A 142,084-nucleotide genomic window follows, 5' to 3' on the forward strand; every position below is an offset into this window, starting at 1 on the left:
GAAATCACGGGAATACAGAGGCACGGAATAACAGAATAACTGAATAACAGAATAACAGAATAACAGAATAACAGAATAACAGTGTCGGAATCACGGGAGAACAGGAGTAAAAATCACGGAAATACAGAGCCACAGAATAACAGAATAACAGAGTTATGGAACCACGGGAGAATAGGAGTAAAAAATCACGGGAATAGAGAGGCACAGAATAAGAGAGTTAGAGAATTACCGAATTACAGAATCATAGAATTGCAGAATCACAGAAGTACAGAATAACAGAATTCGAGAATCACAAGAGCCACAGAATTAGAGAATCACAGAATTAGAGTCACAGAATTAGAGAATAACAGAATCACAGAATAGGAGAATCACAGAATTACAGAATCGTGGAATAACAGAATCACAGAACTAAAGAGTCACAGGATAACAGAACCACATTCATGGAATCACAGAATCATCTGGGTTGTAAAAGCCCTCCCAGACCATCCAGTCCAGCCGCTACCCCAGCACTGCCAAGGCCACCACCAACCCATGTCCCCAAGTGCCACAGCGATCACAAAAATAGACTTACACACAACTATTAATCTGCACGTGTTACCACCTCGACTTTTAATCCGCATTTCCACTGTAGAATCGTTTTTGCTTAGAAAAGACCTCCAAGTCCCCCCTGTGCCCAATGCCCACCTTGTCCCCCAGCCCAGAGCACTGAGTGCCACCTCCAGTCCTTCCTTGGACACCTCCAGGGGTGGGGACTCCAAAACTCCCCGGGCAGCCCCTGCCAAGGCCTGACCACCCCTTCCAGGAAGAAATTTTCCCAATATCCAACCTGGACCTCCCCTGGCACAGCTGGAGGCCGTTCCCTCTCCTCCTGTCCCTTGTTCCCTGGGAGCAGAGCCTGACCCCCCCCCCGGCTCCCCCCTCCTGTCAGGGGGTTGCAGAGCCAGAAGGTCCCCCCTGAGCCTCCTTTTCTCCAGGCTGAGCTCTGTTCCCTCCCCAGGACCTGCAATGCTGCCCACCCACCCCTGGGGCTGCCCATCCCTGCCCTCCATGCAGGGACTGGCCCCAGGCTGGCCCTCCTGGCCCTGGTTCGCTTGGGCTGGGCTCAGCTGGGCTGGGCTGGTTCTGGTTCAGTTGGGCAGGGTAGGGTTGGACTGGGTTCAGTTGGGATGAGTTGGTCAGACCGGGTTGGGTTGGATCTGGTTCAGTTGGATTTGGTTGGTTGGACTGGGTTGGGCTGTGCTGGGTTCAGCTGGGATGGGTTGGTTGGACTGGGTGGGTTAGACTGGGCTGAGCTCAGTTGGGCTGGGTTGGGCTGGCTAGGCCGGGTTCAGTCAGGATGGGTCGCTTGGCCTGGGCTCAGTTGGGCTGGACTGGTTCAGTGGAGGTGGGCTGGTTGGGTTGGGCTGGGCTGGGATCGCTCCCCTTTGGTTCACTTCACTGTTTGTTCTAAGGACAGGACCAGCAGCTCCCATCACCTGGGCCCCACCTCCACCCCAGCCAGCCTTGGCACACACAGGACCTTCCTCCTTGGCTTTGGGGACGCCATCCCCAGCCCCAGAGTGCCACATCAGCTTAACCAGGGGCTGCAGTGACCTGCAGGGCCTCTCCTCTGCCAGCTCCTCTCCCCACACCCCCGGGAGGTGCCCAGGCCAGGAGCAGCCACTGGAGAGGGGTAGTGAGCTGATCCCACCCCGAGCACCGTCTGCTGGGCCTTTGTGCTCGGGGGGATCCGCTCTCAGCCCTATTAATAGTTAATTCAAAGCTTTGCAACCGGAGCTGGTGTGAGCTCTGTGCGAGCTCTGTGCAGGCTGTGCATTATGGATGGGAGCAGGGGGGGCTGGCAGAGCCTCTGCAGAGCTGAGGGGACACAGCCAGGGGTGTCCAGCCAAGGAGGGTCAGCTCTGCAGAGCCACGAACACGTGTCAGGCTCAGTGGGACAAGAAGAGTTTGTGGTAGGATTAAGTGGAACTCGTCTCCGTTACCTCAGTGAGCTCCTCCACTTTTCAAGGATATTTGTCTCCAGCTGCCACTCTGGGTGAGTACGAGTGATGTGGAGAGCAGCACCACCCTCCTGGCAGCACCTCTGAGCAGAGAGTCCGAGATCTCTGTTCTGCAGCTCCTGGGAGCCTCCTCAGCTCCGCTGGGTCCAGCTCCCTGTGCTCCGGACCACGATTCCTCAGTGGAAAGAATTCTCCCCAGTTCTTTTCCCCACTGTCCCCAGTTACCACCCAACTGTGCACATCCGAGGGAACAGAGGCAGGACATGTCAGTGTGGTCACAAAGAGCTCCCAGCCCAAAGCCCATCCCGGGGGTGCCAGAGCCTGTGTGATCCCTGAGCTCCTCCGTGCCCAACCCCAGAGCCCTGGAGCTGCCCAGGAGCAGAAGCCAAAGGGTTCCAGTGCATCAAACCTTCTTCCCTGTGAGGCTGAGGAGGCCCTGGCACAGGGTGCCCAGAGAAGCTGTGGCTGCCCCATCCCTGGAAGTGTCCAAGGCCAGGCTGGAGCAACCTGGGATAGTGGAATGGGGTGGAACTGGATGAGCTTTAAGGTCCCTTCCAACCCAAACCACTCTGGAATTCTACAAACCCACTTTGCCCATTAAATGGATGTCTCCTAAGGATGTACCTGAACTCTTGTTTCAGGTGTGGAGGCACCTCCCGATTTAGACCCCAAACTCCAAATCCCAGCGAGCACAAATTTAGCATCAAAGGCACTAAATCCTTCCCTGGCTCACACTCCCAGTGCCCCTGAGTCATCCCAGCCTGGTGGCACTTATCCAGCCAGAACTGGGGAGTGGGAACAGAGCGTGGAATCCTCGTCTCGTGGCCCACCAGGGCAGTCCTGCCCGTTTGCTTCATTCCCTCGGGGACACAGGGAAGTGGGGACGGGCCCTGCCACAAGCAGGGATTTGCCCGTGGCCACCAGCCGGGCCCAAGCCGAGCTCCATCCCCTCGCTTCCACCAGACCTCGGGCTCAGAGCGATGGAATCTCAAGGAATGAGCCGCTATTCCCTGCCGGCCTCTTCCCACCCCGGAGCGCGTTCCGGTGCCCGGGCTGTGCGGGTGTCCCACCAGCGCCACGATCTCGGCACCGACACACCGAGCACGGGGTTAAACACCTCGCCCTGCTCCTCTCGCTCCGTCCCGAACCCCCCGAGCTCAGCCCTGGTTCCCCGGGAGGGAGGAGGGATCGGGACCCGCCGGGAGCGGATCCGCGGAGCCCCCGCCCCGACGGGGCGGTCCCGGGGCCGCCCCCGCGCAGCCGCCGCTCGGCCCCGGCCGGGCTGGGAGGGACCGGCAGCGGGGCCGGCAGCGGGAGCGGGGCTGGCAGCGCCGCCGGCACCGGGACCCCCCGTGCCGGGCTCATGCAGGGCTCGGCGCGGCGCCGGCCGTTCCCGGCGGCGGCCCCGGGCTCCCCCCCGCCCGCCGGGACGCTCTTCCCGGGCAGGTGAGATTGGGGACGGCGTTGGGAACGGGAAACCCCCCTCCTCCATCCCTGGGGTCCTCCCCCCGTGCGATCCCCCCGGGTCATCCCGCCCCGAGACCCCCCCCAGGACGCCCCAGCGCCATCCAGCCCCATCCCGGATCCCACCGCCCCGGCAGGGATGCTGCGGGGGTCCAGAGCATCCCGAGCATCCCGGAGTGTCGGGGTCCCCCAGCCTCGGGTAGGATTCCCCTATTCAGCCTTGCCCCGGGCACCCTGGCTTACCTGGGATGCCTTTTCCAGGGAGGCGCGGCATTCCCAGCTCCTCCGGGGCGCAGCGGCTCATCCCGGGTACCACCATCCTCATCCTCCATCCACCGGGTTCCATGGAATCATCACGGAGTGGTTTGGGTTGGAAGGGACCTTAAAGATCATCTCGTCCCACCCCCCTGCCGTGGACAGGGACACCTTTCCCACTCTGGACCGTGGGCTCAGGTGGCACAAGCCCCAGGCTGATCCGGGTGGTGCCGTTCCACTCTCGGCACCAGGAGAGCAATTCCACCTTTTCCCGTGGGGAGGTGATGGTCCAGAGGTGCTGGAGGGTCATTTCATGGAAGGACTTCAGCAGGGTTGGATGAGGCCTCGCTCTGCAGAGGCAGAGTGGGAGATGAAGGTGATAGTGCATCCCCAGCATCCCGGTGCTGGAATACCACCAGGAATTGCTGCATTGGGTGCCATGGGAGTTGGGATTTTGCTTTGTCATGTAAAAGTTAAAAATAGTTGCACTTCATTCAGCACTTTTCACCTTGATTTTGTGCTACTTCTCGGCCAGGAAGAGTCTTCCCACAGGGATGGGCCAGTGACAGTAACAGCCTTTTGCCTTCCTGTCCTGCCTCCTCCTCCTCAACTTTGTTATCCCATAAATCCCAAAGCCTGGTGATGCTCTGGCAGCCAGGGCAGCGCAGGATCTGTGTGGGGACGCAGCCCTGGGGTGCTCAAAGCCCCGTCCCCCGGGCTCAGGCTGACCCTGTCCCTCTGTCCCTCCAGGCACGGGGCGGGGAAGGGCGAGGACACCTTCAAGACGTCCCCATTCCACCTGGACCTGTGGTTCTACTTCACTCTGCAGAACTGGGTGCTGGACTTTGGGCGTCCCATCGCCATGGTGAGCCAGGGGGGCACAGGCCTCCACTTATTTTGGGGGGTGGGGTGGTCCCCATGGGCTGTTTCCTGCTCCAGAGGGAGCTGTTCTGGGATGCACTGGTGTAACTGGGATCAAGGGGGTTGCTCCAGTCCTGGGGAAGGTCTCCTGTGAAACTTGTTCTGTGTCCTCTCTCCCTCAACTTAATGTTTTCACAACAAAAGGGTCCTGGGGAGGTTGTTCCATGTTATCTATCCCACAACTTAATGTTTTCACAACAAAAGGCACTGGGGAGGTTCCTGCTGCTCTTCCCATACCTTGCCTGCATCTCTGGAGCTTGGAGCTCCTGCTCTCCAGCTGGAGCAGGACAGAAGGGGCCATTCCCCTCAAATGGAATTTTTTATAACTGGCAGAGGGTTGAGATCCACTGCTTCAGGATTCCCAAATTCCTTCCTTGGCCCCACAACTTCAGGCAGTGATAGTGAACCCTGAGCTGTGCACTGAGCACCCACTTCCAGCTGGGCTTTTTGGGCTGTTCACTCCAAGAAGAGCTGCCCAGCCTGGTTACTGACAGCTGCCTGAAGTCAAACTGACCATTAGAAACCAGCAGCATTCCCAAGATCTTCTCTCTCCCTGTCTTTCCCCCGGTGATGGGGCTGTGAGGAGATGCTGATGTGCTTCTTTTCCCCCCTGTCCTCAGATAATCCTTCCCCTGGAGTGGTTCCCTCTGAACAAACCGAGTGCTGGAGATTATTTCCACATGGCTTACAATGTTATCACACCATTTCTTCTGCTGAAGGTAACCCTGGGGGGGGAGGCAGGTGTGAAACTTTCCTTACCATTGTAAAAACAGGGCCAAAAAATGCAGTTTTGTAAAGGTCGAGATTTTTTTAGGGTGGTTGGTTATTCCCAGATTCCCAAGCCTGCTGTAGGTTAAAGTTTGCCACTCCAGGAAGAATTTGTGATGGCACTTTTTAAAGGGCAAAGCAGTGACCACCTCAATACACCTCAAATTCCTGCACAGACAAAGCAAATCACTTCCCCAGGAATTCTGGTTCCAGGAGGAGTCAGTGCCCCTCTCCCCAGAGCATATTTTTAAGACAACATCCATCCTTGATTTAAAAGACCTTATGAGACAGCTGGAACTACAGTACATTTTCTAAATTGCTCAGAGTTTAATTACACTTGCTCTTCAACGTTAGAGTTGTGTCTTTAGCTGGAATTTATCTTGCTCCAGCTGCCAACCACTGGATCACAGAAACCATTTAGGAGGTTAAAGACTGTGGGGTCATTAGAAATCCTTTTATATTAAATACTTAGCAGCCAGAAGATATGAGAAAGCAATTATAAATATATTTTAACCTTCATTAGCTAGAAATTGAATTATGTCCTAAGATGTAAATGATTTTCTCTCTTTCTCTCCTGAGTCTGTCTGTGAAATTTTAAATGCTGGTTTGGCCAAAAAGGAGTACTAGGGAGTCTGTTCTTTGGATGTGAAAGCTCTGAGGCTCAGTGTGACCCCTCAGAGCTGATTTCTGCAGGCTGGGGGCTCAGCAGGTTAAAATTTGCTGCCTTGGACTTCCCTGGCAGCACAGAAAAATTCCACTTGTTATTCAGGGTGTGTTTCCTTTGCTGTGTGCCCTCCAAGGACGTTGTCCCACCGTCCTTTCCCATCCCACCAGAGCCCTCCTGGACCTTTCCCATCAAACCAGAGCCCTCCTGGACCTTTCCCATCAAACCAGAGCCCTCCTGGACCTTTCCCATCAAACCAGAGCCCTCCTGGACCTTGTGCTCTCCTTGTCCTCTGTGGCTCCCGTGACGTTCGTGCAGCAGTTACAGGGAAAGGGAAAGTTAAGCCTCAAAATTAAATACAAATAAGGAGCTTTTCCCTGTTTGGGGAGGGCTGCAAAGCTGATTTGGCAGCGGGGAGAGGGAGGTGAGGGTGGCCCTGGCTGATCCTGGGGTTGGGATGATGCTGCCCCACACTTGGTGTCTCCTCCGGAGCCTGAACCGCTCGAGCTGGGATTTGTCTTCCCGGGTGTTCCCTGCCCTGCAGGCTGAGTGTGGAGCTCCTTCCCGGAGCTCCTGCTCCCTGTTCCCAGCCAGGCCTGCAGGAGCTCGCCCCAGACTCTGAGTCAGCCCCACGTGGCCTCCCCAGGCCTCGGGATGGGGCGGGGAGAGCTCAGCACTGCAACTACTGCCCAAAAAGTTGCCTTGACTGGTTTTGCTGGGAATCAGATATTTCCAGATATGGGGTTAAACACAGCTTACTCTTTAGAGGAAAATGCACAGGGAGGTGAGGCTGGTAAAAAAAAAAAAAAACAACAAACAAACAGTTCAACAGCAGCCCTTGGAAAATGATCCTGTGGGGAGTTCTAAAGTCTCTCAGGAAGGGGAGGGAGGTGAGTGCTGAGCTGAGTGTGCTGGAGGCTCTCCCTGCCACTGGAGGGCACAGCCAGCCTTGGAGATCTACTCCAGAGCCCGAGAAAACCTCTGCCTTTTTGCTTCTCTTTGCTCACCTTTGCTCATTTCTGGTGGAGAAGCTGCTCCGGGTGCTGTGCCGGGAGCAGCAGAGCATGGAAGAGTCAGAGAGGGCAGAGCTGGGGTGTCCCTGCTGGTGTCTCCTCGCTGTCCAACACTCCCTGTGGTTTCAGCTCATCGAGAGGTCCCCCAAGACCCTGCCCAGGTCCATGATCTACGTGAGCATCATCATGTTTGTGATGGGGGCCAGCATCCACCTGGTCGGGGACTCGGTGAACCACCGCCTGATCTTCAGCGGGTACCAGCACCACCTGTCAGTCAGAGAGAACCCCATCATCAAGAACCTCAAGCCAGAGACACTGGTAAAGAGGATTTACAGTTATAGTTCGTGGTTACTGGTAAAGAGGATGAGTTTTACAGAAGCACTTAGGAAATATATATGAACTGCCTGTTCTTGTTGAGCGGCCCCGCTCCCTCTGCCCCTCTAAATCTCCCTCTGTGTTGTGTTGCAGATTGATTCCTTCGAGCTGCTCTACTACTATGATGAATATTTGGGTCATTCCATGTGGTGAGTGATTTGCAGCCGGGCTGGAGGCCCCAGAACATCACCCGAGGAAGGGCAGATCTGGGCAGATCAGAGCTTAATGTGGAAAAAAACCTGAAGCACAGCTGATGAAAGCTGGCTGGGGATAATGTTCTCATGGCCAGGGTGATTACAGGGGAGCTCACCCTTGGAAAATCCCGGTTTATCTCTGTCTCAGGGATATTTCTGGGATGTGGCAGTTGTTGGGCAGCTGCAGGGAACAGCTCATCCTTCCCCAGGATGTCCAGGTGAACAGACCACCCCCCCTTTGTGCTCCTCAGGGGTTTGACCCCCAAACACCCCAACTCAGAGACCCCAGGAAAGCCTGTCTGTCCCTTTGGCTGCTGCCAGATAATCCTGAGATGGCTCAGAGCAGAGGGAAGTCTCTCCCCATCAGGCTTTCCTGGTTTATTTGCTGTTCCTCGAGTGCTGTGAAGCGAAAAAATCCCATTCTTCTAAATAAAAAAAAAGGGCTCTGTGGGGTTATTGAAATCCTGGTGCACATCCTGCTTTCCTGCAGCTCAGCTTGGACACAACACGAGGCTCTCAGAGCCTGGGAATGGAACAACTGGAATTGTTCAAGGAGCACTTGAGCCCAGGGTTTGCCCTAATCAGCAAAATTGGGCTTCTCCTGCCTGAGACTGGGAATTCTCATTACCTGCAGGAGCACTGGGAACAACCAGGACACGAACAGCCCCTCACCAGGCACCACCAGCCCTGTGGACACAGCAGGAATCCCAGAGCAAGAGATTCCACTTCTGCTCTTTCACCAAATTAACTCCCAGGCTCAGCCCAGGACCTGCCCACGTGCTTGGTTTGGATTTGGGAGGGGTTTAAACACTTCCCAGGGTCATCCCACTGATGAAAGTTGTTTCTCTTTGCAGGTACATCCCTTTTTTCCTGATCCTGTTCATATATTTCACGGGCTGCTTCACCCCTGTGGCAGAGGAGAGCAGGATGCCAGTGGCTGCCCTGCTCCTGGTGGGGCCCAGCAGCCTTTACTACTGGTAAGGGGCTTCTGGCCACGAGGGATGGGCAGGGATGAAGAGGGAATACCCCAGGGAATGCCCCAGGCAGAGTTCTCTGTTCCCCAGGGCAGCACTTGCTGCAGCTTTTGCTCTGCAGGGCTGGAAAATCAAATTAAGTCTCGTTGAAATTCGCAGCCACTTCAGCCTCTGGATGTTGGGACAACTCCAGAGACACCCAGCAGGAATTCTGTCCATGCTTGGGGTGTTTCAGAGTTCCAAAAGGAACTGCTGCCTTCCCCCCCTCCAAAGTTTGCTGGGCCCTAACACAGTTCCCTGAGGCTTTTGGGGTGGTCACCACGTTCCTGCAGAGCATCCCCGTGGTCCCAGCTCCCTGGTGGCTGGAGATGCTCTCACAGCTCCCCCCAGAGCCCAGGGGATGCTCAGCCACGGCCTCCCCTCCAGCCCTGGGGGTCCAAAGGGCCTCTCTGAGAGAGGCCTTATTTATCTCCCATTTTCATGAGCCTCCTCTTGCCCAGTGCTGTCCCTGGTGGCAGCCAAACAGCTTCTCACCCACCCCTGTTCCCTCTTGCCCTGCTGAGACTGGTTTTATCCAGCAAATTAATTCTTGACAGGCAAAAATCACCCACATCATTTGGTCAGTCCCCAGGTACCCTCCTGCACTTCCCTTGAGTGGATCAGTGTGGATCTCTGTGGTTTGTGTGGGATTGAAGAGGCAGGAGTGCAATTCCTCCTTTCTGCTGACCCCCAGGCACAGTTCAGGGGGATTTTGGGATAAATGAGCACAACAGCCACGGGTGGGAGCCAGAATCCAGCTTTGGTTCTGCCTTTGAGCATCCTGGTCACAGAGCCCAGCACCTTTCCCTTCCCATACTGAGGGATAAAGGGAACATGGATAAAGGGAACATTCCTTTATCCCTTCTCTTCCCAAAGCCTAGGTGTTAAATTACTGATGAGAGTCACAAAAACAAATCAGGCAGCAGGAGCAGCACAGCTTTGGGGGGATGTGAAGCAGGGAAGAGGGGAGATGCTCATCCCTAAGGCTGGAAGTGCTGCCCTCCCTCAGAGCCCTCTCCTGGGATCACAGTGGAGCAGGCCCTTGGAAAATCTCATTTTATCTCTATCTCGGGGATATTCCTGGGATGTGGCAGCTGGTCTTTCCACGGGATATCCAGGTGAAAAGACCACCAGGAGACATTCATCCCTAAGGCTGGAAGTGCTGCCCTCCCTCAGAGCTCCCTCCTGGCATCACTAACAGGAGTTTGACCTTTGCAGGTACCTGGTGACAGAGGGGCAGATCTTCATCCTCTACATTTTCACTTTCTTTGCCATGATGGCTTTGGTGATGCACCAAAAAAGGAAGGGACTTGTCCTGGACAGCAACGGGCTCTTCCTCTTCTACTCCTTCATCATCACCCTCCTCCTCATCGCTGGCTGGGTGGCCTGGCTGTGGAATGACAAAATTCTCAGGAAGAAGTACCCTGGAGTGATTTATATCCCTGAGCCCTGGGCCTTTTACACCCTGCACATGAACAACCTCCACGCAGCAAAGGAAAGTTTATAAGTTTTGATATTTTGGAGCGACTTGAAAAGGAAAAAAAAAAATAATTCTAGTTTTTCTAACGTAGATTTAATGTATTTCCAATAAATTCCTGACCGACCTTGGCTGCAGGAGGTGGTGTGTGATAACTAGACCTGGCTGGGGAGGGGGTATTCTCCCCAAAAATAGGGGTACAGTGTAGCTCTTCAAAGGCAGAGTTGGGTGTCTCCCTGTGTGCCCTCACAATTCCACAGCTCAGTTCCTTGCTGGACTTATGGGACAGCACCAAAGCCCTCCTGTATCAGAGCAGGGGCAACATCCCAGCCAGTGGTGAACCCCCCCCAGCACCACTGCCACCCCACAGAGCATCCCAGCCTGGGAGGGGAGTGGTTTGCCAGGAATCTCTTGGCACAGGGAGATGAATCTGCTCCTCCCTCGCTGCTCCCAGATGAGCAAACATGCCAGGAAGGGGCTGAGCTGCCCTGCCAGGGATCTGCAGGTGGCTCTGCCTCTCCCAGGAGCCCTCCTGGGGTCAAACCCTCACTTTGGAGCTCAGACCTGGGGCAGGAAGGGCCAATTCCCCACAAACAGCCCAAAAAGCACCTCAGGCAGGGGTTGAAATCCAGTGCCAGCCCCTCTCACGTGAGGTCTGTGCCAACAGCAGCTTCTGCTCCTGCCCAAAAGGGCCAATTCCCCACAAACAACCCAAAAGGAGCATCGGGGAGGGGGTGGTCCCTGGACATCAGCAGCAGCAGCTCCTGTTCCCCCCTTCTCCAGCTGCATCCCTGGCTGGGTTCAGCTCTGTGCCATTTGTGTCAGAGCCCTGTGGGACACAATCCAAGTGGCAGGGGGAGGAAAAAAACCGACCAGCTTCCAGCAAAACACAGAGAATAAAAACATTTGGTCAAAGCTGAGTGACTCACGTTCTTCCTGCAGCAGCTTGGAGGGGAGAATCTTCATCCCACCACATTCCAGGACCTTGGATGTGTCACTGTGACAGAGCAGGGTCCATGTTATAATGGTCACTAAATGTCTTGTCCTTGGGTCTGGATCTCCACCACAGCCTGGCAGCAGCTACTTCACCCCCTGCTAGTTGTTAAATGCTGACAAATAAAAAGTCGGGCAATAAAGACCTTTTAAACCATCTCAAATATCCCTTCTCGGCCTGTTCACAACTTCCCAGCTCTGCTGAGCTTGAGAGGCACATCCAGAGCCCCCGGGAGGGCTCAGGGACATCACCAGCAGTGCCCACCTGAATCAACCCCTGTCGTGCCCACACCCCTCCAGCAGTGCCCTGCAGGGCTGCAAATCCCCCTCTCCTTCCCCAGCGAATTCCAGCGGGGCCGGATCTGTGTCCCAGCTCTTGGAGGGGATCACACCCAAGCAGCCCGACCCCAAACCCCCCGAGCGGGGTCCTGAGCTCGGGGCAGGGCGGGCAGAGCCCTTTTCCCGGTGGAGCGGGAGCGGCGCTGGCAGCGGGATCCGGGCAGGGATCAGGTCTCGTAGCCATAGCAGCGGGTATTTATTACAGCCGGGCCGCCTCCACCCCGGGGCTGAGGGACTTTAGCCCTTCATCGAGGAGAAAAGTGGCAGCAGCCGCCTCCGATCCCGACGGGCAGCGACGAACACCCGGATCGCCCCAAAATCATGGTGAGTGCGGCGTCTCAGCTCCTACAAATCGCTCCCAATGTGCTCCCCCCAGCCAGATTTTAAAGCTGTTTGGGGTTTTTTTTTATCTCTCTTTTCCTTTCCTCCCCCCTTTCCCTCTCCAGGCAAAGTTTCTGTCCCAGGATCAGATCAATGGTACGTACGGTTCTGTTCTCCTTTGGGGTTTTAATGAGCAAGATCAGCTTCACAAATTGACCTGTATAGATACAAAAATGGCATTTCCCCCCAAAGTGTCTCGTGCTGGGCTTGTGCTCCCCCCCTTGGCCTCCTCCCAGCTCTCCTGGGATCTGTTTGCTCTGAAAACAGGGAAATCCCCCCCGGTTTTGTTTGGAGACCCCCCCAAAAGCACCCCCAGAGCCCACGCTGGGTTGCACAGGGACCAGCAGAGAGTCACCGGCCACCTCCCACTCCTCTAAGCACGTCAGCCCTGGCCAAGCCATCAGGGATCAGGGGATATTCCAGGTGCCCATCTGCATGTTTGAGGTGTGATGGGAGCGAAGGAGGAGGAGGAGTTAGGGGGTGCAGGGGGTATAAATTCCCATTGTGAGGCGCTGGGGCTTCCTTGGGAAAGGGGAGACCAGCCTGGGACGGGGTTTGCTCCGGGAACGGCGGAAGAAAAGCTGAAATAAGAGTATTATTGCAAATCTGTTAATCTGCGGGGCCCTGGGGCTCAGCAGCTCTGCGGGATTGGAGGGAGGAGGCCACGGCACCCAGGGGCACCCAGGGGCACCCACGGGCACCGAGGGGCCCTGGCACCCTGCACATCTCCCTGCAGGGAGGGCTGGGGGCACAGAGGGGGAGGAGGGGGGGATGGCATCAATACAGGCTGATTTTCCCCGGGCAGCACAACTTGCTGTCAGTGTCGAGCCTGATGAGGAGAAGGGGACGGGAGCAGCCTTATCTAGGTCAGCTCCAAGCCTGGCTTTGTCACTGGGAAACTGGGAAGCACGAGGGGGAAGGGGAGAGGGCGAGGGGTGCGGGAGGGGGATGCTGCTGACCCGGCACCTTCCACCCCCCCGACCCCCCCCCCCCGCATCCTCCTCCATCCCCCCATCCTCCTCCACCGCTCCCTCAGCCTTCTCACCCCCTCTCCCACCCCCAGGAAGGCAGAGGAAAGCACTTTTTTTAAACAATATCCTCCAGGTTTGAAAGCCTGGCCCCACTTTTTCAGCCTCTCCTCGTTAGGCTGAAGGACCCCAATTATCTCCGGCGTTCCCGACCCGGGGTTTTAATTGCCCTTGGCTCCTTCCCTCACTGTCCATCACCCTCCCTGCAAGGAGACACCCCGGAGCCGACACAATATCCCTGCTGGAATCCTTCCAGCGCCATCCAGGCGGCGGGAGCGGCCCCGTCGCACGGGCGGCTCAATGTGATCTTACACGGCCTAACAGAGTTTTGGTTTTTAATTAGAGTTCAAGGAATGTTTTTCCCTGTATGACAAGAAACAAAAAGGGAAGATAAAGGCCTCGGACCTGCTGGCAGTGATGAGGTGCCTGGGAGCCAGCCCGACCCCGGGGGAGGTGCAGAGACACCTCCACCTGCACAGGATCGGTGAGCACAGGGCAGGGGCAGCAAAAACACCTGCATTGGGGTTGGAAAAATTCATTTTTTTGGGGGGGGCAGGAGGCTGCCTGGAGCCCGGGAGTAACATCCACTCTGTGGTGAACCAGCACAACCGAGAGCAGTCACCAAACCTTGATTATTTTAGCACGTTGTGATGTGCTAAACGAGCATGATCCAGCCCACGGATTAAAACGGTGCCATTAAAACCCCCAAAACTTCCAGAACGGTGGGAGACAAACACATGGATGTGGACTTTGAGGCTGGGGAACTGTCCAGTCCAACCAGCAGAGTAGAAGAGCACAGAAAGATCATTTCTCTGCAGATATGGAGGGTTATGGTCTTTAAATCACATAGAGTAAAGAAAAATTATGAGATAAAGTGGGGTGGATTAAAAATTCTGCATGCAAGCTCAGAGCACAAGTCTAGCAAAGCTAGAAATGGGGTTTTAAGACAGGAGAAAGCCCTCAATAGTGGCCCAACCTGGGCAAAAGGGAAGAGAAACCCCAGGAAGGGGAACTGGGAGGGGGGAGAGGAGGGGAATGCTGAATTCTGGATACACCCCCCAGAACTGAGCCATTCCTGGAGAATCTCTTCCTTTGGCAGACAGAAACGCAGAGCTGGATTTCTCCACCTTCCTGAACATCATGTACAGGCAGATGAAGCAGGAGGAGCCCGAGAGGGAAATCCTGACGGCGCTGGCCATGATCGACAGGGAGAGGAGAGGAGTCATCCCCGTGGCAGAGCTGAGGGCAAAGCTCACCAGGCTGGGGGAGAAGCTTTCTGAGGAGGAAGGTATTTTGCCATTCAGATGTGGATCAGACCCTCCCCGTCCTCTCATTCCCTGATTTTCCTCTGCAGACAAACCTGGGATGAGGAAGGGCCTGTGCCAGCAGGAGATGGGAAAGGGAAAAAAGTATAAACCCCCAAACCCGTCCAGTTTGTCAGAAATTTGCCTCCAAGGGGCACAACAGGAAGGAATTGGAAGGTGAAGGTGATCAAGACCTTCTTTGCCCTGGCCCAGGTTGCCCAGAGAAGCTGTGGATGGATCCCTGGGAGTGTCCAAGGCCAGACTGGATGGGGCTTGGAGCAACCTGGGAGAGTGGAAGGTGTCCCTGCCCATGGCAGGGGGTGGAATGGGATGGGTTTTAAGGTCCCTTCCCACCCAAACCATTCTGGGATTATTTTTTTTTGCCCTACATGTTTTACGTACTTATTTAACCTCTTTAAACACATTCCCACACTCTGACATAGGCAAGGAGGGAGTTTTCCCAGGGCTCCTGGGTCTGTACAGACCCCTTTAGGCTCCCTGAGGGGGTAAGAACTGTCCTGTCTGATGTTAGATAGAATTTAGATTTAACCAGAGCTGCTCAGTGCAGTCACCATCACCAGCTTCACACCAACAAGGAATTTCTTCCAAGGGTTTTCTTCAATTTAACTGGACTAATAATTCCCAAAGCTATTTCCATGTGCAAACACTTCCAGAGCATTTTGAGGGCTGAACACACAGCCAGGACAGGGAGACATTAACCCTGATTAAAGGCATCCTGGAAGAACCTCTTTCTATGAAGATTTGGGAGGTGCAGGGGGATTTCCCATTCCTTTGGGATCTCACTTGTGCAGATCCTAATGCAGGAAGCGATGCTGCTTCTCCACAAGGAATTCCCCCCTTGGCTTTTCCCCCTGAGCTCTGAGCTGCTGGAACTATTTGATACCAGGACAGACTCCATTTCATCAGCATCTGCCATTGCCCAGGAACTGCTGGCACAGCCCTTCCCTCTCCAGTGGCTCCAGAAAAGCCTTCACTCATTTGAATTAATGCCCTTGTACCAAACTCAGACATTTTTTCTTGTGTTGTTTTCAAACACTCTGGGAAGAATTCATTATTTTCTGAGTTTATGTCCTCAGAAGGATTTGATGAGCAGCAGGGTGTTCTTGTTGAAAGGGGGCTTAGATCTCGTGGAAAGGGAGTTGTTCCTCACCTTACAGGAACAACAGCCCCTCATTTATCCCACTGCACCCAAATCCTGCAGCAGCTTCCACTTACCCCCCAATTCACTGATACCCATCTGCAAAAACAGACCCACAAACAGGAGATGCTGCTCAGAGACACCTTCCACAACTATTTACTGTAAACCAGCTTTTTTCCTCCTCAATTCTTCCCCCTTCCCATGGTTTTCCCCCCGAATTTCACAACTGGCAACTGCAAAATCATCGTGTGCTCCAGGATGAGCACTGGGGGGTCTGGTTTAAACACCCACGGGTTGTTCAGCCTGAAGAAAAGTTCTGGTGCCCTCAGCCAAGTAGTTCACAGGTGAAAATGTCACCACTGACCTGCTCTCACCTGTTTTGGACTGGGAAGGCACTGGAGCATTGTCCTGGACAGGCAATTCCAGGAAAAACGGGCAGGAGAGTATGGAGGACTCGTACTCAGCACATCCCATGTGGGATCCCAGTGTCTCCAGGGTCAATCAACAGCCTCCAAACACCCACAGAGTTCCCTGCTAATGGAATATCAAAGGAAAAATGCAGGTGCACAACCCAGCAGCTCCTCTCCATCCTCTCTGCACCACATCCAGCTGTGATCCTGGAAAACAGGGACACACTGGGGGCACTGGGAGGACAGAGCTCCCCTGGGCTGCACGAGATGCCTGACCCAGGGACTGAGCCCAGGAAAGCTGCTGGGATGCCCTGATGTTTGTTTTTAGGGGTGAAGGAAACAGGCCCAAGGGAATCCACCTCCTCTCCTGCCATCCCAAGGAGGTGGCATCCGATTCCCAGGAGCAGCGTCATCCAACGCTGCATTCCTGATGTACTTCTATTTCCTTGACATTGTTTGACAAGAAAAGTACCTTTTATGGTTTAGGCTGTACAGAAAAGAGTGTTTTAAGACAGGTATAATAAGTGCTGTCACTGCCAAGGCGTTCCCAGAGCTGGAGTGAGAAGTGTCACCACTGCTGGTGACAACTCCCCTCCGAGTGTTTGCAGAGCCCCAGCTGGGAAGGTGTTCTCTGCCTTCAAACACCAAAGCCCCGTCAACATGAAGCAGAATCACACAAATCTACTTAAAAATGGGCACAAAAAACCTGCATCCCCACGTAGTTTTGTCTGGTTTGAACAGGGATAGGTTTGCAATTCAAGTTAAATCAACCAGTTCTTACCAAAAAGCTGATTTGGACAGAATTTGTGAGGCTTTTCCACGTGGAACTCAAAGAGATGGACAGCTCTGCTCTGGAAAGTTAGACATGGAATTCAAAATCAGTGTTAATAACACTAGTTTATCACCTGGCTGGCACCCCCCTGATCCCAGAAATTATTATTTCTGATAAAAATCCCTGAAAACCCCAAATCCTGCCTTACTGCTCTTCCTCTGGAAGATCACAACACCCCTAATAAATGCCACTCAAACTTGTCTCTTCCTTTTGCTCTTTTTCAGTTGATGACCTGCTGAAAGAAGCCAAAATTGGGCCAAATGGAACAATAAAATATGATGAATTTGTTCGCCTCATTTGCCTTCCCACGGTCGACTACTGAAATCCTACAGGAGGTTTGCTACAAGCAGGACCTGAAAGTTTGTTTTTACTTCAATTTTTCCTACTTGGACTTCTGGATCATTTGCCTTTAAAAAGCCTTGTTTTGCCTTCATAGCAGTGCTTTAAACTTACACAGGTTCCCACCTCATTTCTGGAGAAACAGTGTCACAAAACGTGAGTTATTTAAATTAAACTGAGCGTGACATTCCCCTCCTGCAACACGTGGCATGCTTTAAAAAAAATAATTCTTGTTTTAAAAAAATGCATTTAAGCCCAGGGATTGTGGCAGAATTGATAAGCTGTGGTGAAGGTCTCCTGGTGCCCCAAGTCAACATCCCCATCACGTGCCTGGTGCCCAGATCTGTGCCCACATTCCGGGCTGGGTGCCAAGGACACGCTCCCAGAGACAGCCTGGCAGGGAAAACAGGGCCCAGCAAAGCTCAGCTTCTCTGCACCAGCAAAAACCTCCCCAGCTCTCTGACTTCAGACTGATTGAAACCGCTTGGACCCAGAGCAGTTACTGCTGATCTTATTCCACCTCCATCTCAGCAGCCTTGGTAAGATCCATAAAGGGGTAGCTGGAATTTAGGAGAACATTCAGCAGGTTATCTCTGGAGCCAGCTGGAAAATGGCACAGAAATCAGCTTTGCACAGGCAGGGCACAAGCAGCAACCTGGAAAACCCTCTGGAAGAGCCCACATTCCTACAAGTCTGATGTGGCTTCTGCCTCCAGGAGCCCCTTCCTCTCCCTCCTCCCCTTTTTTAATCCTGAATCCCCTCACTCTTTGCTCTGTGAAATAATCAGCAATTAAATCATGGCACAGCAGGTCCAATGGATTTAGGAAGGAATTCCTGGCTGGGAGAGTGGGCAGGCCCTGGCACAGGTTGCCCAGAGAAGCTGTGGCTGCCTCTGGATCCCTGGAAGTGTCCAAGGCCAGGCTGGAGCCACCTGGAATAGTGGAAGGTGTCCTTGCCCATGGCAGGGGCTTGGAATGAGATGATCTTTTTAGATCCCTTCCAATCCCAAGCATTCCATGATTCATTTATCCCAGAACACACAGACAAAGGAAGATCACACAAAGCTGCAGCAGCATCACCCAGGGCACAACAGGCACAAACCTGGTTAGAAACTGAAAAAAAACCCCAAAGAGCAAATCTCAACATTCCAAATCAGTGTCTCTGTAAAGGTAAAATAGGGATTATCCTCATAGAATATTACTTGGGGGGGGGGGGGGGGGAAAGCACAAGAGATTCCATGACATGCCAAGTGCTGTGCAAGAAAAGGAAGGAGATCCAGGATCTTCCAGTCCTGCAGGTAAGAAAAGCAGCAGGTTTTGCCATTTGGTTTTGCCACCCCCCTGATCCAGATCCAGGTCCCTGTGGATGTCAGAGCAGTCCCAGACCAACCCAGGAAGCTCAGACTTGGATCCTGACACATCCCAGCTCTGAGCAGGTCACGCTCCAAGGGGAAAGGAACTTTGCTCCCTGGAAAACTGACACACCCCGTAGCTCTTAATGAGCTCTTCCTACTCTGTGGATAGAAAATAAAGCAGGAAAACTCAATTTCTCTAAATATTCAGTTACAAGCAGCACTTGAGCAACACCCCAGAAAAGCAGCACACAGTGTGTGAGAGGTGAGATTCCCTGGAAAACCAAGAGCAGGTTAAACTGACAGCAAAAGGTGGGAATTCCCTGTAACTCTGTTCCCACCACTCAGTTAATCCCAGTGTTGGGATAAACCCCCACGTACCTGACACTGCAGCTTTCCCACACCCTGGAGGTCATTCCCTGCCTCCAGAGCTCTCCAGAACTTTGCTCCATGAGCCCCAGGACACAGCAAACCCCTCACTGAGCATCAGCAGCTCATCACACCAGGAGTTCACTGAGAGCACTCGTTCCCAGTGGGCACCAAGAGCCGAATTCCAACTGATCCAATCACTCCCCACTGCCCAGGACAGTGGAGAACAAATCCTTTCACACACACAGTGGAAAAGCCTGGATGTCACAGGGACTGGGCAGCTCCCAATCCCTCTGGATTACTCCAGAAGGCAGCTGTATCCCAACAGGCTGGGGGGGGGAACATTCCCAAAGGGAAGCTGGCAAAGAGGAATCACACTCGGGACACACTCCAGGAATAAAGCAGAGCTGGCAGAGCTTGGAGGGACAGGAGTGAGACACCCCAAGCCACAAACAACTAAAAGCAAAGCATTCCAGGTCCAAAAGAACCACAGCAATCACCCTCTGCCCCCTCCCTCCCTTTCCCCCCCCCCCTCAGGAAACACAACATAACTGAATGCTTTTTATTACATCTAAAGATTTCTACAGAAACAGGTAACATTCAATAGGTAAACCAGTTGGTTTTTTTTTCCAATGCATATAATAAATATTTTCACTTGGTACTTTTATACAAACTGACATTGGTCTACTATACATTTTTAAAAGCCATTTACTGGTTTGGCATGCCAAAGTATGGAAACTAGGAGAAAAGTCTTAAGGCAATGAATGACAGGTTTAAATTCATGGAATTAATGGTAATTTTTAATATTCTGCTTATATACATTTTTTTTCCCTTTGTTAATTAAAACAATTAACAGCAGCACTTTCGGGGACCACCAGCAATTTTCCCTTGTTAGAAATCTAAGTTCTGTTAAAAAAAAAAAAAAAGAAAACAAGTTACACTGATAAAACCAAAATCTTTTCTATTTAAAATGTGCTTAAAAACCTGAAATGTTAAACTGCAATAAAAATTAACTTTTCAAACGTTCTCCTCACAGTCCTCAGCTCTGCTTTGGGAGGCAGGTCCACCAAAGTCCAAGGAAAAGCCATCAGCCATCCCATCCTTGAAAGGGTTACGGAATCCTTGCCATGGAGAGGAGGGGGGGAAGCCTGGGATTGGTATTCCATCCCTAAGGAAGTGCTGGGAAGTTTTTAAGGGATAGTTTAGTGTGGGTTTTCATCTTCCAAAGGATGCAGGAGTGACTCAAAGCCACCCTGCTCCTCCAGGAGCTGTGTGTGCACGGACACACACGGAGCTCTGGAACACACATCCCACTCCTCTCAGGGAAGAATTCTGGGATAAGGGACCGCTATCCTAAGGATCACAGCAACTGCCACCTGCAGGGAACGGAGCAGGAGCACAAGCCAGGACTTGTGACCTAAAGGAGCCAAGTTTTGGAGTGAGGTTTGCGGGGAATGGTGGAGAACTCAGACTGAGACTTCTACCAAGCAACGTTCACCGTGGTCAGAGGCACAGAGAATTACCCAGCTCCAGGGAACACCCGGGCACGACACAGGAATACTCACAAAGCACATGGATAATACCACAAAGGAGGACTGGAGACCGTTGCTGGCCCTTCTTTGCAGAGCACTGAGGTTAAAAATGCCAGCGGGGCACTGAGAGCCTTTCCCCCCGCGGGGGGCACCGGCAGGAACTGGAAGACGCCGTCGGCCGACCTCACCTTCCCAAACCCAGGCATCAGTCACCTCATCCCGGGATACCACACACTCCCACGGTTCAGGTTGGATGCGATAACAAGATTTTTAATACCAAAAAAGTGACACAAAGCTGCTCTTCGGGTCGTCTGTAACAACACAGTCAATGGAAACGTCGCCACGAGCGTCGGAAAAGCAGCCGCGGGCTCTCCCGGGTTCCTGGTGTTCCAGAGCCTGGGACACGCTCCTGGAACAACCCAGGGCAGCCACACTCCAGATTTACAAAGATCATAGCAAATATGCTCTGAAGTTACCAGGTTAGTATCCATGACTACAAGGTATGAGATATATTCCTAGTGTAGGTTTAATCACTTCAAAATCAGACTGTTTAAAAAATAAGTATTTCCCATTTTCTATCCTTTTATTTATTTTTTTTTTAACTGACATTTAATAAATTATAAAATTGGTGTATGGTGAAATATATATATCAGCCAGATATGTATGAAATACACATGCATGGGAAAAACTATTTAACTCACTTTGAACTCACACACACGGATCTATAAATACATATATACACACACATATACATATAAACACAAACATTTTGTTTTGCAAAATTCAAGTCAACTATTTAGTGGCAGAGGGATGCTGTAAAAACACTAAAAACGATTTTGATGCCACATAATGTGAACCTTTCAAATAACCATACGACTGATCATACAGCAATACCTAATGCTACTTGGATTAAAGATTTTTTTTTCTTTTTTTTTTTCCTTTTTTTTTTAAACCTTTTTTCCTTTTTTTTTTTCTTTTTTTCCGTTTTTTTTTTTTTTTTTAAATCAATGCAAGATTTTTTTTCTGAGACGACTTCATAGGCAAAAGGTGGCCCTTGTCAATGCTCGAAGTGAAGAGCTGCAATCAACAGTTTTGGACATGAAAAATTCAGACAAGAATCTGCTAACTGTAGTATTCCTTAACTCTCTTTTCCTGATAAACTTGTTACCTGCACTTTCAACCGGTTATAAAAATATTTTTCACGCCAGAGGAAATATTAACTCTCTCTGACGTGGACTTTGGGACACAAGAGAATCAACTTCCTTCCCTCCCCCTTTCTCTGACTTTAAAGAATCTCCTGAAAAACTGCATTCCAGCTATTTACACATTTGTCACTCTTTAAGAAGAACAGATCAGCCCAAATGACCCATCGGTTCTAAAAAAAGATTTTCCTATGTCATGCACAATGTTAAAAAAAAAAAAAAAATAGAAACCAGGAAGTAAATATGGCTCCAAGTTCAACTGAAAAATCTGGGAAAGCAAAAAGAATTCCAAGGCCAAAGAGAGAAAACTCAATTTCAAAAGCCACTTCCCTAAAAGACTTGGATAGGGAGTCCCTGGGATCCAGGTGGGTGGTTGCTTGGGTTGGGTTTTGGTTTCAGACTCACACTGAACACTGAATATTCATGGGGATGAGCGGGAACTCGGCAGCCCAAGAGCATGATCAGCTGCACAAACCATGCAAGAGTGTGCTGGGAGTTGGATTTTCTCCTTGTATTTGGTTGACAAGTTCACTTGGAAGCAGAAATTTTTGATCCACTGCAGCTAAAAGGAGGTTTTTCCAGAGGGAACAAGGCGGGCCCTGATTCCCAAGGCCGTTGCTACAGGCATGGCTAAGGGGAAAGCACAAGCAGCTCCACAGATTTCAAACTGACACATGCTCAGTATTTTGCTGATTAAGATCTTAAAGTTATTGGAACAGGGTTTTATAGGAAGTTCTTAGAAACAAAACCCTCCAGTCCAATGTGTTGACGTATGGATTTGGGGCTGGACTCCATAAAAATGTCCCACAGAAGCAGAGCCAAGGAATTCCTCAGCCTGGGATTTTGTTGAGTCTGGCCCTCAGGAATAACTGAGCCCTGGAAAATGCTGAGTTGGAAGGGACCCATGAGGATCATCGAGTCCAACTCCTGCTCCTGCACAGGACACCCCAAAACCCACCGTGTGCCTGAGAGTGTTGTTTACACACTCCCTGAACGGGCCTGGAGCTGTGACCACACCTTGGGGAGGCTGTTCCAGTGCTCAACCACCTTCTCCTGAGATCCAACCTAACCCTGACTCAGCTTTCCTGCCTTTCCCTCAGGTCCTGTCACTGATGAACTTGCCACGTGCTCGACTGAAGCGTGGAACTCAAAAGTTGTCTGAATTAAAGGGTCACACAGAGATGACAAAAAACTCCTAAAAAACCAAACCCACTCCTGAAAGGCTCTGTCCTGCAAACAGAAGGGAAGCAGAGCAGGGTCTACTCTGCTGTAAGCATAATAAAATCTGCACTAAACGTGGGATGGGGGAATTAAGATTCCACCACCAAAGGGAAATGTCTCCAAGAGGAGGAAAAACCCTCTCTCCCAAGCTTGAACTTTCAGAAGTTCAGCTCCTTTCCTGGTTATGTTACCGTGAGGAAAATAATGCCATTTGTGTCCAAACTAGAGGGGAAAAAAAGAAAAAGAAACTCACATGACAAATGCACAGGTGTAAAATCTTCAGCATCCATAAAAATGAACTGAAGCTCCTTGTTTTTGTTATTTTTTTTTTTTGTCGTTTTGTGTTTTTTTTTTCTTATTTTTACCAGTGAGGCCATCTTAGGTTTATATACAAAAGTAAAACTGAAAATATACTTTTGTTCTCTGTACACGTAAATTTTTTTTTTCCCCCTAAAAAAGGAAAAAAAAAAAAAAGAAAACAAAACGAAATGAAAAAAAAAAAAAAAAAAAACAAAAAAAAACCAAAACAAAAACAAAACTTTGTCTTATGTTTCTAACATAAAGTAAAAACCAAGCACAAAGATTTCCTCTGTCCAAAAAGGATCAGTCCAATGAGATAATGTCTGGTATGATACCAAAGATTGACGCCGTGTCCGTGCTGCTCCTACTTGCAACGGGATGCCCATGATTCTCTCGCAGGCTGTTGGAGGAAACAAGACTGCTGTTACTGCCACTATTGCTACCATTTGTGGCTGGCAGGGAACTGCTTCCTCCTGCATTGAGCTGATCGAGAAACATCTGGGATGAAGTGTAGGGGAAAAAACGGGAGTGTAAAAGTTCTTGATCATCGGACGCGGAAACCGCCGCGGCTGCGGCGGCAAGGAGGGAGGTGTTGTAATGCTGGGGGGAAAAACAACAAGTTAAACTTCAGACACAGGACAGGTTGGATTCAGAGCAGCACAAAGTGAAGGGGTTTGTTAAACTAAAGCTCTGCTGGGTTCGGGGTTTAACGAGGTTTGTGGCAAGGGGGTGACGCGGTGGAGTCTGAGCTCCGCGGCCCCGCACGGCTGAAGCCAAGAGGGACTGGCTGCAGAGTCCTAAAACTGGCTTCACAATCCTAAAACTGGCTGCAGAGTCCTAAAACTGGCTTCACAATCCTAAAACTGGCTGCAGAGTCCTAAAACTGGCTGCAGAATTTCAAAACTGGCTTCAGAATTTCAAAACTGGCTTCAGAATTTCAAAACTGGCTTCAGAATTTCAAAACTGGCTTCAGAATCCTAAAACTGGCTGCAGAATTTCAAAACTGGCTTCAGAATCCTAAAACTGGCTGCAGAATTTCAAAACTGGCTTCAGAATCCTAAAACTGGCTTCAAGATTTCAAAATTGGCTTCAGAACCTAAAACTGGCTTCAAGATTTCAAAATTGGCTTCAGAATTTCAAAACTGGTTTCAGAATCCTAAAATTGGCTTCAGAATCCTAAAACTGGCTGCAGAATTTCAAAATTGGTTTCAGAATTTCAAGACTGGCTTCAGAATCTTAAAATTGGCTTCAGAATTGCAAAACTGCCTTGAGAATTCCAAAAGGAATTGGAAATGCTGGTGTTGGTAAGAGCAAACACTGCCAAGGGAACAGGACTGGCCACACACCCAACCCAGGAAGGAAGGGGAAGCAGCAGCACTGTTTTACCTCTTAAAAAAAACTCCCTGGTGGCAAAATTCCCCGAAATTCAAAAAAAGAAAAATATTGTGCCATCCCCTCAAAAGTCAGAGATCAACCCCAGCTGGGGAAACTCTGTGAAAAATGCATTTACAGCCAGTTTATTCCCATAAGACAGAGCCAAGGCTGTCCCAGGTTATCCTCTCTGGGACAGCCCCTGAAAGGCAAGAGCCTGAGCTATCAGGAATCAGGTTTGAAATACAACTTTTCTGGGGGAATTTTGCTCTCAGTGTTTCTTTCCACTGTGATGAAACATTCAGGCTGTTCAGCCTTGCTCCCCAACATTTCTGCACTGGCACTATCAGTGCAGCACTCCTTGTTTCAGAGTAATTCACTTACCTGTGTTTTAGTGAATATTCCTAAATCCATATTCTAGAGTGCAGGCCCTGCTCTTAATTAAGATATGAAAGAGTCCCTCTATATTTAGTGCCATTTTCCTGCTTAGCACTGCAGGAAGGGCAAGTAAGACATCCCAGCCCCTTCTTTTCCTGGAGAAAAGTGACCCAGCAGGACTGTCCAGAGTCCCAGGGGTGGGACCTCAGGGCTGGAAAATGAAGGAGGTGCTGCTGCTCCTTCAGCCCCAGCCCAGGGTCATCCCACAGGAAAAACTGGCTGCTGAGCTTAACCCCTGGATACCAAACTGTTTGGTTTTTTGTTGTGCCTCATCCTTCACCTGTGTTTAGGCAATGCTTCTCTTGTGTTTGGTCACGGTTTGTGTGGATAAAAGAAAGCTGCAGCCTCCCTAATTTCACACCTACATCATAAATCTGCTCCTACACAGCCAGGCCAGCAAGTCCTGCCTTGGAAAAAGAATGTTTGCCACAGGACTTGATTTGCCTTGACTTACCTGATTGTCTCCTGACAGGAAAGGGAAGAAATCTAAACCTGTGAAGAGATTAAAAAAAGAAAAATTAAGCTTCTCAAAACAAAAAAAAAAAGAAAAGCACCTCCTCATTTCTTCACCATTTATTTTGAAATAAAACCAGCATAATATTGACGTCACTTCAGATTTTTTTCACTACCAGAGATATTAACCTTTTTTTTTTTTCTTTTACAATAGTTACTATTGCTTGGAGAGCTGTATTTAGAGGTGCAGAGCCAGAAGCTCACCTTGCAAGTCATAAGGCATTGGTGTCATATGGAATGGATGCCTGTAGTCTTGGATAAGTGATGTGTTGATGTAGCTGGTGTCAACAGCAGGAAGGCTTGGTGTTCTAGACACAGGAGATGCTTGATGGGGTAAATTCAAAATGCTGCAGGAAACAAAGGCTTGTTACAAATACAGAAGAGTCTTGGCTTTCTTGTTGTCCCATGCAGGGGATGCTTATTTTCAAATTTAGCTCCTAATTCAAATTTAAATTTAAATTTTCCCAATTTAACTCCATGATTCAAAATGCATCAAGAACTTTGTGAAAGATGTGCAATTGTTAAATTTTAAAGCTTCACAAATGCACCTCGATGGATCTTGTAGGGAACTGGAAGAAACATGGGCAACACATGTTCCCCAGGCTTTCCCACAGGAAAACCCTTTATCAGGAGGGTTCACTCAGTCCAAGACAGGTGAAATTCAGCAAAATTAAAAGGGAAGTTCAGTCTCAAAGAGCAGAAACTGAGGACTCTCCCTGTAAATGGTACTGGGATCTCTGTTCTAAATATGTTATTGATACTCCCAAGCCAGGACCAGACAATCCCAAAGGAATCCTGAACCCCAAATCCCTCAGGAATCAGTGGAACACCACAACACTGATACCCCACAAGGTAATCAGCAAATGAGGACAGAAAAAAAAAAAAAGGTCTTGAGGAGTTTTAAGTGGTCACTGAGTCACTCCCATTCCTGGGGGAGGAATCACTCCAACAACAGGATCCCTCTGGTTTAGGCTTGGTTTTGATCCCTGGATATTTATGTAAACCAGGAGCTATTTCCAGCCTGGCTGCTCAGGTGGGGCCAGGTTGTGGCAAACCCCACACCCTCCCACACCACACCCTGCTTCTCCTTGCTCTCTCCAAAGGTGCTGCTTTTCCAGTTCCCTATGGAAGAAAAGCACTCCCAGACTTGCAAAAAAACAGACTTGGAAGCCACAATTTTTTTGCACCATTTTACATCATTTTCACAACTATAACTGAAATATTTCATTGTGTTGCACACTTAACAGCTCAAAGTTGTGATTCCCATCATAGGCCTTGTGAGCTGAGAGCAAACCCACGTGCTCTAAGCTACTGAATGAGGATATAACCCAAATACAGAACTTTATAGATGTAATTTATTTTGAAATTTATGACTTCTGTCCACCATGAGCATATTCTCTCTGCACTGGCCTATTTTATCCTCACCCCTTATTATTTAATGGTGATGCTGGAGATATGGAAGGACAGCTCCTCTTGGCAGATGGTTCCTCCTCCTCCTCATCTGACGAGCTGTCGATGGTCAAATCGATCACTTCCACTTTCTTATTTTTATTTGACTGTTGGTGAGAAGACACCTGATGTTCCAAGGAAGAGCTTATGCATCCTATACAAAGTAAGTCAACAGGAAAAGCTGCAGCTTAAACCAACACTACAATCAGAACATCACAGTTTATTATAAAGCTGTAATTCAAGACGACAAAATTACACAACGTTGGTTAACTTAAAAGCCCCAAACAGGTATTACTCAAGTACTTGTTGTCACAAATGATCATTAAAGCTACAAACATACATTTAAAAATGAGCATTTTGAGAGCTTAAAGGACCATCAATACTCAAGGGTTCCCACTGTAGGAACTTCAGTCCACACACCCCAGAACATGACTCACCATCCACGCCGTTGTAAGATGCTGTTACTTCCTGCACTTCCTTCTTGGATCTCATGGGAGCCCAGGATCCATCCTCCTTAAACTGAATTTCATCACAATCTGTACAAAACTTCAGGATTTCCATGAACAACCTGGCCACCAAAAACATTTGATATCAGTCCTCCAAAAGAGCTCGGTTCCTTTTTTCTCCTCCAATACCTTTATTAGTCACTGCAACTCTGAATCAGCGTTAAAACAAAAGCTTTCATTGCTCTGCCTTTCTCTCATCTGCTTCCTTGACAAAAAGGAACCATGGGAAAAATTCAAATATTATCTAAGAGGAAAATGTGCACATGTATTTCAAAGCACTGTGAGTGGGATCCTGCAGAGCTCCTGACACAGAACTCTCCCTTTCCCTTTCACCAACGTGAACCAGGATTAAAAAACAATCTCCTCCTCACCCATATTTACCTTTGCCAGTACTTAACTGAGGAAGCCCATCTTTAAAGGAGTCCAAACAGCTGAGAATCAAAGGACTTGTATTTTCTGAAACTTCCTAACAAATGCTGAGCTTGAGAATCTGAACTTGCAGCCTCTTCTCCTACCGGTACCTCCTAAAACTTTGGGATCCTGGCACCACATCACTGCCAGTGGGAATTCCAGCTTTGGACCAGGACTATTCCCATGGTTCTGCAGGAAAGAGACAGTTCCCTCTTTCCCAGACTGAAACATTTTCTAGCAATAACCTTCTCTTTGGGATGCTCTAATTAGATCAGCTAATCTCCAACATCTGCACTTGGCAACACAAGAAGAAATAAGGAAAATGTGTTGGGTTAATTATTCCTGCTCCTTGGCTTTACTATTTTAGGCAGAAACCTCCAACAAGGAATCCCAAAGCTCTTGGATCCAAAGCAGAGGACCTGGAAATCTCAGGATCCAGGAATCCAAAGCAGCCTGGGCAGCCCTGAGTGGCTCTTCAAGGCCATAAAGGGGCCCCTGAGTGACCTTAAGCTCCCCAAAATGAAGCATATAATCCCTAAAAAAGACTCAAATCATTTCTGAGGGGTTTTTCTGGGCTTCTGTTTGTCTCAGGGTTTTAGTTTTGCTTCTGATGGTTTTGTTTGTTTGTTTTGGTTTTTTTTTCTGTTTGTATCCTCAGAAGCCTCAACTTGTTCTCTTCCTTTATCACACTTTGGAAAGAAGATTCTTCTCTAAGAAATTCAAATGCAAACCCAGGAATACACACCTGGCACAGACCAACCCTAAATTTCTTTATTTTTTTGATGCTTTGCAAGGAGGCAGTACCAGGGAATCAATCTCTGTGTCACTTTGTATAGATGGCAACTCCCCAAGTGTGAAATTGTACATGGAATTGTACATGGACTTGGAGGGCTGGCAGGATTTATTTGCTCTAACGTGTCTGCTATTAAAAAATACCAGCTTTGTGCAGTTGCTCCATTAAAAGAATATACATGTGCTGTTTTCACCTAGGAATTCAGCACTGTAGAACACGGGAAAAAAAAGCCATTTTAGGCCGGACAGCTCAAAAATTTACCCAGGATTGGAAGGAATACCTTTCATTATTATTAAATTTAATAGTTTGACGAGCACAGTTCTTCCAGAACGTTGAATGAAGAGGTATTTGGTCATTAATTCTTCACCAACAGCAGGGAAATTAAATAATATGATGAGTGAAAACAGGCAGATCACCAGGAATTCAGAGCCCTGGACGTGGACAAGGAGCAGAGGGTGTGAGGCACACCCTTGATTTGGTTTTAAGCTTTACTTACCCATCAATAATGAGATGTTCATAGGGAGCCTTCTTGTCACAGACAGGGCAAACCCAGGTTGGTTTCTTCTCATTCATCTGAATATAGAGAGTGGCATCAAAGCACTGCAGGTGGGAACAGGTCAGGGCCCTGCAGGGGATGGTCAGACGCATCTTACCAAGCTGGAAGAGAAAAAAAAAACAACAAGAAAACAAGATTAAAACAAGATTGTGTTATTTTAGTATTAAATTAACCATCAGGGGATTCCTGTCTGAAAAGGGACAAGGTTGAGTTTTACTCCGGAAAAGTCACACATCTGAGATTTGATTAAAATACGTGGCACATCCACTGCTGCCTCCTTCCTGTAGGTTTGAAATGGCATCAAAATGAATAAAATCATGTTTTAAACAATATTTGGTCAAGGAAACTAAGAATACAACCCTCCATATTCCTGAAACAAAATACAGGGTTCACTGAGCACCTGGAACATACCAGTGTCCTGGAGGCACCAAAGAAAGAATTCTTCTTCTTTAGTATTTTACCATTAAAGTATCATTACACTGAATGCAAAATTGATTAGACAGTGAAAAGCATTTCATAATTATCTGAAATAAGTTTCCCTCTCCTCACAAAACCCAAGCAGTTGTTTTGTGGCCAAGTGCTTACACTGCAGCTTAGGAGGGGCCCGGACTGACCACACTAAAGGTAAGAAGTAGGAATGTCTAAACAAGGCTTTTCCCACATTAAAAACCAACAAAACAATTCTTTATTAAGAACTGTTTATACTGAGGAGTTTGGAGTTATATCTCTTTGGCTAAAACACACACAATTCCAGCAGTGGGTGGGAGTAGAACTGGTTTTAGGCCTGGCTCAACCCAGCCCCGTGGCCAGGCTGATCCTGAGCAGTACAAGAGGGATGCCACAGGATGGCACCAATCTCCCAATATCCCCAAACTCAAAACAATCTCAAGAACAAAGGCTCCACTCACAGGCCACCACTTCCTCCATGATGCTTTCATTTTTTTTTATTCCCCTTAAGCAGAAATCCCTCCACCCCATTCCCAGTAAACTCGGGGTAGCTGCAGGATCTCGCTCGTTTTTCCTCCCTCTGGCTCTCAGTGACTGTCCCAAACTCCCCAGCAGATGGGAGGGGGGCACAGAATTCCCAGGAGAGCCCCAGGAGTGGTGGCAGAGCCTCAGCCCCACGGCAAGAGGTGCTTTTTGTGCCATGTGTTTGGCACCCCCTCCCTCCAAAGCCATGACCAAGCACATTATTTCCATCCCATAACCAACCCCCAGCACAGCCAGGCTCCCTGATCCGTGTCTGTCAGGAATCCTGAGCTCCCAGATGGTGGGTCAATGGCTCATTTGTCTTTTGGGCACAGTCAAGTCTCCCAGCTCAGGGAGCACCAAGAGTAAGGAGAGAGAAAACCTGGATGGTTCTCTGTGGCTCCAAATGAAAATCAGGAAGGTGAGAGACAAGTGCTGCAGGAAGGACAGAAATAACCATCTCCTGGGGGGAAAAAAGCAGGCTGAAACCAGGAACATTTTCCCCAGGTTTTGGTATAAAACCTGAGCCTCTGATTTCTCAGGAGCAGTTAAATTTAGCCAAAAATCAGCATATTCAGTGTTAACAAGTTGATGCTCCTTTCCCATTTTTGGCATTAAATCCCTGGATCAGCTCTGCCACGCTGGCCAAGCTGGGTCAGAACTGACAACAAAAAGGTCCTAAAAGGAGGGCTGCATCCCAGCTTTGGGAAGCCTGTGATTCCCAGCACTGTGGCTGTTTGATTCCTGCCTCCTGGCAGCCAAAGAAACGCTGCATTAATTCCTTTTCCAAGCACACAAAACCCTTCTATCTAAAACTGATTCTATTCTAAAAAACCCACCCAAAGCAGGAGCTCAGGATTTGTAAACAAATCCCCCCAAACCCCTGGTAAAAGGCTACATTTGGAATTTCTGCTCAGTTAAATATTTGCTCCGGCTGCAGAGCCTGGGATTTATTTATTTGTACTTCCAGGGGGGAAAAAAAGAACATGAATTCGAGTGTCTTCCTGAAATCCAGGCTCAGTCCAGCCCCTTTGCTGCTGTATCCTGGATGGATCCAGGCAGCAGTTAAGGGCAGTTTTCCCTCCCTGGTCTCAGAGGCCTCTGTGCTATAAAAAGCTCGGGAGCAATCCAAAACAAATTCCCAGGAAGCTCCTCCTCTGTGCTGTTCTGAGGGCAAAATAAAGGTTAGAGAGACTAAACCCAGCACCCCCAGTTATTTTACTGGATACAAATCCCAGCCAGGAGAGGGGAGAGCAGCACCCCCACACTCCCAGAGCTGAAGGAACATCCTTCTCATCCTTCCTTCATCTCTCATTCTGCTCCTGGAGACCAAATCAGCATTTTCAGGGTGTGTTGTTTTCAGAGCATTCAAGCTGGAGAAAACAACCACAAAAAACCCAAGACAAAAAAATCCTCCCTGAGCCAAACGTTTATGAATTATCAAGTAAAAATATGGAGGCTGTAAATGAAATTACGGTCAGACCTGAGGACAGTCTGAACCGAGGTAAAACCTTTCTGTTCACAGGCTGAAAGGTTCCATCTCTGTCCCAATGAACCTGGGATGGATTATTCCAAGAGCTGCAGTAAAATCAGGCAGCACTGAATAAGGAACACACTGGAAAAAGTCAAGTGTAACTGTTTTGTAGGCATTAAAATGACAAATATGCTCAGAATAATCTGCTGTAGACTTTGTTTTGTACGTCTCTCACAAAAACAGTGCATTTGAAAGAGGAAATTCTGGCAAAGGTGAGAATTCTGAAGAGTCACATCCTACTGTCTGATGCTGTTTTGTTGTTTTGCCCCTGGCAGAACTCAGAGAGCAAAGGAGAATTTGGCATCTTTAGGCTCTGCCAAACCTGCAGTCCTAAAGGGAAAACTGGAGGGGATATTCCTGCTCTAATCCCAACCCACCTGAACTGCACCCAGAGGAAAAAAATGCACCTAAAAGCACTGCAGAGGAGCTTTTATCAGACTGGAGGCAAAGAGGACAAACAGAAATGTGTCAGAAAACTCCCATGGAATGATCTGTAAACCATCACTTGGACAAATCAAATACAACTGAAGCAAAAATCTCTATTTCTACAAGAAATCTTTCCTACAGATTAACTTTACCTTCCTTATAAATTCCTTATCTTCCTTAGTGTTGATGTGGAGAAAGTCTGAAGATTGAAGATCACGACAATATCCCATTTAAAGATTTATAAGAACATAACACACATATAAAAAGCAACCACGATGTTAATTGTGCTTTTTATGAAGCAGAACTCACGCCTCTAAAAGTTTATCTTGAAGAACATATTAAATAGCTGGAGAAATAAGCTCCAGTTTTGCAAGAATAAAGTCAGTTTAGATTGTTCTTGTTTAGATTTTAAAACTGAGAATTTCACGTCCAGCTCAAGCAGATTGAGCCCAGACCAGGAAACAGATGTATCCTTCATCTTGAAAAGAGGTTAAAAAGTTATACTGCAATAAAGATATTATGTCAGTCAATACACAGAGCAAGTATTCTGAAGCACTGCACTTGAAACAAGTCCCAAAAAAGTGCATATCATGTAAATATTGTGCATTTTACCACTGACAACATAAACCCAGGCACAAACCACTGCATCTACTTGGTAAAAGAACATTTAGCAGGTCAAGATACAGGTTGTCTGTGCCACTTCCACCTTCTTTGGAACTGTTTCTCCCAATTCAAATTTGGAATAAACCAAATTTTGTTTGAACAACCTCTAGGAAACCGCTTTATTTTTAGTTGGAAGATTATTAAATCCTCAAAATATCGAACATAAAATCGATTTCAGATTTCAGATGCTCAACACTTTGACTGCAGGCACTGACTGAAGAGCTGCTTTGAACGGTCAGGTCTCCCCACCTTACCCCTGAGAGTGGTTTTATCAAATCTGCACACTCAGGTGATCAGATTGAACCAGATTTAAATGACACACTTAAATGTATGCTTACATATATTTTGAATAACATCTCCGAGCTAATGGAATCCCTGTTTCCTCAGGGGTGTATCACAGGCTTTTGATGCACGGTGAGAGAGAATTTTCTATCCCCACAAAGTTAAACCAGGTAAACACAAGGTAACCTCTCCCACACACACGTCCCAGATCAGCCACACTTTAACCAGAATCAGTTTGGAGGGAATAAAAAAAAAGACTTACTGGGCAAAGAAGAGACACTCTTAAGCTTGTTGTTGCTATTTCACTGTCTGGATCAGCAGTCAGCTTCTCTTTAACTGTTATTTGAGAGAAAAAAAGGTTGATTTTATGTTAATTTGAAACATAAATTGGGTGATAAAGAAATAAAACAAGACTGAAACCACGTGCTAAACTTTCTACTGGAAGCCAGAGTCTAACTGTTGTTCCAGACTCATCTCAACAGACTTGACTCTCTAGAAAGCCCAGAAACAACAGGATTTAAGAAAGTGAAAAGCAGAAAAGCTCATCTTAAACCAAGATCTCTAGAAAATGTACTTGTACAGAGATGGCTTTTCTCATTTACAGGCAACTTGGCACTTGACCATAAGTTAAAATCCACCCACAAGATGAGCCACTTTGATTTCACTTCTAACTTCAAGCACATGAAGTGAACGTGTTAACAACTCTCACACTCACAAGGACCACTGTAAACCCCCAAAACAGTCATCAAGTGATCCTGTGATATAAAATTGAAAAGCAAATGGAGAAACAGGGAATCAGAAACACTCTGACAAAATCTGAGTTTTAAATAACTGCAGTAAAATATTGGAGCCTTTCATCTCTAGAGTCTTTCACCTCTAGAGTCTTTCACTTCTCCCCATCCTCTGCTTTTACTTACAAGCTTTATAAGCAGTCACTGGTTAAACGAACAAATCAGCCCCATTTTTTCCTGCTCTGAACTGGCCCTACACCTTCATTCTCCCCTTGTTCACACAGAGTAGAAGCCACTTGGAAACTCTCTAGATTTTTGTGCCTTTAAATCAAACTGCCTTAGCACAAGGTAATGCCCAACACTGTGGAGCATTTATTGCTGGACTAATTTCTTTCTTGTGCTGTGTAAAACACATTATCTGAGCATAAAAGAGTAAGAACAGTGATCAGGTGTTGGTATTTTCACCCTCTCCCTGACAAACAAACACGCAGCAGTTTTTGCTTTCGGTTCTATTACACAAACTTAGCCCAACACGTTGTTGTCAGAGAAAACAATAAGGCAGCAAATCTCCCACTCCAGTCTGGAGGGGGTTGGGAGGAGGATTGTGCTGGACACTCTCCCTCCAGGCTCCCTGCAAACCCTGTGCCAGAGGAACAAAAACTGTGCTGATGAATCCTTTCCTCCTCAGCACCCAGGTTCACTGTCAGGCATTTAGTTCAGCCCGAGGTGCTGAATTACCAGTTAACTGTATAAATACAGTTGTTCCATTCTGAAGAAACAAAGCCAGTATGGCTGAACTGAAAGAGATTCTCTTGCATTTTTCCCTTCCCAGTGTCAACAGGGTTCCTGGACTGGCTCCTAATCCAAACAAAGGCCTCTGAGTCTTTGAATTGGAACTGAATACAAAGAACACCACTATCAGATTCCCAAAACCCAGGGAACTGTAGGAAGTCCAAACCTCGGGTAGCACAGTGCTGTCTGAAATCTCCCTTTAAAAAGCTGTTTTCCCTGTTAAACATCAGACATACTCAGGGCTCTGGAGTGATCCGGGTTCCGAATTCCCTTCGCTCGCAACCTCTGCAGGAGCACCGTGGAGGACAACTGCTTCACCAGGTACACTGCCATGGAATAGTTCTGGGAACACAGCAAAACAACACAGGAAACACTGATTTCATCAAAAGACAGCTTGTATTTTATACCACTTGTTCTGTGTTCCTAACAGGCTCGAGACAGCAAAGTTTTCAGAACAGAGAAAACCCCTCGTGCTCCAGGAAGTTCACAGGGCTGGAGTTTGGGATGCAACACAAGTGACTTCATGCTTTACTGAGATTTAACTGCAAACCAAGCTATTAAAACAGCACTTAGGACACTTCTGGAAGTTTTACATCTCATTCAGGACATGCAGCCCCTTTCAGCAGGGTAACTTTACATTACTCTGTGTCAGTGCATTTAATTTTACAGGGATGATGTGAGGTACTGCCCCTGTGTCCATGTATTTAAGGGAAGCTGTCAGGTCAAATATTATCAGAACTTTTCCTTTTTGTTTTTTTTTCTAGTAAAAGCTTATTTTGTTTTCAAAACAGGAAAGGGAGTAGTGATGCCTCTTCCAAAGGAATACCTAAAAAGACGCATCACCTGCAGGATCTGCTACTCAGTCTGGAAGCACTGTTCATCTTTTCCTTACTTTGCTGCACTTAGCTGTGTCTGAAACAAGAACTTCACTGCTGAAGCAGAACAGAAGAAAGGCAGTGAAGGAGTTCAGGAGTTCAGAGGGGCCAGGACGTGCTCTGGAGAACCAGCCCAAGAAGTCACCGCTCCCACGTCCTGTCCTTCCCCTCCCAGGAGCTCGGGTCACTTCCCCACCAGCCTCAGCAGAGCTGACCCTGCCAATTTTCCTTATCCATGCCAGGGAAAAGCCATGGATGCTCCTTTCTGCCAATACATTGGGATTCAAGCAGGTTGGATGCAGAAGTCCAACTCTGCCAGGCCCCCCTTCCCTCGAGGGCCGAGCTCTTCCTGGCATCGAGTTCAAACCACAGCCTGGCATTTCTGAAGCTCTGATTTTTCTTACAAGTTTCTAAAAAAGCAGGTTATAAATGTCTTTCTAAAAATGTGAGATTGTACTGTGCATTCATCAGCAACACCCCAAAATGGAAAGGACAAATCTCGTGTTCTCACATTAGGGCACATCAATTATTTTGATATAAACATTATTGGCTAAACCTGTAGCTGCATTCATACAATTTAAATTGAAAAATGAAAGGCTTCCCCCCCAGCAACTGCCACATGTGTTTTCACTTAAACAAAAAAAAAAAAAATCCATACAATTGTGACATCTACTAGGTTTTATTTAGGATGCCACCAGCATGCAAAGGCGGGGTTTCAGTAATATATCTCACCACAAAATTACTCAAATTGAAATGGCATCAGAAACACCACATTTTAAATATTTCATTCTTACAATGACTGCTTCTCACATCGTTAAAAACCACTACTGCTTTAACTTGTTTGTTTAATGCCTCAATTAGTATAGAAGTTAGAAAAATGCTAATTAACGTTGTGAAATTATTTACCGACAGCTTGAATCTACAAAGGCAGGAACTCGCCCAAGGCAGCTGGTACAGAAGGCTCTTGAAACAGATTGTGGAAAAATCCCAGAGATGACTCCAGGAAAGGTAGAGAGCACCAGTTGGGACATGCAAGTGACTCTTGAGGGGAGGGGAAGAGGGGAATCCAAATTTTGTATTAGATGGGCAGACCCGGAAATAAAATAATTCCTCACATTTAACTCTCAAAGAATCACTTCAGGATTGTGTCTCACAATCACAGGATGGGTTGGGCTGGAAGGAGCCTTAAAACTCAACCCATTCCACCCCCTTGCATGGACAGGGACACCTCCCACTGGACCAGGTTGCTCCCACCTGGATTTGAGCACTTCTGGCATCTAATGCTCCTGAGAAGTTACCCAACATGTTCCTTATAACTGAAATATCTGTGAAGCCTGAGAACCAACTAGTTCACAGGAGACTGACTGGGAGTCCAGGGCATTCCTTCTCCCTAAATCCTCCCTGATCCTCCCAAGCACTCAGAGCAATATCAGGATCCAACCCCTTGCATGGAGGCACTTCTGCACTGTGAACCAAACCAGTTCTGACACCTGCAGCTCTCATGAGAGAAAAGAAGGTTTTTTTTGAAGGATCATCCAGCCATCATTTATTCCACAATCTGGATGGAGACTGTTTTCTGCTCCACAAGAAATCCATCCCCAAATGCCCTGGTGGTGTTTTAGAGCTGCCCATTGTGCAGGATTGGGCTGTAAGCATTTTTCCAGGCTGGATCAGGAATCCTGGGCTTTGCACACTGACAAATTCTTGGACAAGGTTTCACCTCAGGACAATTCTCGGCACTTCTAATAACAGGATGGTTGCAGTGGCACCAGCACACGCTGCCCCTGGAATGCCCATCCAGCAGGTTTGGTGCCAGCACTGAAAGCACTTCACTAATTCATGGACTCATTTACTGAAGTCACTTTTTGCAGCATGTTCCAGATTTAATTAGTCCAGTGGAACATCAGCAATTTTACACCACCAATTGTAACGTTCTCCCCACAGACACACACCAAAAAAAAAAAGTGATAAAACTGTGAGTTTTTAAATACGAAATGTAAGAATGGCAGTTGTGAGAAGAGAAATGTAAAAAGGCCAATGAAATCTGCTGGGTCCTGCTGAGCTGTGATGCTTTATGTCCACACTCACAGCTCTAAAGGGCCACTCTGTCCTGAATGTCACATGCTGGGTACAAGTCAAAGCCAAGATAAGGTTTGTCGAGTCCCTGAAGTCAGGAAGAGCTTGAAGTCTGAAGTTTGGCCAAATCAACAAACAAAAATCTTATAGGATGTCTTGATCTCGTTATCTGAGCCCTCAGTGAGTCACAAAGGTGGGTGGGGGGTGAAGAGGGAGAGCTCACACCACAAAAACGTGAGCGCACTGATCTGAGGGAGCACGTCCTATCTCCTGCCATCAAGGAATTCCATCAAAAGAAGGAACAGTCCAGTGCTGCTGCACCAAGGGCTTTCTGCACAATTAAACCTGCTTATCTTTCAGATCTTTCAAAGCACAAACTGCCAAGGTTTGAGCAGCCACTTACTCTCCCGATCTCCGCGGTCCAGGAGACAACGATTGTGTTTGGTACCGTCGTGGACAACCTGACGAGTGAGGTAATGTTGATTGGTCTGCTGGGGCGCTTTGGTTCAACACCATTTTTGGTTGGTGGAAGGTAGCCCTGGAAATCAAAGCATTTCATCTCTCAGATACACACACAAAAAAAATAATTCAGCGCTGTTTTTGTCTTCTTCTCACCACGACCCTGCCCGAGCTGCGCCCCACCCGAGCCAGGCTTCGACTCAAACAGAGAGAGGGATCAGACAAAGTATCAGGTGTTTTAGAAGCTCTTTCTCCTCACAGAGAAATCTAAAATCCCTGCCCATGGAATATTAAAAGGCCTCTCTCAGCAGTGCTACTGAACCTGCCTGGCCAGCACTGCCCACTCCAACCCCCTGCGCTGCCCCGGGACTGTCACTGGGGTTTGTCAAACACACAAATACACTGTCACGGCTTCTGGAAATTAATCTTCTCCTAAGAAACAATGTACTTAATCTTTTCTAGTCATTCAAACACTCCAGAACGTGAAAACAAAGGTTAGGATAAATTTTCAGGCTAATTTCTGCCAGACAATTCCTAGTGACGCTACCCAAAAACGTGTATCAAAAGAACATCTTACTTACTGGAAGGCTGCATGGTTTCCCATTTACTTTCACACACAGATTGGGTGGGAAGTGATCTTCTTGTGGACAACTGGTTTCTGATAAACAAAACCTAAAAGCAAAGAGCTCCCATCATCTTTCACTTTTAAAGTGACTTCAAGTGACATCTCTTCCTAGAAGGAATTTGTTTTCCACTGAGCAAGGAAAGCACGACAGATCTTGCTGAACACAGTCCTCAAATTAGCTGGACACATCACTGAGCAGGAAAGCCCCCCAAAATTACAAGATGGTTGTAGGTTCCTCCTCCGACTCCCTGAGTTCCTCCCACTGACTGACTCCTTCCCACAGGCAGGTTCCTGCTACAAAAAGACAGCTCATCCCAGTTTCTTTTCTGCCTTTTCTCCAGATCTCTTGACACAAGTCCAGAGTTTCACAAAGGACTAAAGTTAGTCTCTTCCACTGTCCTTCCTCCAGGCAGCTGTTGAGGCACAGCCATGGAACCCTGAGGCCTGTGGCAGATCTTTTAGTTCAGGCAGTTTAATTTATTTACTGAAGTTCAAACAGGCTTATTTGCTGCTGGATCCAAGACAGGACACACCCTTCCCTGTCCCAGGCCAAGATAATGGACAATAGGCAAAGGACCAAGAGCCTCTGAGCTCCCCTGGATTCCTTCCAAGAGACCTGTCCCATCCCATCAGGGTACAGCTTCTCAAGGCAGCTATTCCCAAAAAGGGGGAGCTGCCTCTGTCCCCCTTTTCCCTCATTCCCTCCTCATCCCTTTGTCCATCCAATTCCACACTGAGCCAACCCAGCTTGCTGATACAGAGGATTTCATCAACTTATAATAAACTTGTGGAAACCTCTAAAGTAACCAGCAGGTTCAGACCCAGCCTGGTGATTCCCAAAGTGTTGCCTACAGAGAAGCAGCCCTTGGGTTGCCATGGCCATGGAATTCTGTGCCTGACAGCTCTGCCAGGAATAACCCCCTTCCCTGCCCAGAGATTTTGAAGGCCCAGGCACATGGAATCTGCCAGGGGAGTTACAGGAAGGAGGATTCACACAATCTACAACCACTAACAAGAAAATCAACCAGGGTGAGGCTCTTCTCCACCCTGGAGTGCCTGACCTGCTGGATAACATATGGCTGATCCAGCTGAAAAACCAGCAGCACGGAGAACAGGCAGTAACACACCTACCTTAGCTGGACCTGTACTGTGAAGTCACATTTGGTCCCAGAAATATCCCTGGAAACAACAGAACACACGTTAAAACACTGCTTTTCACAAGAGATTCATCAATATTACAACAGAGATTCCTCCAGAGTTTGCCCTAAGTTCAGTGTATGTAAAACACCCTTTCTGGTATATATGGGGTGTGTGTGTGTATATATATATATATATATATATATATATATATATATATATATATATCACACTTTGCTGCTTCTGGTCAGTCAAACCACCACTCTCAGGACACATGAAAAGGCAAAGTTTTTATTTTTCAAGGTAAATAAATCAATTACATTCTCATCTGACTTCTGCCACTTCCTTTTTTTTTTTTTTTGTACACCGTAAAGAAAATTCTGATAGGTCACTATAAAATACCATCTTTATAGTGAATTAAGTATAAAATACCATCTTTATAGTGAATAAATTATAAGATGCCATCTTTATAGTGAATAAAGTATAAAATGCCATCTTTATAGTAAATAAAGTATAAAATGCCATCTTTATAGTAAATAAAGTATAAAATGCCATCTTTATAGTAAATAAAGTATAAAATGCCATCTTTATAGTAAATAAAGTATAAAATGCCATCTTTATAGTAAATAAAGTATAAAATGCCATCTTTATAGTAAATAAAGTATAAAATACTGTCTTTATAGTGAATAAACAGAACTTGAGAAAGGATCTGGCTCGTGGCAAGGAAGGGCTGCAGGAGGCAGAGTTCTGAATTTGGACACATGAGAAACCCACCCAAAGCACCCCAAAAGTGGGGGAGTTTAATCCTCCCCTCCTCACCCCTCTGCTCCCCATCAGTTCACACGGAAAGGGGAGGAGAACTCCCCTTCCCTGAGCACTGCACACACCTCACAGTTCAAAACTAAAGGGGTGGGATGCTAATTCCTGCTTTAATGCCTTTTTTTATGGGAATACTGATGGAGGGCACTCACATGGAACTGCTGATTTGCTGCACTTGCTGCGGCGTCAGAGCGAACGCAAAGCAGGTTTCTCGAAATCGCTGACTATTGTCTGAGGCTGCAAGAGAACAGAGAGCAACTTCAAAAAACCTGCACAGGGATCCATTCACATCCTTTTTCATTAAACTCTCCACAAATACACTCGTTTTTACAGCCACAGCTGCTCCTGTAAACAGCTTCGGAGCCAACGAGTCGCCGCTTCGACCCTCCTGTAAATAAAAACAGGATGAACAAACTTTACGTGCAGATAAAATCTACATTCAAGAAGTGGTTAAAGGAAAATATAGATTAAAATAGTGATGCAGACAACAGCAAAGCTGAGGGGAATCAGCTTAAAACTTTTATCAGTAACTGAATGTCAAATGTTCTCTGATATCCAGTGAATTCCTAGGAATTCTTGTCCATTGCTTTTTTATGTCCTTGAGCACCCAAGATCATGGATCAGCCTGTAAAAGTTCACAGAGGGACTGAAGCACAACACATGCAACTTCTCCCATTTCAGGAAGGTATTTCATGGAGTTAAATGCACTAAAAGTATGTAATATGCCAAGAACTCGTGAGACATGCAACTATAAAATCTGCTTTTAAAGCCCTTCGTAGTGTCCCGGAACAAAACAAACACTGCTCAAGAGTTAATGCTCCTGCTGAAAATCAAAGTCATGTTAAATATCTCCAAAACAGTGCTTTTATCTAAAACAAATCCCTTCCCAGGGCTACAGGCACTGAGAATGACACACTGGCAATGAAAACAGCTTTTTAAAAAAATAAATTAAAAGAAAGAAGCATCTCCCCAGAGAACTGTTCCACACTCTCATCAGCACACACACTGAAGTGCAAGTTAAAGCAGCTTTTCATTCAATTCCATTATTCTTAATAATTGTATAAGGCTATGAATAAATATATTGTGCATTAAACACTCAATAAATGCATCAATTTTTGGTTTACTATAATGCACTTCCTGACTCAGTCCTGAGTGACAGAGGAGTGAAAACTTCAGGGGGAGACTCCAGATCCTCTGTTCAAAGCAGCATGTGGTAGGCTGGAACCAACAATAGCAAAGACATTGAGTGAGTATAAATATTCACAGCAGCAATCTCCCAAAATTTACATTTCTGTCTTTCTTGCATGACAGTGCTACAATCTATACACTCATTACATTATGTAATAGGTAATAATCATTATTTAGAATATATTTTATGTGTTATAGATATCAATATAAATTATATATTAGGATCAGCTGCTCCAAAGCTGGATGGGCAGGAACAGGTAACAAACTTCTGGGACAATACCAGCAACAGGAAACCTTCTAAAAACCATAAATTATTTCTATAACTTGCTATATTTTATATCCATACATTTCCTCTCCACCAGCCATGGCAGTAAAATGTGAGAGTCTGCAGGAAACAGAAACACAATGTGCACAATTAACAATGAGAAGCTGTTTGAACATTTGGTTTTCAATATAGTTTCACACCTATTTTTAGTTATCAATGGAAAAGTCAGAATTACATATTGTCATCAACAACAGCTGAATTAGCAAAGCTAAAGCACTGCAGAACTGAAGGAATTCCAGGTATTATTTCCTAGTGTTCCATGGGTTTATCTGCCTGGTTTATTTTCCTCCCGTGGATTATTTGCTTTACCCCACAAACTGTCGACTTTGGCTTTATCAGAAAAGTTCTGGAAGGTTTTTGTGAACTTTTCCTGTGAACTCCAACACCTTTAATTAAAGGCTGCTGAACATTTCACTAATGCTACATTCATTTAAACCTTAATTATCCAAGAAGTCAAGCAGGAGCCACCAAAATTCCTACCCCAAGTTTCCCAAGTGATCCTTTTCCCTTTCACCTGCTCATCTTTTTGCTTTCTTTGGCTTTACAGCAGCCCCAGCTGAAGGAATCCAGCAGGGAATATGGGAAACAGGAGGAACTGGATCAGGAAAACTATGACAGAGTTGCCATCACGGGACAAAGATCCCGAAATTCAATCCTTTTTCCTCTTGTTCATACAAGACTTATTTTCCCTTTATAACAATATGTGATTTTGAGAAGTGGGTTTCCAAATTCTGTATTCCCAGAATCATTAAGGTTGGAAAAGACCTCCCAGGATCATCAGGTCCAACCTTCAACCAAACTTGTCAACTAAACCATAACTAGTTTTTTGAACACTTCCATGGGGGGTGACTCCACCACTTCCCTGAAGAACTTTATTTCAATACTTCAACAGTCTCTCAGTCAAGACATTTTTCCTAATATCCAACTCCTGCATTGGCCAAATTAAAGCATTTCTACACTCAATTGGGAGAAAATCTAAAAGTATATTTCTGAGTGATGCCATGGGAGTTTCCCCAATCCCAACTGCCCTCGTGAGCCAAGTTCTATCACGTTGGGAAGACAGGAAATAGCCACTGCTGGAACCAAAAACCTAAGGAAAAAAAAGCCTCCAACATATCTTCCTGTGGTTTGGGGTTTTTTTAATTTTCAGTGGTTTTGGTGCAATTAATCTGCTGAAGTGGGGACATGGAGTGAGAGGACAATGGCTTTGAGCTGAAAGAGGGTGGGTTTAGATGGGATATTGGGAAGGAATTCTTCCCTGGGAGGGTGATGAGGGGCTGGAATGAATTGCCCAGAGAAGCTGTGGCTGCCCCTGGATCCCTGGAAGTGTCCAGGGCCAGGTTGGAGGGGGCTTGGAGCACCCTGGGCTGGTGGAAGGTGTCCCTGCCCGTGGTTGGAACAAGATGAGCTTTAAATCCCTTCCAACCCAAACCATCCCAGGATTCTGTGCTATGCCCTTGTCTTACTGACTGTGAGTAAAATCCAGGAGCTGCTGGATCAATGGTCCCAGTGCTGGGATGTTCCTTCAAACCAGCACTAACCCCCACTCCGTGTTCTCCACACGTTGTTTTTGTGCACCAGCAATCCCGGGATTCCCAAATTGCAAAGAAGGCAGAAAAAACTTGTTAATTATGCAAAGATGCTCCAAACACCAATAAAATATCACAAAACCCTTGACAGACTGAACAGGACAAGAACTACATCAACTCTAAACTACAACAGCATCACGGTCAGGCCCTTCGACCACCACCAGGACACAACTCTGCCCCTTGGATGTGGAACCACAACCGTGGAGTTGCATCTAAAAGGAAGATAAAATATGGTTTTACTTTGTGGTTTTCTCTAATCTTCTCCTTTAGCTTCTTTTTAGACCCATATCTACTCCTTCTAGATGTGCTTACCCTACAAATGATGCATGAAAATTTCAACCAACCACATTAATCAGAGCTCATTTAGCAGCTTGACCATTAAACACAAAGATTCCAAGTGACTGAAATGCCTCTATGTCCAAGGGCTTGAGATTTTTCAAGGAAGAGGCATTGGAAATCTGGAATTTAAGCATAGACAAGCTGCTGACAGATTTCTATTAATTCAGCTGGTGTAGCAGAACAGCAAACAGACTCTGGCAAGTCAAGCTCATCCTCTACTTTTAAAGTTCTGGAGTCTGATTAAAACCAGAACTATGCAAATGTATAGTTTCATATGAGAAAACCATTTTGAGGGCCAGAAACACAACCATGCCCTGCAAACAACTATTATTATTTAACAACAGAAAGGCAAAAATAGCTCTGCAATCGAAAACCAAGTGGATTAAAATAAGAATTTATAATCCAATAAAGCTGAAATCAAGCCAGGACAACAGAATTAACAAGGACATTCTTAAGAAAGATGCCAGGAATGTTTTTTTGGAGGGTTGGGTTTGGGTTTTTTTCCATAACTATGAATTATTAGATATTATAACCTTTTCTTTAGCACTCTCTGAAGGGAACAGAGCTTGGAGGATGAGTTAAGAGGTTTACAGGGTATGTCTCCTTTGCAAATTCAGAAAGGAGGGGTGTCTAATGGACTTTCATTAATTTAATTTCAATTTAAAGAAAGTGCAGTAATTTCAAAGAAATACATGAAGCACAAGCATCACTTTAGCCTGCTGCTCAAAAATTCCCTGAATAATTCAGAAATCTGAAAGGGCACGTTTGGAGAGTGGAACACAAAGCTCTGCAAGCAGAATTATGGCATTAAATGAGTGTCAGCAAGAACAGTTTCAGTGTATAAAATCCACATCTCGTCTTACTGGGATCTCACTGGTTTGGGGGAGGGAGTATTTCCTACTTCTTCATCCATCCAGCTTAAATCCAGGGAAGGAAGGTAATGAAGAAAATCCATGTTTTCTTGTAAACTTGTACAGACACTAAGAACCAGCACAGGCTCAGCTCCGTTGCCTCTGCAGGTCCCAATAATTAGTAAAACACACTCAAAAATGCCTAAAATGCTGCAAAAACATGACAGAGTTTTTTCTTTCAAGTTCTTCTTTTACCAGTGCCTGAATTATTCCAAGCTTTCCATCAGGTCATGATCCAAAGAGAATATGGGATTGGTGGATATTAACTGAGAGGGGCCCAATTCTGCCTTCCTGGTTGTAGAATTCCTTAAAATATTTCACATGAGTAAAGTTTTCAAAATCTGAGGGAAAACTATTTGGATATATTTTAATTACTGTACAGTTAATATATAGAATATATAATTAAAAATGTAATTAATGTATATAATCTCTATATAGTTTATATATAATTAATATGCTTTTTAATATGTGGCAGTATCATCCACAGGTCCAAAACACTTAAAATCCTATAGAAATATATAAATAAATATATGTATATATACATAATCTATCCATCACTTACATAAGTAATAATGGTACATAAAAGACATTTCCTACCAATTTTATTCTTTATTTTGGAAAACCCCTCCAGCACTAGAGTGAAAAAAGGAACCCAGCTTGAGTGGCTGCATTTTCTACAGCTCTAAAAATATTCTGTTCCACCTCACCAGTACCCAGGGCTAAAAATAGCCACACAATCTTTCTGCAGCAAAATACCTCTTGCTGTCTTGAGAAAAAGCCACTCTCTCCATTCCCATTCAGGAACAGCCACCTTGAAATCTTTAATGAATCTTCTGCTATCACGTTGCTGAGGTGGAGACATTTCCTGATGCTACAGCAGCTGACCAATAAACTGAGGTTAATCTTCCCATAAATCATCACCAAGGGTAGCTTATTAAATACTAAAGAGAATATTTTACCTCCTAATACCGAGAGAGACCTGGACTAAAATTAAACTTGCACTTTACACCATAATTATTACCTGAGCTATCACTCACTTGGCCCATTCCCAATGATTTCCAATAGCAGGGTGTTTATTTCTGAAGGCAGAAATAGTTCTGTTAAGTAAGAGTGTGAGGACTAGAGCAAATTTTTGCTGCATGCTGTAAGATAAACAAGAGATGCCTAATTGCTTATTCACTAACAATACACTGCAGAGTTTGGATTAGTTACATTTAAATTTCATTAATAATATTAACCAGGAATCTGAATATTGTAGTAGATGTCAACCCCACACATAAATATTTTATATATAAATATATGTGTGTGTATGTATAATATCTGTCTGCAACTTCCTCACAAGGATCTGAGGGAACAGCTGGAGCTGTGCCAGGGGAGGTTTAGGTTGGATTATTAGGAAAAGGTTCTTCATCCAGAGGGTGTTTGGGCACTGGAAGAGGCTCCCCATTGAAGTGGTCATGGCCCCAAGAAGTGTTTGGACAACGTTCTCAGGGACAGGGTGGGATTGTTGGGGCCAGGAGTTGGACTGCACAATCCCTGTGGGTCCCTTTCAACTCAGCATATTCCATGATTCTCCAATTCTTGCTTGTCTTCCCTGGATACATAAAATACCTCATTTTTAGGCATCTTGCAATTTTTCTTTGTATCCACTTCGGTTCAATCCTCTTCCAAACATCGCTCCTGAAAATTTAATCGCTGCCTCCAAACCACACCAAAATTCCTGTGTTTAGATTGAGGCCCAGAAAACGTTTAGCTTTGAAAATGGTAAAATTCAGGCAGGCTTTGGATGCTGTCCCACGGCAGCAGGAGGCAGGAAATCCGTAACCCAACACCCCAGACCCACAGCTCCTCATCCCGCCCTCTGTCCGGAGCCTCTCGGATCCCTCCTGACCAGGGTCCATTTCTCCAGCTGTTGTTTGGAGGTGGGATCCAACGCTGTGTCCCTGCTGGAATGACTTTATTCAAGCAGGATCCAAGTGGGAGACAAGCACTGAGAGGACCCACCTTGACGGGGGATCTGCATCTGGGGATGCACCGTCAGGCCTTTAAACCCACCCCAATTTCTGGAGTTCCTGGGTAGTAACCAAGTGTTTCCACATCAACACTTCCTGTCCTTTAACCACAACCTCTGTCATCTCCTGGAAGCAGCAGCAGAGCCTTGCAAACCACCACCCACCATTCCCTCTGTTTCCTGCTGCCGTTAAACGCGTTTGGAGCGCGCGGGATCAGCCTGGATCCCTGCTTGGAGCCACCCTGTCCCCTGCGAGGCTGGAAAAGCTTCTCACTGATCACCAGAGCCATGTCAGGCCATGCCAAAGCAGGGCTCTACCCCCCACCACAACACCCAAGAGCGTGTCCTGCACAAGGCACAAACTCCTGCAGCAGCTCGGCCGCTCCAGCGCCGGGAGCGATCCCACATTCCTGTTCTGTCTCACCTTGGCCATTTCCCTCCACTTCCAGCACTCACCACAACAGATGCTGCATAACCTTAACATTTCAAAACACTTCAAAGCTACTTGAGGGGAAGCACTTTAGTAAACACACAGACCCTTCTTGCCTTGGCAGTTTTGAGGAGCCCCTGATCCACTTCCACGGGTCCCAACTGCGCTCCCAAACACCCTGAAGTGACACTGCCACGTTCTTCACCTTGGAACAGATGAGAAGCTGAACCCAGGGTCTGGGCATTTATCAGCTGCTGCTTTTATCACTTCAAATCATCTTTAGATTCTGTCCAACTCACAGTTAATCCTCAGGAGGAACAGGCAGAGCCACACCGGGGGTGGGAAAGGCAGGGAGTAAAGAGATGTGAAGGAGCTTATTTGAAATAGTGCCTAAATATATATATGAAAATAGCCTGGAAATACTCCAAGGGCTACAATTAATCCATAAATATTATGTATTTTATAAGTCTCTCTGATATGTTGTACAAACAGAACAGATCAGCTGGAAACTCTGTGCAATTGGACTGACATTTGTGTTTGATTATTTTTTCAGTCAGTCATGTATTGGAGCATTTCTGAAGACCTGCAGTGAGGACTGAGGGACAATTTCATGTCAATCTGTGCCAGAATTCCCCACCCTCCCAACCCACTTCTGTGGGATCAACACCCACCCACCCACCCCAGCTCCCCCCTCCTGAGCCCACACATCTCCAGTGCACGTTGTGCCAGAGGGAAGGAACATCACTGGATCCTCCTTACTCAAACTCAGTCACCTGAGATACCTAAATAAATGTCCCAGCACTCAAATGCTGCCATTCAGGCTTGAATATTTTAGTTTCTTCTTAAGAGCACCAACCCTTAAACACCCCAAAGCAGCAGCACGAAGAAGGCAGCACTGCCCCATCCCTACACAGGGGATCCTGCTTTTAGAGGAGCTTTCCTCTCCAAAAGAAAGTAGCAAGTTTTATAAACCTGACAGAAAAGGCAAAAAATTCAGTTTAAAGTTCATTATTAGACAACAGAGTCCCTAATAAGCTCTTCACCGGGCTTAGCACAACCTATACATGGTTTTATCATCTGGGGAGGTGAAAGGATCTCTAAAAGACCTCCAAGTCCCAGCAGCATTTCCAGCAACTCCTGAGGGATCTCAACATCTTGAGGGCAAGAGGAAATCTTAAAAACTACCTATGGCAACAGCAGAGCTTCCTCCCCTGTGTGATGTGAGCAGCACTGTGAGGCCTCCAGTCTCCCAGCACCGGGAAGGGACTCCAGGTTTACACTCCTTCCTGGTTATTAATGGATTATCACATGTCTCGGGTCAACCATGGGGTTTGGGGTAATTCCTTTCATGAGAATTGTGGAATATCTTGAGTTGGGAGGGACCCACGAGGCTCATCAAGTCCAACTCCTTACCAAATTGTCAATTCTCAAAAAAGATATCCTAATTTGATCTTGGATGAAGTTGAGTGAGGGGAGGTTTAGGTTGGATCTTGGGAAAAGGTTCTTTCCCCAGAGGGTGGCTGGACACTGACCAGGCTCCCCAGGGCAGGGGTCAAGGCTGCCAGAGCTCAAGGAGTGTTGGGACAACGCTCCAGGCACAGGGTGGGATTTTAGGGTGTCCTGTGCGGGGCCAGGAGTTGGACTCCACCATCCTGATGGGTCCTTCCAACCCAGCATATTCCATGATCCTGGGAAAGCCAAAGTGGCTTCCTAAATCCATTCACACCAGAGCAGTGGTGTCTGAAAACATCCCTATCCTGTCAGGTCCTGGAATTTTGGTGATCTCAGTTCTCTGCATGAGGAGATTGAGCAACCAGCTGAAGTGAGCCTCATAAATTATCCTCCTTTTTCTGCAGCACAGGAGTTACAGCTGGTTACAGCTCTCTCAGACTTAAAAGAAACAAGACTCTTGCCTATGGAAAGATTCTCTATAGGTGAACCTGAGGCCCACTGTATGCAAATATGAGCTGAGGCCAAAAAAAGAAACCCAAGTGCTCTGTAATTCTAGTTGAGCTCCAGCACAGGAACAAGGCAGAGCTAATATTTCACCCTCTTCTTGCACAATTAAAAGCTGCAGGGCCGGAAGTCAGAAAGCTCAAGCCTGAGCTTAGAAAATAGTGTTTTGTTGAACTTCCTCCCACAAAGTACATTTAAAAAAATAATAAACACAGAAGACAGTAAAAGCGTGACTTTCATATAAACCATAATACCAATTGCACAGAGCAAAAGATCAGCTCGCTGATATATGAAAGGCAGAAACACTTGCCAAGCAAAACTTGCAGCCTTTCCAACCCAGATTTCTAGTGCCCTGAATTGTTTAATTGTTTAATGGCTGTACCTTGAACTGCAGTCACCCTGAAGATTTCAGTCAGCTCGGCTGCAAGAGCTGTCTCCCAAAAGGCAGCCTGGCCAAGCCAGGCAGGAGCACTCCTTAGTGAGCACCAATGGATCCTGGAGGGCAGGCAGCAGGGGCAAAATTCCACTGCTTGGAGAAATCCTGCTAGAAGAGCCCTCAAATTAAGAAATAAAACTAAAGAGAAGGCTCAGTAGAGGTACTGGAAGCTCCTTCCACTGGTGGAGTCTGGAAACATGCTGGATATAAGGAATACTGATGGATATTTGTCTCCTCCTTCCAGAAGGCTGCAGGGAAAAACCTATTTCTGTTGCCCTGATCCAAGTTTCAGTGTTGTGTCCACATCACTGAAAGCTGAAGCAAGAGCAAATAAATTAGGATGATCATCCCTATGGCATCTGGACAGCTTTTAAAAGAGCAGGATAGTCCACAGTCTCTTTAATCCTTTAAATTGAAAAGAAAAGGGTAATTTCCCCTTATAGGTAAGTAAAGACCCCTAAGCCAGTTAAAATGTTTTTTGGAACAACTACACAGCTAAAGCAATTAGGAATGACATTTGCTGGAAGAGGAGGCATTTTTAAGATGTTGTTTAACTATCTCATGTCCTTCCCATAATAATCTGGCAAATTCTGGTCCTGGTTACTCATCTCACAGCAAACACATTTCACCACACAAAAGAGATCTTATCTCTTGGGAGATACTTTTAGAAAATGCTTAAAAAACAACCAATTAGCAGAGTCTGTGCAGTAGGGGGGGGGAGGTGGCTGGAAACAGGGGGAAAAATAAGTGAAAGCTGCAGCTTCACTTGAGAAACCAACAACCAAAATTCGCCTCTTTAAAGGAGTTCCCATTAGAAAAACAACCGAGAATCACAACAACAAGGCAATTTTCAGACATTCCATCAAGGCCTAACTGGACAGCTCTTCCTGCAAAATGACAAAGCCTTAGAGTCACTTCAAATCCTGGTTAACCATGGGCAGAGTGCTGATGGTGGGTACACCCACCCCCCAGCAGCTCTTCCCAGTACACAGAGCTTTCCCAGTTGGCTTGGACACAAACCCATCCACTCGAGATGCTTTCTCAATTTGGCACTGAGGATGACTAATAAAACGTGGATCAAATTCAACAGCTCCACAGAAAATGAACAAATCTCTCTTTGTCTCACGCCAACAATGCCCAAGGAAGGACTGGACGTGGCACTCAGTGCTCTGGGCTGGGGGACAAGGTGGGGACTCGATGATCTCAGAGATCTTTTCCAACCCAAATGACTCTGGGATTCAGCCAGACCTGCTCAAGTAAAGATCCTGGTGAGAAGGATACAGGTGGACAAATCCCTGCATTCCCCAATGCCACGAATCCCAGCACATCCACTTTAATCCCAGTCCAGAGCTACATTTTGAGGAAGCAAGTGTGAGAAGGCAACATCTATTTCCTCCCTTTGTTCTTAGCATTCAAAATAAGAGTTAGCACATTTAATTTCCTTATCTGTTATTCACATTAGCTGTGTACTACCCACCTACCTAAAGTATTTGGGTACAGAATGCATGTTCAAGTGCCCTGCTGAGCAACTCCCTGCCCTGAGGCTTCACCAAATTACTGCTTTTCAAATTAATAATCACTCCTCCACAGGACACAAGACTACTGCAGCAAACCTTCCCAGCTGTTGACTTGGGAAAGACCAGGGACAATGCCATCCAAAGATGTGCTTTGCCCAGTTTTATGTAGTGACTGGCATTTCAGAAGCATGTAAATATCCTCAAATCACACGAATTATTTCTCTTTCTCACACTTTTTTTTCCCCTTCCAGTAGGTTCCATTTTAAGCGCACAGATTTCAAGGTTTATTCAAAACCCCACATGGGGTCAACAGTTCCTGCTTGTGGGGGAGGGAAACAGCCAATTCAAAAGTTCCTTATCCCTGTCCCATGAGTAATCTGATGGGAAAAAGCCAGGAGGAGATGCTGAAACACTGGCTGAACGCCAGGGAGACGTTCTGAGTGCTTGCAGAATGGATCTGCCATCAGAAAACACACCAGGGGACCCACAAACTGGACATCTGAGCAAACCCACACTGTTGGCAGCAGTGAGAAGGATCCCCAAACCATTTGGGGCAAATATTCAATGAATAATTTAAGATTTTGTAAAAGTATCAGTAACTGTATAAATGGAGAAAATTAATCCAAGCCCGCTGAGCAGAGTGGGGAGGCCCTGGCCCAGGTTGCCCAGAGAAGTTGTGGCTTCCCCTGGATCTCTGGAAGTGTCCAAGGCCAGGTTGGAGCAACCTGGGAGAGTGGAAGGTGTCCCTGCCCATGGCAGGGGGTGGGACTGGATGGCTTTAAGTTCCCTTCCAACCCAAACCATTCCATATATGCATGGACACTGAAGCTCCCTCTTCCCCCAAATGCACAAGAAAAAAAGCTTTTTAATAGTATTACTTCAGAAAAACAAAGACACCTGCAGCCAGAACTCCCATAAAAACCCTAAAAGTACCCTTTAAGTTAACAGAAGGGACAGAAACTCCTTACAAAGGTACCTGCTTGGAATTCCAGCCACTTCCATCTTCTTACCCTGACAGAGTCCACAAAAGGGGGAGAACATCCCACTGTGTATCAACTCCTGAGGCAATGAGATATGGCAGAGCTTGAATCCTGATCTCTCCATTTGGGGCTGCCTTGTCTGACACAGAGCTGACAGCAAAGTGCTCTTACCACATCTAGGAATAAATGCACTCCATAATTCCTGCATTGGAATGTCTTCTGGAAATTAGAGCATTATTTTTAAGTATTTATAATTTAAAAGTGATGAGGGCACATACTGAGCACGTAATTATCTCATACCACCAGCGTTGCCTGGAATGCTTATTAATCAATTAGGCTTTAGATTAAAGTTAAACAGATACAGAACACCTCTGAAAAGAATACCTGAACCAGAAGATGAATCATAGAATCAGCTGGGTTGGAAGGGACCTCCGAGATCATCAAGTCCAACCCTTGATCCAACCCCGCTGTGGTTCCCAGCCCATGGCACTGATGCCACATCCAGTCTCATCTTAAAAACCTCCAGGGATGGAGAATCCACCACTTCCCTGGGCAGCCCATTCCAATGGCTGAGCACCCTCCCTGGAAAGAAATTCTTTCTAATATCTAACTTAAACCTCCCCCTGGCACAGCTGAAGACCCAGCCCTCTTGTCTTGCTGACAGATGACCCAAAACCATCTGGTTCACCCTCAGTGTCTCAGTTACAACCAAACATGTTGAGGGCTGTGCAGGATCCCTCAGAATTCCAGAGGCACCATCCCTGCTCACACCCCGGGCATCCCACACCCCCAGGGCTCCGCAGGCTGGCACTGGGAAGCACCTGCTGGCTTTTGTTTACGAGGGATTTCTTTTGCAAAGGGGCTTTTTTCTTTCTTTTTTTTTTTTTTTCCTCACTCACCCACCACCTTCCCCGTATCTCCTCTCACCAATCTCCTCCTCCTCCTCCTCCCAGCAGGGAGTGTTTTTTCCAGGCTTTCAGACAGCACAAGGTTCCACCACACGAGCAGAAACCCTCCAGAAAATCAACAGCACCGGTGTATTTAAGCAGCACCACCCTGGAAAAGTGCTACAGGGAGAGCCAGAAAAAAAATCCCACATCCTTATATAAAGCTCTGGGAGCATCAGATTCTTCTCAAGTGATTGATACCTTAATATAAAAATCTGCTGCAGGAAAAGGAGCCACAACTCGTGGCAAAAGAACCACGAGTCTCCCCAAATTCACATGTAATGGATCCGGCCTGGAATTCTTTCCCAGCACGGATGAGATTTTCTAGGCTTGATGGATTTGGGGGGAGTTTTTTGTTTAGTTTGGGTTTGGTTTGTTTTTTTTTTTAATAACTGAAGTCTATGGTTTGTAAGAGCTCCTGAAAGCAGACGGGTTTTTTTTCCTTTTTTTAAGGTTCAGTTTGTTTTTTGTCCAACTCCCCCCTCAAATGTAACGGATGTTTAAAGCATATTTAGTGGCTCAGCTAAAGCAACTAATGAGTGTTACGTAAGATGTCTCTCCATGTAGAACAATCTGTTCCAAAAGTTACCAAAAATAGCTATTCTCTAAACACTGCTGTGATGCAATATTTAACCACTTACTGCATTAGCAGGCCAATTGGTCCATTGTACTTCAAAAAATATATATGCATATTTCAAAACTTAAAAAAAAATAAATATATATATACTTCAAAACTTAAAAAAGTATATACACACTTCAAAACTTAAAATATGTATGTATATATTCAAGTGTTTTTACAATGTTTTCTTACCTAGGTTGGTTATATTTTAAAAAAAGTACATATATATACTTCAAAACTTGAAAAAAGTACATATATATACTTCAAAACTTGAAAAAAGTATATATATGCTTCAGAACTTAAATATGTATCTATACACATACTTCAAAATTTAAATAAAGTATATATATGCTTCAAAACTTTAAAAATATATATAATTACATATATTATACATAACATAATATATATAATAGTCTATATAATATCCTATAATAGTCTAATATATATTATAATACATATTATCTATTACATATAATATATATTATATAAAATATAGTCTATATAATATCCTATAATAGTCTATTGAATATATTCTATAGGATATTATATATCATAATACATATAATATTTTATATAATATACATAATATATTATATATAATATATAGTATATAATATATAATATGTAATATATAATATAAAACAGTCTATAGAATATCCTATAGAATATATCCAACAGGATCTAATTATAGATCCTATTGATATATCCTATAGATATATAATATCCTATTCTGTAGGATATTACATATTATAATACACATTATATATAATATATAATATAAAACAGTCTACAGAATATCCTATAGAATATATCCAATAGGATTTACTTATAGATCCTATTGATATATCCTATAGATATATAATATCCTATTCTGTAGAATATTATATAACACATATTATATATAATATAAAATACAGTCTATATAATATCCTATAGAATATATTCAATAGACTATTATAGGACATTATATAGCCTACATTTTATAATATAAATATTAGATATTATAGATTATACGTATTATAATATATATTAGACAGACTATTATAATACTATATATAATATGTAATATATATAAAATGTAGTCTCTATAACATCTGTAATGTATATGTAATGTGTAATATGCTATAATAGACAATATACATTTAAGATACACCATATTAATATATAATATACACAGATACCCAGGGCAGGGGTGTGTATTTCTCTGCACCATTCCAGCGTTATCTCCCCGTGTCCTTACCGAGGCTGGTGGGTTTGATCAGCTCGTCCAGCAGGTCGTAGAAGGGCAGTTTCTGCAGTTTGATGTCGGGGTGCACGGGGTGCAGGGCCGAGGTGAGGTGGGGCAGTTCCAGTTCGTGTTTGGGGCCCAGCAGGGACACGGGGAGCAGCGGGGACGTGGCGGGGTGGCCGTCGTAGCCGAGCTGTGGAATGGTGGATGGAGACAGCGTGGCGGGCATGGAGCTCGAGTGCACGCTGGGGATGGACAGGTCTGCGGGGGTCATGATTTTCTGGGGGAACCTCCTGCGGTAGAGTTCTTTGATTTTCATCTGCACGGCGGGGCTGCAGCCGGCCTTGAGCAGGTGCAGGGCTTTCGTGAGCAGTTCGTGTTTGCGGCCGTGCTTGTTCCTCCCCGCGTAGCCCAGCAGCACCTGAAGTTCCGACACTCGAAGGCTCATAACCATTTGCTTCAAGGGAACAACACAGAGAGTCAGCGTTGGGGTGACAGCATCCCACACAGCAACAGCACAAAGGGGGGGGTCAGCCCACCAGGCACAAAGTTTTTAACTTTGTTGTGTCACCTCTTTCACCACTTCGTTCCAAGAAACTCCGAATTTCTGCTCTATCATTTCAGCCCTTTTGGCAGTTCCCCCAGCAAACCCTGTGCCTGGCACGGCCTTAAAGCTCCCAAGAAAACCCACCTGCAGCAAACCAACCGAGTGCTTTTCCCATATAAACCCTGTCACATCCCAGCTGGTTCCCAGGGGAAGCGTGCCAACAATTCCCAAAAAACTGAACTCGGTCGGTCTTTACAACTGACTTTAAACTTCCAGCTGCCCAAGCAGGAACAACTGTTACCAAAACAGGTAGGGCATTGTGGTGGGCTGGCCTTGGCTGGACACCAAGTGCCCACCCAGCTGCTCTATCAGACAGTGCCACTGCTCTGCCCCCCCTCCGATTATCTCCAGTACAATGCAAAGCAGGACTTGCTTACACATATATATCTATTTTATACAGCAATTTTTCAAGGGATTTCCATTCCTGAAGGACAGCAATGCTGGGGGGGGGGGAAACACTGAGAAAAGGATAAGTTGCCAGTAAAAAATAAAGCTGTAAATATAATTATTTCTTAATCGCTGTCCTTCAAGTTAAAAGTCCTTCATAATAAAAAAGTCAACACCTCCACTGATTATCTCCAGTACAATGCAAAGCAGGACTTGCTTACACATATATCTATTTTAAACAGCAATTTTTCAAGGGATTTCCATTCCTGAAGGACAGGAATGATGGGGGGAAAACTCTGAGAAAAGGACAAGTTGCCGGTAACAAATAAATCTGTAATTCACTGTCCTTCAAGCACCTATAATGTTAAAAAGTCAACACCTCCACTCTGGCCCCACTGATTATCTCCGGTACAATGCAAAGCAGGACTTGCTTATAAGATATATCTATTTTAAAGAGCAATTTTTTCAAGGGATTTCCATTCCTGAAGGACAGTAATGCTGGGGGAGAAAAACCACTGAGAAAAGGACAAGTTGCCAGTAAAAAATAAAGCTGTAACTGTTTCTTAATCACTGTAAATGTAATTATTGTAAATAATTATTGTAAATAATTACATTTACAATAAATGTAATTATTTCTCAATCCCTGTCCTTCAAGCATCTAATAATGTTGAAAAGTTTTGATTCCTCTAGCTGGATGTAAAACAAGTTATACACTGACAATATCCAAGCTGTGCCAGTCCTTAACTCTGGAACACTTCCCTTCCCAGTCCTTCCCTCCCTTTCTGCCATGCAGAACTAATCCACACAGGTTCAAAGGAAAGGAGAGAAATGGTTGATGCTAAAGAGAGAGAGAAATTACAATCCAATTTGTGTGCAATCCCATATCACCGTTCCTGGGTTAAAGGGAACGTCTTCCCATTCCCTTTCCTTCCTTCTCCCATCCGACCTGCGTGTCCTGGTTGGGATGGGGGAGCTGGGCTCTGCCTTCTATTAATTAACATCTTCATTTACACAGTCATTTGCTGCCTCCCAGTATGAATCGAACTGGTAGGACTTGTCAAGGGTTTCACTTCTTCAGGAAGTGAGAAAAACCCTTTGGAAGGCAGCAAAACCCCGAATGCCCCGTGAGCACCCAGTGCTGCCCTGCTGGGCACACGGGAGCCAAATCAACCTCTCAGCCTGGGGTTGATTGAAAAATTCATCTCAGGGCTTGACAGTGGCTTGTTCATCATCATAATCCTGCAGAATTCGGGATTCCCAAGAAATCCCAAGGCAGTGAAATGCCCGGAATCCATTGCCACAACTGGCAATCTGTACGGAACCAGTAAATCCCCTTTACAAAACCATTACTCATACCCTGAGTATTTTTTAGTCAATCCCAAAAGATCAAACTCAAAGTAATACTTGATGGGTATCACTGGGACTAAACCAGTCCAGCACATGAGGCTTCTGCGATTCCCCAGCCACTGAAGGTCAAAGAACCCAACCAGAACTTGCATTTGCAGTCTCTGAAATCGAGTCCAAACGCTCCCATCCCCTCTACTCCTTCAAACTGTGCAAAGCAGTCACACACATTCATTTTTTCCACATTAATTCTTAAACCTGAAGTGCCAATTAGAAAGTGTGGCATCCTTAGTTTTAGCAAAACCATCCCAAAACTCCCATCCATCAGACCTCCAGCACCTGCAAGAGACCTTGTAGGTCTCCTTGTAGGATTTCCCTGCACTGAAACCATGTCATTTCAAAGCCCTAAATTAGATGATTCATGTATTTAATGAGGTTTGCACCCAACCAGACTGAACTCAAACCTGCCACGGTTCTGCTCTGCTGAACCACAGCACCAGAGCTCAGGAACCTGGCTGCAAATCCTAGATAAGCCTTCCTTGAAGACTTCCACAAACCCTCTGGATGTACCAGGAATTCATTTTTTTAAGCCTGAATACCCTGAGAACTTTCTTCACACTTTTAACTGCGGGACTGTCACTGAGCTACTAACGAGAACAGACAAGGTATCTTTAAGAAATTGAGATTTCTTACAAGAATAAGGCATTTCATTACAGGCTGAAGTGTTGACAGCTGAAAGTGAAACAAATAGATTTGAAACATGGGAAAAAAACCACTATTTATAACGCTTTACAAACATTTCTTCAACAGAGTGAGTAGTTACAGCTGAAGGGTTTAATGCCACCACCATTAAAAGTCACTTCCTGAGCAGCCAGAACCTCTCAGAGCTTCACTGTGTTCTTGTTTTGTGATAAACTCAAAGGCCCAGCTTGCAAAAAAAACACAGAGGATTAAGAAATAATTGAGCCAACGGCGAAGCTCCTGCTACAGGTTGGATGTTTTCCATTTTGAAGGTAAAGGCAGGTTAGAAATGAGCCTGCAGAAAGCAGGGTCCAGACTCTCCCAGACCAAACCAAACAAAATTCCCCCACATCTTCCCCACTCTGGCACATTCCTGACAGAGGAGACAAGAACAATTGTGTTTGCAATGTTCACTACAAAATCCATCCCTGAAAAAGCAGCACTAAAGCCTGGTGGGTTTATTACAGCTCCAGACTTTATTGGTAAACCTTTCTTCCTCATAAGAAATGGAATAAAGATAAATATAAAATACAGAGAGGGGCAAAATAAAGAGAGGCAACAGTTTAAATAGAAGCGATGAATATAATGAAGAGAAAATATATAAAAATAAAGAGGAAATGCCTTAAAACAATCCACACACACACACACACACTTCCACAGGGCTCTGCCAGTGGATCGTGTCCATCAGTGGCACTGGGACACAGAGCCTGAGAAAACAGGGAAAAATCTCACAGGTTGCTGCAACATAAATGGGAAAATTCCTCTCCCCTCCTCCAACACTGTAGTTTTGTTGGAGGACACAGCCCAGCTCTACCAGAAGTGCCACTGCCCAAGACCCTGGCACACTGGTACCCTCATCCTGGAGCAGGCAGGATAATTCCAGCAGGGAAACAAAATTGAATGCACCAAATACGTGAAAAAGCTGCAATTCATATCTTTTTTTCCCCTGTCACATCTCACCTCATCACAATTCCAACCCCTTGCTGGCTTAGTTGCAGCAGCAAAGCTGAAGGGCAAAGACACAAAGCCTTTTGCTTCAGGAAATCTTGCTTTTCTTCCCTGTTGCCTGAAGTAGTTGAGCAAAAAGATCACAGGCTCCTGCCAGGGACAAAACCCACCCCAAAGAGTCTGACCCCAACAACAGCAAATCTCCACAGTGCAGTAACTGCCCCCACCTCTGGCTGCTTATCAGAATTGGCAAAATGTTTGGAGCTTGCTTTCCTACAGGAAATAAAGTAACAAAACAACAAGAAAAAGCTGAATTAAAGAGAAATAAAAGGACATATACCCAGTTCCCAAGGACTGAGGGCAGGATAATCTCACACCCTGCAATGCCAGTTATGGTAGATTAAGTAAATACCTGATCCTCCAAACATCACTAGTGCACAAAAATTGATGCCACTGAGCTGCAAAAAGGTTGAGCTCTTTGCCACTTGCCCAATGGGGGTGTGAGAAACACAAGAGAGCAAAACCAGTTCCAGGTCCAATAAATCCCAGCACCAAACACACGAGGTGCTTTGCTGATGTTGTGCTTTTTGGTACCTATCACACCCAGGGAATACCCAAAATTCAAAGAGAGGGCGAGGACAGTGGGAAGGTTGTTCAAAGTGTAAAAGAGATGAACAAGGCTCACAAAAACCCGACTTATCTCAGGTTAGCAGCGACTTTCTGTTTCGTGTAAACACCTTCCCGGGGTGTAGAAGGCAACTCTGATCTCCAGACACACAGCTGACATTTCCTGCTCGACAACACAACTCCAACACGTGTTCTCTGCAAAAGGAATTAGTCATGGGATTGCTGGATCCTTATCCATGCTCCCCCTCCAACGCTCCCTCACCCAAGGCCTGAGACCACACTCCATCCATCCCATCCCTCCCAAAGCCAGCTGGGCATTCCACTGCCATAAGATAAGGCACATAATAAGGCAGGAGGTCCATGGAACCACAGAGGATGGTTTATTTGCCCACCTCCCAGTTCCCTGTTTCCAATCCATGCCACTTTTCCGGGCTGTGTCATCCCAACCATTTGATGCTGGTCATGCTCTCGATGAATCCCCTGATTTCTGCATGAGGAGGAAACATTCTCAAGCAGCTCACCTGGAAACAAGGACTATTTCCTGGAAACAAGGAGTATCTCCTGGAAACAAGGAGTATCTCCTGCTCCACACCAACCTCAGACAACTAATAAGGTTTGGAAGAAAGCGGCTTAAGTTCAAAAGTGATCCACGAGCAGCATCCAACATCATTGCCCTGCTTCCCTCCATCCATAGGAAAGGGATGTTCCACCTACAGCTCTTCCAAAGAAGTCAGGACACTTTTTAAAAGCTTAAAGAGATGGAAATTGTTTAAGGTAAGAATCATTTGCTTTGGTTTTCTCTGCAAGGACAACAGCAGAGATGAAATCTCTTTTCAGTTCAGTTGTTCCAACCACCAAGGACAGACGCCCAGGCTGGGTTGATTCCTGACTGGAGAAGTCCAACAGGTCAGAGCCAAGAAAATTGCTTTCAAGTATTGGATCTTGTCTCACTGACCTATGAAGGCTGAGAATTAAGTTTAAAAATAAAAAAAATATAAGTGTTGTTGCCTCTGGGTAAGAAATTCCTTCACTGACCCTGTACCTGGGCACATGATTTGGGGATGGGCACTAAAAGAGCAGGATCCAGACAGGGAACTTCATTTCTGGACTGGAAAACACACAGAGGCTTCAACACTGGCTGGAAATGCAGGAAGGGGAGCTGCAAGCCCTGCTGCTCCAGAAAGGATCAGATACAGGCTATCTGTGAGATCCAACACCACCCCCAGTGAACCTGCACCCTTCTTCCCATTTTTGGAAGGGAGGGACTTGTCTGAGAGGGAAAAAACGGGCAGCAGACAGTATTTATTGGTTTTTTTTAATCAACTGAGCAGTGTTCACAGTGTGATGCAGAAGATGATGTTTTCAAAGCCCTTTCATCCATCTGTGGCAGCACCAAGAGCCCCAACAGCTTGAGGAGTTCTTGGAAAGTGTGTTTCTCCTCCTCCACTAATCAGCCCCACGATCTACCTGGAGAATCCAAGTTATTTCTGGATGTTTATGATAACTAGAAGCTGTGAATAAGCTCCAAAACACATTCAAAAAGTGTGCCAGCACAACAAGAAGCATCTGGCTTGGTACCACACCGCATTCAGTGCCTAAAGCAACACAACAGGTCCTCCCCAATTCTCCAACCATTAACAGGGAAGCTAAAGGAGAAAAAAGAAAAGGAAAAGAAAAAAAAAAAAAATCACTGAAACACCAGTCAAAAGATGGAAGAAAAGAGGAAGTAAAAGGAGAAAGAAGAAACTCAATGGGAGGTCACTCATTTATAAGCAGTAATTTCAGAGTGACAGTAAGTTTCTGTTATTAGAAACAGAGTGATTAGTTTAGTGATCTTTTAGTAATTAAGAATCATTATTACAGAAGAGAGCAGGCACTGCAGCAAGTTCCTTCCTGGGTGGAGGGCAACACAAATGGGAATTTCCCCCTTATGAAAAAAAAGGAAACTGCTATTCCAGGAATTCCACAATGCACTTCCAAAAGACAGGTAAAAAAAAAATTATCATCAAAATTGTTCTTGTTTCTAATAAAAGCAAGTAGGAAGCATTAGATGAGAATGGAAATGGTTCTGAATTGATCTCAGTAAACCTCCAACACCCAGCTGTAAAAATACAGCTCCTGCACGTATGAGCAGCCTTTTTAATCCCTGATATCAATTTTCCAGAGGAGGAAGCTATATCTGAGCTGGGGGAGCTCTCTGCTCTCCCACAGAATAAACTCCTGGCCATTTAAGGTTTGTGAAAACGGGAAATCCTGAAGGTCAAAATATTCCCATCTTTTATGAAGCCACATTGCCCGGCCCTAAATCCTACCTGCAAGACTCCCCCAAAGGAAGTTGGAGTGGAGGCTGAACCATAAAAACTGCAACCAGCCTCCCGAAATTCTGCACGAGGGAGTGAAACAACCCCAATTCCTGGAAGCTCCAGGGAGCCCCCGACGACAGGCTGGGACTTCCTGCGTTTGTCCAAGGCAACCAAAACACCCCCGGGGCTGAAGGGCCTGTAATTCAAACCAGAGGGGAGGCAAAGGCACAGCACAACACTCATAAATATGCAACATCCCACAGCCTTTAAGGAGGCTGCTGGTTTTCCTCATGAAAAGCTCATCTGTCTCCTGGAGGTGCTGGGAAGCAGGACAGTGCTAAAGGAGCAGGTACAAACATTATTTGCCTTTTATTGCACACATAAGATCAAGTATTTCTTAATCAAAGAAACCTTTCTCTGTTGACACAGTTTATCATAAAGAGCAGGCTGCAATTGGGTGAGCAAATCTATACATTGGTCCAGCTGGCAATAAAAGCACATTTAAAACCATTAAGAATGAGTCAGCAAAATGAGGAGCTGATACTGGAAATGCCAAAATAGAGCTGCTGGGGGTGTCTCCACCGAGCTGGGTTTCCTTAAGCTCAAACTCTGTATTCATGATTTGCACCAAGTAATGTATTCCCTGCCAGGCCAGCCCAAAAATCACCCCAAAGCTGGAGCCATCCCGGGTTATTTACCTTTGCCTGCTCACAAACACAGTATTTCCTTGGGATTACATGGTTGTGTTTCTGTTCACAGAAACGTTATGACCCTCGAATGATGAAGCTCTTTTCCAGCCTCAGTGGGTTTATGATTCTCAGATTCCAGTCCCTGCCAACACTAAAGATCTCTGTCAGGGAAGAAATCCCAAAAACTGCAGGTTTTTTTAGCTCAGTCTGAAGCTTCTGGGCAGGAGCTCCTGTCTTTTCCCACCACAATCCTTCTGTATTCAACTCATGTAACCACTTACCAACTGTATCATAACCCCTGAAATTGGAATTCCACAGGAAACTCGTCCAAGGAACATTTTCTTACCTGCCTTTGGCAAATACCAGTTGCTTATATCTGCTGTGCTGGTAAAACGTGACTGCCCCCAAATTCAGTAAGTTTAAGGAAGATCAGAGCAATGCTCATACCTAAACAATAAACAGATTTAATACTAATATATTTAAGCTCTGAATTCCAGCCCACAGTCCTGAGCCCACCAGTGACACCACCAAGCTGTCAGAGATGCCTGTCACCGGTTTTAAGAAAACCCACAGTGATAAAAGTCCCAAAACTCAGTGAAGAGTGACAGGATATTGCAAAGGCAAATAGAAAGGCAGCTCCAGCCCCCTGAACTGGCTGCTGGTAACAACAGGCAGAGTTTGGAATTTTTAATATAATCCCCAAGTCTTAAAGGTTCTCTTATGCTTTTGGCAGATGCCTGTGGCATTCTGCTGTGGGAAACACCTTCTAAAAGCGCTGACACACAGACCCTGGAGTATTAGGGAAGGGAATGGCCCTTCTAGACCTCCATCCCACCCCTTTCCCTGCCTCTGGAAGGGAGATTCAGCCAGACTGTGTGATCACATCCCCAAAATGCCAACTGGGTGCTCCAACTGGAGCACTAATTTGCTTAAAAAAAAAAAAATTAAACTCAAATGACACGGGATAAAATTAATGTTTTCTTTTAGACTTGGAAGCGAAATTCCCTTCTGAGAAATGGATTCCCAGGCTTTGTGAACTGCTGGTAACTCAGGGCAGAGCCACTGGGGCAGCTCAAACTGCAGGAGCGATTGGCTGGAGAAAATCTGCAAGCCTGGAGTCGTGTCTGAACAGTGTTTGATTTAAAGCAAAGGCACATTTTATCTTAATCCATGAGGAAAGTTTTACTGTTCTCGGGAGACTCCCCCCACCAGGTGAGCCAGATCATTACCCTGGTATTAAATAAGGTTGCTGACACAGTGGTAATCTCCATCTCTGCTCTTGGAGGCTCCAGGTTTTTTCAGCCACGCTCCAACCTAATTGTCCCTGGAGTATTTATCTTCCAGATGGGAATTGTTTTCCCAGAGCTCGCAGCATTTCCAGGACGAGTCGTTGCAGAAAGACCAGTTCAGACAATCTCTGGCTACAAAACCAGGAGCCTCTCCAAGAGCAAACAGCTCCCACCTCAGGCTAAGAGGGAACACGATTATTTCCAGCTCTTTGGGAGGGGGTCATGGCCAGACAAATTTACTTTTTATTAAGAATGTTCTTCCCCTTAACTGAGCCTTTGTGGCTGACAGGAGAGCCAGTTCCTATGGAATAAGCTGCACTGGAGCCTGAGCCAGGCACAGACACAGCTAAAAGAGCTTCTAAACACCCCCTGTCCTGTTAGAATCTGACAAATCACAAAATACAACAACTTCTACGGCATTCAAGAATAGTCTGAAAGATTGTCCCTTTGCATAAAACAAGGAAAAAAAGACAGAGGACCAGGAAGTCTCAGCTTCTGGAAGCCACACAGGTCACAAACACATATTTATTTCCCCTTCCTCAGTGATTTAAAACAAATAAAACGTATGTTTTAAAATACACAACTAACACAAAATAAATTGTAACATAAATTGACCGATCTGGGATTTACAGACAGAGAATCTATAAAATGAGGATCCCTTCAGCCATCACTTTCCAGCAGAACAGCAGAGAAAGAAGCTGCAGTTGCTTTCTGAATATCTCACATACCTGCATGAAGCACATGGAGCTTTTGTGGGTCAATTTTGCAGGAAAAGCTGGAGAAGAATGTACCTGGAATTCCATGAATGTACTTGCATTGCAACATGGATAAAGAGGCTTCCAGGAGCAGCTTCCAGAGCCTCTCAGCAGCAAGTCCCACATTCCTCCATGCAGGGTTTTTGAAATCTCTGCTGCACCAACAGACATTAGTATTTTGCATGAGTTACTCAGCTGCAGCATCACTTGATTTAAATAAATTATTGCCATAAAAGATGCATATTTTCCTCCAAGATTTAAAGAAAAGATCTTTATTTCTTGCAGAGTGATCTATTCCCCCCGTGCCATAAGTTACCACCCAGTGCTGAAGAGTTAAGCACTAAAACTTTGCTATTAATTAGCTCCAAATGAGATAACACTTCTGAACATGAGATCACACAGTCAAATATATCCAAACTATCCACTTTTTTTCCCCTCATTTGTCCCATTTTCTGGGATGCAGCACAGGAGACAGATTACATCATCCCTGACTATTATTCTGGTATCTCAAAAAGTTTTAATTAAGAATCATATTAAAGTTGGATCCTGACTTGCAAAGTACTGAACAGCAGGGTGAAACCAGTACATAATTGAATCTCATTTCCCTGAAAAGTAACCAATCCCTGTGTTGATGCCCCAAGAGAGGGAAAACTGGAATAATCGGCTCACAATTCACACTTAAAAAAAAGAATAAAATTTAAACTCAAATGACACGGGATAAAATTAATGTTTTCTTTTAGACTAGGAAGCAAAATTCCCTTCTGAGAAATGGATTCCCAGACTTTGTGAACTGCTGGTAACTCAGGGCCAGCTCACAGGATGCACCAGGATGTTTGGTTAGGCTTTTATCTGGAACCACAGGAATAGAGAAAAGCCTCCAATAATTGCCTCTAACATCTAGAACACAACTGGGGAGGGAGGAAAGGAGGAAGGATGGGAGAACAGGAAAATCAGGAGAGAAGATAAAACAGCAGGTATAAGAAATAATAATTTATCATTAAAAGAGATCCTTTTCCAAAGGAAATAAATCTGCTGACAACAAATGCCTCTGAAATACACTGGCCAAATATCCTATTCCCTTCTCATGCTGGTCCACTGAGAATAATAATTTATTACTCCTAACAATTAGTCTTAATTATCACAGAAATAAGCAATGGAGCCAAAAATCCCCACTGTGTCAATAAGCTGAAAAAAAACATTCAATCAAGCAATCAGACTGGCATCTGCACTGCCTTTTTTTAAAAAAAAAAAACTAAAAAATAAAGAAAAAGAAAAGGAAAAGCTAATCATTCTGCACAGCATCTCTATTTCATAAGGTCTTCAAATCTATGGATAGAGATTACACCAGGAAAACAAGGTACACACTTCTTTTTAAGCAGCCATAAGTCTTTTCAAGTAAGTCAACGAGATAACATCTTAAACAATAAGAAATTTTCTTTTTATATTCCATTTCTCACATATGTAAATAAAGAATTTGCACATCTGAAGTGGTTTTCCACCATACAGTTGGTGTAAGAAGAATTACTGCCCCTCTGTATTTTACAGGTGAACCAACAGGTTTTTAGGCACCAGCACCAAGAAACAGCACTCCCATGTTTGCAGGACTCTGGAATGATTTATTCTCAGAATATCAGAGATAATCCCAGATTTTTCTGAGTTGGAAGGGACCCACAAGGATCGCTGAGCCTACACAGGACCATCCCCAAGAGCCACACCACGTGCCCCAGAGTTATTATTTACATCCCATATTGACACTGATCGGCTTTAAAGCGCCAGAATACATTTTATTATTAATCAGCAGCTGGATAAAATAAATCCTGGGATGTCAGTCGGAGTGCAGGTGCAAATGCTGGCAGGCAGGAGTCGGTGTCCCAGCGAAAAGCTCAGCCCCGTTCCCAGCGAGGCGGATCCGGGATCCCGGGTCAGGCAGTTAATGAGACACGGATGACTTCTCTGGCTGCCGCTCCCGGCACTAAAGAATCGGGGAGACTGTCAGGAATCACTTGGATTTCAGTCCAAGTGCCGGCACAGCTTGGAAGGAGAGCGGCGGGGGCACGGCCTGAATGCGAATCCTGGGAAGGCGCCTGAAGGAGGCAGCGGCACAAAGAAAGGGAAAGCAGGAAGTGCAGGGTTTCGTATCTCCCCCAACGACAGGGCTCTTCCCACCATGGAAAAATGCAAAAAGATGACAGAATAATGGGGGAGGAAGCAGAACCTTCCTGCTTTTCTTCAGCTTTCAATGAGGATAAAGAAAACAGTTTCAAACCACAACGTGCAGCCAGAGGCGGGCTGGGAAGATGCATCTTGGGCAAGGCCTAAACTCCGGACAGAGCTGATCCAAACCCCTCCAAATTCGGGATACTCTGTCCTTCCATCTTCCAGAGCTTGTCCATGCCAGAAAACTGCATTTTTCTATGTATTAGCTGCAGTGTTACCTACAGGCTCAAGCATGCAGTGAGTTAGAAAGCTATATATATATTCCCTATGCAATATTTTCCTGGCCCACATATAGCACAGACAAAGCTTATTTCCCCATTTTCCCAGTCACTCTGGCACTTGTTAAGGACAGACACTAAGGACACTTGCTCAGTGGGAAGATATTTCTTTTCCCAGTGCCCTCAACCTGACACCCTGTGCCCCTCCCCTTCAGACACCTCATCCTCCAGACACAATTTCTCTTATAATCAGAGTAAGACTGAATCCAATTCACCATTCCCACAGTAACCCCTGCCCTGCATGGAAACAAACTGCTTGATGGAATGAGGGGGTTTATAAGCCAAGTTTCAGCCACACCTATGATTTAAAAATACATGAAAACCATTGCAAGTAAACTCCAAGAACGATCCTGGATTTAACTTGGCTTCAGCCACAAGAACAGCCAGGACTGAAGGAGCTGCCCAAGAAAACTTTGATAGCAAAGTTCAAACTTCCACAGTGATCCCGAGGAAGAGAGAACAGCAGCACTGACTGCTCCTATCCCACTCCCTCACTTTTCCAAGCCTTTCATGAGCTGCCTCCCCCCAGCTCTCCAGGCAGAGGGAGGATGCTGCTCCAGTCACTGCTCTTTTTCATCTTTACTGCCCCAACTCTTGCCCCACCTCATTAATGCACTCATCCAAATCCCACCCTGAATAGGAATTTGCATATACACAAGCCTTTGGCAGCTCATTAATGTCCTTTGAATGACTCTCACATGTTCATGAATTTATACTCTGCCTGTCCTTGGTACCTACACAGGCCAAAGGCACAAGGGTGGGGGGATTATTTAGGGGCTCACAACAAAATAAAGCATTTCCTGGGTTTCTAAAGCCTAGGACTTCAGTGTGAAGTGTCTTCACCTTTGTGCCTCCTAAATTCTAACTAGATAACAACATACAGCTTCCACTTCCAGGTATGGCTGTTGCTTCCCAACATTGCTCAGCCTCTGTGTCAAAAGCAAACAACAGTGATATTGGGGGAAAACACAAAAATAAAGGCTTCAAGACATCAGAGCCCAAGCAATGAAGGAGTCAAGGCATTTAATCAACTCTTATTTAGCTCAAGCCCTTCACCAAACCATAGGAAAAACAAAGGCACATTTCACAAAAGTGTTCTAGTTAACTGAAGATAGGAAACAAGTTCCAACACATCCCTGCTTCCCCTTCAAACAGCTTGGCACCACCTCAGAGTCCTCCATGTGTTTAAAAACAACAGCCCAGCACAGGTCAAAGGCAATCTGCACACCCAGGCTGCACACACGAGTGTTCTGACAGCAGGAAGAACTTCCTAAAAAAATAAAACCGGGCCACGGATCCTCAGCTGCTTTTCAAAGTTCTTCTGTTACCAGGGTGGCTGAGCTGTTCCAAGAGCAAACAATAGGGGAAGGTCATGTGTGGAGTTCTGGGCTGGCACAGCTTAACCTGTTCCTTGACATCCCAGGAAACCAAGGGATCAGCAGGATGACAAAGCTGCTGCTGGTGGGACCTGGTGTAAGGAGGGAGGAAAAGTGGGAGAGCTCGGGGATGGAGCAGCTCAATGGACACAACCCAAGTGATGGCTCTGGGAAAAGCTGAGCAGCCAGACCCAGCCTTCCACACACAGGGATGGCTCTGGTGACCTTTGCCACCCTGGGGCAACTCCTGGGCTCGAGATAAACACACCTCTGAAAACATGGGCTCAGCAGCAAACATGCAAATCCTTGGGGGAAATCATCAGGAAGGGAACAGGGAGCAAAGAAGAAATCATGACACACTGTATAAATCCCTGCTTCACCCAGATCTTAAAAAAAATTATATATATATATACACATACATATTAGGAGTGGAAATGTTCACAGAAGGAAGGCACAAGTTCACCAGGATTTCCCTAATGAAGAAACAGCAAAAGCTAAGACTTTTCAACCTAAAGATGGAGGACATGGGGACAAATGTGACACAATCTATAAACCAGGACAGAACAAGGAGAGCAGACAGGGATCAACTTTTCAGTCTCCTCCATTCCACAGCAGTGACCTGGGGATGCAAGTGGGTGGAGCCAGGCTCAGAGGAAAAGGAGCAGGGTCCTCACTCATCAAAGAGCAGCACAAAATTCCCTCCCTTGTGAATGAAACAAATTTATAAAGGTTCAAGAGAAATCTGGGCAGGCACTTGGAAAATAGATTTATTCTGCCTCATCCAGCTGGTATCCCCTCTGGATGCAGAGGACTGAGCTCCAAGTGGCTGGAGACCAGGGCACTGCAGCAGGGAGGTGACAATTATTCCCCACACTTTGCCTGTTGTTGCTTTTCCCTCCTCACTCTTTTCTGGAAGCTGTACCAGGGATGGCCCCTTGGTCTGAACCACTACAGCTACTTTGACATTCTTAAGAATCAGTTTATAACACGTTTATTTTTAGCCATTTCCTCAGAAACCCAAGTGACACTGTCAAGAGCCTTCAATAAAAACGTCACTTCTCAACTACGAGAGTCAAATTTTAACACCGAAGCGGCAAGAGCAGAAATGAACTGAATGAAGAGCTGGGTGTGCACCCCTTAGAAAAATATTATCTAAAATCCTTGCAATTCAAACCAACAACAGTCCTGATACTTGATTTTAAAAAAAATGTGAAGCCCTGCCATGGAGTGGCCTCAGCAGATTCACAGATGAGATACTGTTAAATCAACAAGGAACCCACCAAAAAGAACAGCTCCCTTTGTGTCCCACATTTTCCATCCTGGTGCTGCACATTTATAGGTGCACTCATAGCTCCATCCATAGCTTGGGCAGAGCTGCTCCAACAGCTTTTCCAATAAGCTGAAAATCTACACAAATGCTTGGACTGCTGCAAAGGCTCTTATTTTGTACCGGGGAAACAAGATACAACATCTGCACGAAAGTGAGATCATTTTGTCAGGGGAGTCTCGAGAAACAACATGAGGAATAAATGCATCAGAAAACATTCTCATCCACACAACTTTTTACAACACACTCCTGCAGTTTGGATTACAGATTTTACCTGACCCAAACACATTATCCCTACTGTATTTGGCTTCTGCTTTTCTAAAAAAAATAATAGCGAGCTGTGTTTCTGCTAGAGAGCCAAACAAACCATCTATATTCTATTTTTCGTGCTAATGAATCATTTTTCAGTTGGAAAGATGAACAGGGCAGTTTTATAAAGTCCAGGCCCTGCTCTACCAGGAGGGGAGGGGAACATCTTGCAGAAGGCACTGAGTGAAGGTGAACGAGAAGTTCCAACTCTGAAGATTCTCATCAGATTCTCTGCAGCAAATTTCTCCACGTGGCTGGACAGCGAAGGTCTCTCACCTGCTCACACAGCAAACAAGAGGAGATGCTCTTCCAAGGACCAAGAGTAGAATAAAGACCTGGTTTTTACAAGGTATGAACCCAGCTTAGATAAACCAGGCCTCTAATCTCAGCTCTGCCCACCACAAATTCCTGAGAACACTGATCCCATGTTTGCACACTCCAATGGCTGTGCCCCCAAAAGCTGCATCTTCAGGTGCTGCAGCCAAGCAAGAAGGACACTGAGCTCAGTTTTCCATCTGCTTTATAAGCATGTATTTAATGGGAGGGGAGGAAAGAGTGGGAGAGGTTGGTAGCCCAGTTTCCAAAATGGACAAGAATCCTATGGATCCTCCTGGTGAGGAGCTGCCCACCTACTGCCTGTCACCTGCTCCTCTCAGAAGGTTCACTGCTTATGAAATTCAATTTTTTGAAGCAATTTGCACCTTAGTGGACTGTCACAGGAACTACTCATGCACACTGCTGAGGCTGTTAAGGATTTCCAAACACACCTCCACTAACAGAAACCCTCAGGAGTAAAACCTCATGGAATCATCGGCCCAAATCCCATTCCCAAACAAACTGCTGGTATCTTATTGCCAAAGATGTGAGGTACAGCAAGAGGCTGGGGGAACAGGGCTAACTCAGCCTGGGGTAAAGAAGGCTTTCGAGGAGCCTCGTGGCAACCTTCCAGTGTGTAAAGGAGGTCATCAAGGAAACAGAGCCATGACCTTCACACCAGCACACAGCAGAAGGATGGGAGACAACAGGCACGAGATGAAATAAGAGGTTTAGGATGGATACGAAAAAAAAAAACCCAACACAACCCTGTTTTCACCCTGAGGACAGTTCAGCAGTGAAGAGGTTGCCCACAGGGTTGGTGTCATCTCCATCCTCAGAGGTTTCACACACCAGACTGGATAAAGTCCTGAGTAACCTGTTCTGACCTCACAGCTGATCCTGCTTCCAGCAGGAGCTCGGAGTGGAGATTTCCCACGCTCCCTTCCAGCCCAAATTACCAAATGATCTATGGGCAGGATCAAGGGAGCAAGCAGGTGTCAAACTGAAAGTAACACCAAGGAAAGCAAACAGGAGACTCCTCCTGAACTCTGGTTTGAAGAACTGAGCATGAAAAGCATTCTTAGGATACACCATAAACAGGGCACAGGGAAGGAAATCTCTCCAGAGATGCAGCTCAGTTCACTGTGGGAAAGCTGCTGGCTGCGTGTCAGCCTCGAAGCAAGGAGAGACTGATATTCTCCCTTCCCCTGCAACCCTCAGATATCCTTCTAGGATGGAAAAAACTGGCACCTGGAGCATTGCCTCGGCCCAGGCAGGGCTGGCAGGAGCAGGAGGCAGAGCTCACCCATGTGTCCAGAAGGCTCATTCCCATTTCTGAACAAACCCAGGGAAGTCCAGCCCTGGTCCATGCTCAGTGATGCACATGGAGTGACCAGCACTTATCTCCCCTCCCCAGTGCTGAATAAACTTTCACATGCCCAGGGAGCCTCTGCTCTGCTGCACAGCCCAGGGCTCTATTCTTACCAAGCAATGGCTTTAAAAGGCTCCTTTTCCTCCTCCATTAATTATCATGCCACTTCCTATATAAATCTCTTGTATATCATCTCCTATAGACATAAAGGTCAAGCTTAGGTTGCCCTCTGCTCTCATTGTATACTGGCTTTTCATTTCTTTGTTTCACATGGTCCAGACAAGGCCATAATACCCACCCTCTGCTCACTCCTGCTCTGCCCTGGCCCTGGGACACAAAGCTCAGAGCCCTCCACTATTCCTTGTGTTTGCCAAGGGACACAACAGACAACAGAGACATCCACGGCCATCCCTAATCCCAAAAGGAGAACAAGATTAAGCAAATTGCTGACAAACTCCTGGATCAATACAGCTGCACCAGCCACAGGAGCCTCAGCAAAACAGGGAGAGAAGAAACGACAACCCAAAGGTTTGTGGCACAGCACAGGGAGAATAATTTACTGTTACCTGGTTTTAATGTGGTCCTGGCTGCCACTGAAAATTTGGAAGATCAGAACAAAGCCAGATAAAAGTGACATCTCCTGGCCCCATCCTCAACTCCAGATACTCTCAAGGGTTTGATACCTTCGAGTTTTTCTTGTAGCCCCAAAGTTTTGAATTTGCTTTGAAACAGCCACATTTTATAGCAGTGACTACACGTTCAAAATGGCTTTGACAGCACTGAGCAAAATTACAGAAATGAGCACTCTTTCTCCTGCTCACCCCTCCTCCCTAATAAAAAACCCCTACTTTTAAGAATGGCATTTGTTTTCATGACCAGATTACTACTGAAGGTACTATGTGCCATTTCTGCATGATAAAACCCAATCACCTTCACTTTAAAAAGCCCAAACCAGCACTCCTGGCTTTTACTACACAGAGCTGGAATAGTGACAGAGCAACGAGATACCTGAGCTCCAACAAGGGGGTTCCAAACTCCAGCTGCCCGACCACATGTCACAGGAGTCCCCCAAACTGTGCATTTCCCCCTTTCTCCCCCCTCAAGAACAGGACAAACATTTCTCTGTGATTCCTGCAGGCACAATTCTGTGACCAGAGGTGAAGGGGGACAGCACAGGCTGAAGCAGCTGGGCTGCACGAGACCCCCAAGGTATTTACTGACCAGTTTTTAAACGTGAAAACTCGTGTTTTCATCCTTCCCTGAAATCCTGGCTGTCAGAAGGCGCTGACTGCTTTTTATGGAGGGTGACAAGGCTGAGCTTTTCACTAGAAGGGCACCTGCAACATCCTTCAGTAAAGCAGAAGTTTGTAGAGGGGAAGCACAGCAGCAAAAGCAAACAGACAGCTCTGAGACCACCTCAGGACTGGAGGTGGAATTCTCTCCTTGCAGAGCCAAAGGGCCAAACACCAACAAGAGCAAAGTCACAAGAGACCCAATCCATTTCCCAGCCACCAATCCTCTGGGATTCGAGTGATCCAAAAAGTAACCCTTTCAAAATGTTGATTCACAGCAAGCAAGGGACTGTTGCTCCAAATTCAGCATCAGCAGAGCCCAGGGAAGGCCACGCTGATGGAGCCACCAGCTGCCACTGACTCCGAGCACTGGGACAAACAGGGATTCCAGGAGATGCCCCAGAGGAAGGCACCAGGGAGGCACTCAGAGGGTGGGAGAGGCCTGGGGGTATCTCAGAACAATCACAGGCAGCACTCAAGTCTCAAGTGTGTGGAAGTTCTGCTTTGCTTTTCACTGTAATGGCACTAAAGAGGGAAGTGAGGAGAGTTGACTTCTCAGAGAACAGATTACAGGAACTCCAATCCTCCCTGCCAGAGACATTAGTGACAGGTCTGCACTTATCTCTGTGCCCTGTGTGAATGCAGGTCAGGCCATAAACCATTGAAACCAGAGCAGTGGCTGCATCCCTATAAATAACTTCAATATTTGAAGGTATCTGAACTGTCCACACCCTGTTCCACGGGATGCTTTTAACTATCTGTCTTGGGTGCCTCAGCCAGAAACTGAGCCCTGAGCACTCACCCTCCTGATGGGAATATTTCCTCATGGAATAAAGCTAAAGCAGATGCATCTTCTACCTGCCTCTTACCTTCCCAGCCCCGTAACTGTAATTTCTAAAGCGAAAGAAAAATGAATTGTAAACCCATGAAAAATATCCAGTATGGTGGGTATGGTTCTTACCCCTTCCTTCCTTCTCACGAGTGGCATCAAATAAGAATTTCCCTTGCACAGAACCACAAACCCCTCCAGGATGGCCCCCAGTGCTGGGGAGGGTTTCTCCACAAGTGCAGTGACACTGTATTTCCGTGTGCACAACAGGCAATCTGGGTTTTATTGGCCATAAAGAAGGGTTATGGATTGGGGCTCTGACAGTTAAGTGGTGATGCACAGCTGCCAATGTTATTCCTCTGGTGTCTGCAATCCCAGTGGTAAAGACCAAAGGCTAAAAAAATTGATACCTGGACCAAAACACAGTTAAAAATACAATGATGCTGCCACACACCAAATTACTGCACGAAACCACCCTAATCCAGGGACTCAGATAACAATGAAAAGTAGATTATATTCACTTTAATCACAGAAACAAGCAACCACAGCAACTTGTAAAAGGATTAAGCAAATACAGCTTGTAATACAGAGGAGTAAAATTCTAATTGAACACCGAAATAGGTAGATTGTGCTTATTGGCACTGAGGATGCAGTTCCAGAGATCCACTTGTCACTACTATCACCCCCACCTAAAAGCTGTGCCATCAACCTGTCCCCCTCAAAAACTGCCTCCCTGCATTCAGGGGAAGGGTATTTCCCAACTGGATATTTCTGACTGGTTTGTTTTCCTCCCCATTGTGTGGAAAGGCTTTTATGAATTTTCATTCAAACTCTTGGCTCACTTTTTTTTTTTTTTTTTAAGTATAAATTGTGTCTAACAAGAAACACACCAGGGATCTCTTCAATCCCCAAAGGCACTTTCTTAAAAGGAGAGAGAACAAAGGAGAAAACCTCCCAGCATGTGCTTTCCAAACCAGCTCCTTAGGACAGTATCAAGAATGACAATACTCGAACATAAGCTTTTCTTTCTCCTTCTTTGATCCATGTATAATTGAATTGATTATTGCAAACTGTGTAATGATTTCCAAAAGACTTGAGTGCAAGGCAAAGATCACAACAATCTAATAACCAATTTAAAGAGATGTAAGAAATATTGAAGGAAAGATTTAATCACTCAAGTATACTCCTTCCAATTAGAAAGAGCTTTAAATAGCTTACCTTGAGATAAATTAGAGTCTGTGTGCAATTATACAGGAATAGTAATTAAGATCAGGAAAATTCACATATGCCTCAGCCTATGGAGTTATGGAGAACTCCACAGACTTTCCAGTTACCTTATTTCAGCAGCAGAAATGAAAACATACTGGTTCAATTTATCCAAGCCTTCCTACGGAGTACCAAAGAATTCAGTAACCTCACAAGTCTGGGATCTGCAAAGTATGTTTGATCTTATCTGATTATTTTTTTTTTTCCAATGGGACAAACAGTCCCAAATGGGGCAAATATTCTTGATTATGGTGAGATAACACATTACAAAAAAAGGCTATTTCACGATTTAAAGCTCCAGGAAAAGTTATGGCAAGTAAGACTGACCACTGTTCTTCTGGAGGGAGCAAGAACTTTAATTTGCCTTTGGCAACACCATCGTATCATATTCCCCAATTTACACGTGCAGTGCTACCCACAGGTCTTTACATGGGAAGGCAGCAAAGTTTTAGAAACTTGCCTAAGTTTTCCTGACATACTTTTTCTGGCAAGGCAAGCGAGTCACTGCACAACCATTACATTTGATTTTAGTTTTAAAGGTCACTAAAGCTGAAATCGATGCCATTTGCTAATCAATCGGAGGAGAAATGAAAATAATTAAAGGAATTCACTGGTCATTCTTCAAACAGCAGAGTCTTAACCACAAACCTTCCTTTAGGTACCTTTCAACTTGGAAAGAGAATTTTAAAAGAATTTTCTGGGGATTTACTCCTGCTCAGAAAACACCCACTGCCCCCAAGGACGACGTCACAGCTTTCCACTAGCCACGTTTTTCCAAGGAGCACTCACCTCATCCAGTACCTCCTAACTGAGCTGTGCTGCTCCTGGAAAACCACCCTGTGACAGCTACGACCCAAAGCAGGAATTTTTCGTGCCCCCTTGTCTTCCCCTCTCCTTCCTGACGCAGAAGGACCCACCCACGCACCTTTTTTCCTTGTAAAAAAAAAAATGTACTGAGGTCTTCAAAGTATAAACTCATGAAGTAACTATTTTTTCTTATACCGAGCCCACAAAAACTAAAGGAAAACCCCAAGTTTTCACAGAATGCAGTGGGATCCTTCAGTGCCAGACTGCAAGTGCCACTATCCTGAGCAGAAAACTGAAAATGAAAATAAAATAGTCAGCTTGGCATTTATTCTCCAAACTCCTGAGGCAGCAACAGTAAGTTTAGGAAAAATTAATTTCAAAAGTTGTGATTTCTTCCTACCGGTTCTCACTAAGGAAGTTTTAGAGAGGGATCAAGATAGAGGTCTGGGGTGAGGAGCAGACACAGAAACAGCTCTGTGAAAGATCCACCTGTGAAGCTGCAGAGGAAGAGGAAAGGACAGCCCCCCCCCCCCCCCCCCCCCCCCCAACCTGATGGACCACAGGCTTCAGGTTTCAAAGCTCCCAAGATGGATAAATTGCCAATTTTCACAGCCAAATCCTGCCTTTCAGCCCCGTCCCTTGACCTGTCATCTTAACGCACACCCAAAAAAAATCACTTTATTCCTTATCTCTCACCTCCTTTAACTCCATTTCAGTGAGTGTTGCTAATAAAGGCATCACATAAAGCCCATCTGGCTGCTGTGCACCCAAACCCCTCAGAGCTGGCTACCAAAACACACTATTCCATTCGCCACGCTAAGACTGACAGAACTTTAATGCTGGAACCACATCCCAACCTTTTATCTCCTTATGTGGGAAGCACGTTTTGAAAAGAAAAAGGACTTGAGGACAACACGGCTCAAGCAACACAATATGGTCTGAAAACACCCAGAAAAAACTAAGGCCAGAGGAGGATTTAAAGAAGGATCTGAGGGTCCTGAAGTTGGACACGCTCAAGGTTTTATACTTCTTCACCTCCTGACAGCTTCTTAAACATCTAGAAATGAAAGTGCCCAATACCTTTGATACGCAGAAAACTGAGACCTACTGAATCTCTAGGGAAAAACAAAGTATTTCCGTAGTCGTACCTTACACATCCCGCACTTTGTTATGCTTTTAACACACTTCTGATTTTACGTATGTAACATAAACCCGATTTGTGCCTTTCACTGAATTAACTTTAAAGCAGGAGACAGGAGCCCTCCTGGTGAATAACGACCCTGTGACAACTGCGATCAAACTCCCGAACTTCTGCCAGGCTGCCGGGCGTGCAGGGCAGGGTTTGCAGCCCCACGCCCGGCACCGAAGCGATGGCAAAGTTTGGGGAGGGAGGGGAATGCTTTTCCTTGGATTTTTGTGCGTGTGTCCAGAGAGGACGCCCCGCCACCCGCTACGACGGTTCCTCAAAATCCCTGATGGATAACTGAAGTGATTACTGCAAGTGCGTGACGACTTCCCAAAGGCCCAGGGGTGGAAGGCGAAGCTCGCGGGGGCTGCTCCCTGTGCCGAGCCCCCCAAAAAACCCGCCCGGGCCGCACCGGGGGAGCTCCAACTCGGCTGCGGGGCGGCCGGAGCGCCCCGTTTCCATGCGTTTCGCAGGATGACAGGGACCGGCGCCAGCTCAGCTCCGCCGAACTCCTCCACCTCTGCCCGTGACGCGCTTTATCCCGCGGGGCGGGCGGCGAGCGGGGCCGCCCGGCGCGGTGCCCGCGCTGTCACCGCCGCACTCCCCGCAAACTTCGCGGGGAGCCCGAGGGCTCCTTCCCCCGCCCGCCCGCCCCGGCAGCGGCCGCGCTGCCCAGCGCCGGCACCCCCCGGGAGCTCGGCGGGGCCGCCGCCCTCCCCGCGCAGCCCGCCCGGCGCGGCCCGACCCGGCGGGCGCGGAGTGGGGCCGCCCGCGCTGCCCCGGCGGAGCGCGGCCGGCGAAGGGGGGGCGGCCAGGGGAAGGAGGGCAGCTCCGCGCTGCGCCGCCCGCCAGCGCTCCCCCCGTCCCTCCGCCCCCGCTGCCGGCGGCCGCCCCGCCGCGCCCGCCCCGGCGGGACCCGCGGCCGCCCCGGCCCGTCCCGGCCGCGGCCGCGGCGGCTCCGCGGGGGGACCCGGAGCTGCGCTTTACCTTTAGTTCCGCACTGTCCGCCATCTTGCGAGGCCGCGCGCAGGCGCAGTGAACCCCGCCGGGACACCGCCCCCCCCCCTCCGCCGCCCCGCCCGCTCCCGGCGCGCAGCGTTTGAATCGCGGCGCCATTTTGTGCCTCCTCCTCGGGCGGGGGGTGTCCCCCCCCGGTCCCCACCGCCGGTCCCCGCGATCCCAAGCAGCGACCCTCAACCCGCACCTCCGGTCCCTCCGCGGGGCCCCCCAAGCCGCCCCGGTGGCCCCGCGTCGCCGCCGCCGCCCTGCCCGCAAAGTTTCCCCCCTTCCAGCGCGGCCCCCGCGGGTCGCTCCGTGAGGGGAGCGGGCGGCGCCCCCTACGGGACCCGCGCCCCGGGACAGCCCGGAGCGCCGGAGGGGAGCGGTGGGTCCCCGTCGATGTAGTAAATAAATTAAGTTGATTAAAATCGGAATCTGCAGCTCTGCTTCGTGCTACATAATCCGCGGGTTTAAGTGGTTTAAGAGTGGAACAGCACGGGACGGGGCTGGGGTCCCTCAGCGGCGGTGAGGAACCCTCAGGCTCCTGGTCTGCACAGGCAGGGAGTGATGAGTTTTATAAATAATAAGTTTTATTCCCCTGGGCTTCTGCAGAAAAGTTCAGGGAATCATCACGGGCTTGCCAGGGTTTTCCTCTTACGGAGGAACAGCGATGCAGGTGTTCTTGGGAGGCCTAAGGAGTTGGAGCAGAGCCTTGAGGTGCAAACTTGACCATTTAATGTCATTTTCGAGTAAAATGTGGGTTATTCCAACAGCAGACCAGGTAATACAAGGGGGGAAATATATATCAAAAATGCTGCCTGGCAAGATGACAGCATCGTTTGTGAATTGGGGAGATTAAATACTAATATTTAAGTCACTTTGCTTTCATTCATCTTCTTTTTATCTGTGTGTTACTCTATAAATACAGATCACCATGAGACTCTTCACTTGGCCTTCACCTTGGTGCATAGAAGAGAAAAAAAGAAACGAAATTTCCTGCTCTTCCATGGCTTCCATAAAGTCCATCTCTACATTCAGAAAGCATTTAGGTTACGTGCATTGCAAGACAAAAATAAAAAAAAACCCTCAACATTAATGTCTCCACTCTACAGATTAAAGTGTGTTTTGGGGCCACCCAGGGAACGTGTGGTGAGGAGATTACCACTCCTGGTTATTACCGAGTTATAATTTATCCCATGTGACCTGAGGAGTTGCCCACGATTTAAAATTAGGTAGTTTGCATTGAGGGAAGAATGGGAGTGTGGTGTCAAATGTCTTTCTAGGAAGTAGGTTTTTGATACCATCTTCTTTATTCATAAGAATATATATGTATATGAATGAATGTGTGTGTGTGTATATATATATATCTATGAAGTCCTGGTTCTCTGACCAAAGAGAACAACTCCTATCTCTTTCCAAACATTCAATTTCCAAGCATTTCTCCCAGAAATATTCTCCAGCTTGGCCTCCAGACGGCAGACAGAAAATCCAGGTGACTCCTCGCTGGGACCCCTCTTTCATCTCCAGGCCTTGCCTACACCCCACGTTTATTGCAGATATCCAAATATCCGCTGTTCTCACGGATTTCTTTGGCGTTCAGCATATCAAATGAAGCATTCAGGAAATGAGGAGCAATTAGAAGAGGCTGATAAGTGACACTCCGATACTCCGGCTTAATCCTGCGTGTAATGAAGACTTATCAGAGTGTCTCAAAGGCTGGTTTGGGGAGGGGGCAGGGCGAGATATCTAAAAAAATAAAAGTCAGATGACTCCCCAGAACGCCCACGGGTGCCATAATTAGCTGCTGTATTTCAGTGGTCTGAACCAGCCCAGTTTGGAACCCTTCCTTTGAAATGATCCAACATGTTTAATAATTATGATCTGACATGATCGGTGAGTTTGTGTCTCATCTCAAGAATTCAGCAGAAATGGTCTCTAACTGTATAAAGGCAAATCCTTGTTGATTTCAATTACTTTTTTCTCCCCTGAATGAGGCTGCTGCGCAGCAGTTTTTTCCTCTGCTTCTTCACTTCCTACCAAATTCAGTGGGATGTGGACATGTGCTTAGAGTGTTTTGCTAAATCATGGCATAGCACTATCAAACTTGACACGTGGCCATAAACCACAGTGTCCTCTTTCAAAACCTGCTTTAAATAAAACAGGCTGAGAATGTCTTCAGCTACATTAAAATGAGAAAGAGAACTAAAGCAGAGGATACCAAAAATTTGGGTTAAAATGCTTCACCCTAAATACTGTCAGGGTTTTTACAGACAAAGCTCATACAGGCCCCTCATTTTTCAGTTTGGACTTTTTGATAGTCAGTTGTTTTTAAAAGCAGGATATGCTTTAGGATGAAGAAGGAACTTAATGAGAAAAACAATCTGTGCTTCTATATTTAGACTATTATTTACATGTAATGAAATTTTGTTCCTCTCTGCTCCTGAGTCTCAGATGATGGTTTATTGCCAAGAAAAGACTTTGTCAACACACAGTGATTTTCAAAGGTGCTCCCAGTTGTTCCAGCTCTGGCTGTGATGGCAACACTCAGATCTGTCAGGGTTCTCTCTTAATTTAAAAAGGACATACCTGCGATGCAACTGGAGAAGATAAAGATACCCCCAGTCTTCCAGTTTTCTTGTTTCTGAGCTAAAACTCCAATGTTTTTTCTTTTGACCTTTGGGAGGAGAGAAGATTAAAGATCAAGATTTTCGTCAACCATTCAGAATTTTGATATTTTCGATTCCCGATTTTCAGAAGTTCATTTCCCCCTTTTGGCCATATCTCAGTAGAATAAATGACTCGAGAATCTACCTCCCACCCCCATTTCTTCTAATTCCTTATTCTGTAACTTGTCAAAAAAAATGGATCATGTCACGTGACTCACTTGCTTAAAACCATGTTCAGACACAATAACATTTTTAAAACAGATATGCAATTTTTCTACCAACATATTGTTTTCATTAGTCCGAGTCTCCGAGAATTTTCCCTCTTTGTCTAATAGTCCAAACTTACTCTCTGCTCAGAAGTACTGAGGGGCATTTTTGATCCTGAATACAACTTATTTAATGATAGATTCTCAGTCACTATTTCTTGATAGAAAACACGACCAAGCCACTAAAACCTGAGGTTGCTGGAGGCATAAAAAACATTTAGATGTGCCACTGAAATAGCTTTTTCTGAGGGACAAAAAGAAGTCAGAGAGGTACATTTTAGTGCAAATTCCTTGGCTGCGTGTGTAGAAAATGGAGTAGCAAATCTGCCCTGATAAAATAAGTCAATTTTTTATAAGCAACATACGTGGCACTGCTCAATATGCTGTGGAGTCAGTTCCTGTAGAGTGACTGGGACTTGGCTGGTGCACACATCTCCCCCTAAACCCACATCCAAGAGCAATATTCCATTAAATTATATCATATTAGGTTACCATCATCTCGCAAATTTGGCCCAAACAAGGGCTGCTACTTGCTTAGAAAAGAAAGTTTCATCACAGCTTTGCTGCCTGAGCTCTTTGAATTCCCAGAGGAGGAGTTAATCACCCAAAATCCTAAATTAGGGGCAGATACTGGACCATTTTGCTCACGTCAGTGTTATATCCTTGGATCTCCTGACCTAACAACATGGAAAGCACGTGGAAAGGAGTTATTATGATCTTTAATTACATGCACAGCGTCATGGGGTGACACATCCCAGCTCCATTTCGTATTTCCTGTTTTTTCAGTTCTCCAGGATCAACTTCCCTCCTTTCTGTACTCACACAAGCACCATTTCCAACCCCGAGTACCCAAAGCCTGCCATGGCCACGAGACCAACTCTGTCCCCCTTGCAATTTTTTTACAAATCTAAAAGAACTTCAACCTCACTCATTGATTTTTGAATGCCCTGTGGATTGTATTCCCTGCCTGGAATTCCACATTCCAAGGCAAGCTCAGCTCCCTCCGTCCTCCACTGCTCCACAAAGCCTCTGCAGCTGCAAGACAATAGTCCTGGGCACAACAATCAGCCCATTCTTTACAACTATTTCTTCATCCTTCCCACCCCAGTATCTCTGGATTGTGTGTGGAACAAGATGAGCTTTAAGGTCCCTTCCAACCCAAACCCATTCCAGGATTCCAGGAGGAGATTTATGTCCTAGGGGACTGGGTTTGTGCTGAAACAAGCGCCCTCCTGGCCTTGCATCCACTTTACCTTAATTTCACTCACCTAAAATTAACTCCTGGACCTTTTACTGCCACTGTTGAGTGGATCTGGTTCTGTCTGTCCCTTTATTCGCTTTTCTTTTACATCGTTATCCATTTCTTTTTTCTTTTCTTTTTTTTTTTTAATTGGAACTGGAAAGGTTTTTTCTCTCCAAAGAAATGGCCATTCCTGAGATATTCATCTACAGTTGTAAAAGCATTTCCTTTGGCCGAGTTAAATCCACATTTTTTTTGGTCAACAAAATTCCATTTCCATTAATCACAATTGGCATTTTTTTTGTCATTAGCACCCATTTTCATAATGTGTGGATGTAGTAAAAGAACAAGGAGTAAAAAGCAACTGCAGCAGGATGTGGCTGATCCACAGGGAGCTGAGAGGGCCATGTCCAAACCTGGAGCATCACATCCTTCAGCAGCTTGAAACTGGCCAAGAACTATTCAAACACAAGGACAGAAAACTACAAAAAGCTATATTTATTTCCAAAATATCATCCCAGAGGCAAGGCAGGCTTTTAATTACCCTGTACAGACTTACAGCTTCAACAAATCCAGGTTTTCATTGGGGTAAACTCTTTCATTCCAACTAAAAGTGATTTTTTGTAAGACTGCAATGTCCCAGTGTTTGTCTCTTCAGATACTAAATAATTCTGAATAAGCAAAGTCTGGGGCAAATAAAAATAACCAAGGTCCTAAATTTTCCAGAATTTTGATTAACTTAGGTGTTATTCTCCTCATTCCCTCACTCACACAGTACATGTGAAATACTAATATTTTCACACAATCCTAATTTATATCAATTTTGCACAGGGCATCAGTCACATACAGTGATTTAGAAAAAGACCTGTTACAGTTTGAGTGTCTTTCCTCCTCCCTGTCCTACAATTTCCATCATGGACCACACATGGAAGTACCACAGACAGTGAATTGTTACACCTGGAATTCATAGATTTATAGGAGTAGATTATGCTCATCTTCCCCAGCTCTTTAGGTCTCATCTTGCCTAAGGGGTAGAGTTGGATAAAGCCCCAGCAGCAAGGCACCAAGGTGGGATCTGCTGTGAAATACTCACATCTTCATTTTTTACCTCATCACTCTTCCCAAAGAATCTCTGCAGTCCTGGGAAAGGCTGGAAATAAAAGCTGAGCTCCAGCAGCCAGCAGAGTGCATTTCAAATGGCTCATATGAGAACAGCACAGCTAATTATACTGTCGTAATTACCTGAAAATTATATGTATGTTGTTTTTCCACCAGTCAATAGTGCTATTTTTGAACTTTGCATTGTTCTCATGGACTGCTGGAGTCACACTGGCTCTAAATGCTCCTCTTGTCTCATCAGTAACTCACCCTCTGGTTTGGGAAGAGCGTTTTAGGAGAAGTTTCAGCTGCAGAACGTTGATCTTTTGTGCTCACCTGTGCTCTCTCCACCCCAGCATTTCCTCAGCTGTGCAGCATTTGAGAAAATACTTCTATTTTGATACCCTTTTAAGTAAGGATTACAAGATTCTGACTCTACAGTAGGACTCTAAAGCAGCATCCCATTAAGATTTACTCCTGGACGTCAAAAAATGCTGAAAATTCATCGCTTAATAGCTGTGAGCATCCTGATTTTGAGGAGTTTCATTTCCTCTCCTGCCCTGGGTGTGGGGCATCTGATCATTGTCTGTTTTTTTCTTTTAAGAGCAACCAATAAAAGCACCTGATGAAACCACTGTGAGTGTCACACCCCACTCCCAGGAAGGGAATGTTGTCCAGCAGCAAGGACGGGAGAATGGGAGGCAGGAATTTTTGGCTCAGTCCCAAATAAACTCCTGCCATATTCCCTGATTTTTGACCAAGTCATGGGGTAAAATGCACTCAGGATGACTCCTTTGTGAAATGAAGATAATAATAGGTATCTCCCTGGACTGTTGAGAGGAAATTAATTAACATTTGGAAAGCACTTTGAGATTCTTGGATGAAAGATGATGGAGCTGGAATGCTGGCAACATTAAAATAAGTTGGAATAATGTTAATATTTATTGCATACAGTGCTTTCATCTTCAAAGCTCTTTGCTAACATCAATGAATTAACAAAGAAAATATTAATAAAGATTATATTTACCCATAAAATTATCCTCCCAGAGCATATATAAATAGAGCTGCCTCCAGTTAAAAATTATTAAAAGAAAACCTAAGCACCAACTCCAGTATCAAGCATTAAATCCCTGGTGGGGCTGTCCATAGCAAACCCACTTTGAACTGAGAATTATTAGTTTATACTTTTAATGAGGATAATTGGACCCTAAGCCTAATCCAGCAGTCACTGGGATCTCATCACCCACTACTGGGGGGAAAATAAGGATGGCAAAGGGAGAAGGAAGAGCAGTGGCTGGAAAATGCCTGGAGAGAGCAGGAATCACAGAATTACTGGGCTTAGAAAAGCCCTCCCAGCCCATGGAATCCACCCCTGGAATCCTTGTCCCCCAGCCCAGTGCCACAGCCAGGCCTTCCTTGGGCACCTCCAGGGCTGGGGACTCCCCCACCTCCCCTTCTCTCTGCAGGAGGATATTTTGCTTAAAAATGGTTTGTTGTGTCTCTGGAATAAACTCCAGAGAACCAGGACAGGCTTTGTTCCCCCAGGAGAGATAGGCAGCAGCCCTGGATGTTTCTTGGTTAAGGTATAGAATTCAGGGCAGCCCAGACTAAACTATCCAAATGCTGCTTGCAGGGAATTGCTCAGTTCTTTTTTTTTTTTCCTTTTTTTTTTTTGAAGTATATTCTTCCTGGCACAGCCACGACACTCACATTATCACTGGGAAGCACAGCCCAGCAATTTACTGAAAACCAGTAAATGAGAGAGCCCTTCCAAGTGCATTATGTGCATTGATTTCCAACCAGTGCTTAAGGAACAGCGAGGGACCTTTCCCTTTGTGTTTCATTTCCCACTCACCTTCCCCAGCTCGGTCTCTTCAGCTGTAAAGATAAATAAAACCAGAGGAAAAGCGTTCTGTTGTTATTTCCCCCCCACACACAGCCCTGCTTTATTCTGAATTAAACACGTTTCCATAGGTCTCCTTCACCACAGCGAAGGCAGAGACTCGCTGGCACTGCCCACGCTGATGGACTCGGATACATTCCAGAACATAATGGGCTATAATAGATTTTTTAAAAATCTATGGTGCACTGCATACGCTCTGGAGGTCATTTTAGGCAGCCCATCAATGCTCAATATAAATATTTCTGTTCAGCCTGTTCTCTGCACACCGATCAGGACCGTGCACTTGCCAGATGTGCCACGAAACCACAGCCCTGCTCTATTTTTTCCAGACTTACTGTGAAAAGCACCACGTTATCTGTGAAGTGTTTTGTAGCCCAGCCTTGTCAAGACTGTTGCTGTTCCTTCAGAGCTGGCTGAAGGTTTTATGAAGTTAGTCACACATTAAACTGCCCCACTTAATCTACTATACAATGACGTCCAGGCAGAGCTTCAAATATGTTTAGTTTTGGATAGAAATCAAATGGTACCTTTGGGAAATATGCTTATTATTAGCATTAGACATAGCTTTTGGGCTCCTTCCAGGAACTTTGTTGAATTATAGGCGTTTTGCTAGTGGGTTTTCTTTGTGTCCTGTATTTATGGTTGTGGTTGGACAGACACTATTTTTTAGCCTTTAGTGTTTCTGGTGCTCTGAGGGATTTGCAAACATTAGTTATAATCACACGGCAAGGACCCAGTTAGGAGCATATCACCTCTCTGATGTGGTCTGGGGGCAGCATCTTTAGGCACAGGTAAGATTTTTGTAGGTCAGGAAAAGGCACCCACGAGCAGGAGACGATATTTCTATCAACAAACACGCCGTGGCCCCAGAAAGCATTTTAACAACGGCCGAGACTGACGTCCAGACAAACAGCCAAGGTCTTTTTCTCTCACCATGTGATCTTTTCATAATCCTCCATTTCTCTCCCAGATCAACAGGTTCCTCTTTATTTGTCATTGTCAGCTCTGAGCACAAAGAGCCTTTTGTCTGCAGCTCTGACCCAAACACACAGGACTTTTCTTTGCCTGTTCTTGGCCATATGCTCTCGGCTGGACTAATGGCTTTCCGAGCTGTAAAGCAGAACCTTGACCCCAGAGGGGGAGATGGGTGTGTGACAACATCTCTCTGTTTTGACATCATAATTTATCCCCTCTGCAGCACGAGCCAGCACAGCCCAGCAGAAACACTTGAACCTGATCCGCTCCGAAGCTCGTGCTGTGGATCCCACAGCTGGAATCGCTGCCGTGGCAGCTTCCAACACGGAAGCTCGGAGCAGGGAGCACCTGAACCAGCCTCCTTACATCCTCTTCTACTTCATTATCGCTGGTGTGGGGAAGTTCTCACACCTCCTTTGTACGGCAGCACTTCACAGCAGAGAATCACAGCGGCTGCAAAGCCCAGAGGATTCCTGCTGGAGCCCTGCCACGGCTTCCTTGGGCTCTGGGAGTGAAAGCCCGGCTATGGATGCATTGCTGCATCCATGGATGCCCCTCCAGGAATGCGTTGCTGAGGGAGGAGCTGGCAGACAACAAGAAAAAGTTACATTTTGTGTTCTGTCTTCTCCATTTGCAGGCCTACATCACCTCGTTGCACCCAAGCTGCCTTATTAAGGCGGGTGGGAAAAGCTCCTGATGACTTGTAGGAGCCCTGTGAGCAATATTCTGCAGTTACCACAGTCTGCAAAGAGTTCATACCCTTTCACTGGCACTTGTTCCAGACTGTCACAGAAACCCTTTTGTTTTCCAATGAAAACAGCTTCAGAGCCAAATTCCTACCTGTCTCTTTTAGGGTGTGTCTTTGCCACATCACATAATGTGGTTTTGCTCAAGGTAAACCTACCCTGGAACTTCAAGGGTGGCTTAAGAGACCCGTTGGGGTGCTGAGGAGAAGGGGAACCTGGCTCTAAGTTGTTTTTCTTTTTTATTATTTCACTTCTTTCACCCCAGATTTGCACTGACAAATCTGTCTTGCAGAGACCGAAGGGGGAGGTGTGACCCGTCTCCTTTGGGTGCCACTTTCCCATGGGTTTTAACAGTGGGATTGTGGAAGTGGAGACTCACCATTTGCTGGTGCTCCAGACGAGGGAAGAGAAGGGAAGCAGCTCCTTATCTCCCCTCTCAGCCCTTATCTGAGCCTGCCAGCTGGGTGATGCTGGGGGAGGATGACGTGAGGCCGGATAACATCTCCTGCAAGGAAGCAAGGACAGGGAGACAAGGGGATATCTGCACCCCAGGCACCTCTTGTGTCACCCCCTGCTGCAGACCCAGGGTTGAGAGGGCAAAGAGAGCAGCACCACACAGAGTCAACAAGTCACCAAGAGCCAACAGGTCCCTCAGCTCCAGAGCCCACCGGGATGGTTTGGAATGTCGGCACCTCCCACACGCACAGGGACCGACCAAGCTCAGAGGGTTTGCTCTCGGGAGCGTGGCCTTGGAAGGTCAAGCCCAAAACAAACAGAATTATCCCAAACACTGTCTGGGGAACAGCAAAGCCCAGCCTGTGCTCAGCATCCTCAGCAGCGCAGGGTGGAGCCCACGGCATCACCACCTGCTCACGGCCCTCGAGCTTTGCAGCAGCACAGGAATCTCTCCAAAGCCCCAGAGGTTTCCTTCACCAACACCACTAACCATCCTTAATATACAGCATTTTCCCTCAAAAACTTAGCTTGGAGAAAAAAACTTAGCTTGGCTCCTGGGAGAACTTAGAGAACCTTCCAGTGGCCAGAGAGGCTCCAAGAGAGCTGGAGAGGGACTTGGAGTGACAGGACACAGGGAATGGCTTCCCACTGCCACAGGGCAGGGTTAGGTGGGATATTGGGAAGGAATTCTTCCCTGGGACGGTGGGGAGGCCCTGGCACAGGTTGCCCAGAGAAGCTGTGGCTGCTCCTGGATCCCTGGAAGTGTCCAAGGCCAGGCTGGATGGGGCTTGGAGCAACCTGGAATAGGGGAAGGTGTCCTTGCCCATGGCAGGGGGTGGGATGAGATGAGCTTTAAGATCCCTTCTCACCCAAACCATTCCCTGATTCCTTGACAATTCTGGGTTCAACATGAGGTACATAACCTTGGGGCAACATGAGCCAAGCTTAGATACCCAAGACAGAGCCACCATCGCCAAATTAGAAAAACAAGTCTTTTGTGATTTGTAATATGTTAAAAAAAATAAATAAATAAAAAAACTCAGGCAGCAATGTGATGACAGAATTTCTTTCAGAACCTCTGTTACAAGAAAATGAACACTAAAGCTTTTAATTTAGCTGAGATTTCACTCTAAAGAGAAAGACGTACAATTTGTTCAGGACTAGTTGACAGATGGGAAAATTAAGTCCTCCCTTATTGTTCCATTTGCTGGATGCAAAAATACTTAACACTTACAGAGGACTTGGAGGATGGGAAGAGCTATGAAATATCAGCTGTCTGGACAAAAATTAGAGACAGAAGTGTCTGGGGCCGATCCTGGAAGATGCCACATGCTTCCAGCTAGACCAAAAATCAGTCTCTTCCTTAGCATTCCTCAGCCATGTCCCTGTGGTAAAGCAAAGGAATAAATGAGGGAGTTTAGTCTCAGACCTAAAAAGCAAAATTACGCAAGATCCTTTCAGTTCGATGTTCTCCACCCTGCAAACTCTTTCAAAACAGTGAGTTCTCTCTTTCAGTTGAAATTTCCCTTTTTTTTTCTTTTTTTTTTTAATTTGGAAGCCTTTAGCTAAAATATCTTTCTTTTCTCTACTAATAAAGAAAGGCTATTAGCACAGGTTTTTCCCTTTACTGTTGAAGATGTCCTGCAGTTTTTCTCCCCATCTGGGGACCAAAATTCTTTCAAATGATACCAAGAAATAATTGGCACCTCTTGGCCAAAATGGCTCAGAGGTGCCGGAGCGGCCTGTCCTGCGCTCACATCTGGGCTCCCTCAAACAATGAATTATGAATTAATGGGACATAATGGAGCAGACTGGAGGCCAAATTCAGTTCTGGGAAGCAGGAGCTGTCATAGCAGGATGGTCCCAAGTGCCAACTGGAGCCAGGGCTTGTGCCAAAGTAGGAATCGATGTTTAAAGGCTGATAGCCAGAGAGGAGATTAAAAAACCACACGACTCCCAGCAAGATCCAATTTCTTATTCCAGCACTGCCTCACAGTTTAAAGCCCTGGGTCTGGTTTTAGGGGCTCTGACTGTGCCCAGGACACCGTGTGCCACAACAAACAGGAGGAGCTGGTGTTTAACTGGAGCCTGTTCCTCATTACCCGCCGGTGCAGTCACGGCACCTTCGCTCTCGGGCAGATCCTGCTCTGATTACAGGCTGTGAGGGGCCTCTTATCAGCAGCACAGCTTCACAAAAGCGTGGGAAAGCCACATTCCTGACACCCAGGACCTCTCCTGTGGAGCACTGCAAACCCATCTGAGAGAACTCCTGGGATGGGGAAGGACTGGGTGCAGTCAGACACCCACCTGGCTGAGATCCTCCTGCACTCACAGCTCACCTCGGGCATCCCTTTGGGTTTTGCAGAAGGGATCATGGAATAACTAAGGTTGGAAAAGCCCTCTAAGATTGAGTCCAACCATCACTGCCAAGCCCGTCTAAACCGTGTCCCCAAGTGCCACATTTGCACCGTGATGGCCCTAGAAGGACAACTGCACACTTGGTTCTCCATCAGGATCCTGGTTTGCCATCATTCCCTTGGGACACACCTCAGGACCACTTTTCCCTTGCCTGGCTTAGAAGGAAGGTCTCCCTGAAGGTAGGGGAGGGTCACTCCATCCCTCTCACACCCTTTGCTACCCTGGAGCTCTCAACCACCTCCAGACTTCTTTAGGAGAAACCCCTTTTGCACTTTCAGCCTTTTTATTCTGTCAAATGCTTCTTTGCCCTTAGACATTTTTTTGGAGGAAAAAAAAAAATAAATTCCCAATTTAAACCCAGTCTATTGTTTTCACTAAACTGAACTGCAGAAAGATTCCAGAACATGGTTGTGATTTGCCACATCTGTTATTTTTATGCATTGTTTTCGTGCCAAGAGTTTCATAAAAGGTGTTATATAACCCCATGGTATCACATAATCCAACATGTTTCCACAATTAGGAGCCCACATGAGCATTTAAGAAACGATCCTGCCCGGGGTTTTTATGTTTCTGTGCATCTTTTAGCCCAGTCAGCCTGAGAGATGAACTGTGGTTGTGGTTTCCTCCTTTCTCCTCCAGACTCTGCTGTCATTTGGATGGTCAAGTTTGTGGAATCCCGGAGTGGTCTGAGTTGGAAGAGACCTCAAAGCTCATCTCATTCTACCCCCTGCCATGGGCAGGGACACCTTCCACTAGCCCAGGTTGCTCCAAGTTCATCCAACCTGGCCTTGGACACTTCCAGGGATCCAGGGGCAGCTACAGCTTCTCTGGGAAACCTGGGCCAGGGCCTCCCCACCCTCACAACCAAGAATTCCTTCCCAATATCCCATTTAAATCTACTCTCAGTAGGCCTCTACTCTTTGGTTTGAAGCCATTCCCCTTGTCCTGTCACTCCAGACCCTTGTAAATAGTCTCTGTCCATCTTTCTTGCAGGCTCCCTTCAGGTACTGGATGGCTGCAGTTAGGTCATGCCAAAGCCTTTTCTTCTCCAGGATGAACAATCCCAGTTCTCTCAGCCTTTCCTCATTGGAGAGGCTTGGTGGCCTCCTCTGGCCTCGCTCCAGCAGGTCACTGTCCTTCCTGTGCAGGGCTGGATGCATCTGTGACCTGTCCTGCGTGGATCACTGCTGCATTTGCATTTAAAAATAAACACTTGTTGCCTGAGTCTGGCTCAGAAGAGTCAATGCCTACAAAAGCAATGCCAGTCTTCCCATTCAGGTCATTACCCCCTCCAGACGTGTGTTCTGCAAGGTCCTTGGAATTTTCATAAAGATTCATGAAGTTCCACGATATTTGGTTGCCTTCTAGAGCTGAAGAGAACACAGGAAATGGTGGTGGTTGGACCCATTGATCTGGGAGGTCTTTTCCAGCCTTAATGATTCCGTGAGGGGTTTGCTCCCAAGTTTGGTTTGTTACACTTTGGCAGACGAGTTCTCCAGTTCCAACATTTCCTGACAAAGGCTCACCTAACAAACCAGAACCAGTGGACTGGAACCTTCAGAGAAAGATGAATTCTCTTTCTGAACATCCTCCAGTTCTAATAGTTCACAGTCTTCCCTGTTCACGTGCATCTCTGTCTATTCAAAGATGGACTAAAACCAACATAGGCACATCATCTTCCATATCTCCTGCCTCTAATAGGCTGAGACTCTCCTGCAGGTTTGGGCCAGGTAGTTTTGCCAGATCCTTGACCTGTTGCCCTGTCCCACCTGGCTCCCTGCAGCCACCTCTTGCCTCCCTATGACCAAAATTCCAAACCTGAAAGGCGCAGGATGTGCTGGAAAGTGAGCCAGCAGGGCACAAAACTGGCCTGGATGGACAAGGAGCTTTCCTTGGAACTCAAAGCGAAAAAGAGATCTTGTGACCTTTGGAAGGTGGGGCAGACAACTCAGGAGGAGGACAAGGATGTTGTTGGGTCACATAGAGAGAAAATTAGAAAGGTGAAAGCTCAGCTGGAACTTGATCTGGCCACTGCTGGGAAAGATAATAAAATGTGTTTTTCTAAACACATCAACAACAGAAGGAGGGCCAAGGAAAACCTGCAGCCTTTGTTGGACGGGGAGGGGAACATTGTAACCAAGGATGAGGCAAAGGAGGAGGTTCTTATTGCCTTCTTTACCTCAGTCTCAACAGAGAGACCAGTTATCCACAGGGCAACCAACCCCCTGAGCTGGCAGACAGGGATGGGGGGAAGAACAGACCTCCTGAAATCCAGGAAGAGGGAGGTGGAGACCTGCTGAGCCACTGGGACACTCACAGGTCTGTGGCACCAGATGGGATCCATCCCAGGGTACTTAGGGAGCTGGGGGAACAGATCTCCAAGCCACTCTCCATCATTTCTCACCAGTCCTGGCTCACCAGGGTGGCTGGAGGTTGGATAATGTGACACCCACCTACAGGAAGGGTCAGAAGGAGGATCCAGGGGACTACAGGCCTGTCAGCCTGACCTTGGTGCCAGGGAAGGTTATGGAATATGAGGAAGAATTTCTCCCTGGAAAGGGTGGTCAGGCCTTGGCAGGGGCTGCCCAGGGAGGTTTGGAGTGCCCAGCCCTGGAGGTGTCCCAGGAAGGCCTGGCTGTGGCACTCAGTGCTCTGGGCTGGGGGACAAGGTGGGGATGGGGCACAGGGGGGACTCAGTGACCTTGAAGATCTTTTCCAACCTCAGTGATTCCAGGATTCTAATCCCTTGCACTGTGTAACAAGTAGGGATTTATCCCAGGGTTACATGTAACTGGATCATCTCTCTCCCAGGCTCTCTGTCATGAGTTCTTTGTTTCCCAAATATTGCCAGACGAGCATTTATCACACAAAAAGAAAAATACATTTGCACTGAGAATGGCTGTGGAACAGTTGGATCTAAGGCTGAGGAACAATGGTAGGAAACAATTCAAATGATTAGACATAAAACTGCCTTTGCTGTTCACTTGAGGAGCAGCTCTTCCAACACTTGGTGCTGAGCTCCAGCTGACTGGCACAGATCCGGCCATCGATCCTGGGAGCAGCCCCACATTCCTGAAATATCCCTCTTGGAAATGCAGAAATACACCGTGTAACAGGATCAATCCTGCACAGTCAGCACCCATCACACCCCAGCAATGTCCCAGTGCCTCCTGCTGATGGGGAGGAGGGCAGGTGAGTGACAATCAAGGAGGGATTCCAGGGAAACAACAGGATCTTCATGGAATCATGGTATGGTTTGGGGTTGGAAGGCACCTTAAAGCTCATCCAGTTCCAAACCCCCTGCCATGGGCAGGGACACCTCCCACTAGCCCAGGTTGCTCCAAGCCCCGTCCAGTCTGGCCTTGGACACTTCCAGGGATCCAGGGGCAGCCACAGCTTCTCTGGGAAACCTGGGTCAGGGCGTCCCCACCCTCACCTTCCCAATATCCCATCTCTCCCTGCCCTCTGGCAGTGGGAAGCCATTCCCTGTGTCCTGTCCCTCCATCCCTTGTCCCCAGTCCCTCTCCAGCTCTCCTGGAGCCCCTTCAGGCCCTGGAAGGGGCTCTCAGCTCTCCCTGGATCCTTCTCTTCCCCAGGGGAACCCCCCCAGCTCTCCCAGCCTGTCTGTGAAGAGAGATGCCTTTTCTGGAAGAATCCTCCAAAGGAGACTCTTCTACCTGCGAGCAGGGACCAGGAGCTTTGCCATGGAAGGGATGGATTTATTGGGACACACTCCACAGCTTTGCCACAGGTGGAACTTTAGAAATTTCCAACCTGGTGCTGCTTTAAATGAAAAGCTCCATCTTGTTCTCCTGGGTCAGATATTCTGTGAGCAGTTTCTAATTTGGACCAGAGCTCTGGAAAACTTGATTAGAGCTGTGAAAATGGAATTTTTATTAGGGAGAACTGAGCTCTTGCCAAGGTTTATTTTTCAAGGGAGTAGGACCTAATCCTAGAAGTAGTTCCAGGGCTGTGCTATTCTGGATGCCCTTGCAATGGTTTATGGCAATTATGCAGCCAAACCTGGACTGACTGGTAATGTTTGCTTTGGACAAGTTGCTACAGATGGTAAGAAACTGCAAATGTGCTTCTCAACGTGGTGCAGGCATCACTCAAAATACATTTTCTCTCTCAAGTTTCTCTTTTTTTTTCCCTTCCCTTTCTCTTTCATTTTTACACCATTACCATGTTCCCAAATCCATAGCACCTGAAAACAACCAAGCATTTAAAGCAGAGAACAGAGTAACATACCTGTGCTCAGCCAGCAGCCTGCCAGACACAACCACCACACAGACAAACATCCCTGCCAGCTTCCAAAGCTCAGATTTCTGCAGAATCCAACAGAAACCCCCCGTTTTGGGCAGATGCTTTCCAGGAAACAGCACATCAATGTCCTTGAGGGAGCCCCCAAAGGTTGTGGTGTGGAGTGACCCTCTGGAGGGAGCTTTATGTCTGCACAGAGCCTGAGCCGAGCCATAAACCCAGGAATGCTTGGGAAAAGAGCAAATTAAAACGTGCTACACTTGGCAGGTTCCTTTGTGAGCACAGTGCTTGTGGAAGGTGACATTAATGGCCCTTCCAGCTGAAGGCTGCTCCTGCTTCCAGAGCTGGGGCAGCACAACGGGGCAAAGGCTTCCCAAAAAAGGTGCCCCTGTCCTCTTCCAAAGGGAGCAACAGTCCTGCAGCACTGCCTGCCCATGTCAGCAGGTCAGGGGGGTGATCCTGCCCCTCTACCCAGACCTGGTGGGGCCTCAGCTGGGATGGTGTCCAGTGCTGGGCTCCTCAGGGCAAGACAGACATGGAGCTCCTGGGGCAAGTCCTTCAGCAATGGGGAGAGCTGGAGCATCCCTCTTAGGAGGATGGGATGAGGGAGCTGGGCCTGTTTAGCCTGGAGAAGAGATCTCCAGAATAAGATCAAATAAGATGCAAACTAAGATAAGATCTCCAGTCAAAGTCTGTAAGTATCTGAAAGGAAGGTGCCAAGAGGACAGAGCCAGGATCTTCTCAGTGGTGCCCAGCAAGAGGACAGAAGGCAACAGGCACAAACTGATGGACAGGAAGTTCCACCTGAACATTGGGAAGAAGGTTTTGACTGTGAGGGTGACTGAGCACCAGAACAGGGTGCCCAGAGAGGGTGTGGGGTCACCCTCCCTGGAGATATTCAAAAGACAACCCTGAGTGGCTGCTCCTGACGACCCTGCTGGGGCAGGGAGGGTGGGCTGGGTGACCTCCAGGGGTGCCTTCAAAGCTGACCCGTTCTGGGGTTGTGTGTCCTGGCTGGCACAGTCCCTCAGAGCTCACCAGTGGCCATTTGGGATGAGGAACCACCACCAAGACATGCTGGGGACAGGGGTGGGCAGGCCTTGGGGTCTGCAAGACCCTGTGTAGGGCTGGCAATGAGCAGAGTGGGACCAGCACTCCTGCAGCTCCCTGTGCCAGCCCTGGGCAGTGCCTCCTGCCCACTGCCCCCTGCCCAGGCTACCAATTAGTTTGATTACAGCACAGGAGAAGTGGCTCTGGGCAGCCAAATTTTCAGGGTGAGGTTCTTGGGGACCCATCATCCCATGGCTGCTTCCAGCACTCAGTGGACTGGAAACCTCCAGCACAGGCATCAGTCCCCCTCACCCACCCCCTCCCCAGTTAATCCACCCGCACTGTGGCACCAGCAGCTTAATCCCTCCATGGAAAAACAGTGAGAATTCATTTGTTAGTGTCAAATTCCACCTTTGGATGTGTAATGTTCAGCTCTGACAGACTTCATTGGAAGCCTGGCCTTCAGTGGGCCCTCCGTGTTTGTTGTGGGCTTTGAAGCTGGGCTGGTGTCAGGAGGTGTGAAATATTTGGGAGAGGGGAGAGGAGGGCCCATCCCAGCACTGCCTCTGACAGGGCTGGGCAGCAAAGCAGAGCGAGAACAACAGGCACGATGAGGGGAGGCAGATCTCACGACTTCATTAAGAGTCAGAAAGGAGACCAAAGCAAAGAATTTTCAGCTTTTAAGAAGGAAGAAGAAAATAAAAAAAAAAAGAAGGAAAATGTGTTTTAAGTTTCCAGGAGAACCACTGAGTTCACTTTGTTACATGGAAATAAATGGTTTTGTAAGTGAGACAGAGCTGCCCCGTGCACGCCCTTCTCTTGTCCACACAGCACAAAGTCTTGTTTGCACCCAAAATTCAATCTATTTAATTAAACCCACATCTCCTCACATGTGGCCACTTCATCCTGTTCACACACAGCTCCTTTCCATCCTGTTCACACTTGTCCCTAATATACTGAATTTCAACCCAGAGGACACCAGCCAGACACATCATTGCTCAAAATAAATTTTCCCAAAACCGCTGGAGATGGAGGCAGGAGGAACCTCCAGCCAGGCAAGGACCAAACACCCATCTTGCCCCCAGCCCTTCCAGCCAGACACAGCCTCAAATAGCTGGGATGGTTCCCCAGAAAAAGAGCTTTTTGGGGTTTGCTGGGGCGAGGCAGAGGCAGCCAACATCTCACAGCACAATTTGGTCATAGCCGAACATTTCAGGTTCACTTTGGCCCCCTGGACAAACAGACATCCGTGGTGCTGGGTGGGCAGCACCCAAGGGACCTGCCAGAGTCACTGGGGGGCCACTGGATCATCTCCCAAAGGTCTCAGCAGTGCTGGTGACTGGGAAAAAGCAAACGTGACTCCCAGCTCTGGTCTGGGAGAGGAGGAAGAACCAGAGTGGTTCTTTGGCCTCACCAGCACCGCCCTGAGAAGGTGATGGAGCAAATCCTGCTGGAATGTGCTCCAAGAGGCCAAGATGACGGTGACTGGGAACAGCCAGTGCAGGTTCCCCAGGCACAAACCGTTCCCTGGTGCCCTCTGGGATGAAAGGGCCCTGTGGAGGAGGGGAAATCAAGCAGTTTGTTTGCTTTGGCTTCAGCAGGGCCTTTGGCACAGCTTCCATAGTGTCCTCAGAGCCCAACCGGTGAGATACAGGCTGGATAAGTGGAATAGTAGGAAAACTGGCCAGACTGCCAGGAGTAAAGGATGTGTCCAGGCACAAAGTCCAGCTGGCAGCCATCCCTCGGGATCAATATTGTCCTTATTATCCACCTGGATGATGGGACACCCGCTGGGAGGAGCAGCCGATCCTGGGGAGGACGGGACCGTCCCAGAGAGACTGGGACAGGCTGGAGGGAGGACAGGGACCTTGTGAGAGTGAATGCCACGTCCTGCCCCAGGCTGGGATAAGCCCACGGACCAGGCTGAGCTGTCTGTGCTCCCCCGCTCCGGCTCAGACGCGCATTCCCAAGGGGCAGTTTTGGTAGTTTCCATGGAAGTAGCACAAAACCTCAGTTCAAACCCAGCCAAACTCCGGGAGGAGCGCGGAGCAGAGCGGCGCTGGGAACGCCACCTCCTGGCGTCACCATGGAATCATGGAGGGGGCTGGAAAGGACCTTAAAGCTCGTCCCATTCCACCCCTGCCAAGGGCAGGGACACCTCCCACTAGCCCAGGTTGCTCCAAGTTCATCCAACCTGGCCTTGGACACTTCCAGGGATCCAGGGGCAGCCACAGCTTCTCTGGGCAACCTGGGCCAGGGCCTGCCCACCCTCACAGCCAATAATTCCTTCCTAATATCTACCCTAAATCTCCCCTCATTCATGGATCCTCTGAATTCCACCACGCTGCTGCTGGACAGACAACCCCTTCGGAGCTGCCCCCACTCCTCACGGGTTTGGGGCCTGTGAAACACAGAGAGCAGGTTCCTGCCCTGTTCCATGTCCCAGGGGTGCCAGAGCAGTGCAGTCCCACTCAGTTCCCTCCTCCCACACCCCAGGGCAGAGCCCCTGCCCAAGCCTGGCAGCTCAGCTCCGTGCTTTGCATCTCTGCTGCAGCCCACTCCCACTCCAGGGGATCCCCTCCTGCGAGAAAAGCCCCTGAGATTCACCCCCAACATCCACACCGGGGCTCAAATCCCTTCCCAAAGCCAGAGGCCACATCCTGTGGGTTTAACAGGGGGTCTCTGGTGTTGGCACCCCCAAGACGAGGGGACCTGCTCTGCTGAGGGGTCTCCCAGCTCACAGGCCACGTGGAACCCTCTCTGTCACCGAGAGCCACCACGTCTGCTCAGCTCCAAACCACCAGCCTTGTGCACAAGAGAGAAGCAGCATATGGGGACAAGCCTTGGCCAGGCTGCAGGTCTGGTGAGCAGCTCCTCGGAGCTGCTCTGCCACTGGCCTGAAAGAACAACTCCATCAGCTACTGCAAACAGACCTTCTGCTTCCCCGCTTCCAAATGCATCACAGGCTCAAATACAGACACTGCAGGCTTCTTCCTGCTTTAATTATTTAAAAATCCTAACTCTGGTTGTTTATTTTCAGGGGCTATTACTGCATTCAACTATTTTGAGACAAAAAAAAATAAAAATAAAAAATTTGAAGCCTTTCCCTCATTCTGCCGGTGAAGTTTAATTCACTCTAATTATTTCATATTACTTAGACTATAATAGTTTCATAATTTCTAGTATATTAAGCACTTAATACGTTGTGTCATTTGAAGTCGCATATTAAATTCTGCAAAGTACATTTTAATGAGAGCTAAGTAGTGTGAAAATATTAATACAACACCATAGTTCATTTTTGTCCCCATGTTTGCAGGCACTGCTGCCACTCACAGGGTGTGCCCGGGCAGGTGGGCACAGCAGGGCTGGGCAGGGACACAGGGACCCAGGCCAGGCCCCTCTGGGGTCCCTCCACAGGGTCACCTCCAGCCCACGAGGTGCCAGCAGTGACCCAGCCAGGAGGGCACAGAGGAACATGCAAAGAAAGAGACTCAGGTGCCCAAAGGGGCCCAACTGTTTCATTCCCTCAAGTGGCGACCTCTTGGTTTGCAGAGCTTGATTCTGCTCCCTGATTCACACATCCCCTCCGTTTCCCAGCAATGACCCCCCCTTCCCAAGCTCTTACCTGCATGAGAGATGCCACCAGCTCCACTGCTCCCCCTCAGGGTCACCTGTCAGACACCTCCTTCGGCTCACACAGTGCAGGATGTCTGCGTTCAAAAATCCCAGAGTGGTTTGGAAGGGACCTTTAAGGCCCCCTTGTTCCACCCCTGCCATGGGCAGGGACACCTTCCACTAACCCAGGTTGCTCCAAGCTCTGTCCAGCCTGGCCTTGGACACTTCCAGGGATGGGGCAAAGAAGCCATGGGAACTTTGTCTGAAGCTCAGAAAAACAAAGAGAATCCCCAAAAATCAGCTGTGCTCCCACCCCAAGGGTTTTTAACCTCCATCCCAGCCAACCACGTCCGCGTGCCCGGGCCGGGATGGGCTTCCTCCCCCTCAGGTGATAGGTGGGAGTCGCTGCTCCTGCTCCGGCACAGCTGATCCCGGGGTCGGGAATGGCGGGGAGAGAAGGGGGGGCTGCACCTCCGGCTGTGCCCGCGCGGTGGCGGCGCAGGCCGCGGAACCGCCTAATGAGCCCCGCAAACTAATTAACGGCAAAGCCGCGCTCGGCGCTCCCGGGGCCGGTTCGCGCTCAGACCCCGCCGGGGCGGGCACCGCGCAGCCCCGCGGGTGATCCCCCCTTCCACCCTCTTCCCTCGCGCTGGTCCCGGTCTCTGGGATGCTGCTGATCCTCGGGATGCTCCCTGTCCCCCGCATCCTTTTCCCCGGTCCCGGCCTCCGCAGCGGGATCACGGTGCATCCCTCCCGCAGCTCCAGGGGAGAGTCCCCGCCCGGTCCCTTCCACCCCGGAGCTCCCCGGGACGCCGGTGCAGCCTCCCCTCTCCCTGTCCCTGTCCCGTTCCCGATCCCGCTGCGGTGCGAGGTTAATTCCGGGCTGAAAGCAGGTATTTCGGGGGTAATAGGTGTGCGCGCACCTCGCGCCCGCTCTCAGAGCTCATTAATGGGATACCTTCATGTGTGAAACGAGCATATAAATGGGCATTAATGAGCTCCCGGCTGCGGCGAGGAGGAGAAGGGATCGGGGAAGCTTCGCAGCCCCCCCCCCCAAGTTCAGAGTCCCGGTACCGGGGGGCAGCGCGGATCCCCGGGGCGGCCGTCGGGGCCGTGCGAGCCCACCCCCCCCGGGGGGGAGACATCCCCGCCCCCCGGGCCAGCCCCACGCACCAGGCGGCTTCTTAAAGTCTGTTTTTATTAAAGAACCAAAATCACGTACAGAGGGGGGGGGTCTGTCCCCAGAGCGGGCGAGCGATGTTCTGCCTCCGGAGTCGCGGGTCCGCCCGTTAAAGTGCCGTTACATCCAGAATTTACATGGAAGGGGGATAAAGGAGGGGGCCCGGGGCGGGGAGGGGAGGGGGGTAAATATACATCATAAATAAATAAAAATCCGACAAATACTGTACCAAGAGAATCACAGTACATTTATATCCATTGCACATAGCCACTTTTGTTTCCAATCTGGACGAGGGTGGAAGAAGCGGACACACAGGGAGGGAGGGGGGAGGCGGAGCGGGGAGGGGGAGGCCCAGGAAGGGCCCGGCTCCCCCCCGGCCGGCCCGGGGCCGCCCCCCGCCGTATTGCCAGTCCGAGGAAAGCCGGGCTCCGAGTCCTCTATGTACAAGTGTCTCCTCGTGGAAATGGCTTGTGTGGGCTGTGCCCGCATGGCTTCGGGGGGAGGGGGCGCCGGGGGGGCTCACTGGGGCAGCAGCGGCGGCTTGAAGGAGCAGTTCCCCGTGCAGTGCCGCGGGGTCAGCATTTTGCAGGAGAAGTGATGCAGCGCGTCGTGAGCCTCTGCAAAGGGACGAAACCGTCACCCCCTGGAGCCCCCCGGGCCCCCCCTCAGCCGTCTGTGCCCCCCCTTCCCGTCCTACCGCGGTACCTTTCAACTTCTGCTGGATGGCGTAGCGCGCTTTCCTCTCCTGGTCCAGCTCGTTGCACAGCGTGTCTGGGATGGGGGGAGCATCACGCCGCGCCCGGGGCCAATCTGAGCGCGGCCGCCCCGTCGGGGATGCGCTGGGCCCGAGGGCACCGCAGCGCGAAGGGGGGGAAAGAGGGAGGGCACCGGGGGGCACGCGATGGGCGCAAAGTCGGGCACGGCTTCGCGGCTTCCCACGTAATTTTACGCCTCGGTTTTTAATTTAGCCCGTGCGGAAATTACTGCGAGAGGGAAGGTTCATTCGCTGCCATGTAATGATGCCTCGCAGCCGTTTGCGGGGCGGCTGGAAATGCCGAGACGAATTGGAGGGCACGAAAGGACAGAGATTTAAAAAAAAAAAAAAAAAAAAAAAAAAAAAAAAGGAAGAAAAAAATAAAGAAAAATAGGAGGAAAGGGGGGAAAAAAAGGAAAAAAGGAAAAAGAAAAAAAAATGAAAGAAATAAAGAAGATAAAAGGAGATAAAAAAGAAAAGTCCTGATGGGGTCGGCCAGGCCTTACCTCGGACGATCTGCAGCTGCTGCACCATCTCTTCCCGGTACGCCAGTTCCCGCTTCATCTGGTCCTGGAAGTTATCTGCGGGACGGGGGGTCAGCACCGCTCCCGGTGGGGGGCCCGCTCCCTGCCGGGGCGGGGGATGAGCGGGGGACAGGTCAGCGGTACCTTTCAGGCTCTGGAAGTCCCTCTCCAGCTTTTTCCTCAGCTCCATTTGCTCCAGGACCAGTTTTTGTAACTCATCTGTTTTAAAAATACACGGCGGGGTTGAGGGGAGCCCGCACTTTTCCATCTGGAGGCGGCTCAGCGCGGCGCTAATCGCATTACGTTACATTAATCACAGGAGTTAATCACTCCTGCACAAAACACAAATACCTCGAGCCGCGGGGAGAGGCCGGGGGGTGCCGCCGGCCCCCCCTCCCCAGCCCGCCCCGTCGGGGCGCCGACCCCCGCACTCCTCGCCCCGCACCCCCGCCTCACCTCGGGCCAAGTTTTCGATGTCCTTCTCCACCAGCTGCGTCCCGGTGACATCCATGGCAAGGCCTTCCTCGCCTGCGGGGGGGTCAAAGAGCCGTCAGCCCCGCCGGGGGGGCTCCGCGGACCCCGCATCGCCCGCGGAGGGGCCGCGCATCGCCCCGCGGGGGAGCGCGGAGAGGGGCTTACCTCTGTCGGTATTTACAGGGCTGGGATGAGAGACATTCCTTTGGTCCTGATAGGATTTTCTGGTCTCTAAATCCTCTGCCGCGGAGTGATTGTCTTCTTTATCTTGCTCTTAAAGTTAATAAACCGATTTTCAACCATAAGCAATGAAAGTATGGTCCTGATATATCCTTAATTACATAATTACGGACAAAGCCCTCGTTAAAACCTTCTTAGCGGACATCCTAATCGCTTTGCTGTTGGAAAGTAGCTTGTGGGCAGGAGCTTGGCCCTCCCAGCCCATCCCCGCCGCATCGGCCGCGGCCACGGCGGCATCGCCGGGCCCGGGGGGGCTCCGGCCCCGACCCCCGCCCGGGAACCGTTTGTTTCGCTTTTCTCCCGAAATCCCCCCAAACGAAAGCGGCGGCCCGGGTGCCCCCCCGGGGCTGAGCCGCCGGCGGGGGCCTCCCCCGGGGCCGCGCCCTCGGAGCGCCCCGTCCGCCAGCCCCCGGCCCGCGTTACCCTTGGCCTCGGGGGTGCAGAGGAAGGCGGCGGGGGCTCCCAGGGACGCGGCGGGTTTCAGCGGCTGCAGGGGCTCCCCCCTCTCCGGCGCGAACACCTACAAAAGAGCGAGTCAGGGCCCCCGGGCCGGCCCCGCGGGGACCCCCGAGGGCAGGTCCCTCCCGGCCCCGCACCTCGTAGGCGCCGCTGCTGCTGCTGCTCCGTTCGGGGCTGCCGTCGGGGGCCGGGCCGCCCTCCGTGGGCACCTCGCCCGCCTTCTCCTCGGGCCCGTCGGCCCCGGCGGGCGGCGGCTCCTCGGGCCCCGCCAGCAGCCGCGGCGGCGGCGGCTCCCGGCCCTCGGAGGGGACGGCGGCGGCGGGGACGGCGGCGGATTCCTCCTCCTCGTCCTCCGGGAAGCGGTTGGACTCTACGTCCACCTCGGGCTCCTCGGCCGTGTCCCCCCCGGGGGACAGCGAGCGGTAGCTGGAGCTGCCCTCGCTGAGGAAGTCCGGGGAGAGGTAGCCGGGGCCGCGGGGCCCCGCGCCGCCGAACGCCTCGCGGGTGCCGTAGAGCTTGGCGATGCTCTCGGCGTCCTTCACCACCGGGCGGAAGGCGGACAGGTAACTGCCCTTCCTGGGCAGCGGCAGCGGGGCGAGCAGCGCCTCGTCCCCGGAGCGCTCCTCCTCGCCCGCCGCCCGCGACAGGGCGCTGGGGCAGCGCTCGCCCTCCGCCCCCGCGCCCTCCTGGGGGGTCGCGCTGCTCCTGCCGCTGCCCGAGGGCTCGGAGCCCTCCAGCTCCCCGTGCCGCCCCGCCAGCCCCGCCGGCTCGGCCGCCGCCGCCGCCGCCGCTGCCGCCGCCGCCACCACCACGGCGGTGGCGGCCGCCTTGGCCGGGCTCTGCGCGGGGTAGGGCGGCACGGGCAGGCTACCGGCGGCCGGCCAGAACACGGGGAACGAGGGGTACACGCCGCTGTCCTTGGCGGCGCCGGGCTGGTGCGGCGGCTGCGCCGGCTGGTGCGGGTGCGGGTGCGGGGGTCCCCAGAACATGCCGGGGGGCAGCGCGCCGCCCTTGCCCGCCTCGCCGCCCCCCGCGCCGCCCAGCGCCTCCTCCTGCTTCTTGGGGCACAGTCCGAACGCGGCGGCGGGGAAGCCGTAGGGGTGGGGGAAGAGCGGCGGCGGCAGCTTCTGCAGCATCCCGAAGCCCTTGCTGGGCACCGGGATCACCGGGTAGCTGCGCACCGCGCCCGCCCCGCCGTGCGCGCCCGCGGCCCCGCCGTGCGCCCCCGCGAGCCCCAGCGCCCCGCGCTCGCCCGCCGCCTCCTGCCCGCTGCACCGCAGGCTCTTGTGCGCCGGGGCCAGCTCGGGGCCCGCGGGCGGCGGCGGGTGCAGGGCCGCCTTGGCGGCGGGGGAGCCGGCCCCGGGCCCGCCGGCGGCCGCCCCTTGCAGGGAGAAGGTCCGCTTGCGGGTGCCGCCGTTGAACATGGCCTTGACATCCTCCCAGGCGTGCGACAGCTCCTCCGTGGCCGTCTTGTCGCTGAGCTTGAGGTGGCGGCGCCAGGAATTGAAGTTGGCGGCGTCGGGCTGGGTGTACTTGGAGTCCGGGGTGCGGTGGGAGTGGAAGATGAACTTGTTGGGGGAGAAGTACATGCTGCAGTAGCTGCACTTGATGCACTTGGCGCGGGAGCTGTTGTAGCGGGCCGGGATGAAGCTGCCCCGGGAGCCCCAGGCGCACTCGTGCACCACGTCGAAGGCGAAGTTCTCGGGCAGCTTGGGCGGCTTGTGCTCGCCCAGGAAGGACTTGCAGAGCCGCTCCGCCTCCCGCTTGGTGATCATGCCGCAGCGGCGGGAGGAGATGGGCATGGCCCCGGCCCGCCGCAGGATCTCCAGCTGCACCGGCGTGCACTGCACGCAGGTGATGCCCAGGGCCACCCGCCGGTTGTGGATCTCATTGTAGCTGTAGTTCTTGAGCAGCGTGTTGGAGATCTGCGCCAGGCAGAGCCGCTCCTGCCCGTCGATGACCAGGGACACGATGGGCACACCGTACAGGGAGGTCTCACCCACTTGGTTGGGCTTGAGGGTATTGGAGCCTTGGTACGGCTGCAGCTCTTGCTTTGAATTTGGGGAGGAGCTTGCATCTCTCCCATTTCCCATCTGACTGGCGATCGCCTCCATTCCCCCCCAAAACGCCCCTGCAAAACAAAATCGGGGAAAGGCGCAGGTTAGAGGCGCGGGTTAGAGGCGCTCCCGCGGCCCGGCCGATCCTCGCTCCGCGGCCCGGCCCATCTTCGCTCGGCGCTACCGGCCCGGAGCCCCCCGGGCGCTGCCGCAGGACCCTCCCCGGCCGAGGGGTCTGGCGGGACCGGAGCGCATCCCCCGCACCGCGGCCGCCGGCACCGAGCGCCGCCGTACCCGCCGCCGGGCGCGGCCCCGGGAGCCCGGGGCAAGGGCGTCCTGGTGGGTCACCGTCCCCGCTTCCTTCCTCCCCGAGTCCCCGGCAGGTGCCTTGCCTTGCCTTCCCTTCCTTTTGTGCCGGCTCGCCGGGCCGTGCCGGGCCGCGGGTTGCGGCGAGCCCCGGGCGGGCTCCAACGAAAGGCTCCGGAGGATGCGGCCGGCGCGTCCCGCGGCGGCGGGGCCGGAGGGGCCGAGCCCCGGGCCGGACCGGGCGGGCCCAAACTTGGCGCTCGGTGCCCGCGGGCGGCGGGCGCGGTGCCCCGGAGCCCCTTTGTCGTGTCCCCGGCAGGCGATTAGGCGCGGGCGGATTAGGGGCCGGGGCGGGCAGCACCCGCCGCACGTAGCAGAAGGGCAGCAACGAGCCGGGCAAATTGGCTTAGCGGGGAGGGCTCCCGGTGGTTAAGCCGCTTCCGTGGTAATTACACAAAATAACGAGGAGCGACTCCCGAAAACGCGCCCCGCTTTCCGCCCCTCCATCGCTCCCCTCCCCTGCGCCCGCCGCCTGCCCGCACTCACCGCGCCGCGGAGCTGCTGGACGTGCCGGCTCTGCTCGGGACTAGGGGCCGCAGCCCGGCGCCGGGGCCGCCATCGGCCGGGGGGGCCCCGTCCGCGCCGAGCCCGTTCCCGGGGGCAGCGGAGCCTCCGGGGCGCGGGGCGGGCGGGCAGCGGGCGCGCCCTTCACCGACGCCGCGGGGCCGCCGCCCGCCCCGCCGCCGCGTCCGCCCGGCACAGATGCAACAAGAGCGAGTGACCAGCCGCGCCACCGAGGGAGGATCCGGATCCGTACTTGGAGACGCTGCACATTGATCCGGTGACAGCTAAAATAACGGGAAGACACACCCACTTAGCACCAGCATATTTACATTAACGGCCTCCGGGACCCCGCCGCCGTCAATCACCGATGCGCTCCAGTCAATCACGGCGCGGCTTTAAGGCACGGCGCGAACGGGGAGGGAGCGGGGGGGGGCCGTGGGGGGCCGCCACCGAGCGGGGACCCGCCCGGGCTGCCCGAGGTAAGATCGGGGATCAGCCCCGCGCCGCACCTGCGTGGGGCTCCGCGCCGCTCCGCGCCCCCGGGCCCCCCCGCGTCCCCCTCCCGCCGTGCGGACACCCCGGGGGGAGCGGTGCTCGTTGAAAGTTTGCGGGGGGAGCGGGCGGTAACGAAAAGAGGAGCCCGGAGGGAGTGGCGGAGGGACCCCATCGAAATCGGGGACGCGCCGCTGCCGCGCATCCCTCTCCCGGCCGGGATGCGCGCTCCGCTGCGGGGCGCGGGTGCGGGAGCGGTACCGGCGACGAGGGGGGGACACCGGGCGGCAACGAAATCGCCGGGAGGAGAGGGCAGAAGGGGGCGAGCTCGTGGTTTTCGTTCCCCACGGGGGCTCACGCCACGCCGGCAGGACCGGCGGACTCGGAGCGGCGGGGGGACACGGTGTCCGCCGGTCCTGCCGGCGTGGCGGGGGCCTCCAGCCGCATCCCTGCCCGGGTTGGGTTCCCGCATGCGGCACTCGTCACGGCCACGTTAATTAAACTGTAATTAATCATCGCGTCCGGCCGCGATCGGCGCAATTACACTGATCAAACAGAAGTTAATAACGGCGCGGATAGCCCCCAGCCATCACTTTGGCGTGTGCCCCCCCGCCAGCCCTTCCCCGCCATCACCGGCGGCACCGGGAGCACGCGGCGGAGCCGGCGCGGAGCGAAACGCGGGTGCGGAGCCCCCCGATCTCCTCCGCGGCGGCACCGACCCCCGGGCCGCGCTCCCACGCGGGACAGCGGCCACCACTCCCCCCGGGCCGCCCCGTCGTGGGGGACGCGGAGCGGGCGCGGCCTTCCCGCAATGATCGCAACCCGAGCCGGTAATTATTCCTCACCTTTTAATTATTTATAGCCCCCCCCCCCCTGCCCATTCTCCGGCCATACGGAGGCAGGAGCGCGGTGAGACGCTCCCGCTCCGGGTCGAGCCCCGCTGCCCCCTCGCCGCCGGGGTTCGGGGGATCCCACGGCGTTCGACACCCGCAGAGGCTGCGGAACGGGCTGCGGGGCCCCGGGAGGGCTGCGGGGCACCGGGAGCGGGCACGGACCGAGCCGGTACCCGCCGCTCCCGGGGCCGCTCCCGCGGCGGCACGTCGGGGTCTGGGGGGCTTCGGGGGGATGCGGCTCTGCCCCGCCGTGCCCTCCCCGGGCCGTGCGGCTGTCCCGGTGCCCGCAGAGCTCCGCCGGTGCCCGGAGCGGCAGAACCGGCCCCCGGCTCGCCCCGACGGTGCCGCGGAGCCCCGAGGCGGGGAGCGGCCCCCGGCCCGACCCCGGCCCCGCCGGCCCGGCCGCGCTCTCCGCCGGCGCCCCGCTCCTCGCAGCCGCCGTATCTTTTAACAGTTGAATTGACTGCAGTTTTTGTCAGTTAATTAGGTTTAATTTACATAATTAGTACAGTATAAAGAGTATTGGGGATAATCAGGAGGTACGTCTCGCTTACTGTGTAAACACGGATTCGGAATTAAAAATCAGATGTAATTAAGGCGTGTGCGCGCGGCTTTTAATTGTAATGAATTTCTAATTAACGCTCAACGATCGCCGCACGCGAGAGCCGGGACGTTTGCGGGCGCCGCCGCCCCCCCAAACTGGGGACCCCCCCGGGGACCCTCCCGGGGCCGGGGGGCGCGGAGGGGCCGCGGCCGGCGGGGCAGGAGCTGCGCCCCGACAGGACCCCCCCGTCCTTCCCTGCTCCCCGGGCCGGTGCCGCTGGCAGACGAAGCCGGTGGATAATTTAGGTTAAAACTTAGGGAGCCGTGTCACGGGTGTATAAATAAATAATCACGCGTGGCGGGCGCGGAAGGCCCCGCGCTCCTGGAGGGCTGAGCCGAGATTGCCACATAAATCACGGCGGTCTAATTCAGTGGAAGTTTAATAAACGCCTCCTATTGGAAATGAATGTTCCCCATTTAACAGTTGTATCAGCACCATATAAAACCATGACCCCAATAAATTTAATTTTAGAGGCCGATCAATCCGGGCTTCTCTCCATCGATCCGCGGCGGCTCTGAGCCTCCGCAGCCTCTTCCGCGGCCCTTCCCGCCGAGGCGGGGGAAGGAGCGTTTCGATTAGACTCTTTATTAGGAAAAGATTGCTCCGAGAGGCCTGAAAATTAAACGGTGACATTTTAATTACTGGACATTGACAAAGGGAGCGGGCGGCGGCTCTGCGGGCCGGGCACACTCCGCCTGACCCGGCGTGCGGAGCCCCCGCGGGGCGGGCGGGGACGGGCAAGGGGGGAGGAGGATCGGGACCCTCCGGAGCTCCCACCGTGCGACCCCCGGGGAGTCTGCGGGGTCCTCTGGGTGCCCCCGGGGCCCCTTCCTGGTGCCCAGGATGTGCATCCCTGGCCCCTCAATGCACCCCCTCTGTGCTCACCATCTCTCCCATCGGGTACCCCCCAGTCCGTGCACCCCAGCTCTCCCCCAGTCTGTGCACCCCAGCTCTCCCACCACGTTTTCCCCCTCTGTGCACCCCACAACACCCACTGTGCCCTCCCCCCCCCCCCCCAGACTCTCCACATCGTGCACCCCTGGATGTGCCTCAGCTCCCCCGCTCTCCAACCCCCCCAGCCGCTCTCACCTTGTCCCCTGTCCCTGACCCCCCATGGCAGCGCTGCCCCTCACTCTCCTGACCACGCAAACCCTCCCTGAGCATCCTCGCGGCTCTAAATCTCCCGAATTTCCCCGGGCGGGAGCGGCCGCGGGGCTGCGGAGGAGCGAACGCAGCGGGCGGGATCGATAGACACGACTTTATTGATCAGGTGAAACCAAGCGCTCCGCGGGGCTGGAGCGGGAGGAGCCCGGGGCAGCAATTCCCTGTGCCCTGTGCCGTGCCAGGCCTCCGGGATGGACCCGCACTCACCTGCGCCGGGGCCTGGCAGCTCTGCCTCGGCTGCAGGGAAGTTTTCCTCCTACCGCCTGCAAAAGCCCCAGACGTCCATTTGCCATTAAAACATCTCCCGGGCTCCCGGCTCGGATAAACCTTGAACTTCCACCGCAGGACCGGGCGGCGGGAGCAGCCGCCGGGGGGGACCGGGAGGCGGCCGCCGCTGCCGGAGCCAGTAAGGCTCAATCCATAAATCCTGTCCTTAGTGCACACGTGTGGTTTATGGACATACCCTCTCCTGAAGGTAACACAGCCCCGGGTCAGCGCAGCTCCTCGGCAGCCGCAGCTCTCCCGCTGCAGCTTCCCAGCGGGAAAGGCACGGGATCACAGAATCCTGGAATTGTTTGCGTTGGAAGGGACCTTAAAGCTCATCTCGTTCCAACCCCACCTCCGTGGGCAGGGACACCTTCCTCTAAAGCAGGTTGCACGACCGTCTTTTTATTCAATGTGGCCAAATAATACACTTAGCGAGATTTGTAACTTATTTTTCCCCATTAGGCTTTCCTGGTCCAGGCAGTGCAGTGCTGGTGAGCTGGGAGAGCAGGATGAGGCAGCAAGTTCAGCCCTCCCATCCCTCCAGACTTCTGCCCCACGGTGCCTGTGAGCCCCCCCCAGCCTGGGAGGATCCCCCAGGGAATGCTGAAGATGAGTTATCCTAAATAACTGCTGTGTCTTGGGACCTCTCCATTGTTCAACGAGCTCCAGCTCCCCCTCCCTCCCTGGAGCCCCTCTGCCCCCCAGGCCTGGCTCCCGCTGCAGGGACATTGTGCCCACCCAGCTGCAGTGTTTGGGGTTTGAGGTGGTTCCTACCTGGTTTTCCACATGGCAGGGATGGGGCTGTGTGGGGCAGGAGTCACCCAAAAATACCCTCACACGGCTGCAGAGTCCCCTGAGCACCCTTGGGAGAGGCTGAGATGCCACAACTGGTTCTCCTGCAGCTCCCAAAGAACTGGGGGCACCTGGGATGTGTTTGACCCATTCCCTGAGTGACCCAGCCCACAGCAGCTGGGCAAGGACGAGTCTCCTGCGGGTGTTGTTGGGTCTCTGACAGGTTTATCTCTGCCAGTTCCATATCCTAAAGGGAGCAGGAGGAAAGGTCCCTGCACTAAGGTGTCCCCAAGGGGCTGAGCAGCCTGGGAGCCCCTGGAGCAGCACAGGGGCTTCACACCCTCGTGAAGGATTTGCTTCTCCTGTTCACTGCCCAGAGAGGCTGAGGGGGGTTCTGTGTGCCCTGGACCCCCCGGGAGGAGTCACCAACAGCTTCCCTCTCTGTGCTGGGAAGTGCCCCCAGAGCAGAGCCATGACCTGTACACACTCCTGACCTTCCTCCTCCCTCCTCTCCCTCACCAGCCAAGGCTGCAGCTCCCTGGGGGGTTTCTGGGTGCGGGTCCCAAGGGGGCTGGATGTGATGCCCCCCAGTTTGTGTTGCCTGGAGGCAGCGCTGGGCAGAGGGAGCACGGTCAGAGCCACAAAACAGTGAAGGGTGTTCCTGCTCCGGTGGCATCACCCCTCCCCACCCACAGCCAAAATCCCTCTGACACCAGAGAGGGGCTTCTCCCATGGGTTTTTCTCCCTGCAGGATTTTTTTGTTTTCCAGTAAAACCTCAAATTCCCAGGTTTTGCTTCAGACATTGCCCACACACTGCCTGCATCAGAAACAGGGGGGTCCTGTGCTCCATCCCTCCTCCAGTGATAAACCTTCCCTGCAGGAAAACACCTGCACCATTCCCAGACTCAACCCTCCTGCTTGCTCTCGAGTATCCAAGGGATCAAATGAAGCTCCCAAGAGCTGTTCCTAGTGATTGCTCAGTTATTAACACTATCACATGGCCATCCCTGCTCCACAGGCAGTAAGCCGAGGGAGAGGGACAGGTTGAGGACCCCTTGCAGTCCCCTTTTCCCCCAGAGCTTTTCAGGCTGTTATTTGGAAAACCAAGACTGCCCCTTTGCCTTTGGAAAGCTGGCTGCAGGATGTGTTTGGCCACGGGACACAAGGAGGAAAGTGGTTTTTAATTCTGTGCTGGGTTTAAGGGCAAACTACCACGGGCTCATCTCCCAGGGTGAGCTTCGCCTGGCAAGGAGCACAGGCAGGGGAAAGTGGAAAATACTGCAAGTTTTGGCACAGATGGGACATCCTGAGTTTTTCCCAGTGAGTCTCCACAAACACACTCCCATAGGAGTCGATTCCTAACCATGACTGAGGTTATAAGAGAGGTGAAACTGGTGTGGGGCTGCTGGTGGAGCCCCTCAATGAGCTGGTGGGATGAGGAGTGGGACTGGGAGGGATTGGGGGGGGTCACTCAGTGCATCTGTAGGATCCACTGTCAAATTAGTATGTTCATTATGCACCACCTCTGCCACCTTCTGAGCAGGACTCAGTTTAACTGAGTATAACACTGCACTTCCTGCAAGCTTTTCAGTCAAGAAATGCCCCGATTCAGACTCCAAAAAGTTGCAGCAGGAAGGAGAGAGGGAGAAGATCCCAGGCAGCCCCAGCTCTGGCACAGCTCCTGCCTGTGTGGGGAGCAGCACTGCTGAGCCCTTCACAGCACCCAGTGCTTCCAGCCCTGCCTGGCAGCTGGGAAAATCTCCCTGGTGGTTCATTCCCATCCCTGGAGAGGGTTTTGGGGGCAGGAGGACGTTACACATAAGGCAGAGCCTGGGCCATGTTTCACGTGTCTTGGCCATCTCAAAGGTATATGTGCACCAAGGCAGGATTTCCTCAGCCCAAATGCATCCCAAGGGATCCTTTCAGCTTTGGGGGGACCTTGCACCGTGTGGAGGGGCCCCATGCCAGGCTCACCCAGCTCCCACCTGGCACAGACACGGGTTGGGATGTGTTTGCTGCAGGGAGAGGAGCTGTGGGTGGGGGCACCCAGTGGAGTTAAATCCTGGCCCAATTTATTGCCTCCCCCCCTTCCCCTCACTTTTGCCCCTTGGTGTTGATGGGTGGGGGCTGGGTTTTCCCCAATCTGCCTGTTCCACTCTCATCCAGCCCTAATCCCCCCCAAAAGTGGTGCTGGGAGTGGGGCAGAAGTGATGCCACTGAGCAGCCCCCCAGCTGCTCATCCCCTTCCAGTCTGCACCAAATCCAAGGACTTGGGAGAGGAAAGATGCTGGAGGCCCCAAACCTCCCCCTGACTGCTGGATTGATTACCCTGATGAACCAGCAAGGTTCATACATGTGAATCTTCCCCATCTCCATCAGCTGGAATCCCACAGGGATCCTCAGGGTGACACTGTCCCCTCCCTGCCTGGGAGAGGGAGAGGAAAAGCCTTGGGTTTGCTGACTTGTAAACTAAACTCAAGAGAGACTTTTTATCCAGGGAGAGCTAATGCAAACTGTTAGGGATAAATAAATGGGAGAGCTGCCCATCCTCTGGTTGGCTCTCAGGGAGGAGATTTGTCTCACTTTAGAAAAAGGACCTGGAGGGATGGGGGCTGTGGACTCATTCACTGCACTGTTATCTGCCAGCGAGGTTGTGACATCAGAGCAATTAAGACAAACTTTAGTCTATAAGTTCATGCCTGCAACCTCTGCACTTCAAAAGAAGACAAATGATCCCTCCAAGGAAGGAAACAAAGTCTTTTCCAGGCTGCTTCCAGAGTGACATTTAGGATTTGCAGTGGTTCAGGAGGAATGTGTCACTGAATTGTGGGGGATTTTTAACCTGCTGGTATAAAATAAACTACCTGAGCCTCTTTTTTTTTTTTTAGCAAAAGTTTATTTCTAATGCAAAGACAAGCAAACAAAGCCCCAACCTCCTCCCACCCAAGTCACTCACCCCAAACCTGCCTCTCACATCTTGTCTGTGTTTTATTTTTCCTTTTAATAAGCATCTTGAACAAGGACTGATTCAATCTGTGTCGGTCTGTTGTGGAAACGTCCACAGAAATTGCAGGAGCCAGAAACACAGAGCAGGGACATTGCAATCATTCCCCTCTCCTGTAACAGCAAACCTGGGAGCCTGTGCCTGACCCAGCTGCACCCCTCAGGCAGCCACTCCGAGGGAGAAAATCAGGGATCAGGGTGGAGCTGAGGAAGGCAAGAGGCTTCCAAGCAAGCCACGAGCTGCTGGGACAACCAGGAAAACCTGCAGCCTGTTCCCCAGCCACGAGGTTGGCACCCTCTGTGCCATCTCTCTGCCCCCACAATCCCATGGGATGCTGCCAAGCCTGAGCTGTGGCCCTTGGCTCCCTGGGGCAGAACTGACCCCCCGGTGCTGCTGCTCTCTGCAAACTCCTGGGGCTGGAGCTGCTCTCCCTGTGCAGCCAGAGGCCACAGCCCGCCCTGGCTGTGCCAGGCTCTCCCATAGTACCTGCTCCCTGGGGAGGAGAATCATGGAATCATGCAGTGGTTGGGCTGGAAGAGATCTTAAAGCTCCTCTTGTTCCCCCCCAGGGACACCTTCTACTATCCCAGGTTGCTCCAAGCCCCATCCAACCTGGCCTTGGACACTTCCAGGGATCCAGGGGCAGCCACAGCCTCTCTGGGCAACCTGTGCCAGGGCCTCCCCACCCTCACAGCCAGGAATTCCTTCCCAATATCCCATCTAACCCTGCCCTCTGGCAGTGGGAAGCCATTCCCTGTGTCCTGTCCCTCCATCCTTTGTCCCCAGTCCCTCTCCAGCTCTCCTGGAGCCCCTTTAGGCCCTGCAAGGGGCTCTCAGGTCTCCCTGGATCCTTCTCTTCTCCAGGTGAACCCCCCCAACTCTCCCAGCCTGGCTCCAGAGCTGAGCACTGTCTTTTCCCCTCATCTTTTCCACCTCAGCAAAACCTTTCTGACTGAGGGACCAGCCTGCAGAGCCTGACCATGGATGCTCCTCAGTTTTGTGTTCTCTTTCCTGCTTGGCTCTCCCAGAAAACCCGACCTGGAGCAGGGAGAGGCATTCCCGGTCATTTATTAGTGCTGATCCACCTGAATGCCCTCTGGAAGGGCAACCCTCACCTGGGCAAGCCCAGATACTTCTCTTTTTCTGTTTGTTTGCTTTTGTTTTAAATTTCAACCCAGTCTTTTGTGGCTTTCTGCACCCAGAGACAGCCACCAGCTCCTCAGGATTCCTCTAAACACTCGGCGTGTCATCTGTACAAGAGCAACAAGTTAAAAAATACTCTGGAGTCAGGAAATATCCAGTACATTCAATAACCAAAAAATAGAGATATAAAATACTTGCTTCAAGGCTGTGGACAGTATAACTGAAGATAATCTGTAAAAATTGCTCAGCAGCAAAAGAAAGGTGGGAAGAAAATTCCTTTAGTGTGGCGGTGAGGGAAAGGCAGCAACAAACCCCCCGAAAGGCTTTGTTGGTGCTCCTAGAAAATATTTTTAGGGAAATAGGATCCAGAGGAAGGGCGAGTCCGAAGCGTGGGGATGGTGCTCCTGGTCCAGGATGAGCTCTGGTTTCCTGGGATGCTCCCAGCTCACTGTGGGCCCTGGGTGGCCCGTCGTTCCTCCAGCATCCTGCACACCCACATGGACACGACCTCGGCGTTGCCATCGTTGTACTGCACGATGAAGGGGTGGCCCTGCAAAGTGGGAAAGGCAGAGTCCGCCATGAGAAACACGACCCTTTGGAAAAAAAAGCCCCACATTGGAACATCCTGTGGTTCCAGCCAGCCATAAAAATGCAATAAACAGGTGATTCAAAGCAGTGAACTTCCCTCGGATCCATGTTATCCACGTGCAGGTTCCTGTGGAGGAGGGAGGGCTGGGGGAGCCCAGACTCCTCCTGGAGGCCTCAGCCCAGCACTCCTTGGAAATACTGGTGGGTTATTTTTCTGTTCCATTAGCTCATTGCGTTTAGAGCCTTTAGCTCCTTTCTGGGATGGCCTTCCAGGCTGTGCAACTGCTAAAGGATGTTTTGGGAAAATGATATCCTGGGAAAAAAACACATTAATCTGCTCTTCTACTTGTAAAGGTCTGTGATCCCTAAAAGTTTCTCTCTGTAACAGCCCCCTGTGCACCTTTCCTGCGTATTGACCTTCCAGGGCCTAAAGGGGCTCCAGGAGAGCTGGAGAGGGACTGGGGACAAGGGATGGAGGGACAGGACACAGGGAATGGCTTCCCACTGCCACAGGGCAGAGTTAGATGGGATTTTTGGAAGGAATTCTTGGTTGTGAGGGTGGGAAGGCCCTGGCACAGGTTGCCCAGAGAAGCTGTGGCTGCCCCTGGATCTCTGGAAGTGTCCAAGGCCAGGTTGGACGGGGCTTGGAGCAACCTGGGCTAGTGGGAGGTGTCCCTGCCATGGGCAGGGTTGGAAGTGGATGGGCTTTAAGGTCCCTTTCTTACATGCACATCCCACAGAAAACAACCACAGAGATTCCCAAATCCAGAGATACAGGATCACCCAGCTCCTGCAAACCAGGGGCCACAGCACAGCTCTTGTGTGATCACACATTTCCAGAGCAAAGCCAGTGCAGAGAACCTGCTTTCCCAGATTTGTCAGTGCATCCCACCAAGCCCTTCGTTTTCTCTCCATGCCTTTGGAATTGTGGGCAGCTGCTGCTTCCTGCCATTGCAATCGACCCTCCCGAGTTTGCTCTTTGGAACTGCCACAGTAAGAGGTGTTTTCCCTCGATATTCAATTTTTTGGAAGCAAATTTCTTCCTTTCAGCCCCTCTTAACTATGAACAGCAACTTGAAATCCGTCAGAGCATCCGGAATTTCCCATCCGGGCAGATCCGTGTGTGCTCACTCCCGGTCACTGCCTGGGACATGCTCCACCAGGGAGGAAGGACAGATCCAGGGGTTCCAGATCCCATCTGGGAGCACAAGGATGGCAGCAGAGAGCTCAGTGCTCCCAGGAGAAGATGGATGATCCCAAAATGATGCATATAAGTACACAGATGCTCCAGGCACTGAGCATATGGCCAGTGTCTTTTTCCACCCAACACCTGGCCACTAAAAATCCTCAGCTTTGGACTTGCATGTCTAACATCAGGAACAGCACTAAGGAAAGACAGAATCCTCTTTTCTTTTTGCTCCTACTCCAAATATCCCAAGTATGTTTGGGTTTCACTGTTTTACAGGAATTCAGTGTGAAATATTGGTGATTTTACTTGGCTCTTACCTAAGAAAACAATTCAGGAGAGGGCACGACAGGGAACCCAGAGACAGGAATCCTGGTGTTTATTCCCAAGCTGTCACATATTTTCCAGTGTGACCTTCACAAAAGCTGCTTAATTTCCAGCAGCCTCATGGTTAAAAAGGGAATAAATGCTGCTGCAAAAAACCAGTACAAGTGCGTTTTTGCCCAGTGCTCGGGGTATTTTTGGGTGAAAAAGGTGCAGGAATAAAGCAAATGCTTATTATAAGCAAGACAGTCTAGAAGGAGCTGTTTTGCCTCTTAAACAAAACAGCCAAGGACACTGGAGAGAACCAGGAAAAAACAATCAGGAGGCACAGACAAGGAAGAGCAGATGCATTGGGGCAATTAAAGGCAGCTATTAAAGGCAGTCCCTTCTCCCATGAATCTCCTTTACGATGGAGGGACCCCCCGCAGCCAAAGCCATCTCACACCCAGGATATCCCTGCCTTTCAGCTCCTCACAACGTGCCCAGGGAAACTGCAGCTCTGCCAGGCTGGAAACATCAGCTGGCCACGCTGGTCACCCTGTTTGCTTTGTTTTAGGAGGATATTCCAGTGAAACCCCGGGTTTTACACACTGTTCTCCTCGGGAAGAAGTTTAACTTGAAACCATTCTTGGGATTTCCCTTGTTTTTGGACTGTGCTGCTCTCCAGGGAGGCTTTTTCTCAGCCTGAAGGGATGGTTTTACTAGGAGATGGTTTTTCAGAACCTGGTGGTTGTTTTTTTTGTCCTGTTTGAGGGTTTGGTTTTTTTTTGAGATTTTGTTTGTTTTCAAATAGGGAATGGGAGAACAGAGATTTCTAGCAAAGCTACAAATTCAGTGTCAGTAGGACCCATCTTTGCAGCTCTTGGGTGGACAACCAGCAGCATGTCCAGGTCAGGTACCAAAAACAGGGAGCTCCCAAGTGGTTCATGGATGGCCTGTGCCAAAATCTACTTCCAAACCTATTTTGCTGCTTCTAAAACCTGCAACTGCAATAAAATAGATATCAAAGAGCAACTTGGAACTGTGGGTAATGCAGGAGTCCACCAACCCTGTCCTTGGCCTGTTCACAGCAACATTGGGAGTGAAAATGTAGCACAGACTACGTAAGAGGGACTTGCAGTTGGCTCAGCACCCAAAAATGTCTCAGGGAAGTTACTCAGGATTTCCTCCAAGCACACCCCCCCCCCCAGAAACCTTAAACTGGAGATATCTTTGGAAGGGAAAGACGAGAGAAGGGGCAGGAAGATTAGACAGGGAAGGATGGAAGATTAAGGGGGAAAAACCAGACAAAAATCAAAACCACTAAAGGAGGAATGCAGCCAGAGCTGCCACAGAAAAATGACAAATGTGCTGCCAAATATGATACAAAAATTTCTCATTTTTGAGCTAAAGTTTGGGGGTTGTTTTGTTTTGTAAATGAAAGAGTTAATTGTTAATTACTCTTCTGGCAATTTTTAACTCACTTATTTAGCTGATTTGAAATTTTGGCTCATTTAATTTCTTCCTGATTTTGTCAGTGTTTCCAGCGTGTGTTCACACCTTGCTGGTCTGTAATGCCATCTTTAAGAGTTATGGAGGAGCACTTCAATCCACCACTGATCCCACATCCACTAAAAATCCAAGTTACTGCTCAGTGATTCTGTGAGCAGACCACAAACCCCCAGCAATTCAGTGTGGGGTGACCCAGAACATCAGAACCAGGAGACACAAATTATATTAGATCTCAATTTTCAACCGTTGTAATTTTTCTTGGGAGTTTTCATTCTGAAAATGCTACTAAAAGAGGCAACAAAAGGAAATTTATTCCACCTGCCACGAGACTGAAAAGCTCAGTCTCCACAAACAGGTCTCAGTCTGGACCTATCTGAAGTGGTTTCCCTTACTGGGCAGGTACTGGTTTGCCTCACCCTGGGCTTTGGGATGCACTGAGATTCCTGCAGCACATCAGCTTGGAGCTGGAAAGGTCAGGCAGGACAGGGCCAGGGATAGCCCTGGAGTGAGTGTCAGCCAGCCTAATTTTGTGTGTCAACCCCGAAAATTAGATAAACAATGACAAACCAGGCTTTTTAAATGAACTTGTCTCATCTGGTTCTCTTGATAAAGGGTATGTGGCTCAAGTTGCAGTGTCCCCCCAGACAGGTTAACTCTTTAAAGGGGAGCTCCTCTCCCAGGGTGATGTAAATGATTTAAATATCTGACATGAAATTAAAAGGGCAGTGCCCCCCTGAACACACAGCCCTGGGAATTCAAACTCATTGCTCACCAACCATCAATCATTTAGCCCAGTCAATTAAATTGCCATTATTCAAGGGTAAAAGTTCCATAATTTTACCCACCCTTAAAATTCAGCTATTTGCTCCCATGGCCTTCTCCACTGCCCTGAGAAATCTTTGTTTCTGTTAAAAACCCACCCAGGGTTTATAGCAACAGACTTTCCATGGCAGCCTTGGCAGGACTGCAGATCCATGGGCATTTCCCAGCACCAAGGGCCCAGGATGGATGAATTGTCCAGATGGATGAATTGTACCAGGGAGATGGAATTCCCCCTGGGACACAGTCCTAATACAAGGTCCAAATCTGAGCTACCTGAATCCTTTCAGCTCTTCAGTCTAATGCACATGTAACAGCCTAAACTGCCTCTCATACACAAATCCAGGGAAGAATCCAGGAGAATCTCTCTCATAAACAGGTTGCTCTGCCACTGGCCATAAAATGTGTGTGCTTGGAGAGCACCAAGGACGTTTAGACCAACACTGAGGCTCCTGAATGTTGCCAAAGGACAGGCAGAGCATAAATAACATCCCTTAAGCAACACTCCTGGGATTTCAGAGAACTTTCCAGGCACAAAAGAAGTGAGGTTTTGTTGGGAAGGCTGGTTTAAAGGTCCACAAAACAGGCAGATACCAACCTGGAATGGTGACAAAGGGTATGAAATGCCAGGCAGCCACCAATTTCCTTGTAAATCTGCAAAAATGACAGGGTGGTGCTTCCTGGGGCCCAGAATGTGAGAGGGATGAGGAATGGACAGGAACCTGAATCCCAAACGGTGATCAGTGATATTGCTCTTTTTTTCTGACAGTGCATCCAGACCTAACCCACAACACCATCTCCTTGGTATTTTTTTCCCTGGGGCAGTGAGAGGTTGACTGGGGAGAGCAGAAAATCAGAAATAACAAGAAAATACCTCACCCTTATGCAAGGAACGTTGGGAAAGAAGCAGCACTGCATTGGTTGCACTGGTGCCACCCTTCTAACATTTTCTTTTAGAGGAACCCCTCCAGCCTGAGCAGCTCCATTTATCACAAAGCAGCACAGACAAATCATGTATTCCCTTTAAAAATTTGAATCCAGCCTGACAAAAACCCCAACAGGAAGATCCCAACTGTTGCAGCCCCAGCCTATCAAGACAACGGTAGTGCCCTCAGACAGCATTTCAAATACAGTTTATTAGCCTGTGATATGAAAAGGGTATTTTTATTGCATGATATAATGCAATGGGACCTTGGGCGCTCTGCAGAAGGACCTTGCACTCAGAAGTGTAATGAACCCATAGTCCAAAAAACATTATACTGTACATTAACCTATCATTAATGGCACATTAGGGCTGGGGGCATTGCACGCTCGCTGGTCAGGGCTCCATCAGGACAGTGTGGAGGAAACCACAGTCTTCACAGGCTTAAAACAAATAGAGAAAATAAATATTACTGCTGGCTACAGGCTGCTCTAAGGGAAGCTCACTGGCTGCTTAACATGCAATTCCGATGCCATTTTTTAAAAGGGGGGGGGCTGAGGAAAATGCAGCAGTTTATTTGGTGATATTAGAAATGGATCGTGGCTGCTTCGCTGCACTGAATGTCTCTGTGGTGCAGCAACACTGAGCTTTTCCTGCATAAACATGGAACCTATTTGGAAAACAATGAAAACTGGAAACCTGCTCCCATTCCCTAATCCCCAGTGACACTGGTAAGGCCTCCCTCGCAGTAGGAGGAACATCCTCTGACCCAGCCCTGTACAGCCCCGTTGGACCCGTGGGACCCCTGTTTGCCTCTGCACCCATTTCCACCTGGTCACTCCCCCTCAGAACTCCAGTCCTGTCAGCACTAACTCAGCAGGAAACATGACCAAACCACGACATTCCTCATGCTCCTGATCAGGTGGGATGTTCCCTGCCTGCCCCCACTGCAGGTGCTCTGTTCAAAGGAAAGCCACACCGTAAATGTGACATCAGGAAGGCCTGGCTGGCAGCTCACCTCGAGCTGGCAGAAGGAGCACAAGTCCTACAATCCCAAAAAATTCCACCTTGGCTGTCCAACAGCATCTCCCACTGCTACTGAGGTGTCCATGCTGTTTATTGCTCTTGTAATTACTGAGGGCACTTACTTGGGGGGAAATTCTTGTCCATTCACATGTTTAACAATGAAGACAAGTCAAATCTCCAACAGGACGAACACCAACCTCAGCTCTGGAGCTGAAACAGCTCCAGATCACTTCCCAGGATACTTGGGAAGTGCTGAGTAACCCAAACAACCCTGAACTGACCCTGTGTCCCTCTCCAGTGACCTCAGCACGTGTAGGATTTCATCACTCTACCCCAGCCTCCAGAAGAGGAGGAGGATTTCACATCTAGAGCTCCTGCCTCCAAGGACAAGCCACACTAAATGCTGTTCTAATTATCTGAGCTCGCTCTCCACACGGCCGACTTCGGCTCCCACAGCCAGGAATAGCAGCGAGGAATCCTCAGGCCAATACTCCCAAAACATTGTTAATGCACAGGCACAGAAGGCGTCAGAGCACCCTCAGGGGATGCTCCAGGCAGCTCCTAAGCCTTGAGTGGGGCAAAAAAATCTGAAGGGTGAACACCCATTAATCCACGGAGACACAGAACACACTCGGGGGTGAAAGGACCCTGCAAGACACTATCTAAGTGTGATCTGGCTGCTCCAGCTCCTGTTTTCCCTTTGCAATTTTAGGATGGCTTCTTTTACCCTGTAAAGAAAAGTGTGAGCACCTGAAGTGCTTGAAACAGCAGGGCCTGGGAGGCTCAGTGTGTCTAGAAAGCGTGTCCCCTGTGTCCCAAAGCTGCAGCAAGGTCAGCTGGAGCCTCCTTGTCTCTTCCTTGTGGCACCTGCAGCGATGGCATTGCAGGTTTAACCCTAAAATAGCTGCTTTTCTAGGTACTTGCAGGGCTGTGTTTGATCTGGGACTGAGTGTTTACTGGCCCAGTTCTGTCTCCTGGTTCCTGTCCTCAGAACAGCGACTATTGAGGGCAAGGACTGCCTCTCACTGTGCATGGGGAGGACTCAGCATCCCCAGGGCCTGTTCTCAGCCTGCTGCTGGAGTGAAACCCCCCCCAGCAGGGACCAAAAGCACGGAATCACAGAATCATGGAACGGCCTGGGTGGAAGGGACCTTAAAGTTCATCTCATTCTACCCCTGCCATGGGCAGGGACACCTTCCACTATCCCAGGTTGCTCCAAGTTCATCCAGCCTGGCCTTGGACACTTCCAGGGATGGGGCAGCCACAGCTTCTCTGGGCACCCTGTGCCAGGGACTCACCACCCTCACAGGGAAGAATTCCTTCCTAATATCTGATCTAAACCTACCCTCTGACAGTTTGAAGCCATTCCCCCTCATCCTGTCACTCCAGGTCCTTGTAAATAGTGTCTCTCCATCTTTCTTGCAGGCTCCCTGCAGGCACTGCAAGGCTACAATCAGGTCACCCTGAAGCTTTTCCAGTGGTGCTCTGACAGGTCTGTGGGAGCTGCAAAGCTCTGGGTGGCACAGGAGGGCTGAGGGCACAGGGACACCCAGGGTCAGATGAAAAAGCACCCAGAATTTAACGTTTCCACAGAATTTCCCCCCCTCACAAGGACATCACCTGCAGCTCCTGCCAGCTCGGGGAGCAGAGAGGACTGATGTGTCCAGAGAATAGTGAAGGTGGCAAAGAGGGCCAGAAAATTGCATCATAGAACCTTGGAATGGTCTGAGTTGGAAGGAACCTTAAAGCTCATCCAGTTCCAGGGGAAGGGACACCTTCCACTAGACCGAGCCCTCTCCAACCTGGCCATGTCCAGCTGGTGTTTTCTGGAGATGATGCAGCAACAAGAACACATCCATGAGGAAAATTAAGTATCACCAGTCTCCTTGGAGTTCCTGCTCTCTCCTCACTCCTCACAGCCAAGAGCAGAGCCCAGCCTGCTGAACACCTCCACGTGCAATGTCGGGACGTGGGGAGTTTTGTTTGTTGGCCTCCCTAACACACACTGTAATTAAACTGTTGATTACTAAACAGTTTAAATATATGACAGACAATGCAGTTAAAGCCTACAGTTAGGTCAATATGTGATTTAGATTTGCCATTTAAAAACTCTCATTTAAATTTTGCATACATTAATCACTACCATACTTCAATGTTCTGATATCCACCTGACTACACTATTAAAATAAAACTTGCTGCCCCAGGGAAATCCTACTTATTCTTAATTGTTTCGAGGCTTTGATGGGCTTTTAATCTAAGATTAATTTATGCAATTTTAAATAACTCTTCTTATGATTAATAAGCTCGAAAATTAAAAGGAGTCTAAAGCAATTATAATGAGCATTTGGTCATAACCTCATTAGGAGAAGGAGTGAAGGATACAGCTCTGGAATTCTTACAAGACTACAATTTAAGGTTACTTTCAGAGGAGTCAAACATAGTTCTTGAAATTGCAAAGGCAGATTAGCCTAGGTCAGCCTTAGAACTATGGCTACCTAGATTAGCACAGTAATGATTTTATCCCTCTGATGATATGCAAGATAGTGAAAAGATGACACAAAACATATCAAGCAAAGATAAATGGATAACACAACCAAGCACTGAAGCCTGGGAGTTATACTTCCTGGTTGGTTTTTTTTTTTTTTGAGAAGGATTCTTTTTGCAGGGTTTTTTTTCCTTATTATTTATCTATTTATAGATTAACTTTTACCGAAACACTTTTCCTTCTTATATGATGAAGTTAATTGCAAGGGATTTTCAGCTGGTTTAGTTTTGTTGAGGCACCAAAACTCTCCTGCAACTCACAGAATTTGTCTTCAAATGACAAGAGTCCTCAAGACTAATGGATGGACCAAGAGGAAGAACAGCTTAACTTAAACTTCAACCCCTTAAACTGAAGAGCAGCTGTCTCCATGAACTCATATTTTTAAACAGCAATACAAATCTTTCTGATTCAAGTCCTTTTTTCCAACCTTCTTCTGAAGTTTTGGATGGCTGGTGGCCCCAAAAACTGACCTAAGAGATCCCATGTGCGCTTGACTGGTGTGTCCAGCTGGCAACTCATCACCAAAGAGCCAAGAGGGAATTTTCCAGCTCAGATCAGCAGGAATCAGAGCAGCTCCACTCCACAGCACGGACCTGACTTCAAACCCCCTCTTACTGCAGGACCCCACAGGTGCATCCATGGATGGGTCTGCTATTTATTCCCTTCCTGTTACACCAGTCTTAAATTTCCTACAGACTTCTGGGTTTGGCTGTGGCACAGAGGAGTCTATTTGCCCATCTGCAGATCATTCTTTCCACAGCAGTTTTGCTTTTGATACTTGTTGTTAAATCGATCACCGTCCTTGGCACTCCTCGTGGTGCTCAGCGAAGGAAAACCAGCCAACTCCCAGCAAAGGTACTTCTTTCTCTTATGACTCTTAAAAAAAAAATAAAGCAACTGAAATATAATTGGAGCTTTACTTCTGCAAGTGCTGCTGAGGTTAAGAAGAGCTGGAGAAGAGGAATCGGGAGAGTGGCCCAAGGCTGATGGAGTATGTCAACATTAGCAAGCTGTCGACAGCGGGAGCAGATCTGCTGAGGGAAATGGTTGGTGCAATGTTTCAGGGATGGAAGAGGTTTCACTTTGGACCAGCCCTGGTCTGGTCTGTGGGCCCAGCGCCCATTAGTAGCTGGATGTCATTAGGTGTGTGCCTGGAGCACATCTTCTGGTGTGGTTTCATTTGAAATCCATTCAATTCATGAGCTTCAAGACCTGTCTGTGATGAGAATGAAAGTGTGGGGGCTCTGAGAGAGCAGGGGATTCACAGCAGAAAGGCACACCTGACCTGAACTCTAATGCTGCTGGACATGCACCTGCAGAAGTGTCCTCAGCTCATGAGGGCACAGGAATAGTGTCATCCACACCAGAGCTTATCAGGAATTAAAAGCTGATATAGCAAAAATTAAAAGCTGGTACAGTATTTCCTTCAAATAGGGACTAAATGTTCCCCTGGACTGGGCAAGAAAACAGTTGTTTTCTCCAAGTTTTCAGACACTGGTTTCTCCTAACAGGAAAAAATAATTACAAAGCAAATTACTAAGCTGAAGTAAACTGAAACAATCTCCTAAATGTTTTTCACTCAAAGCTTGGAGTAGAAAATGCTGTGTGCATACACACACACACACACACACACATAACAACAATTAACAAAAGCAAAAAACCCCAGAAAATTACGTGGCTGGAAGCAAAAAAGGGAGAATGAAACAGCCCATACTTCGTTAGTGGTTTTGTGATGAAGTTTCTGCAAATGAACAAGTTGTTTCTAAAAGTACCTGTACAATCATCCTGCATTCTGTGGCACCATCCCTGTGCAAAACACCATCCCTGTGTTTGCCAGGTTTGGTAAAAGGACTAAATAAAGTATTAAATGATCAAGTGTTGCCAAGTCTCCTCATGTGAGGAGTGAAGGAAGCTCAGGTACGACCAGACATCGGAATGAACGCGCTGAAAACACAAAGAAGGCAAAATATATCACCACTAGTTGGCTTGGGGAAAAAAAAAAAAAATTCCTTTGAATCTCTCCCAAGGTCACTGAAAAAATGACCAAGGCCATGAACACCATTTCCATTCTCGGAGCTGTATTTTAACACAGTGGTGGAAACCCGTCTCTCTCTAGTCCGGATTTACACCAGCAGAGTGTTTACCCCAGCCTTTCCCATTAAATACGAGCAGGCAGATGCACATTTATGGGACAATGAACTTTTCCATGGCTGCCACTCGCTGTGTTTTGGAATTAGGGGCTGGATAAACCCGCGCGTTCCCGGGGTGGGAGCGCGAGCAGCTGGCTCCGGAGGGGAGGCCGCGGCTTCGGGGAAAAAAAAAAAAAAATAGAGGGGGGGAAAAAAAATAATCGTGTTTAATTTAAAAATTAGAAACTGGAGCAGGCTGTGAGCGCAGAGAGGTTGATTGAAACAAAATTTAAATTCCTGTCAAGCCCATTTAAACACAGGGGCCCTTCATAGGCAATTAGCTGCTCCCTGTGAAGGCTGAGCAAGCCCGGGCCTGGTCACCGTGAGGCGCCGAGAAAAATTAACTAAAATCAGGCGCTATGAAATATTTAGCCTCCCAGTTTATCACAGGGGTTTGGAAGTGTAAACAAGACAAAAATCGATTCCTCGGTGCCCTCCAATCAATCCCCCAAAATGGCGAGGGCATCTGTTTCTGCTCAATTTTGTTTACTCTGGCAGATTTGCCTTAATTGCGGTTGTTTATCTCCCGTTGTCCCCGGGGCCCTAATCTCCCGATTACTAATACTTAACACTCATTTCACATCTAAAGCTACTTCTAATCCTCAACAGGTTTCTGGGGCTCTTAAAATTATTGAGAGGAGGGAGATGCCGAGCTCTTTGTGAGAGGCGCATTTTCCGACCCCGCGACCAGCTGGGCCCAATCGTCACCAGGGATGGCGGCAACAAAGGTGCTAAAAGCCTCTTTCACAGGCACCGAGGCTCCGGAGGGAATTCCAGGGAGAAAAAGGAGCTTTGATGGGAAGCAAAAAAAAAAAAAAACCACCCTGAACGAGGGGGCTCCAACAGTCCGGCCAAATAAAGTTACTGTCATAATCAAACGCTGTCAATCACAATGAAAATCCAATTAAAAAAATCTTCCAGCGCGGCCCTCTCAAGGAGAAAAATGTCCCCTATTTATATGCGGGGTTTTCTTTTTGTCAACCGCACAAATTAGAAAGTCGTATTAATTGATTTTTTACTACTTTAGGCCCTGATCCTCCAGCTGAATTTCTGCGGATGGAGGAATCAAGCGGCACAAATCTGATTAAGGGATTTGAGGCATAATGCACACAGGTCACTAAGAAGCCATATCTCTATCTTCTGCTTTATACTCTGCTTATTCATAGGCAATTATTACTCTTATTTAATACTGCAGGAGTGTCCTGAGGTGCTAATCGGACTAGAGACTCACAAGTAGCTGGTACTGCACAAGCACCAGCCTTTTTAATCTATGCAGAGGGTCTGAATACATTTAAAATACCAATTTCATTATACAAATCCTACCTAGATTTCAACAGTTGCCTCTTAGAGCAAATTCTTTGACGAATTTGGAGTGAATAGAAAGGACAATATGCTGGGAATTAAAGATATGGCTCTTACTTTGGAACTGTTAACGGATTTATTTCTATATATATTTTTAAAGAAATACGTAGGGAAGACAGCTGACATAAAAACATCAACAAGGCAAAGGCACAACTTCTCAACACACAGTAATTGAAAGATTTGCAATTCTGCTACCAAAATGAGTGAGATGTAAATATTTGTCCCTGTGCCTGGAGAACTACGGAACCACCAGAAGTGCCAAATGAAACATTTGCTCAAATTAAACTGCAAAGCCCAGGAGACTCGAGCAACCAAAAATATTAACTGCATCACTCTAAGCTGTTGCCAGTTTGTTTTTGTCCAATTTCCTCAGATTTTCGACACTTCTTCCAGCCAACCCAAGTTATTCCTTTCCACATTTCACTGGGAAGTGCCAGAACACCGTGCAGCTTTAGGGCACGTTAGAAAGTCAGCTGTTCATGTTTGCTGTAAAAATTCGGTGATCCCACGAGCAAGGGGTGTGCAGAAGGCAGGGAATGGAGACAACACCTTCAAACCCCACCACTTCCCACTTAACCTTGTCACCATCTTAGTCTTCTGTAATTGCTGGATTAAGTGACACTGATAGGATGTATCTCTCCATTTCAAGAGCTGATTTCTCAAGTGACAAAGAACTCATACCCCTAAGGATAGAGATGGCTTTTTAACCCCTTTTTTTTTTTTTTGAAAGATAAAGGGGGAAAGATCCCTGACACACCTTTCCCAATTTCAGCTCAGTGGGGAACAGCTCGAGCAATGCTGCCACCTGAAAGAATTCATATATTTTCCTCTTAAGTTCCCTTGAGCAAGGAAAATAATGAACACACAGTGACAGGAGCATCCTGAGCCCTGGTGTGAAATCCTTGCATCAGTGAAGTCAATATAAATTTTGATACTGCCTCCAAAGAATCCAGGATTTGATCCAGAACTCCTTGTCCACTGTGTGTCTGAACTGATAGACCAAAGACACAGTTTAATATTTATCATATACATTTAATGGTTGAACTCTATGATCTCAAAAGCCTTTTCCAACCTAAATGATTCTATATTTACAACAGCTAAAACTTGGCTCTGTACTTTTTGCCTTGGGAAATCAGGAGAGAGCCCTTTCCTTCACATCTGACATGTGTTTGGTGTCTGTCAGAATTTCTCCTTGTCATGGAGTGAGTAACTGGGATCATTGTGACAGAGGAGAGCCTTAAATGTTTGCAAACAGAGCCATCCATCACAGGTCCAAACATGGACCATTTTATGGTCCCTACCTGGTGAGAAGTGCTACTGCCCAGACCCTCTAGAACACAACTAATCAAAATATACCTACTTAAAATATAGCAACTTAAAATACAGCTACTTTTTAAATTTCCTGCACTTGTTTGAGATGGAGGAACAGGGAGACAGAACCCATTTTTGAGAACCTGTAACATCTTGACACATATCTTAACACATTTAAACACACAAACTATTTATGTGAAAAAGCTCCCATTACAGCTAATAAGATCAGGGTGCCTGGTCTAAAGCCATTCCTGGAATGGAGAGAGGGATTTCTGGATGCACAGGAATGGGAAATATCAAAATTGCATTAGGCATTAAAATAATAATACTTAAAAAAGGTTTTCCAGCAGGTTTTGACACAGATGATGTACAATTTATAACACAACCTTCTAAATGAACACAACACCGACATAAAAAGCACCAGTAATTTAAATTTAAAAAAAAGGAGAAAAGCTCATAGTTGTGTTTAAAATTCGGAGACCTGAATAAAAATTATTAGATCTGTGCAAAAGTAATCAAGTACAGGAGGTGACTGCACCTACAGCTTTGCCTTTCTCAGCCCAGTCTTTCCTGGAGAAATCCAAGCAGCATCCTAAAGACTGGGAAAGCAGAATGGAATAAGTGCCACATGCCTGACTTTTGGTACTTCAAATACAATTTCTTGTCTTTTAAATAGCCAGATCCAGCACAATAGAGTTCAATGCTGCACTGACAACAACAAAAAAACCCAACAACCTCACCAAGAGACTTCCCCAATTCTGAAAATCATGTCCAATCTGCCAAGGAAAAGGCCAAGCTTCCAGCTAAAGAAGAGATTTTAAACAATTACCAAAGCAGGGTAGTGATATCATAAAGGCAATTTCTGCGCTAGCTTGTTTTCTGCAACTCTCTTTGCCTCTGAACAGCTAGAACAGATAATAACTATTAGTAAATCAAACTCCTGCAATATCCAGCTGTGCCTCCCACATTTACATACAGATAGAATGGGTATATGTTTTTAATATGTATGTGATCCGTACTTTTACCACAGCTGAAGTGCACGCTACAAAGGAGGAGGAGAATGGGAATGGAATCAGCATGAGATAATAAAGTGGCCTAGATAAAGTATTAGCCAGCGATTGATCTCAAACAGGGGATGTTGCTTCTCTCTGACCTGATTACTTACTATGCATAGATTCCATTAAATAGAGCTTAGAATGGAAAGCTTCGGGAAAATACCGTAAATAAAGTCACATCCCAGCTCCTGAGCCAGCCCAGCCCCTGGATGCCAGCCTGGAGTTTAAACCTCACCCAGGCTGCCACATCTCCACTGCTAAATACACACAGTTCTCTGCAAGCCAGGGCTGGGATGCCAGAAAACTCCATGTTTTACACCAAAAAAAATGGAAGCTCACGGTGAAAAAAATATCTTTATACGGAAGAATTGTTGAGATTTTCATCTTGGAAGGGGAGAGGGAGAGAAGAGAGAGGAACATGCAAAGATGTGCAGCCTTCCCTGTGCTAATACAGGAATATATTCAATTTAATTGACTCTATGCCCTACTCTAAAGAGGGAACAAACTGGGGATAAAAGAGCAGCACGTTAGAATAAGTTTAGAGTAGGATTAGAACAACCACTGGTAAATTCTAAAGACTGTTCCTTTCCCTGGATGGACAAATCTCTCATTACTTGCTGAATTAATTTTTTTTTTTTTTTTCACTCCTGTGGAACAAGCCTGTTAACTTGAAATACTTTGAAACAATTAGTTGATTATGTATAAACAGAGAAAAGTCCATGATATCTTGTTTTGGGGATGAGTACATGGAAGAAAGGCCAGTGAGTGAATAAATAAATAGTAAAACAAATCAATACAGGAACCCAATTTGGGCCAGTTCTTATGGAAACCTGGTGTTCATCCTGGTGTACATGGATTCCTTTATGCAGGAATTTCACACAGTCTCAGCTTTGGCCCTATTTTCTGACAAAATTGTGACTTTTGTAAGAAAAGGATTTCTATGCCAGAGAGGGTAAATCCATCCCTGTGTCACCCCGTGGCTCTGGTGGAGTTGCCACTCTGGCACTCCAGGTATTGCCAGGCAGCTCTTCAAAATGCATTTAACAATTCCCTGATTATCAGGAGAGCAGAAAAAGATTGATGTTCTGCTCCCTTCGTTTTGCTTTCAGTCTTTAATTATACCAAACTGGTCACAAAATAGTGACTTCCAGGATGGTTGGAGTCCGTAGGGGAGGCAGCTTTGGTTGGAGCTCACGATGATTATGGGTTATACCTTTTATCCTTGCTGGTACATTGCTTTTAAAAAAAAAAAACAAAACCCAAAATTCAATGAACAAGGGGGAATCCTACCCTAATTTAAGTCAGCTGACCTTGGATGATTCAAAATTTCACTGACAGTATCTGCATCACTCTACCCACTCCATATATCCTCCAGTATTTACATCACTCTGTCCACTGCATCCACCCACCAGAACCACATGGATGTTTCAGGGATGGATGACAAGGAATTAGAAGGATACTGTGGTGAGAAATTCTAGAATTCAGAGGATATTTGTGTTCAAGGAATCGCTGGATGTGGCACTCACTGCTCTGGTCTGGGTGATAAGGGGGTGATAGGTCAGTCTTGGGAGGTCTTTTCCAAACTAAATGATTTTGTGATATTTAACAGCTTTTCTTCTGGCCCTGTTTATTAATTATCTGGCCCTGATTATTAACCAATACATAAATTATTACATTTTAAATTCAAGTGGATGTATATAAATTAATTTATACACACACATGTATGTACAGATACACTGTGTTTATCTGTGTGTTACAGACATATCATGCTAATGTACATATGCATGTGAGTTTTATAAATAAAAAAAGACTGGGGAAGAGCAAGAACATAAATGGTTTGACTGGTGAGCAGCTTCTGAGCTAACAGTGAGAGTGGTATGGAAAGCACAGGATGCTGGGAGCCCATGAAGATGGAGAAGGGAATTTAGGGCAGTGATGAGGGTCTTGCAGGCAAGGACTGGGTCACTGCTTTATTTCACCAGCACTTTCCCTCCTATTTTACTACTTGTTGTTACAAGTTCCTTTATCACTGAATAGCAGAACGAGGGGGGGAGGGAATGCATTAAACAAAAGATTTTGTTTAAAAAGTAGAAACGCTTATTTTTATTATTTTCTTTTTTTTTTTTCCCTTCTAGAGCTGCTGGAATTTCAAAATTATTTTACAAAACACCTCCTTAAAAGGGGGACTAGCACACTCCAGGGCATGTAGTTGTAAAGATAAATCTGTGCACTTCCCTGGTACTGCAGGCACTCACCCTTTGGCCTCGTTTTTATGGCTCTACACCCTGGAGTGGTGTTATTGCTTCCAAACATACATATATACTTATGGGGGTCTGTGGATCTGCAGATGTTTTATTTATAAGTGGCAGGCCTATTGCATCACCCAAACGTGCATTTACAAACAGATAGAGGTTTTTATGAACCCCCATTCCATTGTTTTAATAGCTGAGCCACCCAGCCATGGCAGAATAGTGCATGAGGTAAATGTGTCTACGTCTCCAGAACCTGCTCCAAGTTTTCTCAGATGTGACTAACTGCAAGAATTTTCCCAACCATCAAAAGTTAATAAAAAAAAAAAAAAAAAAAGACAAAAATCAGGCAAGGTTGGTGACCCCTTGGTAGGAGACACCACCCCAAAGTGGAGGGGCTCTGAGAAACTCGAAGCCTCATTTTATTGAGGTGTTTTAAGTAGGTACCTGACTGCAAATGTGGATCTGGTGAAGTTAATATCCTTAAAATTAGATTCACAGTTAAATACTTCCCTAACCAGGATCTCAGCTGAGACTAGGATTGTGAGATACCTGCCCCAGGGCATCTTCAGAGATTAGCCTTTAACTAGAGAATAGCTGCAACAGAAACACTTGTTTATTCTACTTGCAGCTCCCAGCGTGGAAGCACGAAATGAGAGGACGCACAAGTGTCTTTATCTTGTTAAAATCCATTAGAACTACTCCTACATTCAAATTATTCCTATGCTAAAATTATTCCTAGATACTTCATCCCCAGAAAATATGACGGTTTTCCATAAGGCTCCAAGTTACAGGAAGCAGCACATGAAGAAAAGTAATGACATTTAAAAATCAAAGATATTCGATGTGAGTCAGAGGGGATTATGACTCTTAGCTACAATATAAATTGCTGTAAATATTTGTAGTAATTGCTTGATATGGTGTTTTTCTAGCTGCTTAAAAACAGTCAAAACAGCACTAAATGCACAGCCACAAGGGACCAGCTTGAGAGAAGGTAGCCTGTTATTGCCTCCCTGAAAAAATGACAATTACCAGCGGAAAAAAAGTGGTCTCCGAGCTCAGATTCCAACACTGAGAACCCTCCCATGGACAGAGCACAGCCAAATATTAACTCAATCTTCTGCAGCCAATATAATTTCATTTTCCATGAATCTAAGTGAAAACAGCAGCTCCTGCATTTAATTAAAATAACACTATTTTGACCATATCCTCTGTTTTCAGTCTTCACATTTTGAAAGGTTAAGATGGCAAGTGCTGACAAAGAGTGACCTACATTAAGCTCTAATCCCTGGACATACAAACTGAGGAAAAAAAAAGTGTATTAAGCATCAAAATGGTTTTGATTGAAACTCGATACTGGCTGTGAAAGTCCTCTGTGAGCTCCCCAGATCACAAGTGAACAGCAAAATACCCAACAGCTTCAGTGGAATCATAATTCCACCTTTGGTTTGGGTGCCCTCTGTAAATATGGAACTGCTGCACAAGCCAGAAACAGTTTAGATTGAAATCTGTACATACTGAAAAATGCAGGAAAAAATGGACACAGTTCTATACAAATGACTAAAAAGTATTCACAGACTGAAGTGAAAATTGAGTTTTCACTTACCATTAAATCTTCAGGTGCTGGTCTCTCCTTTGGCTGCTTCTTCATGCTGTGTCATACAACAAAATAAATATAAAATAAAAGCAACTGCTCATTTATTCTACATGTTTAAATATTGAATTATCTTTTATATCTCTTTTATCACAGAGTGAAATTTGATGTATTTTTTTAACGTTATCAGGTGCTGATGGAAGACTGGCCAAAATATATATGGATTTTTCCCTCCCTCCCAGCCTTCCCTTGTGGGATGGAGGACGTTTGTAACCATGGAAAGTGTATAAATACAGAGATCACTGAAATCCAGTCAGCTCAGAAAGCACAGGGAGAGCTGATTCCCATTTTTCTGGGGATTATGACACAAAGAATTATCCAAACAGGTGGGAGACTCAACTCCACCACTGAACAGCTTCGGGAGCACACGCAACACCCTGGGGTTTCTACCTTCATTTTTTCCCATTTATTTCCATCACCCTGCAGGGTGATAGTTCATTACCCAGCATTAACCTGTTTATAAGATCATGTTTCTCATCCAAACAGTCCTAGTTTTCCATGCAACAGGTGCAATTAGCTCCTGAAGGCTGTGCTGAGCTGCATGGAGGAACACAATAACGTGGCACAGAGGTGACCATCAGGAGCTGCCTACTGACTAATTGGATTGAATCCAAGCAGCCAGGGTTTATGGCATAACTGGCATAAAGTCTGGGATGCTGCTCACTTGACATCCCTCATGGTTATTAGCAACTGATTGCTTAAATAATATACACTTTCATATTATTTGCTTTTTGTAAGCAGTAATTCCTCCCACTGCAAAGCACAGCTAATATAACATCATATAGAAAATGCTGGGTGATTTGTGCTGTAAATTGGAGATATTAAGGACACAATTTACCTTCCAAACAACTACAAGCCCCTCAAATAATCAAGTCCCACAAGCTGTCTGAGGTAGCAGTTTAATCTGACAGTCCAAAGTAGCTGCGTCCCCAGGGAAAACAAGGCTATTAACCACCATCAGTTATGCTTCAGGTTGACATCTGTGGAAATTTTAACACAGGTTATCCCTCCCTCTGCCTCAATTTTTTTTTTTTTTTTTTTAAAGGCCTGTCATCAATTTTTTGGGGGGAGGATCCAAACGTGGAGCTCCACAGGCAGCAGTTGTGCTGCAGAACCCTCCGAACAGCCCCGGCCTCTGTAAGCTGAAACTCTTGAAAACTGAGGCCTCTGTTACACAAACTTTAATTATTTAGTTCCTTTAATTAACCGATCATCAGACTGCTTTTTGTGCCTGGATTTGTTACAGGCCTGAGAGGTACTTTCTCCTGTATTATCCAGTCGAAATTCAGAGTTATTGGGTCACCCTCGCTGCAGCGGCCCCAAAATATGGTAGAAAACCCCAAATGTGCAGAGTCCAACCTACAGCTCCGTGTGGGGCTTGGAGGAGGACACATCCCTGGAGCAGGACACATCCCTGGAGCAGGACACATCCCTGGAGCAGGACACATCCCTGGAGCAGGACACATCCCTGGAGCAGGATTCCCTCTCCAACACACCGGGATGGCTCCATCTCATTTAGCACAGCTGAACATCCAGCCCTGGCTGTGCACGGTCACAGAAAAGACCCTCCTCCCTCAAACACATCCTATTTTTCCAAAATTCAAGCTTATTTCTCTGCTGTACATAAATGCCTGCCCTTTATTCATTTTCTTTTCGGGGCAGTGTGAAGGCTAAAAAGGGATTTTTCCCCTTCACTTTGTTTCTTTTGGATGTCTTACCCTCAGGATTTGTATCCTCGAGTCACTCAAGAACCGTATTCTTTATTCTACAACCTCCTCCTCTCCCCAATTCTCCTTTAATTTAAAAGGTTTTCAATGAACTATTCAGTTTTAAGGACAGAAAATATACCCAGTGGTGTGTTTTAAACCACAACTCTCAGTAAAAATTACTTACTGAGAAGCCAATGAATTCATCAAGGCCTCTTGCCTTCTTAAATATCGAGGCAATTTTACAAGAAATATTTCTAAAAGCACTGACTGATGATATTATACACGAGTTTTTGCTGAGTCTTTCCCCCTCCCCTCGATGAATTCTTGGGAGTCTCAGCCCCCACGATGAGGGCAGGGTTTATTAAAACAGGGATTAAAAAAAAAAAAAGAAAAAAAAAGAAAAAAATAACCCCCTTGTAAGTACTTTTACGACCCTTTGTGTAAATAACGTTTACATAATTTAAACAGTTTGCTCAGCTTTGCTGCCCCATCTGCCCAAGGCCCCCAAGTCCCTGTTCTCTGGGAGAGGATGCAAGGAAAGCCATAAGGTCTCGGGGAGCTGTGGAGTTAATGACATGTATCATTTACATCCAGGGCATGGCATGTTTGCAAACTGAGCTCACCATTGAGTGATGAAGTGTACAAATGGCTCCGAGAACTCCCCGGCTGGAAGGACCGGCGATTCCTGGGATTGCAGCGGAACAAGGAGCGCAGGCACGAGGCAAAAAAAGAGAATTTTTGTTGGTTTTTTGTGGTTTTTGTTTTTTTAGGAGAGCGATAAAACAGCGACAACAAACCAAAAAAAACCCACCACAAAACACAAACCCACAAAAAAACCCCCCACCCCGAGGAATAATAACCAAAAAGCCCCCGTTTCACACCGAGAATTTGAGGGAGAAAGGTACAAATTCTTCGGAGAAACGTGTTATAAAACACTGAATTTCAACTAATGAGTATTACACAATGGGTAAAAACATGTGGAAAGACACTGAGGGGAGGTGAAAAAAGGACAATGATAGCCACAGGGTAAAAAGGAAGGTAGGGAAAGTGTAAATGAGAAATTAATGATTATTTAAGTAACACACAAATGGTCTTGTAATTAACAAAGAGCTGTGAAATTATTCTTGTGTTGACCTTTGTTTCTTTCCCTGCATTCGCTATTTATTTACACTCATGTTTATTTACACTTATTCATTTTAGAGCCTGTCCTCATATGCTGTCTGGGTAGGATTGAAAAGGCAAAAGAATTTTTAAAAGCAAAAAAAATTTACCAGGCTAGGGGTAGAAAACAACCAGCCAGTATTCAGGAAAGAAAAAAAATTAAAAAAAAAAGAGAATTAAGAGCATAAGAGAGAGGGGAAAAAAAAAAAAGCTTCCAAACAGGGAACAAACAACAGCACCATTTGCAAAGAAGGGCTTTACGAATTTAGGAGTTTTTCCAAGAATGACAGAGAGCTCCACTGTGTTTATAGTGTAACAGCTCAGGATGTAATGAAATTACACTGCAGAGTACTTTAACAGTGTCATCTCATTAGACCTACAGTTGGAACAAGAGAGCCACATAAAACACGCAGCTGCAAATGACTCCATTCTCATCTATTCTCATTTGCTATTAAAAATACCTTTCGGCGTCTTTTTTCCTCCCTGACATCCCTCCACAAAGTACCCTGCAAAGTATGATACATGCACCTATTTAAATTAACAAAGGAATGACTTATTTTAATCTCACTGTGCTTTGGAGTGCTTTGGCCATTTGGATGAGCAATATATCATTACATACAACCTTCCAGCGCTGCAGGCAAGAAACTCGGAGCGTGCAGCATTTGGTGGGAGCCAAACAATTTCTCTAGCACACAACTGTGTCAAATGCATGCATGTATTCATTATGGGGAAGGCGAGGAAATAGCTTTGATGTAGTGGAAAAAAGAAGATGATAAAAGCACCTCTGCAATGTGTGTGCCATTATCAATGGTGGCAGATAGACACGACTGCAGAGCCTCCTATGTGATTAGTAAATATACATATAATTGCTGTGGCCAATTATCAGAAAAATGAGATCGGTAATTACAAGACAGAAAATTAACTAGAACTCTTATTAAGGCTTTGTTTCCAATCCCAACAATTGGAAACTGCTGGAAAATACAATTCAATCAAAAGTAACCGAGGAGGAAAAGGAGAAGGCAAAATTGCTTTACAATTTTCAAAGACTTCTATTAAATACAGGGAGCTGTTTGATAGAACATGCCCAAATTCTCTTTGAACTCAGACCGGGTGAAGGAGAGGTTATTGTTTCCAAACTTATAAATGACAGCAATAAGAGGAGGGTTTGTGCTGGAGAGTGGAGGCAACACGAGGAAATCAGCAGTGCAATTAAACTTTCTCCACTTCAAAGAACTAAATTATCCAGATTAATACAGAAATTGCCAACCTTGCTCATGTGGAGCCCAGCAGGTTTTGCCTCTCCCCACCATCCTCTTCTCCTGCCCAGCTCAGCCTTCCTGGGCTCCCACCTGAAGCCACCGGGATGGACCCAAAGCAGGAGAGGTGGGAAATACTCCGGGCACGTATCACAGCCCATGGGAGGCCGTTCCCTGGGGAACTGGCTCTGCCCAGCAATCCATCCCTGCTGGTTATTTTAAGTAAAATGCAAGTGAGGAGCTGGTTCCAAGGCAAACATGCCCGTGACAGGGCTGCCAGCTTGGCTGGGCCGCGCTGGGGATCGGGATGGGCAGCGGCACTTCACACTCATTTGGGAGGTGATAATTTCTGCATTCACAGGAGATGACAGACCCATAATCGAGTGAAACCTCATCATGAGAGGGGAGGAGAAGCTGCTGAGCTGCTCTGGAGCCACCAGCATCCTGCTCTGGTTATCCAAACCCTATGGGCTCATGCAGGCAAAGGGGAGAAGCAGTTCCAACGTCGGCATAAAACCCTGGACCACACAGCTCCTGTCCTGCAGCACAGCCAGAGACAAGGGGCTCCTGCCTGACAAAATTTCACCTGGGTGAAAGTAAATGTTAAATCCTATTTTTCTCCTTTTTTTGGGGCACATTTTTTCCGTTCAGTGCAGGTATTTCCACCCCATGCTGGACTGCTGTAGCCCTGTTGGCCACGGCCGTGCCTCGGTTGGTTTGCTCTCGGGAGCTCAGGAAAAGACTGTGGGTGGAAGGGTGGACATGAACACTCACTGGATCTCGGTATGGAAACAAGATGCTTTAATCCCAAGGATTTTAGACTGGGCACACTCAATCTCATTGCACATTTGCCTGAAAAATTGAAAGCCTTTTGGGAGGTTCAAGGAGGTCAAGGCTGAATCTCGAGGACACCTCCCACTAGACCAGGTTGCTCAAGTATCAGGATCTGCAAATACATCCTGTATTGTATCCTGAGGTTCCCCAGATGTTGTCTGACACTCAAAGAGATGGGAATATAAGGAAATAAAGCAAAGCTACATTTCTCTATCAAGCAATACAGTCACATTTGATGCAACCACAGGGATGTCCAGCTGCACTCTCATGACCTGCCTTATTTTCCCCACCTGCCCCATGAAATCACACTGAAGAGGGAAAGAAAGTAAAACCCCAAGATTTTCAGGGAGAGAAGAATAGATGTACTCAATTTAAACTGGGAAATGGTTCTTCCATTCTCAGTAACTGCTATATCTTTTGACCAGTATCACGAAGACCTTGATACTGGGGATGATGCTAAAATGATAGGAAAGACACAAACAGTTGTAAAGGTCAATGTACCATTATTCCCAAGCTTCCCTAAGCATCCAAGCAACATTTCCATAACTGGGATCTGCTGCAGGAGAAGACAAGATCAGCCTCTGCTTTCTCCAAACCAGTCCAACTGTGCACACAGAGCGAGACCGGGGAAGGGCAAGAGGAAAAAAAGTTTGAGTGATGCCTTTGCCTTGTGAGTAATGAACAGTTCAAGGAGGTCAACCCATTACAACTGAAACCGTTTAATTATTAATTATGCACAATCTATGAGCAAAAGGACAAGTTCAGAATGTTTAATGTGTGGTAACTCCAACTGGACCCTCTCTTGGCATTTTGTTATTAGCACTTGTCAGCAAGGTGCTCAGGCAGAAAGGAAAAAGCACAGCGGCAGAAAATCTGAGCCAGCAGGAGGAGGGAGGGCTTTAAACTTCAAACACTGCCCCTAATATTTAATTTATAGAGTGCCAAGGCTCTGGGATAAACCTTATTGACTTCCATGGAGTCAGGGGAAGCCACATTATCTAAATGAAGACGTGAGAATGAGAATACAGAGCAATCCCTCCCAAATCCCTCTCTTTTGAAGGCAGCAATAACATTAGGATCTGCATCTTGTTTTTTTTCTGAACAAAGGAAGAGTGAGCCACCTAACAGTGTGTCCAGAAGCCAACCAATCCTCTGGAACCTTTGCAATAAGAGCTTGAATTACACATCCAAGCACTATCCTCACCTACTCCTCAAACCTACTATTTGAAATGTCTCCTGCTGTGTTTGCTCTGCCCAAGCAGAGCAGAGGCAGAGATCCTACCGAAGCTCAGGAGATAAGTAATGTCCAACAAACACACAAACAAACGCAGATAAGGCAACTTCCCCCCTTTTTTTTTTCTATCTTGAAGGTTTACATGGATAAACTCAAGAAGCACATTCAACAGATACAGCTGGGAGCTGCTGATTTTTTTGAAAACATTCTCATGTCAACGAAATTTGGGGGTCTGCCAATATACACCTGAAGATCCCAGGCCTTACACACCTTCAGGGGTCTTACCCCCGATATACAATTTCTTGAGAGCAAAATATTTTCTCAAAACAACTGGAAGGCTGAGATTTCTCACATCCTTTCTGAAAGAGAAAGCCCAGAACCTCCCTATTAACAGGAAAATCAGCAAATTCAGCTTTCTCCCTAAAACCTTCAGGGCGGACACGGCAAAGCCCCCAACCAAAAACCCACGTTCCTCCTCCCTCCTCCCTCAGGGCCAGAATTTATCCTGGGAAACCTCCAAACTGGGCAGAAAAAAAAGGGGGACGGTGCCTTATCCATCTTGGTGGGTTTGCTGGGCACGATTTATTTCCAGCATCTCTGCTCAGCTCAGGGAGAGCAAACCCGTGGGACAACGGACGAGAGTCACCAACACGTCCCTGGAGGAACTCTGTGGGGCACCAAAGCTTGGAATTCCCAGGTGGGAATTCCCTGGGTGCAAACAGGTTTTATTGCCTCTCCTGTGCTGGCTCCCTGTCTGGGAAGGGTTAAATTTCCCCACTCCCCACGGCTCCTGCTGTTCTGCAGCGCTCGTGCAGAAGGAGCTGCCATGGTCCTGTGGCTCCAGGGCCACAGGAGGGAAGTTACCAGAACCCAGCAAACCAAACTCCAGCTCCTCTCTCCTCTGGGCCTCCCCAGCATTCCCTGCCTTTGGAATTATCGGCTCCTCTGGGCACATACTCCTGTTCTGCAACTCCTCCACTGATGCTGAAATGGCACTATTTAATAAATAATGTCTGTGCCTCACAAAGCATTTCTGGCTTAGCACTTCAGCCCACAAAATCTCCAGGATTAAAGAATTTTTATGCACTCCGGTTTCTCTTCTGCTCGAGCTTTCAAAAAATATATTTACTTTTCTGTAGGAGCTGTATTTTACTTTGTGGCCCAACAGTGATTTTTCATTTTAGACAGACAAGTTTTAGATGCACCAGAAATGCTGCCAAGTGCAATTACAGGTAACAAATGTGGTTACAACGAGACCAGCAAATGACAATATTGGACACGTTCAGGTTTGATCCTACAAGGACAACTTTCTTCCACAGCATTCCTAAAAAAAGAGTTTATCTATCTATCTATCTATCTATCTATCTATCTATCTATCTATCTATCTATCTATCTAAAATCTATTTCTGAGTTCAGATTTACTCCTACTAGGACAACTTTCCTGATTTTAGATATATATATATCTAAACCCATTTCTGACTTGAGATTTACTCCAGAAGGACAACTTTCTTCCACAGCATTCCTAAAAAAGATATCTATATATACAAATAAAATCCATTTCTGACTTGAGATTTACTCCTACAAGGACAACTTTCTTCCACAGTATTCCTAAAAAAAGATTTTGTCTATCTATCTATCTATCTATCTGTCTATCTATCTATCTATCTATCTATCTATAATCTTTTTCTGACTTTAGATTTACTCCTACTAGGACAACTTTCCAGGATGTTATATATATATATAAAATCCATTTCTGACTTTAGATTTATTCACAGTGGGACTAATTCTCTGGATTTTATATATATATATATATATATATATATAAACATATAAATATATATTTTATATATATAAATATATAAAAACATAAACAAATAAACAAATATATATGTATATATATAAAAAATCCATTTCTGACTTCAGATTTACTCCTACTAGGACAACTTTCCTGATTTTAGATATATAGATATATCTATCTATCTATATATAAAAACCCCATTTCTGACTTGAGATTTACTCCAGAAGGACAACTTTCTTCCACAGCATTCCTAAAAAAGATATCTATATATACAAATAAAATCCATTTCTGACTTCAGATTTACTCCTACAAGGACAACTTTCTTCCACAGCATTCCTAGAATATATATATATATATATATATATAAAACAACAACAAAAAAAATCCATTTCTGCCTTTCTAGCCAATCTACTTCAAAGCTTTGCACAACCCTAATGGCAGGTGATTTCCAACAAATAACAAGTTGGCAGAAGCCGGCGGTGGCTGGAGGTGGCTCAGAGGCCCCGACTTGAAAGCGTTTCTGGGTCTGTCCCCATCCTGCTCCCGCCCCCAGCAGGAAGGTGAGGGATGATTACACCTCAGCACCAGGTCAATTCTTGCTCTTTTCTTAGCAGCAGGTGCCAAATGTGACAAATGATACGCGGGGGCATTTCGGTGTGAAGTTTTGTCCGCCGGGATCCGAGTGGCAGCAGGAAAACTCATTTATTTCCGGATCTCCAGCTGGATGGGAACCAAGGTCGAAAGGCCAGTGTTTTATCCACCAAAACACTCAGCCTACCTTTAACACCCCAAATCACGTGAGGACCAGCTATTCTCTCAGCAGTGCTCCCTGCTCCCAAAGTTCCTGGAAACACCAGTAGCCTCCGCTGGTCGGGAACACGCGCGGACGCTCCCGGTTAAATAAGTCAGTGGGTACTTGGGGCTATTTGGTTGTTACTCCTGCAGATTTTGCTACTTGGGGGCTATTTTTGAGAGCCCAGAAGAGGGAAGGGAAGAAGTGGAGGAGTGTAATTAAGATCAGGAACAATCCAGAGTGTAGGACGAGGCATTTTCTCCCCCTCGCCTGTGGTTGGGGCTCTCGGAAGGGCCCGGCAATAAGCCAGGAAAAACAGGTTAATCCTTTAGCTGGAACTGTAATTGCTTTTTCTCTCAAACAAATGCAGGAATTTCTGCCTCTCCTTGCCGGTCTCTGGTCGATCATAAGGCAGCAGAGCACGGCAGTGTTTGGGTAGATACACATCTCAAACACATCTCAAATAGCTGAGGCACCGCAGCGTGAAACGCGGCCTCTACCTGCGCACACCGAGGGGACCCCGGGAAAAACTAAACCCATTTGTTGTTCCCTTCCTTCCTCCGTACCCTCCCGATGCATTTTTATTGCTTTTTCATAAAACACTGCTGCAAATAATCAAGCATGACCATTGACATCCACAAGATTGAGTTTTAGGAACCATTAAATGAGCTTGCCCTCTTGGGAAGGTTCTTGCTCAGGTTGGTCTAAAGGTAATTATTCAGCAATTCCTACCTGTGGTTTTACCTTGTTCCTATATAAGTCTCTGAATCTCATACACTAGTAAGGTCACAGATTCTGTCTCCATAAAACTATACCCTAAACCAACTTAACACAGGACAAATTATGGTGGGTTTGGGAACACACACACACACACACACACACAGAGATATGTGTGTA

The 142,084-nt window shown here is 47.9% G+C and overlaps 5 protein-coding genes across 9 annotated transcripts in view; 2 read left to right on the forward strand and 3 right to left on the reverse strand.

Moving 5' to 3' along the window:
* Nucleotides 1-3,344: 3,344 nt before the first annotated feature.
* Nucleotides 3,345-10,278, forward strand: CLN6 (CLN6 transmembrane ER protein). Its single transcript, XM_032700656.1, has 7 exons — nucleotides 3,345-3,446; nucleotides 4,470-4,584; nucleotides 5,261-5,359; nucleotides 7,215-7,403; nucleotides 7,554-7,609; nucleotides 8,509-8,631; nucleotides 9,886-10,278. Exons 1-7 carry the CDS (start codon nucleotides 3,364-3,366, stop codon nucleotides 10,172-10,174), a joined length of 954 nt encoding a protein of 317 aa, XP_032556547.1. The 5' UTR covers nucleotides 3,345-3,363; the 3' UTR covers nucleotides 10,175-10,278.
* Nucleotides 10,279-11,558: 1,280 nt separating this feature from the next.
* On the forward strand, nucleotides 11,559-17,130 carry CALML4 (calmodulin like 4). 2 transcript variants are annotated; one of them, XM_032700658.1, is made up of 5 exons: nucleotides 11,559-11,800; nucleotides 11,923-11,953; nucleotides 13,229-13,369; nucleotides 13,985-14,173; nucleotides 16,815-17,130. In XM_032700658.1, the coding sequence occupies exons 1-5, from the start codon at nucleotides 11,798-11,800 to the stop codon at nucleotides 16,910-16,912; spliced, it is 462 nt and encodes a 153-aa protein (XP_032556549.1). In that variant the 5' UTR covers nucleotides 11,559-11,797; the 3' UTR covers nucleotides 16,913-17,130. The 2 variants fall into 2 exon arrangements, with proteins under 2 accessions (XP_032556549.1, XP_032556550.1); XM_032700659.1 differs by lacking the exons at nucleotides 11,559-11,800; nucleotides 11,923-11,953 and having other exon boundaries at nucleotides 13,261-13,369; nucleotides 13,948-14,173.
* Nucleotides 17,131-19,197: 2,067 nt separating this feature from the next.
* On the reverse strand, nucleotides 19,198-78,088 carry PIAS1 (protein inhibitor of activated STAT 1). 2 transcript variants are annotated; one of them, XM_032700653.1, is made up of 14 exons: nucleotides 78,057-78,088; nucleotides 54,818-55,262; nucleotides 40,482-40,566; nucleotides 39,505-39,552; nucleotides 38,330-38,420; nucleotides 37,693-37,827; nucleotides 34,575-34,680; nucleotides 33,078-33,151; nucleotides 28,882-29,042; nucleotides 27,113-27,243; nucleotides 26,652-26,829; nucleotides 25,431-25,573; nucleotides 25,168-25,205; nucleotides 19,198-23,304 (listed from the first exon to the last, which is right to left on the reverse strand). In XM_032700653.1, exons 1-14 carry the CDS (start codon nucleotides 78,078-78,080, stop codon nucleotides 23,269-23,271), a joined length of 1,695 nt encoding a protein of 564 aa, XP_032556544.1. In that variant the 5' UTR covers nucleotides 78,081-78,088; the 3' UTR covers nucleotides 19,198-23,268. The 2 variants fall into 2 exon arrangements, with proteins under 2 accessions (XP_032556544.1, XP_032556543.1); XM_032700652.1 differs by having other exon boundaries at nucleotides 19,198-23,504.
* A 21,875-nt stretch (nucleotides 78,089-99,963) lies between these two features.
* Nucleotides 99,964-105,265, reverse strand: SKOR1 (SKI family transcriptional corepressor 1). Its single transcript, XM_032700438.1, has 10 exons — nucleotides 105,212-105,265; nucleotides 104,698-105,163; nucleotides 102,491-104,526; nucleotides 102,360-102,456; nucleotides 101,862-101,969; nucleotides 101,679-101,750; nucleotides 101,367-101,441; nucleotides 101,205-101,279; nucleotides 100,650-100,715; nucleotides 99,964-100,561 (listed from the first exon to the last, which is right to left on the reverse strand). Exons 1-10 carry the CDS (start codon nucleotides 105,263-105,265, stop codon nucleotides 100,464-100,466), a joined length of 3,147 nt encoding a protein of 1,048 aa, XP_032556329.1. The 3' UTR covers nucleotides 99,964-100,463.
* An 8,090-nt stretch (nucleotides 105,266-113,355) lies between these two features.
* Nucleotides 113,356-142,084, reverse strand: part of MAP2K5 (mitogen-activated protein kinase kinase 5) — a 128,919-nt gene continuing 100,190 nt past the window's right edge. For all 3 annotated transcript variants that reach the window (XM_032699902.1, XM_032699901.1, XM_032699903.1), the window contains 3 exons: nucleotides 134,735-134,796; nucleotides 132,355-132,400; nucleotides 113,356-114,231 (listed from right to left, as the gene is read on the reverse strand). In XM_032699902.1, the coding sequence (XP_032555793.1) occupies nucleotides 114,127-114,231; nucleotides 132,355-132,400; nucleotides 134,735-134,796 (213 nt within the window). In that variant the 3' untranslated portion in view covers nucleotides 113,356-114,126. The remainder of the gene's footprint in view (nucleotides 114,232-132,354; nucleotides 132,401-134,734; nucleotides 134,797-142,084) is intronic.

The sequence above is a fragment of the Chiroxiphia lanceolata genome, chromosome 12 (genome assembly GCF_009829145.1).
Source record: "Chiroxiphia lanceolata isolate bChiLan1 chromosome 12, bChiLan1.pri, whole genome shotgun sequence".
Taxonomy (NCBI): domain Eukaryota; kingdom Metazoa; phylum Chordata; class Aves; order Passeriformes; family Pipridae; genus Chiroxiphia; species Chiroxiphia lanceolata.

Coding starts and splice junctions, on each gene's coding strand:
- CALML4 (XM_032700658.1), top strand. Junction 11,954..13,228: donor GTCCCAGGATCAGATCAATG/GTACGTACGGTT, acceptor GTTTTTAATTAG/AGTTCAAGGAATGTTTTTCC. Junction 13,370..13,984: donor CCTCCACCTGCACAGGATCG/GTGAGCACAGGG, acceptor TTCCTTTGGCAG/ACAGAAACGCAGAGCTGGAT.
- CLN6 (XM_032700656.1), top strand. CDS start 3,364: ATGCAGGGCTCGGCGCGGCGCCGGCCGTTCCCGGCGGCGGCCCCGGGC. Junction 5,360..7,214: donor CACCATTTCTTCTGCTGAAG/GTAACCCTGGGG, acceptor CTGTGGTTTCAG/CTCATCGAGAGGTCCCCCAA. Junction 7,610..8,508: donor TATTTGGGTCATTCCATGTG/GTGAGTGATTTG, acceptor TTCTCTTTGCAG/GTACATCCCTTTTTTCCTGA.
- PIAS1 (XM_032700652.1), bottom strand. CDS start 78,080: ATGGCGGACAGTGCGGAACTAAAG. Junction 37,828..38,329: donor GGAAACCATGCAGCCTTCCA/GTAAGTAAGATG, acceptor TTTGATTTCCAG/GGCTACCTTCCACCAACCAA. Junction 27,244..28,881: donor GAACATCTCATTATTGATGG/GTAAGTAAAGCT, acceptor TTTGGTGGCCAG/GTTGTTCATGGAAATCCTGA.
- SKOR1 (XM_032700438.1), bottom strand. CDS start 105,265: ATGGAGGGGCGGAAAGCGGGGCGCGTTTTCGGGAGTCGCTCCTCGTTA. Junction 100,716..101,204: donor GCAGCTGCAGATCGTCCGAG/GTAAGGCCTGGC, acceptor CCCCCATCCCAG/ACACGCTGTGCAACGAGCTG. Junction 100,562..100,649: donor CATCCAGCAGAAGTTGAAAG/GTACCGCGGTAG, acceptor GTCCCTTTGCAG/AGGCTCACGACGCGCTGCAT.